Below are 107,819 nucleotides of genomic sequence, written 5' to 3'. Positions count from 1 at the left end.
ATATACACATACACACATATATATATACACACACATATATATATACATACATACATATATATATATAGAGAGAGAGAGAGAGAGAGACAGAGTTTAGCTCTTGTCGCCCAGGCTAGAGTGCAGTGGCACAATCTCGGCTCACTGCAACCTCCACCTCCCAGGTTTAAGCAATTCTCCTGCCTCAGCCTCCCAAGTAGCTGGGATTACAGGCGTGCGCCACCACGCCTTGTTAATTTTTTTATATTAGTAGAGATGGGGTTTCACCATGTTGGCTAGGCTGGTCTCAAACTCCTGACCTCAGGTGATCCACTAGCCTCGGCCTCCCAAAGTGCTGGGATTACAGGCGTGAGCCACTGTGCCGCCTATATTTACAGATTGTTTAACTGAACTAGATATAAAATGGATATCAATAAATGTATTTACTCCAATAAAAAAGAAAAACACAGATACCAATATCAAATTCCATGTCTACCTGTGAGTGTGGTTATCCGCCTGTTTCATTCATTCAATAAATGCATTCAGGCAAGGCCCGGTGGCTTACACCTGTAATCCCAGCACTTTGGGAAGGCGAGGCAGGAAGCTAGCTTGAACCCAGGAGTTCGAGACCAGTCTGGGCAACATGGAGAGACCCTGTATCTACAAAAAATATATTAGCCAGGCATAGTGGTGCCCACCTGTAGTCCCAGCTACTTGGGAGGCTGAGGCAAAAGGATGGCTTGAGCCCAGGAGGTCGAGGCTGCAGTGAGCCATGATTGCACCACTGCACTCCAGTCTCAGTGACAGTGAGACCTTGTCTCAAAAAATAAATATACACACATTCATCCATTCAAATATTTATTGAGTACCTATATATGCCAGGCACTGTGCTAGGCACCAAGGATGCAGCCACAAACAAGACAAAGGGCCCTGCACTCATAGAGCTTACACTCTAGTGGTGGGAGGAGGTGTGCAGACAATACACAAAGCAACAAACAAGTAGATAAGTGTTTCAGGAAAATAAACACAGTGCTAGAAAAATTGGTAAGGGCCAGTGGCTCACGCCTGTAATCCCAGCACTTTGGGGGGCCGAGGCGGGCTGATCAGTTGAGGCCAGGAGTTCAAGACCAGCCTGGCCAACATGGTGAAACCCCATCTCTACTAAAAATACAAAAATTAGCCCAGTGTGGTGGCGGGTGCCTGTAATCCCAGCTACTCGGAAAGTGAGACAGGAGAATCACTTGCACCTAGGAAGCAGCGGCTGGAGTGAGCCAAGATCACAGCACCATTGTACCCCAGCCTGGATGACAGAATGAGACTCAAAAAAAAAAAAGTCTCAAAAAAAAAAGAAAGGACTGGTTGGAGGGGGAGGGGGTGAGGGTGGCACCAGTTTAGATGTTTTGATCAGAGAAGGTGATATTTCAACTGGCACCTGAACAGATCAGCTCTATTAGTATACGACAGGCTATGCTGCAGTAACAAATTAATCCCTACATCTCAAAGATTTAATACAAGGATTTCTTTCTCTTTTAAGATCTCCAGCAGGTAGAAAGGATTTGTTTCTTGACCATGCAAAGTCTGAGTCAGACTGCCAGGTCTCCTAGGCTGCTGCCCTCCATGCGGTGACTCAGCAATTCAGCCTGTGTCTATCTCAACACAAGGCTTCCAGAATCTCCACCGTGGCACAGAATGAGAGCTGGGCAGTCCTGCAAGGGCTCTTCATGGCCTCAGCCTGGAAGTGATTCTCCTCACTCACACTCAGAGCACATTGGCCAGAATGAGCCCCAGGCCCTCATCTAACTGCAAGGGGGCTGGGAAAAGCAGTTTTCTTGGGTAACTGGGAAGGAAAGGCGAGTGCACATAATGAGCACTAGAAATCTCTACCACAGCAGCTGGACAAACAACAGCGGAAGAGCATTCCAGGCAGAAGGAATGGAAAGGGTGAAGACTAAACACATGAGGCCAGGCACGGTGGCCCACGCCTTAATCCCAGCACTTTGGGAGGCCAAGGCGGGCAGATCACCTGAAGTCAGGGTGAGACCAGCCCGGCCAACATGGCGAAACCCTGTCTCTACTAAAAATACAAAAATTGGCTGGGCATGCTGGCGTGTGCACCTGTAATCCCAGCCACTTGGGGGGCTGACACAGGAGAATCGCTTGAACCCAGGAGGCGGAGGTTGCAGTAAGCCAAGATCACACCATTGCACTCTAGCCGGGGCAACAAGAACAAAGCTCTGGCCAAAAAAGAAAAGAAAAGAAAAGAAAGGAAGAGAGGAAGGAAGGAAGGAAGGAAGGAAGGAAGGAAGGAAGGAAGGAAGGAAGGAAGGAAGGAGGGAAGGGAGAGAAAGAAAGGAAAGAAAGAGAAAGAAAGAAAAAGAAAGGAAAGAACGAAAAAGAAAGGAAAGAAAGAGAGAAAGAAAGAAAAAGAAAATGAATAAATTTAGCAGAGTTTCATCGGGGCATCAGTCAGAGCTGGATTCCGATCCCAGCTTTGCCCCTGTAGGATCGAGGGAGCAGCCTGACTTTTCTGAGACCCAGTCTCCTCAAAGGGAGCTGGGACCAGATACAACCTGTGAAGGTCTTCCAGCTCCGTGCCCAATGCACAACACGCTCTCGAGAACTAGTGGCAACTATGAACGTTATAGGAACTTCCTTCCTCTCCCGGGTCAGGGAGGGGAGGGGTGGGTGCCTGAGGGAGGGAGGGGGCGGGGAGTACGCCAGTATAAACACAACCTGAGTCAGCCGCCCCAACCAGTTTTCCTAGTTGTGCGGGGCCAGCTGGAGCTCCAGACCAATCCAGGGTCTGCCCGTCTTCCCCCAGAGACTAAGCCCCACAAACACACCCATCCAAGGGACCCTCAGTAAAGAGGGAACATGGGAGGGGCATCCCAAGCTGTGTGAGGGTTCCTTGTGGAGCACTCCTCATTGTAAGTTGTTAAATATCAGATGAGTGACTGTGGACCACCAGGCACAAGGCCAAGCACTGGAGGGATTCCCAGGGCCATCTCTACCCAGGACCACCCCTACCCAGGGTGCCCGTCCAAAGCCCAGACTGGCAGTTCCAAGCTCAGCCTCCAAAGCCACATAGAGCTCAAGACAAACCAGGCTCTGCTGTTTTGGTTTTTTTTGTTGTTTTTTTTTTTGAGACGGAGTTTCACTCTTGTTGCCCAGGATCTCGGCTCACCGAAACCTCCGCCTCCCAAGTTAAAGCAATTCTACTGCCTCAGCCTCCTGAGTCCGGAGTAGCTGGGATTACAGGCATGCGCCACCACACCCGGCTAATTTTGTATTTTTAGTAGAGACGGGGTTTCTCCATGTTGGTCAGGCTGGTCTCAAACTCCCGATCACAGGTGATCCGTCTGCCTCGGCCTCCCAAACTGCTGGGATTACAGGAGGCCGCGCCCGGCCAGCTCTGCTGCTTTCTAGGTGACAATAAGCTCTTTCCTTCACCTCCCTGAGCCTCCAGTCCCTTGTCTGCAAAATGAAGACATGCATGGGGGCACCCGCCTGTGTGGTGAGGCTGCTACAGCTCAGAGCCTGGCATACAGTGAGTGCCCAGTAAATGACAGCTGCAATATTGGCACTGGTCAGCTCTGCCCAGATAACTTTTCATTGCAAAATGGATGACAGTTTTCCTACTGACTCTCCTGTTGAACAAAATTGACTTAAGTTAACAGGCCAGGCGTAGTGGCTCACACCTGTAATCCCAGCACTTTGGGAGGCTGAGGCTGGAGGATCCCCTGATTCCAGAAGTCTAAGACGAGCTTGGGCAACATAGTGAAACCCCGTCTCAACAAAAAATACAAAAATTACACTTTGGGAGGCCGAGGCAGGCGGATCACAAGGTCAGGGGTTTGAGACTAGCCTGGCCAACATAGTGAAACCCCGTCTGTACTAAAAATACAAAAAATTAGATGGACATGGTGGTAGACACCTGTAATCCCAGCTACCTGGGAGGCTGAGGCAGGAGAATCGCTTGAACATGGGAAGTGGAGGTTGAAGTGAGCCGAGATCATGCCACTGCACTCCAACCCAGGCGACAGTGCAAGACTCCATCTCAAAAAAAAAAAAAAAAAAAAAATTAGCCAGGCACGTTGGTGCACACCTATAGTCCCAGCTACTAGGGAAGCTGAGGTTGAAGGATCACTTGAGCCTAGTAGATCTAGGCTACATGAGCTGTGATTGCGCCTCTGCACTCCAGCCTGGGAGACAGAGCAAAACCCTGTTTCAAAAGAAAAAAAAAGTAACATGGATCTTTTCCAGGGGGACCCAATCAAGATCTTTTTACTCTGGAGTTGGGGGAGGCGACAGGAGCAAGTGCCTTAGAAACTTTGTTGGATTTTTTTGTCTTTCCATAGATTGGGACTCGTATTTTTTAAAAGGTTAGTCCCCAGGAAGGTGTCTGATTATCTTCAGGACCTGACTGTGCCTGACAATCAACATTCACTCAAGATAGATGCTTGATGATTGAATGAATGAATGATGGATGGATGAATGAATGAATGAATGAATGGACTCCATTCTAGGGAGTGGCTTAAAGAGGAAACAGTAAGATATTGCTCCACCTATCCTCCTCCAATCAGACCCTTCCCCACCACCTCTGGGCCTCTGACTCCTCCCCCTTCTGCCCCCCAAATCCAGTCATTTCCTGATGTTTCTTTTTTTTTTTTTTGGAGACAGAGTCTCGCTCTGTTCTCCAGGCTGGAGTGCAATGGCACAATCTTGGCTCACCGCAACATCCACCTCCCAGATTCAAGCGATTCTCCTGCCTCAGCCTCCCAAGCAGCTGGGATTACAGGCTAGCGCCACCACACCCGGCTCATTTTTGTATTTTTAGTAGAGACGGGGTTTCACCATGTTGGCCAGGCTGGTCTTGAACTCCTGACCTCAGGCAATCCGCCCATCTTGGCCTCCCAAAGTGCTGGGATTACAGATGTGAGCCTCCGTGCCAGGCCTTCCTGATGTTTCTTAAACACTCCATGCATCCTTCCTGCTCTCCTCCCCAGCTCCCTGGCACCCTCCAGGCCACTACACACACACACACACACACACACACACACACACACACACACACACACCACAGCGTGGAAGTCTAGTGTCTCCTTTAACACCCACATCAAACAGCCTGGGGAGAACTGGGAAGACTGGGGAATAAAGCTTCCCTTTGTTCATAAAAAGAAATCCAGGCCTAAGACAGATAAAAGGACGTGGCCCCAGAACAGGACAGATCCATGTGAGGAGGGGGAGTGAGACCTCTAGGCAACCTGCAGACATTCCGAGTTGATGGACAGCTCCAAGATTCTTTAAGCCAAGAAAAGGATTCGGGTGTCAAGATTCCTGGGCCTTGGATCCTCTCCTCTCGGGGTCCCATATTGTTCAGGCCTCAGAAACTCAGCTAAAGCTGGCTTAAGCAAAGAGGGGATTTATTTCCTGGCACAGAAAGTGGGAAGTCCATGGGTGTTTCGGCTCAGGCGTAGCTGGATCCAGAGGCTCACATGATGTCATCAGGGCTTATTCGCTGCCTCTCCTTGGCCTCTTCTTAGGTTTTTTCTGTGGCCAGAACAAGAAGGCCACTGGCCAGGGATCGTGCAGTCACACAGGGCCCCATGTTCAAATGAGCCCATGCTTGGAGTCTAATGCTCTGCTGTCTTGAAATTCAACATCATTTTATCGTTGAGTTTGTGTTGAGTGAAGTCTGAGACAGTGGAGTGTGTTTGAAGCTTCGACTCAGGTGCAGTCCTGTCTCCTGCCACCTCCCCACCTCCCTGAGACAGGTTCTTGGTCCCCCCGCTACCCTGCCCCCTGGCACTCTGGTGCCCTGGCTCTGCCTGGCCTCTCCCTCCCATCCTTGGCAGGGCCTGGGCACAGGCATAGAGAGGGTTGAGCTCAGGCATCCGTGAGCAGCACCTTGCAGGGCATGGTGACAGCCATCACTGCTGTGCATTGGCAGCACCACAGCCTGACTGGCAGCCAACCAGAGACCATGTCTAGATGTGGGGTGAAACTTTCACCTACCCTGATCTGGGTACTGAGGTCCTTGGAGACCACTCCTCTGCTGTAGGTTGAGGTGGGGGCCTGTGGGAAGGGGAGGTACCAGGACTCAGGACATCAGCCCGGTGGTTGGTTGGAAGGTTAATCCAGCAGCTGCCAGGCCCCATCTAGAGAGCACGCAGGGAGGCATAGCAGGGGTGGAGGGGGCTGGGAGGGTGTGCACCCTTGTGGCAGTCTCCCATAAGGAGAAGCACTCTCTTAACCACCTTAACCAGGGGGTCCTCTCCTCCCCCTATTAAATTCCTGAGCCTGGCTTGTGTTTGTCTTTTCTGGCCAGTTCAAGGCACACTCAGGGACAAGCTACAAAATATTAATTGTGCAATTTCAGCGATTCTGCACATGAATTAAATGCTCTGGTGTTTGTATTTATAACTGGTATTACACAGCCAGGCAGAGTGGCTCATGCCTGTAATCCCAGCACTTTGGGAGGTGGGCAGATCACTTGATGTCAGAAGTTCAAGACCAGCCTGGCCAATGTGGTGAAACCCTGTCTCTACCCAAAATACAAAAATTAGCCAGGTATGGTGGCACACATTTGTAATCCCAGCTACTCAGGAGGCTGAGGCACGAGAATTGCTTGAACTTGGGAGGTGGAGGTTGCAGTGAGCCGAGATTGGCCACTGCACTCCAGCCTGAGTGACAGGGAGAGGCTCCATCTTAAAATAAATAAATAAATAAATATAAATAAAACTGGTATTATGCAATATAAAGATGAATGGTAAAATTCATGCTAATTATTTACAATAATTACACCTTTCTAAGTACACCTTTCTGTACTTAGAATGACATTGAATAGAAAATTTAAAATGCCATGACAAGTTGAGAGATGGCGGAAAGAAGCGTTCTATGGACACTTCGGGGCACTTTTTCCTGCTTTTTGAGCGAGGGGCCCTGCATTTTCATGTTGTATCGCACCTCACAGATCCTGGCCTTGCCACTGGCATCCCCAGGATGGCATCTTCCCAGCTTAGCAGCCCTGGCACAGGGTATCTTCCCACCTGATCTAACAGGGGGCATCGGGGATGATCCTCATTGGCACAACCAGGTCACAAGCTCATCCCAGAGCCAATCACAGTGCACGGGAAGGCAGGGCCCCTGTGATTGGCCAGGTCTGGGCATGTGTCCACCCCTGAGTAGGGGGCTGACCGGCCCCACCTCAACCCCTTCTCGTGGCTTCTCCATTGGGAAGAAAGTTCTGTTGCCAGAGGAAAGGGCACTGCACAGCCACAGGCCGCCACTGTGCATCTTGTACGCACACCCCTCGTGCTTGGTGTAAAAAAACAAAAAATGTAGATACCAGCTGGGGGAGAGACAGCAATATAGTTCCTCTCTTCTGGCTCATAGCTCCCAGTCTCCCTTCCTCTAAATGCCGGCGAGTCTCAGGGCTCAGGCCTTGGCCCCTTCTCCCTTCCTGCCACCTTCTCCTGGTCCCTTCAATCCACTGACAACTCTCTCCAGCCAGGACCTCCATGCTGAATGCAAGTCGAGGGTCCCACCGTGTTTGGCCTCTACTCTTGGGATACTGACATCTAAGAACTCGTCTGTCTGGGCCTTTCAAACCCCGGAGAGACACCTAGGACCCCTGCTTCTCCCCACCATTGCCCCATCCCAGTGAGTGGCACCACCATCCAGCAAGTTGTTCAGGCCAAAAACCCAGGGCGTCGTGACTCCTTTTTTGTTCACAAAGTCAAATCCAGTCCATCAGCAAATCCTCCTTCAGAAGAGATTCACAATCAGGCCAGACACAGCGGCTCACCCCTGTAATTCCAGCACTTCGGGAGGCCAAGACAGGAGGATCACCTGAGGTCAGGAGTTCATGACCAGCCTGGCCAACATGGTGAAACCCCCATCGCTACTAATAAATACAAAAATTAGCCAGGCTTGGTGGCACATGTCTGTAATCTCAGCTCCTCGGGAGGCTGAGGCAGGAGAATCACTTGAACCCGGGAGGCAGAGGTTGCAGTGAGCCGAGATCGCGCCATTGCACTCCAGCCTGGTGACAGAGAGACACTCCGTCTCAAAAAAAAAAAAAAAAAAAGAGCTTCACAATCTACCTTAGTACCATTGCTGTTGCTCTGCCAGCCCAGCCACACCACCTCCCACCTGGACTAGTGCACTAACCTCCCTGCAGATCTCCCTGGTCTTCCTGTGTTCGCGCTTGCCCTCCTACTGGCCGTTCTCCTCCTCTCCACTCCTGTACGTGTGAACATGTTGAAGTCGAATCATGGCTCTCCCCATCTCAAACCTTCCCAGCAGTGTAAATGTTTAAAACCAGCTGGTGGGTGGAGCTCACTGGTAGAATTTGCCAATTACTGTGGTGTAAACACTCCCATTCTGGCCAATTCCTAGCTACCAATGTGACATCGCTGAACATGAAGAGAGGAATGTGCACAGTCAGCTCTCGCAAGCCAGTGTGAGCACACCACTGCCCCCACTCCACTCAGAACAAAACACAGGCCAGGAGCAGCGGCTCATGCCTGTCATCCCAGCACTTTGGGAGGCAAAGGCGAGAGGATCACTTGATCCCAGGAGTTTGAGACCAGCCTGGGCAACATAGGGAGACCCTGTCTCTACAAAAAATAAAAGCCTAGCTGGGTGTGGTGGTGCATGCCTGTAGTCCCAGCTGCTCAGGAGGCTGAGGTGGGAGGATCACTTGGACCTGGGAGGTCAAGGTTGCAGTAAGCCATGATTGCACCACTGCACTCCAGCCTGGGTGACAGAGTGAGACCCTGTCTCAAAAAAAAAAAAAAAAAAAAAAAGAGAGAGAAGGAGGGAGGGCAAGTGGGAAGGTAAAGAGGGAAGGAAGGAAATGAAAGAAGGAAAGGAAAGAAGAGAAGGGGAGGGAAGGGGAGGGGAGAGGGAGGGGGAAGAAAGGAAAGAAGGGAGGGAGGGAGAAGAGGAGGGAGAAAGGGAGAGAAAACAGGAAGGGCAAGCAAGGCAAACATAGAGTCCTTACTATGGCCTGCAAGGCCCTGCTGAGCCAGCCTGCTGCCTCTCCACTCATCCCCACCCTCCCCATCACTCAATGCCCTGCAGCCTCCTCCTTGCTTTTAACCAAGTGTCAAAGCTGTTCCCACCTCAGGGCCTTGGTACTTGCTGTTCCCTCTGCCAGAAATGTTCTCTCAGCTCCTTTCAGGGTAATCTCTGTCACGAACTGAGGTCTCTGTTCAAGTGCCACCCTCACTACCCCCTTCAAAGTAATATTTCTCTATCACAATTACCCTGATTTTTTTAATAGACTTTATCGCTGCCCAGTATTTTGCTGTATATTTATTTGTCTATCATCCTCATTAGAAGTAAATTTTACAAGGGCAGGAAATTCACCAGTTCACCCCTCTGTCCCCAGCACCTGGAGAGAATGGCGCATGGAAGGAACCCACTTCTGGCCAGGCACAGTGGCTCACTGTGCTTGTAATCCCAGCACTTTGAGAGGCCAAGGCGGGTGGATCACCTGAGGTCAGGAGTTCGAGACCAGCCTGGCCAACATGGTGAAACCTTGTCTGTACTAAAAATATAAAAATTAACTGGGCATGGTGGTGCGTGCCTGTAATCCCAGCTACTTGGGAGGCTACGGTGGGAGGATCGCTTGAACCCAGAAGGTGGAGGCTTCAGTGAGCCAAGACTGCACCACTGCACTCCAGCCTGGGTGACAGAGCCAGACTCCATCTCAAAAAAAAAAAAAAAAAACTTCTGTGGGTCAGGCAGGCACTGAGAACATAGCTGTGAATGAGCCCTGGCTCTGTCACTGAAGCAGAGGAGGTTCCAGAGGAAGGCAAGGAGGCCAGCAAAGGAGGCTCGACTGCTCCTTGGGTGCCAAGACAAGCACTGGGACCTTTATCCTGCCAAGACAGGTGGCATCACTAGTTTGTTGTTCTTGTTTGTTTGAGACAGTCTCCCTCTGTTGTTGTTTGTTTGTTTGAGACAGTCTCCCTCTGTTGCCCAGGCTGGAGTGCAGTGGCATGATCTCGGCTCACTGCAACCTCCGCCTCCTGGGTTCGAGTGATTCTCCCGCCTCAACCTCCCAAGTAGCTGGGATTACACGCACCCACTACCACATCCAGCTAATTTTTTGTATTTTTAGTAGAGACAAGGTTTCACCATGTTGGCCAGGCTGGTCTCGAACTATTGACCTCAGGTGATCTGACCCCCTCGTCCTTCCAAAGTGCTGGCATTACAGGTGTGAGCCACCACACCTGGCCGGCATCACTAGTTTATCAAAAGCAGTGTGACTCCCACTTAGCCTCTCCCTTGCTGCTCTGCCTCTCCAACCTTGGGAATGTCCCAGACTTCACCTGCCTGAGGCCAAGTCCATGCAGTCTGCCTGTCTCCATCAAGGGTGCTGCCCAAGCTTGGGAGTGAGCTGCAGAAGCACAGACCCTCAGAGTTTGGGACACTGGGAAGCTGTCCTGCCTGCAGGGCCCTCCATGGAACCCCCAGAGCTCCTGCATTGGAGTGGGGGGAGAGCAACTTTGCAGCCAAGGCCCTGGTCAGCACCTGTTGTTCAGCTTCTTCTAGGGTAACACCAGGGACAGAGGACTTTTTTATTCATTCATTCATTCATTCATTCATTCATTCATTCATTCATGGTTCAGCAAGTAGTAACTGGGCATCCACCTAGTCTGGGCCAGCCCCCGCTCCCGGTGCGGGGGCCCAGTGTTGGCCACAGTAAGTCTGTGCCCTCCCTCACTGGGCTTACCATCCACTGAGAGGGAGATGATCACTAAGTAAACAAGTTCATAGATAATAAAACTTGAGATGAAAATGGGCTCATGAAGGCAACCAGAACAGAGGGCGTTGGAGGCTCAAGTCAGGAGCAACTCAGAGAAAGCTGGGGTGTGGCCGGGCGTGGTGGCTCATGCCTGTAATCCCAGCACTTTGGGAGGCCGAGGCAGGCGGATCACGAGGTCAGGAGATCAAGACCACTCTGGCTAACACAGTGAAACCCCGTCTCTACTAAAAATACAAAAAATAAACCGGGCGTGGTGGCGGGCGCCTGTAGTCCCTGCTACTCGGGAGGCTGAGGCAGGAGAATGGTGTGAACCTGGGAGGCGGAGCTTGCAGTGAGCCGAGATCGCACCACTGCACTCCAGCCTGGGGGAAAGAGCGAGACTTCATCTCAAAAAAAAAAAACAAAAACAAAAACAAAAGAAAGCTGGGGCGCCTCTCTCAGGAGGTGGCATCTGAACTGGGCCCTGAACAACCACAGGGTGCCTCTGCTCAGCCTGGGGCTCAAGCAGTGCAAGCCAAGGAAACAGCAAGTGCCAAGGCCCTGGGGCAGCAACAAGTTTGACATTTTGGAGGACCAGGCAGGGCATGGTGGCTCACATCTGTAATCCCAGCACTTTTGAGAGGCCTAAGCGGGCACATCACAAGGTCAGGAGATTGAGACTATCCTGGCTAACATGGTGAAACCCCATCTCTACTAAAAATACAAAAAAATTAGCCGGGTGTGGTGGCAGACGCCTGTAGTCCCAGCTACTCAGGCGGCTGAGGCAGGAGAACGGTGTGAACCCAGGAGGTGGAGCTTGCAGTGAGCCGAGATCGGGCCACTGCACTCCAGCCTGGGCGACAGAGCAAGACTCTGTCTCAAAAAAAAAAAAAAAAAAAAAGATAACACCTGGGCCAGGCACGGTGACTCACTCCTATAATCCCAGGACTTTGGGATGCTGAGGCGGGTGGATCACTTGAGGCCAGGAGTTTGAGACCAGCCTGGCCAACATGGTGAAACCCCGTCTCTACTAAAAATACAAAATTAGCCAGGCATGGTGGTGCGTGCCTATAATCCCAGCTACTCGGGAGGCTGAGCCAGGAGAATAACTTGAACCCGGGAGGCAAAGTTTGCAGTGAGCTGAAATCGAGCCACTGCACTCCAGCCTGGGTGACAGAGCAAGATCCTGTCTCAAAAAATAAAAAGGATGACGCCTGGATTTTGGGCCTGACGGCTGTCCGCAGAGACAGACTGCCTTGGGGAGAACGAGGAGCCATGTGGCCACAGCCAATCTTTCCCTTGCCCGGCTCCGGGTGCCCCACCATGCTGGCCTTTGTAGGACCTGGTGTCACACAAACCTGGGCACCACCCTGAACCCATTAGGACAAGCTGGAGGCCCTGGGTTGCCACTAAAATCTGAGCCCCACCACCAAAAGCCCTTGACTGGGAATGTGATGCCACCTTCTCGGCTCACTGTGGGGACTCCATGAGGTGACACATAAAGCACAATCTGCACACACCGAGGCACGCTACCAGCCACAGAGTCATTGCTGTCATTGCTGTCATGCGTCTTCGTCATCTTTGTGCAAATCGGCCCTGCCTCCAAAAAGAAACTGGGCCCTTGGAAGAGGTGCCTCTCAGAGAGGGCCAGGTCTGGAGCCAGTCCTGGAGAGATGGGCGCAGGAGCAGGAGGAAGAGGAGGAGGAGGGGGAGGGGGAAGGGGTAGAGTGAAGTGGAGGAAGGCTCTCAGGCCACCACAGTGGGGACAGGCAGCACATGGCAGCCCATGCCACCCGAGGCCTCAGGTCAGGCCCCATGGAGAGGCTGCAGGAGCACGAGCTTTGGCAGGAAAGAGACCCCAGACCCTTCTGTGAAATTAGGACATCAGCACCCATTGTGAGGATGAGGCAAGAGAAGCTTCGAAGCACTTAGCTCAGGGCCAGACACACAGGCTGCATGCAGGAGCCACCAGCTCCAAGCTCGCTGTGGGAACCCCCAGCGGTCAGGGGGCAGGCAGCTGCTGGGGCCTGGAGCAGCAGTGGCAACTGAGACTTGGGGATCAGGAATTTGCATGGAGTAGCACAGGAGCCACTCCTGAAGGACTGGCCAGGCCAGCACAGTCCGGGCAGAAGCCAGGCCTGGGGCCAGTAGCCAGCAAGGGAACAACCGCCGCAGCTCCAGACAACCCAGCACACCTCCCAGCCTTGCTGCCGGAGCCCTCATCCTGCCTTCAAGGAAAGCTCTCCACTCTGTCCACAACATTCCCACAGCTCCCTACACGCCCCGTGTCCTTAAACCTCCACGAGGGACGGAACCGCATCTGCCTCCTCCATGGTCCTTGGTCTCCTTGGAGCCTGGCAGAGCAAGTGCTCAGTAAACGTTCATGGGACAGATTTACAGCCATCATTGGGCTCAGTGGGTAGACATGTCCACGCTGAGCCGGGCACAGTGGCTCACGCCTGTAATCCCAGCACTTTGGGAGGCCAAGTCGGTGGATCACCTGAGGTTAGGAGTTCGAGACCAGCCTGGCCAACATGGTGAAACCTTGTCTCTACTAAAAATACCAAATTAGCCGGGTGTGGTGGTGCACACCAGTAATCCTGGCTACTTGGGAGGCTAAGGCAGGAGAATCGCTTGAACCCGGGAGGTGGGGGTTGCAGTGAGCAGAGATGGCGCCACTGCACTCCAGCCTGGATGACACAGCAAGACTCTTGTCTCGAAGAAGAAAAAAAAAAAAAAAAAAGAAATGTCCACGCTGGAGCCTGACAGCCCACCAGGTTTGAAACCCACTTACCACCAAGGAATTCCTCCCCTGTGGCTCGGCTGCCACATGCCCACCTCGTAGGGTGGCCTGCGGAGATTCAATGAGACGGTGCCAGCAAAGCCCTGGGCTGTGTCCGTTCGGTGGCTGGTACGTCCGCCCCGTAAGGCCATGTTTACTTACCTTGCTTATACATAAGGAAACTGAGGCTCAGAGGGGTTCAGTCATGGCTCAAGGTCACATAGCGGGAAATGCAAGAGCCACTCCAGAGCCCATGTGCACCTTGGCCACCACACTCCCCACCACTTGCAGAGGGCAGGAGCTGGCTCTAGAGGGTGTGTGCAGTCTGCCAGCCCAGCGAGGGCCAGGCCCAATCTCCCCAAGCAGAAGTGGGAAGCAGGAGCAGGCTGTTCCGTCCGCAGCCCGCCCGCCTGCCCATCCCACCTGGGGCTGAGTCCAGTTACCCGGAGATGAGGCGCTGCACTCGGCCTGCCTTTGCAGTGTCCCTTTTGAAAAGCCCCAACTTTTTCTCATGCAAATAACAAGGGCCAAGGAATCTGTCCAGGCTCAGACTGGGAGATCTCACTACAGGCCAGCAAAGGCCCAGCCTCGGGGCCAGAACTGGGGATACAGCCAGCTGCCCTGACAGGAGGGGAAGCCTCCCAGAGCCCCAGCCACTGTGGAGTATGTCTCATTGCCGCAGCTCTGAGCCTCATCCTCACAGGTCCGTCTACTCCTGGGTGTTGTCTCAGGTGTCCCTTGATGTCACCTGCTTAGGGGAGGATGGTGGAGGAAGATGGACCCATCAGGGGCTCCGCCTCTTCACTGGGATTCAGGAAAATACTCCTAGCATCATCACAAGCACTAAGAGAAATTGAACCGTTCATCCCTTGGTTCGTAACCACCAAACCCCCCATCCAGGTCCCAGGCAGAAGAAAGAGCACCTCAACTTTGGGACTGAATTCTGGATCCAACTCACATGTGCTGGGGTCCTGAGAACAGAGGCTGGGTCCCAGAGGTCACCAGGAAGGCTGCAGATGCCCGCCAGGGAACTGCTGGCCACCTCAACTCTCCCCATTCCAAAGACCCCCTGAGGAACTGGGATCTAGGCTGCCTCCTCTCCCTGGGTCCAGCTCATGTGGACTCTCAAACACTATTTCCCCAACAGCTCTCACTCCTTGAATCCCCCAGCCCCAACTGCCCACTCCCTCTCAGGGGGTCTCTGGGCCAAAGCACCTACCAAGAACTCACCTCCCCTTCCTTTATCCTAACAGATGTGAGCAAGGCCCCTCTCCTTCCTCTCCCTCCTGACTAGAAGGACAAGCCCCCTCCTCTCTGCCCAAGATGCACCATCCTGTGGCGCTTGTTAGGGGGGAAATCTTTTTATTCAGTTTCCCTTTTTTTTTCTTATTACAAAAGTAATATGTGGATATGGTAGAAAGATTTAAAAATCAAATACGAAAAACATAAAGCAAGGTTAAAACTGACCCGCCACTACTTTTTCTTTTGTGGTTCAGTAATGTTGGGTATGTATGTATGTATGTATGTATGTATGTATGTATGTATTTATTTATTTATTTATTTATTTTGAGATGGAGTCTTGCTTTGTCGCCCAGGCTGGAGTGCCGTAGTGTAATCTCAGCTCACCGCAACCTCCCCCTCCCGGATTCAACCGATTCTCCTGCCTCAGCCTCCTGAGTAGCTGGGATTACAGGCATGCGCCACCACACCCGGCTAATTTTTTGTATTTTAGTAGAGACGGGGTTTCACCATGTTGGCCAGGATGGTCTCAATCTCCTGACCTCGTGATCCGCCTGCCTCAGCCTCCCAAAGTGCTGGGATTACAGGCGTGAGCCACCATGCCCGGCCATGTTGGCGTTTTCATATCTTTGGAAGCAGGAAAAGCATTAAGAATTTTCCAAAAACCTTCATATCCCCACCACCCAGAGATAAGCTCATCACTATCTGGGCCTGTGTTCATGTAGATGGACAGACAGACAGACGGACAGATCACGAATGCAGATTTCTGCTTTTTTACAAAAAAACATTGTCCTTCACCTGCAGTCTTTGCAGCTGCCTTCCCCACTAATAACAGATTATCTGCATCTTTCTGGACGAATAAATGGATAATCACGTCATCTGACAGCCCATAGGATGACTGCTCCCTCCAGCCCCTAACAATCCCCAACTGCTGAACATACAGGGTGCTTCCCAGGTTCTGCTGGAGTAAGTCCAGGAGGGAAAATCCTCCAGGAGGGACGGTGCTGCCTGTCTTGTTCACCGCAGCGCCCCAGCACTTGTCCCCGGACTGGAGCAGAGAGGGCTCCGGCAGTGTTTGCTGAGTGAATGAAAGCAAGCCATCCTCCCGGCTCAACCCTGACCTGGGCCTCTCCGGTCCTCTCCTCAGCTCCCTCCCTCCGCCCTCCGCCTGCAGTGGCACTCAGGTACCCCAGGCCCCCCCATGCCCACCTGCCTCCTTTTTCCTCTCCACTGTGCCAACCTCACCCTCCTTTCTCTCCAGCCCACTGCTCCTCCGCTTGGCTCCACAGCACTCAGAACTGCCCTCTCACAGGCCCCATGCCCACCTCCGGTGCTGGCTGCCCGGCACCAGGGCAACAGTGGCCACTCAGTCTCCCTGCCCGTTCCGCTCACCTGCCCCAGGCCGGGCACCAGCTTCCTCTCTCCACGGATTCTCCAGGGCTGACCTGCCCCCTCCTGTGTCTCTATCATGCTCTGCACGAGGGCCCCTGCCACTATCACAGCCGTTTCACAGATATGTACCAAGTGCCTGCAGGACCTTCCTAGGGCTAGCAGGAAATAGCACAGATGAGGTGTCTGGCCTCACAGGAGCAGCAAAGCTAGGTGCTGAGTGCAAGGTGGTGGGCCTTAGCCTGCCTCATGTGAATCTCCATCAGCCCCCACCAAGGAACCCCAAGTAAAGAGAAGCTATGTCTGCAGACAGCCCCCTACCACCCCAAATTCCAACCAGCTGGCTGCCTCTCCCCAACAAAGACCCCAGTGTCCCTACAGCAGGGGTGTGGCTGAGTGCTGGGTGGGGTGGGGACACCCAGGCAAGCAGGTCCAGGAGACCAGCCCCGATCTAGGGGGCCAGGCGAGGCCTCTCAGAGGGAGCAAAGCCTCAGCTGAGCCCCAAAGAAAGACCAGGGGTTCCTCAGTGGGGTAAAGGGTTCTTCGAACAGGGCCAAACTGATCAGCGGCTCCAGGAGTGTGAGGAAGAGAGGCAGCCAGGGTGGCTGGACCTTGACATGGCAAGGGTGTGGGCAAGGGCCTGAGGCTGGAGAACAAGCAGGGCACAGCAGAGGATTCTGGGAATCTCTTTGGCCCCAGATTCCCCACTCCACCTGGGGTTGGGTCCTGGACTGCCCATGCAATATGTCTACCAGAGCTCCTCAAACTCTGCATCCCTGGCTGAGCTACCTTCGCCGGAGTCCTCCTCTCAGGCATGTGCCTAGGGTCACTGAGAACCCCTCCCTCTTCCTCAGTACCAGCTCCTACCTCCATCCTCTGCTTCCCAGCCCAGGGCCTCTCTCTGTGCTGCTCGGGGCCTTCAATATCTCTTATCTGGGCCAAGGCCCCAGTCCCATCACCAGCATCCACAGTTCCATCACCAGCATCCAGCCAGCTGCCCATGAGTTTCCTAAATCCCAATCCTCATATCTCACACACACCACAGAGGTGCCAGTTACGTACTTCCCCAGCTCCCCACTAACTCCCCACCGAACCACTGATTCCTGCTTCCAGGTGCCTGCTGTGTGCCAGTCTCTGCTGGGCACTAGGATACAGCAGTGGGCAAGACAGTCCCTGCCCTCCTGCGGCTCACCTTCTAGCAGGGAAGACGAACCTTAAGCAATGCATTTTGTAGAGAATTAAATGCAGCTAGGCAAGTGTCAAGGCCATGTGTGGAGTGCTACAGACATCCATGGTGGGGGTCTTGGACCCCGAGCTGGCGTTAAAGCCCTCTGCAGGCCAGCCGCGACCTGCTGTTGCAACCGTGTCCCCTGCCAGCCACCCCTCCACATCTCTGTGCACAATGGCCCCGCTAGCACGTCCTTGGGTCTGTGCCCATCACCCAGGTGAGAGGATGCCCACATGCCACCTCCTCCACAGAGTATTCCAGAGCTTACCTAAAGTCCACCCGGCAGCATCACCTTCCGCCCTCCTTTGCAACTAGTTCTCCATCTCTCTGTTTCCCCAGTAAGCTGGAAGTTTCTTGAAGGCAGATTCTTACCTTTTTCTCATCTCCATATTCCTCCAACACCTCATACATATATAACACATGCTTAATGCCTGTGGGATTCAAGAAAAACATATCACCTGACTTAGGCCCAAGTCTTGGGCACACCAAACCCTCAACTTTGCTCTCCTTCCAACCTCAACCTCTGCCCGGGATTTTCCTCCCAGGAAGGCTTCCTCCTCTCACCTCTCATGAGCACAAAGCGGCTTCTGCCCTGGCGAATCAAAAAGGAGCGCAAGTGGCTGAGTTCAGCTTGTCCTCTGGAGCTCCTGTGGCCCAGGATGCTGGGAAATGACACCCGCCCTCCAGCTCTGCAGCCACCCCCACACTCAGAGGGCTTCGTTCGGACACGCTGAGCCGCTGGGGTGCCAGCAGCAGGGCAACCTCCACCGAGCACAGCACGGGCTGCAGGTGCACATGCCCCCATGGCCCATCTCCCAGGGCCTGAGTAGGCTCCCGTCCTGCCCAGAAGCCCACGCCCACGTCCTCGGTGCTCTCACTGCCCCTCGTGCCTTACATTTCCCTGTAAAAATAAACCCAGCCCAACTCGCCGCCAAACCGGCGCAGGGTCTGCCTTCCTCCCACAGGGAGAAACGAGCATCCTGCCATAGCCACCTGCCCTGTGAAGGCCACCGGTACCTTCTCAGGGCCTCACTCCCTTCAGCCTCCCGCTCTCCTGGACCTTCCCAGCATGCAACAGGAGGCAGCCCCTTGCCGGCCTGACCAGAGCCCACCTTCAAAGCAGTCCCTTGGCCGCCACCCTGCCCACTCTCCCATCCCTGCTCCCGCCACAGTGAAACTCAGAAGAGAAGTGAGTGATGTCTGGTCAGTATCCACCTCAGGCAGCAGACCATCCCTCCACATCTTCCTCCTAGGCTGGGGGCCTGTGCCATGCCAAGCAGACCTCACAGGGTGCAGTCCGCGTTCTCATCCCTGCTCCCCGCTCCATCACCCCACGGAAGCCCACCCAGGGCCAATGCTCCTTGTATTTGGAGCTTAGGGTCCCCTGCCCACACTCCACCCTCCCCCTCTGTGCAGAAGCCGGCCCTCTCCTCTCCCTCATCTGCATGTTCCACCCATTTGGCACTACACCTTGTCACCATGCCCGCCACCTCCATCCTCTCCAGGAGCCCACCCCAGAGCCCTCCTCCTCAGCACCTCCTCTTAGAAGCTAACAGGCAGTTCCGCGCCCCATGGCAATTCCTCTCCCTCAGGGCCCCCCACCCCAGGAAATGGCACCAAGCCACACAAGCCAAGAATTGGGGTTCTTGGCTGCTCAGCTCCCTGTCACAACTCCCTTCCTGTTAGCGACACCAAATGCAGCCTAAATTGGACCACTTCCCACCACCCCACTCTGAACCCTCACCCAGGCCACCATCCCTGTGCCCAATCACAGCTACAGCCTCCCAGATGGTCCTATCTCCCCTTCTCCTTAACAAAACCCTCCAGCACCTTCCCATAGAACACTGTCCAAACTCAGCAGAGCCCCCAAGGCCCCGGCCTAAAAGTCTGGCCCCTACACCCAACCCTAGCCCTCCGGGCCCAGGCCTGAGCTCTCCACAGCAGCTCTTTCTTGTCCTCAGGGTCTCAGCTCACAGGACCTTTTAGAGCAAGTAACCCCCTGCCCTGCCCCCATCAACGCCTTCTCTAATTGACATTATTTTCTCCATAATCCACCTGCTACCTAACTGTCATATTTGGATGCACTGCAGTCATGAGGAACATGCAGCCACTATTTGTGAAATGAAAGAATCCTCAAGACCAATGATAGGAATGTCATTATGCCCATTTTTCAGATCAGGAAGCCGAGGCTCAGAGAGAAGTCAACCATCAGGGCCCTTCTACTTCCTGGTAAGCAGCAGCTGCTCGGTTTGAACTCGGGTGTGCCTGACTCCAGACAGGCCTCCTGGTCACCAGTCTCCAAGGCGGCGCAAGGTGATGAGCGGATGAGGCTTTCCAGTCCATGCAAGGCCTCTAAGGCCAAGAGAAAGGTCAAGAACCCTTGTTCTCTGAGCAAGAGTGTCTTAAGGAAGTCTGGGCACAGCAGCCCCAGAGACCCTCAACTCCAGCCCAGCAGGGACAGGAGGGACAGAGGAGGGAGAATAGAGGACCACCCCCTCACAAACCACAGGTGCATGTTCCACTGTCAAAGCCCATCCAAAGGCTCCCTGGCCAGCTTGGGGCTAAGCTGGGAGTCCAGAGGGGCCCCCTTCACCAAGCACGGCTGCAGCGACCACCCGGGATATGCTATGTGCCAGGCCCTGAGCTGAAGACTTCACATCTGCTGTCCACTGCTGGCAGTCACCCTGTGACTGTCCTCATTTTGTGAATGAGGAAGCTGGGGCTCAGGGGCTTCAGTAACTTACAACCTTGCAGCTGGGGCTGCAGACAGCTGGGATTTAAACCCAGGAAAGGCTCAACCCAAACTGAAACAGCTCAAGTCTCAGACACTGTGGCCTGAGGGAAGGGGACCTGATGGCGGTCAGTCATGCAGAAATGGGCTAAACATGTGACATGAAAAGACATACCTCACACAAGTGACAGGTGCAAAACAGAGGCTTTAATCTGAACAGCAATGAGGGTGCAAGGGGCTGGGAGCCCATAGGGGGATGGGGGAGCCAGGAAGGGGTGTCTGGCCTTGGGAGAGAGGTGGACGCTGGGCCTCTTCTGAGAAACTGTCACTGACCTTTGGGACTCCTGACCTAGCCTCTGCCCAGACCATCACCGGATCCCAGGCTGAGCCCGTGTTGTGCTTCTCAGTGCTCCCCCTTCCTGAAGGGTGTGTGGACCCAGACACAGGAGGGGCAGTGGAGAAGGGCAGGCCCGGGAGACGAGCCTGTAAGAGCCAGGCCCAGGAACAGCCCTAGGAGAAACCTCAGCGGTGGCCCTCAATGGGCCTGCCCAGCCCCCACTGGGCCCATCCTGAGCGCCAAAGCCTGGGCTTGGGAGGCCGTCACTTACCTCACCCTATAAAGGCAATGGACAGTTCAGGGAGGTGAGAGGACAAGACGTGAGACTGCCACCTTCTGGGCCCACCCACCACCCAGGGGAGCAGAGAAGCAGGGCCCAGGTACCCAGGGTGAAGCTCTCAGCAGCGCAAAGGTAGCAGAAGCAGCCGGGCCTAAGACTGCCAAAAGGAATCCAGGCTCTCCAGATACAATGGGCCCCAAGCCCCTCCCTGAGTTTCTGCCACCCCCTCCCTGCCAGGGAAAGTTCTGGAAAGGCATGCCTCACCCCATCAGCTGGGCCCTCCCAGGAGCCCAGCACCTACCCAAAGGGCAGCTTCCATTGGCTAGGCTACCCTTGGGGAGTGGGAGAGATGTGGCTACAGCCAGGAAACCCAGCAAAGCCAAGGGCTAGAGAACAGAAGAGCCGGGGGAGGCTTGGACACAGGGGGCCTCAGGCCCAGGGGGCAGGGTGAAAAGGAGCCTGGGAAGGGCAGCAGCCAGGACAGCTAAGGCCTCTCCGCCACCCGACTCCACCCAAACCACCCCAGCCCATGGCTGGCGGCCAGCCTCAGCTTCCAGCCCTAGCATAGATGGCCACCCCAGCATGGCCTGGGAAACTGACCTGCCCCTGCAAGGAGCAGCTCCAACCCTTAGAAAAGCATCAACTCCACGAAGGGAAAAGCAATGGAAGCAGCAGGGTTATCTCCCCTCCCCTCCCTGCGGTGCTGCGGAACAGCCCCTGCTCTCAAAACCAGACTGGACGGGAGCGAAGGGAGAAGAGGCCAGGAACAGGAGAGGGTGGCCGAGTGACCGGGCCCCAGACCCTCTCTTCTGGCCAGTCTAGCACAGGGGAGCTCAGGAAACCGGCTACACTTTGGTCACTTCTCCCAACTTGAGCCCTGAAGCCTTATGCTCCGAGCCCCCTCGAGCCCATCTCGCCACCCCACCCCAGTAAACAGCCTCTCATCAAACAGGACGAACAGAGGGAGGGGATGGGGAGGGGCCACTGCTGGGGTGGGGAAGGCAGGCACAGGAACTGTGGCCTGGGTGGCTCTTCGGCTTGGCCCCTCCTAGCCCGACGTGACAGGATGGATGGGCAGCAGGCTCCCGAACTTGAAGTGCTGGATCACAGGGAACTTCTCCAGGCACTGTGAGGAAGGAGCAGGTGAGCAGAGTGGTGAGGGCCACACCACACCCCTGCCGGGACCCCAACAACCGCAGCAGCTCCCAGGTATCCATCCCAGGCCCAGGAAGTAACCCCGCCAGGGGATCCCCCAGGCCTTCCTCCCCCAGTTCCTCACTCCTATCCAAAAACACCCACTCCACAACGAGACCCACGAGAGAGAGACAGAGAGAGAGAGAGAGAAAGGCAGCCCAAACCTACAAGGTAGAAACCGAAAAGAGAGGCAGCCAGGTGGCATCACTTGGCCCAGAGAGGAAAGTTGGGAACCTGAGGTGGAAAGAACCCTCCTGATCACTGGGGACTCCTAGCCCAGGTCCTAGTTCTAGAGAAGAGACGTGGGGACGTTTGAACATAAGCCTAAGAGGCTGAGGCCGGGCCCCAAAGCCTGTTTTCTCCAGCTTTCAGTTCTCCGGACTGAAAAAGGCATCTTGGCACTTCAGAGTGAGACAATAAGAACCAGCTGACATCGAGTTCCCCCCACCCCTGGGCAATTCCCAGCAGCCGGTGTGGGGGGCAGGGGAAAAAGAGCGCTGAACAGGGGAATGGCTGAGCAGGGGGGAGGCCCGACTCCCTGAGCCCAGCCCAGCCCAGGCTCCTAGCAGAGGAGCAGAGCTGGAGAGCAAGTGACAGGGCCTATCACAGAAGCTGGCCTGGCCCACAGGCAGCCGACCCCAGCTTCCAGGTGCAGCTCCCGCAACAGCACCCCCATGCCCGCCACACCTGGACACTAGCTCTCACAGGAGCCACTCTGGGCATGCGAGGGTTGGATCTGCCAAGACTGACCAGGGCCTCCTCCCACACCTTTGGCCACAGAAAACAATCAGAGTATGTTAGGCACCTCTTGGCTGGAGTGGAACAAGACTTCAGACCTCAGAGAGAGTAAGAGCCTCACTCTGTGGCTGTGATCTCAACCTCCGACTAACTTAGAGACAAAGGGGTGCTATGACTAGCCCAGATTCCCTCTCCTCAAAAATCAGCTGTGGAACATAGGAGGGAAAAGCACCGGGGTGACGAGTGGGCCAAAGAGGCGCCAGGAGGGGAGGGAAAGAAGGATGGAAACTAAGCTCATGGTGGGGTGGGGAGCAGAGCCCTGGCCACAGCCAGGATCCTGGGCCTGAGGCACAGAATGCAGGGAGAAGGGAGCAGGGAGCGAGCGGGAGGTGGTCCCTGGGCAGGAGGGGGAGCAGCCGCAGATCCAGGCCAGAGGCCAAGGCAGCTGCCATGGTGCTTATGTCATCCCGGAAGTGGTCATAAGAGCCCCCCCCACCCCCCAAGGGCCCTGGAATTCCAGAAGGGGTCAAAGGTCAACCTCCCTCTAGCTCCCATAGGAGAAGTTGCAAGGCGAGAAGGGGTGGAGGCCGGGGGTCTTTCCATTCTGCCCACAGGACCCCAGAGCCAGCCCCCTCAGAGCCATAGCTGAGGCCAGGAGCTGGGCCAAGGAAGCCTAAGGCTCCAGGGCAGGAGGAGCCTCCAGCCCAGCTTTTCTCCCAGCAAGGCCCTCCCATGTACCTGGGCGGAGCAGCGGCTTCAGCCTGCCCTGACCTTCCAGCCAGAGGTGATTCAAGCTGGGGAAGGGACTCCCTGGGTCCTGACAAGGTTCTTCTGAAGGCAGCACCCGCACAGCCATGGCCCACAGGAAAGACAGGCCCCCCCAACCACACAAGGCCCCTGAGAGCACTTGGTTCTTCGGTCAGAAAGGCTGGGACAGATGCAGAGTTAGACCCAAATCCTGAGGCCACCTACTGCCAGGCTGGCTGGTCAGACTTCTGTGGCAGCCCAGGAGGCCAACTCCACTCAATCAACCAGCTCTGACTGGAGACCCAGCCTTCCTACCCACCCCTGGACTGCAAGACTGGCAGGCCTTGGAGGGCCTCCCTAGGGGCTAAGAACTGGCCTGAGAAAGCAAGCCCTCTCCTTGGACCTCTGTGCACGCAACATGCCAGCCCTTCAGGACCAAGGACTAAGGACTACTTGCCTACTTGCCTAGTAAGTTGTCAATGAGCGTTGAACACTGCAAAGACTTGGTGATCTTTTTTTTTTTTTTTTCTGAGACGGAGTCTCGCTCTGTTGCCCAGGCTGGAGTGCAGTGGCATGATCTCGGCTCACTGCAACCTCCACCTCCCAAATTCAAGTGATTCTCCTGCCTCAGCCTTCTGAGTAGCTGGAATTACAGGTGCGCACCAGGACGCCAGGCTAATTTTTGTATTTTTAGTAGACGCGGTGTTTCACCATGTTGGCCAGGCTGGTCAGAAACTCCTGACCTCAGGTGATCTACCTGCCTTGGCCTCCCAAAGTGCTGGGATTACAGGCGTGAGCCACCGCACCCAGCCAGTGATTTTTTTTTTTCTTTGAGACGGAGTCTCACTCTGTTGCCCAGGCTGGAGTGCAGTGGTGTGATCTCAACTCACTGCAACCTCCGCCTACCAGGTTCAAGCCTCCCAAGTAGCTGGGACCACAGGCATGAGCCACCACACCCAGCTAATTTTTATATTTTTAGTAGAGATGGGGTTTCGCCATGTTGCCCAGGTTGCTTTCGAACTCCTGGCCTCAAGTGATCCGCCCATCTCAGCCTGCCAAAGTGCTGGGATTACAGGCGAAGACTTGGTGATCTTTTTCTTTTTGAGAGAGAGTCTCACTCTGTCGCCTAGGCTGGAGTGCAGTGGCACCATCTCAGCTCACTGCACGCTCCACTTCCTGGGCTCACGCCATTCTCCTGCCTCAGCCTCCCGAGTAGCTGGGACTACAGGTGCCTGCCACCACGCCCAGCTAATTTTTTTATATTTTTAGTAGAGACAGGGTTTCACTGTGTTAGCCAGGATGGTCTCGATCTCCTGACCTCGTGATCCACCCGCCTCGGCCTCCCAAAGTGCTGGGATTACAGGCGTGAGCCACCGCGCCCGGCCTGACTTGGTGATCTTAAAGTCAGGGAGTTCCAGCGTTACCCTATACAGGAGCCTGTCCCCTTCCCCACACAGCACCGCCACACCCAGGGCTAGAATCTCCCGTTTTCAGGAAGGCCACTTTGTGATTACTAGAGAGCCCCCCCATCCTGAGTTGGTCATTTTCAGTGTCCTCCTTGTGTTTGTCACCCTGTGCTCAGCCCCCACGGAGACCCCGACAGCCTGTGCAGAGCGGACAGTCCCTGTGTTCCTGACACACCATCACCATTTTCAATCTGAATATGCTCCTCCCTCATCATCTGGCAGCCTGGAGTTCTTTTGTCTCTGGAAGGGCAGGTGAGAGAAAGGGACACGGTCTCTTGCCCTATCCTTTGGGCATTAGAGCCTGAGTCAAGAGAAGTTTAGAGTCACTTGAATTAAGAGGCTTGTAGAGAAGACAGTACTTCAGGTACCAAGCAGGGAAGGCAGCCAGAGTCCTCTCTTTGGCACACAAGGGTTGGGGTTGGGAGGTGGCTGGAGGGCGCTGTGCACCTCTCACATGCTCAGACACCCTGGCGGAGGGGCGGGGGGCACAGCAGAGTGAGAGTTCCCCAGCAGCCCCCACTGCGGGACAGGCGGAGGTGGGGTCAGGAACATCAGGACACCAGAGGGCAGTGACCCAGGGCAGAGTCGGAGTGGAGAGCCGGGGGTGGCCAGCTGCAGCCGGAAGGAGCCGAGGCAGCTCCAGCCAACGGGCTCTCAGGCATCTCAGATTAGAGAGGTATGTGGGCTGGAACCTAAACACAGGATGTGAGGTCCAGAGGAAGGGGACCAAAGCGGGAGGGGGCGGAAGGGAAAGAGGGCCGAGAAAGAGGGCCCCGTCTGCTCAGTTCAAGCCTTGTTAACCCCTTCAGGACCAAGTGCAGGGAGCCAAGCCAACTGGAAGCATCTGTGCTCCCCCACCCCGCTGGCCTCTGGCGCCCTTCCCCGTTGTCCCGCCTCTGATGATGGGATCCAGGAAGCTCTGGGTCCAATGAAGACCTGGAGCAGCCCCTTCCCAGAGGAGAAGGCCGGCCAGGAGACAAGAGATGGTGCCCATAGTACAGTGTCTGAGGCCATGAACTAGTCACCAGGGCCAGCCTGAGAACAGAAAGAAGGGACTTTAGGGACCCATCATTCCAGGTGTGGAACTTCACATCCAGCCCTTCTCTGGCCAAGGTCAAGCAGTTCTAGAATTAGTCTTCCCAGGAAGTGGGAGGAGCTAGCAGAAGGGACAGAGTAGAAATAAAATGTCTCCTCCCCACTTGTAAGAGAGAAAAGGCCACCTCCTTGGCTGGGAGAACGGTGCCAAGAGGGCAGGAGACACCCTCGGCTGCCTGCCAGCAGGGGGAGCTCCAGGAAACCTCAGCTCTCCTCTCCTCGGCATCTGATTTGAGAGCAGGGAAAATCATTTGCATCAAAATCCCTGAAGCAGTCCATAAAAATGCCAATTCCCGGCCTACCCTCAGACCTCCCACCACTCAGTGATCATACACACTAACATTTGAAGGCAGAACTTTGGAGATGCCTCCAAAGGGTAAGACCCTTCCCAGGTATGCCATGGGAGAGCCAGACTCAGACTGCCCGAGCCTCGAGGAGCCTTCGGACACTTGACAAGGGAGAAGGGAGGAACTCATCGCCCCAACTCCCCACGCAGCAGGTCCTTGCCTCAGCCTCCAAGCTCATCAGGACAGAGCTGGGCTGCAGCTTTTCAGGGCTGGGGTGGCTGGTGCTTCTCTTGACTGCCCATGCCCCAGATAGGAGATTCCGAGGCCCCAAGTGTCAGAGGGGCTGGCCTAAGATTCAGAGCAAAACAGTGGGGTAGGAGGAAGCAGGAGCCCCAGGCTCCACATCTTTTGCTTTGTCCCCAGCCCAGGACCAAGTGCGGCAGCAGGGACGGGCACGCTGGCCAGCCCCCACTCACCTCAGCCTTATACATGCGGATGAGACCCTGGTTCACTTTGGACCAGGAAGGGACGGCGCTGATGTTCCACAGCTGGTTGGAGTGCTCTGCAAATGGGCCAGTCTTCATCTGAAAAAGAGAAGCCACAAGCTGAAAAGGCAGGGTCTGGCTGGGAGTTCATCCCTCCTCCCCTGCAGCAAAGTCACACCCATGCATGCACACACACGCAAACACGCATGCACGCAACGCACGCGCAGACACTTGGGGACCAAGCTATAGCATCTGCCTGAGGGGCAAACATACAAACAGGCACATGCAAGTGCCAGAGACAGGGTTCCCCTTTGGCCCTCAAGGCCTGCTAGGAAAATATAACATTCCTTGCCCACTCACCCAGTCACCCCTCTTTCTCCCACAGCCAAACAAAAGGGGGCCTGATTCCTATCGCCCACCAAATCCAGCAGCCTCAGGAAGATCGGATCTCCACCTGAGCTTCTGGTGTCGTTCCCACCGACTCCCCAGGAGCCTCAGAGCGCCTCTCCAGCACAGGGGTTCACTCAGGTTCAGATAAACAGCAGCAGCAGCTGGACCCCACCCCTCCAGGCCCACCCCTTCTCCCCCAGGCCCCCCCACAGGGCACGTGGTCTGCACCTGCCACCAGCAGAGCTAGAAGAGATGAGGAAAGGGTCAATTTGCAAGAGGACCAAGGTGGGTATGACCAAACCCAGGTATCCGACAGCCCTCTGCCTGCCACGCAGGCAGGGAAGAGAGGGCCGATGGGAGGCAGGGGTGCCTGAAGCAGCAGCCAGCCTGGCCTGGCCAGGAGGTGGGGAAGGGGTGGCCGCCACAGCAGCTGAAAGAGGCAGGCACAAGGACGGCTCCATTCCTGGTCCTCCCTCTTGCCAAAGAGTCTCACCCTCCAGGAAGGAAGAGAAAGATTCTGCAGCCAGCATCAAGTTCCCATGACATCAGAAACCACAGAGGGACGCCTGTGTGCCTGAGCATATCCCCCCCGACACCAGGAGTCCAGCACATTTGTATTTATTAACCAAGCAGTTCATAATTCCCCTCGACACAGCTCCCCAGTGCATAGGCAGCATTTACAGGGGAACAGGGCTCTGCACCCCAGACCCATGCTGCAGAAGGAAGACTCTGCAAAGAGGCTGAGTCTAGCAAAGAAACAGACTTAGAAGGTTCTAGAAACATGCGGGTGTCAGGGGAGGCTGGGTTATTTGAAGGAGAAAAGATAAGCCAGAAACGCTCTCCAAAAAGGGGCATCAGTTCACAAGAGCCCTCAGGAGCCCCCACTCTTGAGCCATGGGCTGCCACCTGGTGACCCACTCCTGGCAGGCCTCTTACTTCTCTAGTAAGGGCAACTGTGACAAAACTTTTAAGATTTAAGTCAAAAAAAAAAAACTGTCATTTTATCCCCCTCATCTCCCTCCCCTGGCCCAGGTTTCCAAAAAGCCCATCCCAACACCCATGTTCGGGAGCAAGGACAACAGGCTCCTCCCTCCCCTCCTCTCCTCTCCCAGGCTCCACCACAGCCAGGCAAGAGCCCGAAGCACCCGACAGAGACAAAGCCCACCCTGGTCCCTGGGGGCCTTGTCTTGGGCCACTCGCTTCACCCAGAATTCACCCGAGGCTCTCTCCTCCAGAAGGGCAGCCAGGCACCCCCAGCTTACAGGGGCCTCACCTCTGGGGAGCTTTAGTTTCAACTGCCCTGCTCAACCACACTCCACCTCCAGCCCCTCCCCCGCCTCCCCGCCCTACCCCACCCCTTTCCCAGTCTGCAGGCTCCAGCCCTGTGCACATTTCCAGGCCCGGGAAAGCTCAGGGAGCATGGAGCTGTGTAACCAGTTTCACTCTCTGAGCAAGCAACCAGGAGGCACCGTCGGCTTTGTCTGCCAGGGGCCTGCCCGGCAAAGGCTCTGAGGCAAAGGCAGGCAGATGGGCACTGGAAGACAGAGCCCCTGCCTCCTGGCCAGCCTCGCCTACCAGGGCCAAAGAACAGATCCTCAAAAGGCCTCTGGCAGAGCCAGAGCTAGGCCCATGTCCTGGAGCTCCAGCGGCCCTGGGTCCCCACCCACAGAAAGGCCAGAGAGGTAGTTTCTTTGGAGGGGCTGCAGGCTGCCCCCCAGGCCTTCAGTGCCCCAGGGTCTCCCTAAGTCCTTCAGGGAGGTTACAGTCCTTTGCCTGTAACTGGCAAAGGAAAACAGACGAGTGGGGAAAAAAGGAATCGGGGCTGGAAGACAAAAAAAAAAAAAAATTAGCTCATTCTAGCCACAAAGGGAGAAGAGAAAGAACCAGAACGAGCGAGCGAGCTGCAGCCCGCAGTGACCCCAGGGGAATCGTGTGAGTCAGAGCAGCCATATTGAGCAGGAAATTACTCACAGACGCTGCGTTCCTGCCTCTCCACTCCCCAGAGAATCGGCCTTTTGTAAATGGCTCCTCTGTCAGTAACTGGGGGGATGGGCGGGGGTGGGGAGGCTCTGCACAGCGCCTTCCTGTCAGCTCCTTCCCTTCCAGCTGAAATCTGATCCCTCCCTTCCCAAAACTCCAAATTTAGAAGCCAGATTGAAACTGAAATTCTTTTCCTGCCTGCCCTGGGCTCTTAAAGGCGCCAGGGCTGCATTTACAGAGGCTGTAGAGGCCCTGCAAGGTGGGGTCCCTCACCTAGGATGCCCACAGGTATCAGGGCAGTCTTGGCATGAGACCCTGAAAGGGCTGCCTGATTCCATTCCCAAGTTCTCAGTGTTTTATTTAATCTCCCAGTTAAAAGAGCACCATGGTGAATCCAGGGTCTCCAGAGGAAACATTGCCTCCTTCCCAAGCAAGGCGTACAGAACTCCGTGCAAGCCTCCAGGTCCCGAGTGAGCTAAGCCAGGCCACTCACCAACTAAGGGCTGCAAAATGCTGCTCACTGCTCCGAGGTGGAAGAGGGTGGGCGCTCTGGAGAACCAACACAACGTGTGCTGCAACCAGCGGCCACATGGCAAGATAGGCCCTTGCTGCAGCCACCTCAGCTCCTGGGCACACTCCTCCTAGTGTCTACTGTTGAACACCATGCCCAAGAGCCTAGACCCAAAGTGAAAACCCAGACCTGTGGAGAAGGTGCTGAACAGCCAAAAACTCTAGGCACGCCCTCCCCTCCCTGTTCCTTCTGCTGCCTCAAATAAATGTCACCAAACCCTCTCCAAGTTCAGTGTGCCTCTCCTGCCACCTAGTGGCTACTTTGAGATTTCCTCTAGTGGAGGAACTGGGTCCCAAACTTTGGAAAAGCTTTGGGGTGTTTATACCAACACAATCAACCAACCAACTAAAGACACAAAATTTTACCATGGAATCAATTCCAAAAATCCTGGAGGTCAGGCCTGGCCTGCCTCCTAGTTGGAATATCGACAGGGACCCAGAGGCCTGACCAGCCGCCGGGGGAGCCCAAACAGCTCAGCTTTTTAGCCACACGCAAGAGTTCAGTGTGGAATCTGCACCCTTCTTCCCATCCTGCTCCTCCAGCTTATCCTGAGGTCCTCCAGGGCTCCACAGACCCCCACATTTCACTCCACAGACAGCAGCGCGTGACTGGCTTTCAAGACAGTGAGCCAGGCTGCCCCCAAGTCCTCCCGACCTTGGGCCTGCCACACTGCTGAGTGCAGCACATCTCTGGGAATGAAGCGGTGGCCGCCCAGCCGTCAGTCCCGGCTCCATTTGCTGACTTGGAAAAAATGTGTAATTCCCCTCTGGCCTCTGGAGTTTGGCAGAAGCCTGAGCCGAATGTTGACCAAGAAGAACTTGGAGCCAAGGCTGCTGGTTATAACCCAGCTTTCTCCACCTCTTGGGGGGCTCAGAATACACAGCCCGGATGGAGCAGCCCCTGTGGCCAGCGTCCACAGGCCTGCTAGGGACCTCACTGAGGCAGCAGACATCCGTGCTGGTGTCGGGAAAGGGACTGAGGAGGGATAGAACTCTCAAACCCTCTCCAGATAGCAGAGCTAGGGCGCCCTTTGGAAATTGGGGCATGGGGATGGCAGAGAGGATGAGAAGTCCTAACACCTCCCTGAAGAGAGGTCCAGAGAGCAGAGGGTCCCCAGCTTTCCTGTGCAGTCACCTGGCAAGTGTGTTTAGATGCAGGTTCCTGGCTCTTGTCCCCTAAGATTCTGATGCAGTAAGCTGGGATGGAGGGCCAAGGAATGTGCGTTTTAACAAACACCCTAGGAGATCTTGCACAAGTGGTCCAGGGCCCACTGCAAGGAATCCTGCCGTGGTGAGACAAGAACTTCCAGTTCCAGAACCCAGCTGTGGGGCTGGCTGTCCAGTGACTGCCACCACAGGCCAGGCCTGCGCACTCCCACTCCGGCACTTTGCTCGGGCCCACGTCCTCAGGCACTGACAGAGACGTATCCCTTCTACAGAAAAGCTGTCTGCACCAGAAGTTCGCTCCATCTCCTCTGGTGGTTTCATTTTACACATCCACAAGCACATGGTTCTACAGACCCTTGTGGGGCCCCACTGAAAGATGCTGACCCTCCCCAACAAACCTCCCCCCGCCTGCCCCGACCCTTTCAGACCTGCTGCAGCAGTCACCAAGGCCAGTTAGTGACCAAGTCTTAGACCCTCATCTCAAGACTCCTGTGGTGTTCAGGAGAAACTGAAGGAGAACTGGGCGGAGGACCTGACAGTCTGCAGCGGCTGACTCTTTCAGGAGAGGCCCAGTGGTGCTTCCTTTTCAGTAACCCGCTCCGGCTGGCCCTGCCATTTTGGGCAGCAGCTCTGGCTCTTCTGATCCACTGTAAAGCCACCAGCCTTGGTTCATTTGAGCCTGGAGTCAGGCATGGGCTTCTCTCTCACCCCTCCTCCTCACCTCGGTAATAAACAGGATACACTCCAGGAACATGTAGTCCTTGTGGTTCTCATTCACGGCCTTCTCATCCACAAAGTGTCTGGGCTCCAGGTATGGGTGGTCTGGGAAGAGGAATGGGCCCCAGGGTTCAGAACCAGGCCCCACCACTACCTGGGCAACCCGGCCCAGCAGTCACACCCACCCGGGGCCTCAGTCCTGCCCGTGGTGCCCTCAACACCTCACCTTGAAGGAGCAATAAATGGCTCTGGGTTTGTGTATTCTAATGTGCTAAGTTCTAGCTGCGTGGCGTTGGACGCATGACTTCAGCCTGCCAAGGTTCAGTTTCCTCACCTGGACAGTGGGGACAAGAACAGCACCTCCTCCTAGGGGCCATGACAATAATTACCACGCCTACAAGCACTCAGTATGGTGCCTGGTGCAGGTGCCAGTCAGCAGAGCTGGCTTCATGCTGGCAGACCCTTCACAGTGTCACTGAGAAGATTCAGGGAGGCAATGCACCTGAGGCCACAACTAATGGTCATTTATGAATATCATTCTGTAGGCAGTTCATTCTTCATCAAAATAGAGATGATCACCCACCCCCATCCTGAAAACCAGCTTCAAGAGTGGGGGAGTCACCAGAGCAGGCCTCTCTGAGCCCCACAGGAAGCAGGCCCACCGCCCAGCACTTGGCGGCTGCTCCCTAACGGGCCCCTTTGCACACAGCTCGATAATAACAGTGGATGACGCTGGTCACCAAATCAAAAGGGTCCCTCATTTTCAACATAAAACCCCACAGCTGCTGCCTGGAGCTGGGGCGCATTTCACACCAGTCCATTATGCGCCAGGCGTGCGCCCTTGGTCCAGCCCATGTCACTTCCCATTATCTTGGCGGCAATTGGCCTCCGCCTCCTCCAGCCCACTACACAGGCTCTCACAGCAGAAGGTCGACAGCAAACAGCCTCCCTCAATAGCTGGTCTAATGCCCTGCTTTCCAAGCTGTCACTGTCTGCCCTGGGCAGGAAGAAGGGAAGGAGGGAGCGCAGGAGGGGCAGGGGAGGGCCACAGAACGCAGCCTTGGTTGGGGGTGGAGGGATAGGCACCTCCCACTCCAGTACCTATCAGCTGCGAACTGCCCCAGATGAAGGGCAGAAACTGGAAGTCATCCAGACCCCACACTCCCTGGCTGCCGGCTGGCTCCATCCTGTATGTTTTCTGGAGTTTCCGCATAACCTCAAGGTACCTGCACAGGAGGGCAGGGAAAGGGAAGGTAGCAAAAAGTAAAAAGACAGTCTCACCCTTTTGGCCACTGGGAGCACAAGGAGACCCCAAAATAACCACTGAGAGTGTAACTGGTCTCAATTTCAATAATGTAGCTTCATTTCCCCCAACAAACACTCAGCCATCTTTTGGCTCAGGAAAGGGATAAAAATCACTGATCAAGGGCCTGGGCGCGGTGGCTCACACCTGTAATCCCAGCACTTTGGGAGGCCAAGGCGGGCGGATCACAAGGTCAGGCGATCGAGACCATCGGCCAACACGGTGAAACCCCATCTCTACTAAAAATACAAAAAATCAGCCAGGTGTGATGGTGGGCGCCTGTAGTCCCAGCTACTCTGGAGGCTGAGGCAGGAGAATGGCATGAACCCAGGAGGCAGAGCTTGCAGTGAGCCGAGATCTCACCACTGTACTCCAGCCTGGGCGACAGAGAGAGACCCTGTCTCAAAAAAAATAAATAAATAAAAAATAAAAATCACTGATTAGGAAGGTGGGTTTTGGTGCCATCAACTCCTGACAACTTGTAAAACCCTGGGCAGGGCCTCAGCCTCTCCAGCCTCAGTTGGCCTGTCTGAAAGCTGACACAAGTCCCAGCAGGTTATCTCCTAGGTTCTTCTGGTTCCAACCTTCTACTTTATCAGAGGCTGCATACCAGCCACCTGTGAAGCATCGAGCACTGCTCCTGGGCTTCGTCACAGGCCTGCTGCAGCAGCACTGCTAGACTGGGGCACGCAATAGGGATTTTTAAGAGCTCTGGGTAACTGATCCACATCACTGCTGCCCAGCGACTGGCTTGGGTGGTGCGGGGCAGCAGGTCAGAGTCTGACTACCTGCGTTCAGCTGGCGTGAACCCAGTGAAGACACCAGATATCTCTGTGCCTCAGTTTCCTCATATATAAAATGGAAATAACAGTTGCTATTCCATAGGGTTGTTGTTAGAATTAATGAGTTATACATAAAGTGGTTAGAATTCTTCCTCCACGTGGTCAACACCATGTGAGTACTGGCAGACATTATGTGACAATTCTTTTTTTTTTGAGACAGACTCTCACTCTGTCACCCAGGCTGGAGTACAGTGGCATGATCTCAGCTCCCTGCAACCTCCGCCTCCTGGGTTCAAGCAATTCTTCTGCCTCAGCCTCCTGAGTAGCTGGAATTACAGGCGAGTGCCACCATGCCCAGCTAATTTTTGTATTTTTAGTAGAGACGGGGTTTCATCATGTTGGCCAGGCTGGTGTCGAACACCTGACCTCATGATCCGCCTGCCTGGGCCTCCCAAAGTGCTGGGATTACAGGCGTGAGCCACCGCGCCCGGCCTATGTGACAATTCTTTCACTTGTTTTGACTTGGAGGTTAATTTGAACCTGTTGGAAAAAAGCCTTGGACACTCCATCCACAGCCAGAGCTTGACTAGGACAAGACAACCATGAGCCACTCAGGAGAACCCTAGAGCACCCCATTTCCCAGTCTGAGGAGGAAACAGATGGCCCCTCACGCCCCCTTCTCCAACCCTCCTGTCCTTTTCTCTCACCGATTGAACACCTTGAAGACAATAGCTATTTGGTCATCCACCCGGAGCACCCCAATCTTGCAGAGACAGCAGAGGAAAGCAGCGAAGGCTGCCTCATGCCCTGGAAGAGAAAAACAACCAGCGTTGACAGTCATCCAGGTAAAGGACTGGGATTGTTTTAGTCTCCCAGAGTCCAAATCATTGATAAGTGCCCCTCTGAGAAGGGTGGTCAACATGGAGACAATGAGACCTCTTCCCCACTCAGAAAGACTTGCTAGGCCCTTTCCTTTCAAGAACTATAATACCAGTACTGGCCGTGCATGGTGGCTCATGCCTGTAATCCCAGCACTTCAGGAGGCTGAGGCAGGCAGATTGCTTGAGCTCAGGAGTTTGAGATCAGCCTGGCCAACATGGCAAAACCCTGTCTCTACAAAAAATACAAAAATTAGCCAGTGGTGGCACGTGCCTGTGGTCCCAGCTACTCAGGAGGCTGAGATGGAGGACCTCCTGAGCCCAGGAGGTTGAGGCTGCAGTGAGCCATGATAAGGCCACTGCACTCCAGCCTGGGTGACAAAGTGAGACTGTCTCAAAAAAAAAAAAAAAAAAGAACTACCAGTACTATAATTCTACTCCTAAAAGACCCGGGCTGGACATTTACATTTCATTATGTAGGTTTAACTCACTCAGCAATTCCACCATATTTACTGAGCACCTACTATGTAAGCAGTCACTGTCCATGTTACGCACTAGGAGACAGTGACAAGTAAGTCCTTGCCCTCAGAAAGTTTATGACCTATCAGGGACAACAGACATTATAAATATACAGTCACTACTATGATTCCAGCTCTGAAGGAGAAATACAGGGTACTAACCGGAGGATATCACAGAAGGACTCTGACGTAAGGATTCAAGGTTTCCCCTAAGGAAGTAACATCTAATCTGAAATCTGAAAAATGTGAGCTGGCAAGGCAAAGGGAGTGAGGGAAGCAAGAAATGCATTCTAGCCAGAAGGAATAGCATGTGCACAGGCCTTGAGGCAAGAAAAAGTTTGATCTGTTTGAGGAACCCTAAGGAGGCCAGTATGTCGAAGGCAGTGAGGGCAAGGGAGAACGTGTAATGACAGGAGGCTACAGGTCACATGGGCCTTGTGGCCATAGGAAAGAGCTCAGACTTTACCCTAAGAGCAATAGGGAGCCACTGCAGGCTTCTAAGCAGGGAACACATGATCAGATTACAGGGTGAAAAAGCATCCTCCTTCCTTTCCCAGTCATATCAAACAGGAATGGTCTGCACTGTAGGAACTACTCACTGGACTGTGATTGAATCCCATTGTTCACAGTGTCACACAAAACCTATCTGGAGGGAGGTGAGAAGAGAATGTGTCAGAGAATACTTCTGTCCTGTCTCTGGAGGACGAAGACCCTTCCAGGGCCTGGAAACTTGTGAGCTGTTTCCTTCCCCTGCCACAGTTTCCAATTATGACCAGCCAGGGCCCAGGCTCCCATTGTTCAGGGGTTCGCATGCAGCTGGGGCACCAACCCTTGCTGACCTGGCCAGTCTTCCCTCTTTGATCTTTTCCCTGCTGGTCTTAGTCAAAGCCCCACCTGGTCCAAGAGGGCCCTTCTCCAGGGCCTGCCTCTGTGGCCGGGGCTCCCTCCTGTGGATCACATTCCCCAGACAAGGGGAGGGCTGAGCGGTGCCCCATCTGCCTGCCTCAGGGAAGGAAGGTGGGCCCTCACCAAAGCAGAGGTCCTCCTTAGCTGCACAGGCCAGGCCCTGACCTAGAGAACGCCTCCCTTCTATATTTTTGAGAGATGGGGTCTCAGCATGGTGGCTCGACAGGCCACGCCCCGACCTAGAGAAGGTCTCCCTTTTATATTTTTGAGAGATGGGGTCTCAGCGTGGTGGCTTGCACCTATAATCCAAGCACTTTGGGAGGCCGAGGTGGGAGAACAGCTTGAGCTCAGGAGTTCAAGACCAGCCTGGGCAACATGGCGAAACCCCATCTCTATAAAAAATACAAAACAATTGGTTGGGCATGGTGGCTCATGCCTGTAATCCCAGTCCCAGCACTTTGGGAGGCCAAGGTGAGTGGAGAAGTGACCTCACCAGAGGTCAGGAGTTCGAGACCAGCCTGGCCAACATGGTGAAACCCTGTCTCTACTAAAAACCCTAAAATTAGACAGGTATGGTGGCGTGTGCCTGTAGTCCCAGCAGAATCGCTTGAACCCAGGAGGTGGAGGTTGCAGTGAGCCAAGATCGTGCCACTGCACTCCAGCCTGGGCAATAGAGTGAGACTCTGTCTCAAAAAAATAAATAAATGCCAGGCTGGTGGTGCACACCTGTAGTCCCAGGTACTGGGGAGTGGAAAGATGCAGAGGCGGGAGGATCACTTGGGCCCAGGAGGTCAAGGCTGCAGTGGGGCAAGATCACATCACTGCACTGCAGCCTGGGTGACAAAGCAAGACCCTGTCTCAAAAAAATAAATATATAAATAAAAATAACTTAAAATAAATTTTTAAAAAAGAGATGGAGTCTTGCTACGTTGCTTAGGCTGGTCTTAAACTCCTGAGCTCAGGCAATCCTCCCCCTCAGCATGCCAAAGTGCTAGGATTACAGGCACGCACCACTGCACCTGTCTACACTTCCCTTTTAAAGTGCCCACACACTCCCTCTCCTCAAAGTCCAGGTCCCTTGGCTTACGTGCACCACAGATCCAAAGAGCCCAACAGCACAGAGAATGTGGCTAAGAGACAAGCGGTGCAAGGGAGAGGGCGTGCCATGACACTGCAAAGGCCACCAAGAAGCGTTCCCATTTCTCAAAGCTTCAGTAAGCTGCTGCCTTGACATGCAGTAAGTGCTCAATAATTATTATTTTGGTGATGAGGAGCTAAGAGACTATTTTCACAAGAACAGAAAGCAGCGCTGCGCAAGCACCATGCACGGGGCATCAGCTCCCCCTGGTGGACTACGGCAGAGCTGCAGCATCCGGGCCTCCCTGCACGCCTACGAAACCACCCTGAACCACCCTGCCCATGAACAACCCTGAACCCCAGCTGGCCCCAATAGGTTGCAGGTGCTTGGCGAATTCTTGATTGCTCTCGCTTGCTCAGAGGGCCCAGAGACCATCTGAAGCCCAAAACAGAAAGCAGTGAAGCTAGATAAGTACAAAGCCCCACAAGCAGCAGATACCTGTGCCGTAGTCAATGCGCGTGGAGTTCCCCACTGACTCCTTTAGGTAAACAGCCACCTCAGGCACAGCAGCTGCCAGATGGGTGGGGACCACTGTGGCCACCAAGTTTTCTGCTTCCTGGTAACACAAGAGACACAAAGTGGTGGCAGCATATTAAGCAGCATCCCAGTGGGCAGGTGCCCAAGGGCAGCACCTGACTGGGGGCCCGCGCTGCCATGCCAGGCCAGCCTGGTTCCCTGTTCTGACGGGCCACAGAAGGAAAGGGAGGGACACCATTTATTCTTCCACAGCAGAAGACTACCCAGGCGGCTTATCATCGACTGATTCTTCCAGGGCACAGGAGTCTAGGGGCAAGACAGGAGGAATCTGGAAAAAAGCCTCAACCCTCCCATGTGGTAACTCACTGGAGCCCCACAGAGACTCTGGAAGGTCAGTGCTATGATTCCCACACAGGCCACCTTCCTTCACACTCTCAGGTCAGCAAGAGCTTGTGTCATGTGCCATCAAAAGACATGCAGAAGAATGTTCACAACAGCATTGTTTAGAGTAGCCAAAAGGTGGAAATGCAATGGAAATGTCCATCAACAGTGAAATGAATAAACTGTGATATATTCATACAATGGAATACTACACAGCAAAGAAAAAGACCTATAGCTAGACATAAAAACATGGATGAAACTCAGACATGACATTGAGCAAAAGAAGCCAGAGAGTTATACGAAGTTCAGAAACATGGAAAAAAAATCAATTTATGGAATAGAAATAAGAATAATTGGGGGGAGAGGAGAGGGATAGCATTAGGAGATATACCTAATGCTAAATGACGAGTTAATGGGTGCAGCACACCAACATGGCACATGCATACATATGTAACAAACCTGCACATTGTGCACATGTACCCTAAAACTTAAAGTATAATAATAAAATAAAATAATAAAATAAAAATTAAAAAAGAAAAAAGAAAAAAGAATAATCTGGGCGATATCAATTGGGAAGGGGAGCACTCCAGCTAGAATGCTCTATTGCTTGGCATGAGCGGTGAATCCATGGGTAAAAAACTTGACATGAGTGCTGAGTCCATGGGTAAAAACATGTAAAAATCCATCAAGCTGTACAGCTATAATTTGTCAGCTTTAAGATATAACTTAAGGCTGGGAGCAGTGGCTCACACCTGTAATCCCAACACTTTAGGAGGCCAAGGTGGGCGGATCACCTGAGGCCAGGATTTCGAGACCAGCCTGACCAACATGATGAAACCCCATCTCTACTAAAAATACAAAAATTAGGCAAGCGTGGTGGCACATGCTGTAGTCCCAACAACTTGGGAGGCTGAGGCAGGAGGATTGCTTGAGCCCAGGAGGTCAAGGCTGTAGGGAGCTGAGATCATGCCACTGCACTCAGCCTGAACAACAGAAAAAAAAAAAGACCATGTACCATCTTAAGAGTCCAGAGGCAGGCCCGGGCGTCTCTTGGGAACAGCAAGCACTTCACTGGGTCCTGAGTCCTCCCCTCTGCTCCATGTGAAAATATTGGGCCAGAGCAATTAGGACCCAAATTTCCTTAAGCTCAGTTGTAGACAACTGGCATGAGAATCTCCTGGAAAGCTGGTGAAAATCCAGGTTCCCAGTCCCTACCCGGACCTGTAGACTCTGCTTTTCTAGACAGGGTCTGAGATCCTGCATTTTTATTTTTGTTTGCTTTGAATAGGTAACACCTTCATAAGATTCAAAAATAAAAACATCAGTAGAGGATCAGTTCAATAGACTAGTCCATCCACACCATGGAGTATGCTGCTAGCATTCCAAGTGGGTGTGCAATGGCTCCATCATAGCTCACTGCAGCCTCAAACTCCAGAGCTCAAGTCATTCTCCTGCTTCAGCCACCCAAGTAGCTGGGACCAAAGGTGTGCACCACCATTTCTTATTTTTTGCAGAAACGGGGTCTTGCTATGTTGCCCAGCCTACTCACAAACTCCTGGGCTCAAGTGATCCTCCCACCTTAACCTCCCCGAATTCTGAGATTACATGCATGAGCCACCGTGCCCAGCTATAAAAAAAATTCCTTCTTGGGGCCAAGCGTGGTGGCTCACACCTATAATCCCAGCACTTTGGGAGGCCGAGATGGGCGGATCACAAGGTCAGGAGATCAAGACCATCCTGGCTAACATGGGGAAACCCCGTCTCTACTAAAAATACAAAAAATTAGCCGGGCGTGGTGGTGGGCGCCTGTAGTCCCAGCTACTCAGGAGGCTGAGGCAGAAGAATGGTGTGAACCCAGGAGGTGGAGCTTGCATGAGCCAAGATTGCGCCACTGCACTCCAGCCTGGGCGACACAGCGAGATTCCGTCTAAAAAAAAAAAGATAAAATAAAAAATAAAAAAAATTCCTTTTTATAGCTGCACAGTACTCCATGATATTGATGGACTAATTTACTTAAATGATCCCCTAAAGCTGGATACTTGGAACATTTCCAATTTGCTATAATACAGTGACTTAATAAACAGCCTTGTAGTGCAGTCGTGTTTCCCAGAAGATGACCAAGCAGAGTATAAACTCATTTGTAATTTTGCTAAGTGAAATTGCCATTTTAACAAACTGTCTGAGATTTGTATACGCCTAGAAGCGCTATACAATGCAGGCCCTTCCCCAACTGGTGCCAGAACCACCCTCACTGCCAGCCCAGTCCCTGGCCTGTCCTGTGGCAGCCTCACCTCATCAAGTTTGGCATACCAGGTCCTGTATGCCTTATTCCCAAACCGAGAGGGCTGGTCCACAGGAGGAGTCTCATCAATCCACCTGTCCAGTGTGTTGAGAAGAGCAACTAGTTTCTCAATGGCCTGTGGAGGCAAAATAGAGGGGTCCAAGCTACAGAGCAAGTGGCTCCCGCTTAGCCACAGAGGGAAGTCCACTGCTGCCAGACAATGACCCCTTGGCATGGCCCCTACTGGCCACTCTCCCCCATCCCTCTTTCTTCCCGACTGTCCTGAATATGAAGGAGGGTCAGGGGAGCATGATGGGCTTTCCAGAGAGGGAAGCACACTAGGCTGATGGGACAGGGACGGGGTGGCTTTAGCACCTGGTTTCTGCAGGCAGCCTACCCCATGGGCTGCTGCTATAGACAAGCAAACTCCAGACCTGACATCTTTTTAAAAAGACTTTATGGAAGCCTTTTGTTCAGTATGCAATACCTACTCATCATAAAAAACAGAAATATAAACAGAAGAAAATGAAAATGACCAGAAATCCTGCCACCCAGAAATACACTAAACTTTTTTTTTTTTTCTTTTGAGATGGAGTTTCGCTCTTGTTGCCCAGGCTGGAGTGCAGTGGCGCGATCTCGGCTCACTGCAACCTCTGCCTCCCAGGTTCAAGCGATTCTCCTGCCTCAGCCTCCCAAGTAGCTGGGACTACAGGCGCATGCCACCACGCCCAGCTAATTTTTGTATTTCTAGTAGAGACAGGGTTTCTCCATGTTAGTCAGGCTGGTCTCAAACTCCCAACCTCAAGTGATCCACCTGCATCGGCCTCCCAAAGTTCTGGGATTACAGGCGTGAGCCACCGTGCCTGGCCTACACTAAACATTTTAACATATCCTTCTGTGTTATCTTCTTATAGTGTTTTATATTGTTTAGCATGGTGGGCCTGGATTCAAACCCCAGCTAAAACACCATTTAGTTGCTGTGAGACCTTGAGCAAGTGACTAACTCTGAGCCTCTCAGTTTCTTCATCTAAAAAATGGGGCTGATGATAAATACCTCCTAAGGTGCACAGTGCCCAGCACGGGGTAATGGTATACATTCATCACAGGACACATTCTGCTCTGCAGCCTGCTCCTTTTCCTCATGAACCTCATTCCACATTTACATATAAACATAATCTTATGACAACTTTTACTAAGTGAATAACATTTCATCGTGCCACTGCATTATAATTAATTTAATTCCTCACTGTTAAATGTTTGGGTTATTTCCACCTGTTTCATTACCTATTTCATACATAATGCTATGGTAAGTCAGCTTGCAACTCAATCTTTGTGGAAATGCCAGGTCATCATGTGCAATGCTTTGTAGGGTGGCAGAGTTTAAGAGCCCATCCCCCTACACCTTTCCCACAGAAGACAGGGACCAAGAAGTAGAATCAGAGTCAGAGGTGCAGGCAGCATTGGCACATAAAGTGTTACTCAATGAAGAAATCAGGTGGCTGTCTGTCCAACCCAAAGGTCAGTTAGAAGGTGCTCCTTCCAGGTGGGCTTGTAGAAACAGGCCAGCACCAGGGCTGGTGGAAAGTACAATGCAGAGGCTATCTGCAGCCATTCAGTCCTGGGAAAAGAGTCCCTGCCAGGAAGTGGATCTTGCCTGTGTCTATGGAAACAAACGGTGTAAGAAGAAACTTACAGGAAATCCTGGCACTGGGCAGGAACTAGCAGGGTGATGCCCACATGAGAAGTTACGCCTGGAAGGGCAAGGCAGACCAGGCCTGCCATGTGCAAAGACTCAGCCAAGAGCTATGTATGTACCTGGGGAGAGGCAGGCTTAAGCTAATGAAACAGGCTGGCCATGCCCCCAGCTGCCTAAGTGAAACCGGCCCTGAGTGCTGCCCTCTCTCATCTCCCCTTTGTCTAGGCTTGGGCATGGGAGGACAGGAAAAGTAGCCTGTAAGAGGAGAAATTTCCCTTTACACCTGGCTAAGGCAGAGGGCTAGGATGGCATAAAGCTGCCTTGCTGAAATGTGAGAGTGCTGCCAGAGCCTGGCTTTGTGAAAAACCAGGAATGGCTGATAAGCACAGGCCAGACCTAACCCATGCAGAAACGGGGGCTTACAATGGATGGCACAGTCATCTTGGCCCCAGGAAGCACCAGTCAGCCCCAGATTCCCCAGGGATCTCAGTCTTAGGCGAGGCACTGAAGGGGACAGAGAAGACAGAGTCACAGGAGCCAGGCCCCAGCTGCTAGCTCAGCTGGGCCAATGAATAATTCAAAGGCTCCCAGCTCCTCTTCAGGAGAGGGCTTTTTGAATGTAGGGGCTGCCTCTATTGTTTGCTGTGTTGGGAGAGAAGGGCTGGAAGAAAGGGAACTGGGGCTGAAACCCCTTTGAGGCACAAAGAACAACTCCAGCTCTCCCATTCTCCCTAGGCCAGTGTTTCCTTTTTGGATTTCAAGGACCAGTAAAATCTTCCCTAAAATTTTACTGGCCATTTTTGAATTTTGCCCCCTTGTAAGTTTAAAAAAAGTAAACAGAACAACAACAACAACAATAAATCTCCTATCACATTTATTTTGCAAAAATCGAAAATGTTAACCCCCATAAGAGGAGGACAGGCATCATTTAAAATAAGAGCTAGCTCGCCAGGCGCGGTGGCTCACGTCTGTAATCCCAGCACTTAGGGAGGCCAAGACGGGCAGATCACCTAAGTTCGGGAGTTCGAGACCAGCCTGACCAACATGGAGAAACCCCATCTCTACTAAAAATACAAAATTAGCTGGACATGGTGGCACATGCTAGTCGGGAGGCTGAGGCAGGAGAATCGTTTGAACCCAGGAGGCGGAGGTTGCAGTGAGCCGAGATTGTACCATTGAACTCCAGCCTGGGGAACAAGACTCCATCTCAAAAATAAAAATAAATAAATAATTTTTTTAAAAAGCTAGTTTTTTTTTCTTTTTGAGACAAAGTCTTGCACTGTCGCCTGGGCTGGAGTAAAGTGGCACCATTTTGGCTCACTGCAACCTCCGCCTCCCGGGTTTCAAGGGATTCTCCTGCCTCCACCTCCCAAGTAGCTGGGATTATAGGTGCCCGCCATCACGCCCAGCTAACTTTTTGTATCTTTAGTAGAGATGGGGTTCCACCATGTTGGCCAGGCTGGTCTTGAACGCCTGACCTTGTGATTCACCCGCTGTGGCCTCCCAAGGTGCTGGGATTACAGGCATGAGCCACTGTGCCCAGCCAAGAGCTAGCTTTCTATGCAACAATACTATTGAAAATTAGAACTGACTAATGCCTAACGGTAACAATAGCCAATAACAATCGAAGTATTTATTTAGTATGTGTTAGGCACTATGCAAGACAACCCCTACTCGTGGGATCTCAGTGAATCTTCCCCAAGGGGCCATGAGTAGTCTGCTAACTCTTACCACTCTACAGATGAGGAAACAGAAGGTCAAAAATGACAAAGTCATTGGTTCACAAGTGATGAAACTAGCCAGCCTGACTCCAGAACCCAAGCATGTAACCACACTGCAATCCTGCCAAAGTACAGCCTTTGAGCTAAGACAATACCTGAGCCGGGCGCAGCAGCTCACGCCTGTAATCCCAGCACTTTGGAAGGCCAAGGCACCTGAGGTAGGGAGTTTGAGACCAGCCTGGCCAACATGGTGAAACCCCGTTTCTACTAAAAATACAAAAATTAGCCGGGTGTGGTGGTGGGCACCTGTAATCCCAGCTACTCCGGAGGCTGAGGCAGGAGAATCGCTTGAGCCTGGGAGGTGGGGGCTGCAGTGAGCCAAGATCATGCCATTGCACTCCAGCCTGGGCAACAAGAAAAAACTCAAAAAAAAAAAAAAAAAAAAGACAATACCTGCTTGGTGTGGATGGCTACCATCAAAGCCACAGGCAATTAGGGGACTTGGCAGCTAAGGATTGCTGGGGTAATTACACCCTTCCCCTTTAATTAGCCTTCCTCCATGACATTCCTGGCCCACTGAGCACAGCTGAGCATCCCTCACCACAGGCTCCAGGAGGAACCTCCTTTCCCCAGCCACCCTGCACCCAGAGCCTCAGTCCCAGAGGACTGAGTGAGCCCAAAAGGAACCCAAAAAGCCACTAATGGGCCTGGCTCCCAAGGGAAGGCTGTCTAGAAGCACAGGCCTGGTTCTCCTGAAGTGGACATAACAGGACCTAGGTCACCTAACAGCCAGACAGGCCCGGCAATAGGCAGTTCTGCCAGGGGCTGGGTATGAGGGTGAGGCACGCAGTGTTAATCTTGGGGCAGGTGGAGAAACTGGGCCAGGGCAGGGCCACATCTTACCCAACGGGCCCAAGACTGTGGCTAGAGAGCTGGGTAGGCCAAAGTACTAAGAGAGGCCCTTCAGGCCCTGGTGTCTGAGATAAGAGACTCAAGGTGGCTCTGGGCCAACTGGGACATGAACCCAAGAGGCTCCTGGAGGCCTAGGTCCTAGCCCTGGGACCTAGCCCTGAGATAGCATCCAGCAAAAGCAAACAGCTAGTAAGGCCACACCTTCTAATCAGTATCTGCCTCCCCTCAGCTCTTGCCCTCCCTACACAAACAAAACTATCTCTGAAACAACGTCCAAAAAGCACCCACCAGGCAGTGTGAATCCAAACGCAAAAAAAAATGCACGTGCCCTTTGACTCCACATTTCCACGTCTAAGAATGAATCCTTCGGAAACAAGGCCCACAGATCTATGTGCGGGGATGCAATGATATGCAAGGAGCGATGTTTACTGAGATAACCTAACAGTCTGAAGACAGGGGGCTGTTTAAATAAATGAGGGGCCAAGCTTGATGGCTCCCATCTGTCACCCCAGCACTTTGGGAGACCAAGGCAGGAGGATTGCTTGAGCCCAGGAGTTCAAGACCAGCCTGGATAACATAGAGAGACCCGGTCTCTGTATTTAAAAAAATAAATAATAAGATAAATAAATGAGGGCACAGCTCACTGCAGGAGAAGAGAAGCTCTTGCTTTCCTGGGTGACCACTGTCAGGAGGGGCTGCCCTGGAAGCTGGGTATGAGAAACACAGGGAGAGATCAGCTCTGCTGTGAATGTCATACACATGTCTATTACTGATCTCTCCAGTGAGCACATTTACTGTTTTGTAATCTGTTTTAATTTCCAAAGTTATATAAAAACACCAGGCCAGGGCCCGGCGCGGTGGCTCACGCTTGTAATCCCAGCACTTTGGGAGGCCGAGGTGGGCGGATCACGAGGTCAGGAGATCGAGACCACAGTGAAACCCCATCTCTACTAAAAATACAAAAAAAATTAGCCGGGCGTGGTGGCGAGCACCTGTAGTCCCAGCTACTCGGAGAGGCTGAGGCAGGAGAATGGCGGGAACCCAGGAGGCGGAGCTTGCAGTCAGCCGAGATTGCGCCACTGCACTCCAGCCTGGGCGACAGAGCGAGACTCCGTCTCAAAAAAATAAAATAAAATAAAACACACCAGGCCAGGCACAGTGGCTCATGCCTGTAATCCCAGCACTTTGGGAGGCCAAGGCAGGCAGATCACCTGAGGTCAGGAGTCTGAGACCAGCCTGACCAACATGGAGAAACCCTGTCTCTACTAAAAATACAAAATTAGCCAGGCGTGGTGGCACATGCCTGTAATCCCAGCTACTCAGGAGGCTGAGGCAGGAGAATTGCTTGAACCCAGGAGGCAGAGGTTTTGGTGAGCCGAGATCGTGCCACTGCACTCCAGCCTGGGCAACAAGAGCAAAACTACGTCTCAAAAAAAAGAAAAAAACCAATTAGCAAAAATACTAACTACAAAACAGCATATTTACCTTGATCTAAATTTTATAAATATCCATCTATTCACAGATTTTAAAAATTAGAAATATAGACATGAAAATGTGAAGTGCACATGTATTTGGGCAATCTTATTTTCTGCTCTGGCCCCGTGGTGGGCACTGAGCCCATGATTCTCTGGAGCTATTTTTTTTTTTTTGAGAGGGAGTCTCGCTCTGTCACCCAGGCTGGAGTGCAGTGGTGCGATCTTGGCTCACTGCAAGCTCCGCCTCCCGGGTTCACGCCATTCTCCTGCCTCAGCCTCCTGAGCAGCTGGGACTACAGGCGCCCGCCACCACGCCCAGCTAATTTTTTGTAATTTTTAGTAGAGATAGGGTTTCACTGTGCTAGCCAGGATGGTCTCGATCTCCTGACCTCGTGATCTGTCCGCCTCGGCCTCCCAAAGTGCTGGGATTACAGGCGTGAGCCACTGCGCCGGGCGACTCTGAAGCTATTTTTGGAAAGGCTGCTGCAGCAGCTCCTCCTGGGCCTACCTCGGAGACTCTGTACTCGAAGGTCAGCTTCTTCCCCTTCACACCTTCGTTGAGGGTAAGGATGAATCCGATGTAGTCAGCGTATGCCTACCAAACAGAGAGGAGAATGGGGATGGGGAGAGGGGTGGCAGACCCCCCCCGACCATCTGCCCCCAGCTCCACCAGTTAACCAAAGAGCTCCGAGCTTTCTACTTCTCCTGACCCTGACTCCCAACCCAATAGCAGAAGTAGAAACGTAATGCCAAGTACCCGACCCCTACCCTCCAGAAAAGCTGGCAAGACAGTGACCACAGCAACACGCTGATCTCCAGCCAGAGTGAACCAAGTACTCACTATTGCTGCCAGCAGTTTCTTTACACAATAGCCCTATAAGGTAGACACTGCTGTCGCCATCTTACAGATGCGGAAACCAAGATTTCAAGAGAAGTGATCTGCCCAAGGTCTCCCAAGACCAAGATCTCATTAGACATGGAGCTAGGACCCAGTAGCCTAACCTCAAAGCTGAGTGGGCACATGCTTGTCCATGATGCTCTACCACTAGGAATTCAAGGAGTACCACCAAGTATCTCACCCCCAGCAATCAGCCACCACAGGCAGGCCAGGCTGTCAAGTTGGAGTGCAGATGCCTGCCACAGACAGGTCTCCCCACACAACCATTCCCAGCTTTCAACTAGACACTCTCTTCCCTGCCAGGCTGCAGTGACACCCAATACAGGGATAAGAAAGCACTGAGGGTCAGGTGTTGTGGCTCAAGTCTATAATCCTAGCATTTTGGGAGGCTGAGGCAGGAGGATCACTTGAACCCAGGAGCTTGAGACCAGCCTGCGCAACATAGTGAGACCCCATCTCTACAAAAAATTAAAAAAGTTTGCCAGGCGTGGTGGTATGTGTCTATGGTCCCAGCTACTCAGGTGGCTGAGGTGGGAGGATTGCTTGAGCCCAAGAGGTGGAGGCTGCAGAGAGCCATGATCATATCACTGAACTCCAGCCTGGGGGACAGAATGAGACCCTGTCTCAAAAAAAAAAAAAAAAAATAGCATTGAGGTGCAGGCCCCTAGAGAGGCAGTTGCTGGGAACAAGTGACTCCTGATTGGTTTTGTTTCTTCTTCATCCCTTTTTCCTCTCTCATTCTTCCTTTCTCCTTATCCAAGCCAGGGTGTCCACAGTAAGCCCTGAGACAAGCCCTGATATCTAGAAGGAAGTATTCCTATACCAAGATCCTCCTGCCAGCCATGGGATGACCCCCAGCAGGCCAGGCCTCTCCAAAGCAACTCTCCCAGGCCAGGGCAAGTCTGAGCCCCTGTCCTGACTGCAGCTACGCTGGAACACATGGATGAGAAGCAGCAAAGGAAGTGTCACATTTGGATTCAGACAAACGAACAGGTTCTCAACTAGAGCAATCTGGCTCAGAGAAGATCTGACAAGATCTGGAGACAATGCTAGTTGTGACAGCTGGGGAAAGGCATGCTGCCAACATCTAGTGGGTAGAAGCCAGAGATATTCCAAACGTCCTACATGGCACAGGACGGCCTCCTACAGTGAAGAATTATCTGCCCCCCAATGTCCATAATGCTGACATTGAGAAACTCTGAGGTAAAGCAACCAAGATGATGAAAGGACTGAAACCGTATCCTTTGAGCAGCTGAAGGGACCAAGCTGCCCCCGAGGCTGAAGGGACTGTTGATCCTGGTGAAGATTCAGAAAAGACATGATAACCATTTCCAAACACTGAGAGGGCAGGCTTGTGAAAAAGGAACCTGACAGGCTTAGATGGCCCCAAGCCCCAGTGAGGACAAGGCATAGAAGCTGTAGGGTGTAGGTCTCCTGGAGAATCTGCCTGGCATGCGAGGACCCCTGTACCCAGCCTTCTGTACGAGGAACACTCTCCAGCCCAGCTCACCAGGCCAGGGGCAGAAGCCTGACGAGAATTGGGCCAGAGGCCTTCCCTGAGAAATTGAAATTAGCTTTCTTTTGCTCAGTTTGTCTTTCCATAGCCTGTACCAGAAGCCTGGGAGGTAAAAGTAGTTATCTTCTCCCCATCATTTCAGCTGAGCAGCAGAGAAAGCCAGTCTGTGCCCAGTGCTCTGGGTCCCAGCTCCTAGGTATTTGCAGGCTTAGCCATATCCCTGGCCAAAGTTTCCATGAGATAGCCTCTTCTCCCCTTGAGGCACTGGCTGCCACACTTGCTGTTACTTGCAGCCAAGAATCAAAGTGACTCGCTCCATCATTTCAAACACCCATGTTCGGCCAATACAGCAACACTCAAGGGGCAACGGCTTATGAGAACCAGGAGCGGAACTCTCCCGGGCTACCCTGGCACCAGCCTGATAAAGTAGGCAACCTTCCTGATAAAGCATCTCTGAGTACTGCCTCTAAAAGGAAGGTACAGCCAGCTCCCCTGTCACCTTTCTCCCTAGCTTCTGAAAACTCAGGCTCCAAGAGCAAGAAGGGCCAGGAACTCACCACCGTCATGTCAGGAAAACCACTGTCTTTGAAAAGCCCAAGTTTCTCACCACAGTTCCAACCCTAAAGTGCAGACACCACAGGTACCTGAGAACGCTTCCATTTGCCCATGTCTGGAACTGTGTGGATCTCCTTTTTTGGAATGATGAAGTTCTGAGTGGCTGGAGGGGCCTCCTCCGAAGAATCTTGACAAAAAAAAATGAAAAAACAAACAGGTAAATAGAATCCTCCCCTACAACACACACACTCCCTCTCCCCCTTTTTTTTTTTTTTTTTTTTTGACACAGAGTTTTCCTCTTGCTGCCCAGGCTTGGAGTCCAGTGACATGATCTTGGCTCAATGTGACCTCCACCTCCAGGGTTCAAGTGATTCTCCTGCCTCAGTCTCCTGAGTATCTGGGATTACAGGCACGTGCCACCACACCCAGCTAATTTTTTTTTTTTTTTTTGAGACAGAGTCTCACTCCGTCACCCAGGCTGGAGTGCAGTGGTGCAATCTCGGCTCACTGCAACCTCTGCCTCCTGGGTTCAAGTGATTCTCCTGCCTCAGCATCCTGAGTAGCTGGGATTACAGACGTGTGTCACCATGCCTAGCTAATTTCTGCATTTTTAGTAGAGACGAGGTTTCACCATGTTGGCCAGGCTGATCGCAAACTGCTGACCTCAGGTGATCCACCTGCCTTGGCCTCCCAAAGTGTTGGGATTACAGGTGTGAGCCACCGTGCCCAGCCTCTCTCTCACTTTTAAACCAGGACTCCAACACCTGAGCCTTAGAATAAACCAGACACATACTTCCAGGACAGAGTAAGGGCTTGTTAAGCCAAACCCACCAGCCTCCTGCCCTCCCTCATTTTGGGGAGGAAAGAGAAGGGCAATACTGACAATCCCTTCAATAACCATGCCCTCCCTTCCCTCTCCCCACCAGAGCAGGATGGTTAGAAAAATAAAACCAAGTTGATGTTTCAGACATACACAGGCAATTCACAGAAGAAAAAAAACAGGTAGGGCGCAGTGGTTCACGCCTGTAATCCCAGCACTTTGGGAGGCCAAGGCAGGCGGATCACGAGGTCAGGAGAACGAGACCATCCTGGCTAACGTGGTGAAACCCCGTCTCTACCAAAAAAATACCAAAAAATTAGCCAGGCATGGTGGCGGGTGCCTGTGGTCCCAGCTACTTGGGAGGCTTAGGCAGAAGAATGGCGTGAACCCGGGAGGCGGAGCTTGCGGTGAGCCAAGATTGCGCCACTGCACTCCAACCCAGGCAACAGAGCGAGACTCCGTCTCAAAAAAAAAAAAAAAACCTAATTGCAGTAAACATTTGGAATAAATTGCCAACCTCCTGAATAAGCATGGACACGTAAATTATATGTGATTTCTCTTTCTGGATAAGGTTGGCAAATTAAAAACATCTGGCTAGGTGTGGTGGCTCATACCTAATCCCAGCAATTTGGGAGGCCAAAGCAGGCAGATCACTTGAGTCCAGGGGTTCAAGACCAGCCTGGCCAACTTGGCAAAACGCCATCTCTACAAAAAAAATTTTAAAATTAGCTGGGTGTGGTTGCGCACCTGTAGTCCCAGCTACTTGGGAGGCTGAAGCAAGAGGATCACCTGAGTCCAGGAGGTGGGGGTTACAGTAAGCTGAGATCACATCACTGCACTCCAGCCTGGACAACAGAACGAGACTCTGTCTCAATAAAAACAAAATAAGATTCCAGGAAGAGGAAACAAGAATTCTCCCGCTCTGTGGGTGGGAAGGTTAGTTGGTAGGACCTCCTAAGGGGACAATCTTTTGAAGTAAAAAACTGCATATACACAATGAGTCAGCAGGTCTACTTACAGGAATCTATCTTTCAGATGTGCTCATGGAAACACAAAGGTATACACAAAGGTGCTTAATGCATCAAAAAAAAAAAAAAAAGGCTGGGCATAGTGGCTCACACCTGTAATCTCAGCACTTTGGGGGCCCCAGGTGGGAGGATCACTTGAGTCCAGGAGTTTGAAACCAACCTGGGCAACATAGCGAGACCCCATCTCTACTTTAAAAAAAAAAAAAAAAAACATTTTTAGGCGGGGCGCGGTGGCTTATGACTACAATCCCAGCACTTTGGGAGGCCAAAGTGGGTGGATCACACCTGAGGTCAGGAGTTGGAGACGCACCTAACTAACATAGTGAAACCCCATTTCTACTAAAAATATAAAATTAATCAGGTGTGGTGGCGTATGCCTGTAATCCCAGCTACTTGGGAGGCTGAGGAAGGAGAATTGCTTGAACCGGGAGGCAGAGGTTGCAGTGAGCCAAGATCGTGCCATCGCACTCCAGCCTAGGCAACAAGAGTGAAACTCTGTCTCAAATAAAAATTTTTTTTATTGGCTGGGCGCGGTGGCTCGCCGAGGCGGGCGGACACGGGATCAAAGGTAAAGACCAAGGTGAAACCTGTCTCTACTAAAATACAAAAAATTAGCCGGGTGGTGGCGGCCTGTAGTCCAGTAGAATGGCGTGAACCCAGGAGGCGCAGGTTGCAGTGAGCCGAGATTGTACCACTGCACTCCAGCCTGGGGGACAGAGCGAGACTCCGTCTCAAAAAAAAAAAAAAAAAAAAATTTTTTTATTAATTAGAAACAACCCAAATAGGCTGGGCGTGGTGGCTCACACCTGTAATCCCAGCACTTTGGGAGGCCAAGACAGGTAGATCACGAGATCAGGAGTTCGAGACCAGCCTGGCCAACAAGGTGAAACACCATCTCTACTAAAAATACAAAAATCAGCCAAGTGTGGTGGCACACGCCTGTAATCCCAGCTACTCAGGAGGCTGAGGCAGGAGAATTGCTTGAACCCAGGAGGCAGAGGTTACAGTGAGCTGAGATCGTGCCATTGCACTCCGGCTCTGGTTGACAGAGCAAGACTCCATCTCGGGGGAAAAAAAAAAAAAAAAGAAACAACTCAAATATCAGTTGATAAGGCAATGGGTAAATAATGATATGCCCAGGTCCGGCATGGTGACTCACGCTTGTAATCCCAGAATTTTGGGAGGCTGAGGTGGGTGGATCATTTGAGGTCAGGAGTTCCAGACCAGCCTGAGAAACATATTGAAACCCCGTCTCTACTAAAAAAATACAAAAATTAGCCCGGCATGATGGCACACACCTGTAATCCCAGCTACTTGGGAGGCTGAAGCTGGAGAATCACTTGAACTGGGGAGGCAGAGGTTGCAGTGAGCTGGACTGTTCCACTGCACTCCAGCCTGGGTGACAGAGTGAGACTGTCTTAAAAATAAATAAATAAAATAAATAAAGAGGCCGGATGTGGTGGCTCACACCTGTAATCTCAACACTTTGGGAAGCCGAGGCGGGTAGATCACTTGAGGCCAGGACTTCGAGACCAGCCTGGCCAACATAGCGAAATTCCATCTCTACTAAAAATATAAAAAATTAGCCAGATATGGTGGCGCACACCTGTAATCCCAGCTACTCGGGAGGCTGAGGCAGAAGAACCGCTTGAACCCAGGAGGCAGAGGCTGCAGTGAGCCAAGATCACGCCACTGCACTCCAGCCTGGGCAACACAGCAAGACTCAGTCTCAAATAAAAAAAAGAGAAAAAAAAAGATATGCCCACATAATAAAAATTTTCATAGCTTATAAAATGAATAAAATCTAGGCCAGGCACAGTGCCTCCCGCCTGTAATCCCAAAACTTCGGAAGGCCGAGGCAGGCAGATTGCTTGAGTCCAGGAGTTTGAAACCAGCCTGGACCACATGGCCAAACCCCATCTCCACAAAAAATACACCTCAGGTGTGATCCACCCACTTTGGCCTCCCAAAGTGCTGGGATTGTAGTCATAAGCCACCGCACCCCGCCTAAAGGTGTAGTGGTGCACACCTGTAGTCCTAGCTACTTGGGGGCTGAGGCAGGAGGATCACTTGAGCCCAGGAGGCTGAGGCTGAAGTGAGCTGCACTCCAGCCTGGGTGACAGAGCAAGACCCTGTCTTGAAAACAAAAAAAAATTAGAAACAACCCAAATATCAATTGATAAGATGATGCATAATTAATTATATGCCCACATAATGGAAATTTTCATAACTTGTAGAAAGAATAAAATCTAGACCAGGCACAGTGGCTCACACTTGTAATCCCAGCACTTTGGGAGGCCCAGGCGGGAGGATCACTTGAGCCCAGGAGTTCAAGACCAGCCCAGGCAACATAGGGAGACCCCCATCTCTACAAATAATTTAAAAATTAGCCAGGCGAGGTGGCTCATGTCCGTAATCCCAGCACTTTGGGAGGCAGAGGCGGGCAGATCACCTGGGCTCAGGAGTTCAAGACCAGCCTGGTCAACATGGCGAAACCCTGTCTCTACTAAAAATAACAAAAATTAGCCAGGCGTGGCCAGGCGCAGTGGCTCACGCCTGTAATCCCAGCACTTTGGGAGGCCGAGGCAGGCGGATCACAAGGTCAGGAGATCGAGACCATCCTGGCTAACACGGTGAAACCCCGTCTCTACTAAAAATACAAAAAATTAGCTGGGCGTGGTGGGGGGTGCTTGTAGTCCCCGCTACTCGGGAGGCTGAGGCAGGAGAATGGCGAGAACATGGGACGCAGAGCTTGCAGTGAGCCGAGATCACGCCACTGCACTCCAGCGTGGGCAGCAGAGTGTGACTCTGTCTCAAAAAATAAAAGAAACCCTGTCTCTACTAAAAATACAAAAAAAAATTAGCTGGGCGAGCTCGTGCATGCCTGTAATCCCAGCTACTTGGGAGGCTGAGGTGAGAGAATGGTGTGAACTCAGGAGGCGGAGCTTGCAGTGAGCCAAGCTCGCACCACTGCACTCCAGCCTGGGCAACAGAGCGAGACTCCGTCTCAAAAAAAAAAAAAAATTAGCCGGGCATGGTGGCGAGTGTCTGTAATCCCAGCTACTCAGGAGGCTGAGGCAGGCAGAATCGCTTGAACCCAGGAGGTGGGGGTTGCAGTGAGCCGAGATCGCACCACTGCACTCCAGACCAGGCGACAGAGCGAGACTTCTCTCAAAAAAAAAAAAAAAAATTAGTGGGGCATGGTAGCGCACACCTGTAGTCCCAGCTACTTGCGAAGCTGAGGCAGAAGAATCACTTGAACCTAGGAGGCAGTTGGCCAGGCATGGTGGCTCAGGCCTGTAATCCCAGCACTTTGGGAGGCGGAGGCTGGTGGATCACCTGAGGTTGGGAGTTTGAGACCAAGCCTGGCCAACATGGTGAAGCCCCGTCTCTACTAAAAATACAAACAAATTAGCCGGGCATGCTGGTGGGCACCTGTAATCCCAGCTACTCGGGAGGCTGAGGCAGGAGAATCACTTGAACCCAGGAGGCAGAGCTTATGGTGAGCCAAGATCATGCCACTGTACTCCAGCCTGGGCAACAAGAGTGAAACTCCATCTCAAAAAAAAAAAAAAAAATGCAAACTCTCCCTAAAGTGGAAGAGTAAAGGACTATCAATCACTCACAACCTGGTATAAATTTGTCCCCCTGCCTTCCTCCTAAAACCTGGCTGATATCAGCTACATGGAGAAAAAGGGACAGGGACCTAAGAAGTTTCTGAAACATACAACATGTGGAGAAATAGAGCCCGTCTGGAGAGGTCCTGAAGAAAAGAAAAGTGCCAGGGGACTTGGAGACCTAAGGAGAAGGATAGAGAACCTGAGTTTAGAGAAAGACAAATCTCTGCCTAACTCAAACCAAGGCCCCAGAAAGAGACCAGAAGCTCTCTTCCTCCTCCCACCTGTCCTGCAAGCTCTGTTCCCAGAACCCAAAACTGAGGCCCCCTGCTATTAGTAAATTGGCACTTCAACTAAGATGCCAAATAAAAAGCTTTGTAGGTCAGACTAGTAACCCAACCACATTGCTTTTATGGGAAAATGTGTCCCACATTCCAAATAATCAACTTGGAAATAATCTTTGGGAACATACAGCCCTTTTGTACGTGTGAGATAACCATTCTCTGCAAAGGGACAGCTCTCCTCGGGGGTTGCACTAAGCCAAGATCACGCTACTGCACTCCAGCCTGGGTGAAAGAGTGAGACTCTGTCTCAAATAAAAAAAAAAAAAAAAAAAAAAGGGACGGCATTCCTGACATTATTTAACCGGGATATTTCACAGGAAGAGCACCTTCAGGCCAGTCCACGTTTGGGAAAAGGCTACCTTACCAGGAAGCACTATAACAAATTACTGATGAAACACACACAAGTTGCCAGAACACACAATCCTGAATCAAAGAAACAAGGCTTCAAAGGCAGGACTATGATAAACGAGGTCACGCCCAGTCTCTCCAGCCTCAGGTTATAGAGACATAGGTTCCAAGGGACAGTGGATTCCCAACAACCTCACAGTATAAAATCAACATTCAGAATTTTAGAAATGTTCCTTCCTAAGCCCCCCAACAAAGACTATAATATACAGCATTATCATCAGCCATTTGAAACTCGTCTACATGTTCAACCTGTACAACTTTGAAACTTTGAAAAAGATAAGGGCAATCAGCATTTACTGATCGCCTACTATGTCCCATGCTTTGCACACGTCTTCTTATGGAACACATACTACAATTCTATGAAGAAAGTATAGTAGCCTCATTTTAAGAAATAACTGAGGCTTTTTCTTAGGGGAAAAAAAAAGAAATTTTAAAAAAGAGAGAAGTAACTGAGGCTCACAGAGGCTGTGACTTGCCAGGCAAAGCCAGATATGTACGACTCCAAAATCCAAAGTTTTCATCAATACATTAAGAACTTCTTGGCGGCCAGGCGCGGTGGCTCACGCTTGTAATCCCAGCACTTTCGGAGGCCGAGACGGGCGGATCACGAGGTCAGGAGATCGAGGCCACGGTGAAACCCCGTCTCTACTAAAAAAATACAAAAAAAAAAAAAAAAGAACTTCTTGGCCTGGCCGGGCGCGGTGGCTCAGGCCTGTAATCCCAGCACTTTGGGAGGCCGAGGTGGGTGGATCACAAGGTCAGGAGATCGAGACCATCCTGGCTAACACGATGAAACCCCGTCTCTACTAAAAATACAAAAAATTAGCCGGGCGAGGTGGCGGGTGGCCGTAGTCCCAGCTACGCGGGAGGCTGAGGCAGGAGAATGGCGTGAACCACGGGGGGCGGAGCCTGCAGTGAGCCGAGATTGCGCCACTGCACTCCAGTCTGGGTGAAAGAGCGAGACTCCTTCTCAAAAAAAAAAAAAAAAAAGAACTTCTTGGCCAGGCACGGTGGCTCACGCCTGTAATCCCAGCACTCTGGGTGGCCAAGGCGGGCGAATCACTTGAGGCCAGGAGTTTGAGACCAGCCTGGCCAACATGGCGAAATCCCATCTCTACTAAAAATACAAAAAATTAGCCCGGCACAGTGGTGGGCACCTCAGCAACTTGGGAGGCTGAGGCACGAGAATCGCATGAACTCAGGAGGCGGAGGGTGCAGTGAGCTGAGATTGCACCACTGCACCCCGGCCTGGGTGACAAAGTGAAACTCTGTCTCAAAAAAAAAAAAACAAAAAAGAAGTTCTTTCCAGTTGTTCCCAAAAGTTCTGCCTCAAATTTCAAAAAAGGACCACAACCAGGGACCTGGCTCTTTCCAGCCATAGATAACCTCCCTGAGCCTTCCTCTCTTTCAGGGCACAGGTTCTCTCTCCTCCCACTCCCCACCCCCATTCATCTTCAGGGACACATTCATCTCACTGATAACAGTGGTTGCCTTATATCTCCTATCTCCTGATGTCATTACCAGAACTTTTTCTTTTTTGAGATGGAGTCTAGCTCTCTCGCCCAGGCTGGGGTGCAGTGGCTGGAGTGCAGTGGAGCAATCTCGGCTCACTGCAACCTCCGCCTCCTGGGTTCAAGTGATTCTCCTGCCTCAGCCTCCCAAGTAGCTGGGATTACAGGCGTGTGCCACCACACCCAGCTAATTTTTGTATTTTGAATACAGACGGGGTTTTGCCATGTTGGCCATGACTGGTCTCGAACTCCTGACCTCAAGTGATCCGCCCGTGACGGCCTCCCAAAGTGCTGGGATTACAGGTGTGAGCCACTGTGCCCAGAGTCATTACCAGAACTTCTAAGGCTAGCTTGTCCAACCCACAGCCCAGGACAGCTTTGAATGTAGCCAGACACAAATTTGTAAACTTTCTTAAAACATAGGCCAGGCATGGTGGCTCACGCTTGTAATCCCAGCACTTTGGAAGGCCGAGGCAGGCGGATCACGAGGTCAGGAGTTCGAGACCAGCCTGGCCAATATGGTGAAACCCCGTCTCTATTAAAAATACAAAAATTAGCCAGGCATTGTGGCGCACCTGTAGTCCCAGCTACTCAGGAGGCTGAGGCAGGAGAATCGCTTGAACCCGGGAGGCAGAGGGTGCAGTGAGCCGAGATCACGCCACTGCACTTCAGCCTGCGGGACAGAGTGAGACACTGTTTCAAAAAAAAGAAACATAAAACCATTGAGATTTTTTTCTTTTTGTGACTTTTTTTAGCTCATCAGCCATCGTTAGTGTTAGTGTATTTTATGTGTGACCCAAGACAATTCTGCTTCCAATGTGGCTTAGAGAAGCCAAAAGATTGGACACCCCTGTTTTTTTGGGGGGAGCGGGGGGACGGAGTTTCACTCTTGTTGTCCAGGCTGGAGTGCAATGGCATGATCTCACCTCACTGCAACCTCTGCCTCCCAGGTTCAAGCGATTCTCCTGCCTCATCCTCCCTAGTAGTTGGGATTACGGGCATGTGTCACCACGCCAGGCCAATTTTGTATTTTTAGAAGAGACAGAGTTTCTCCATATTGGTCAGGCTGGTCTCAAACTCCCCACCTCAGGTGATTCGCCCGCCTCGGCCTCCCAAAGTGCTGGGATTACGGGCATGAGCCACCGCGCCTGGCCTGGACACCCTTGTTCTAAGGGCACACACACAGAGGTTTTGTACAAAATAAATATCTGGTTTTGAATGTCCTAAGAAACAGAACCCAGCTCTTTGTTCATCTCTTTTGTGGGGCATGGAGGGGATGCCTTTTCTGATTTTCAACATTTCTCCCTCCTGAGACCTTCTCAGGGACCACAAAATTGGAGACAGGATAGCAAGAATATCAAATGCTTTCAAAACATTAGCTGTGTTTGGTCGGCCAACCTATTTGCCTCTCTGTCGGGAATGTAAAAGTTATCTATGGCCAGTCCTTCTTAGTTCAAGGTAGGTCGGCAAACAGCCTTCCCCTTCTCCAGAAAAGGGGTCTCTAAGAAGATCCTTCCGTAGCACCTCCAACCCAGTTATTTAAGATGAACTAAACAGAGGCCACAGGGTAAATAAGAGTTACCGAAGGAGATGCCAGAGAGAGACCTAACCTCCTTGCACAACCAGCCTTTTAAAATTAGGGATTTCGACACCACGGGCAGTTTCCCTCAATAAATTCTCAGGCACTGGAACCAGAGAGTAGGAGGATGAGGGGTGAGCAGGGCGCGGAGGCTGAAACTGGGGGCGAGGCAGGCGCAGGCCCACCGAGCACCACCCCATCCCCTGAGCAGCGACTAATAAAGACGGCAGCCTCCGGAATCACTTTCGCCCCTTTCCCTGGCAGCTTCCCCACCAGGTCAACAGCTTACTTAAGCACGCGCTGCCCAGAGATGCAAAAGGCCCCCCTTATGACCACGGCACTGCCCACCCGGCATTAGGGCAGCCTGGACTCCCACAAAACCCAGAGTTGCGCCCGAATCACCACCCCTTTGCAGCCCCTGGTTCCCTCCCCAGCGGCGCCCCACCACCCACCTCTCCCCTAAGGCCATTCAACTCAGTTCCTCCTCGGGGCCCCTCAGCTTTTGCCCCTCCAGTTCCTCCGTGTCCTGACTCTCGCCCTCCTGAGCCTCCCACACCTGGCACCGCCCCCACCCTACCCGACCCCGGCCCGGCCTGGCCCCGCTGGCCTTACCTGGCGGCGGCTGCCGCTCGCCCTCAGCCATCTTGCTCCGGCCAGGAGCCCGCCCGGATGCCTGCAGTCCCCTCTCGCCTTTCACTCTTGCACCCACCCTTCCTCTCCCCGGCTCCACCAAAGGCTCCGAGCTTCCCGAAGACAAGTGAGCGCCAGCCGGCTATAACCGAAAACCGAGAGTTGAAGTCACCCCACCAAAGACGGCCGCCATGTCGGTGCGGGGCGCTCAGTGAGCATGCCTATAAACGGCCGGCGCGCGGCGGAAGCGTGGACCCGGGCGACGGCCATGTCAGTGCGGGGCGCGCGGGGCGCCTGCGCGCCAACGGCCGCCAAGCACCAGGCCCGCTCACGGCCGCCCGAACGTCGGGCGCCGTGACTGCCACGATTGTGCGGGGCGTCAAGTTTGGGTTGTGCGCAGCCATGTTTTTCCGGGACAGTCTCCTGTCCCGGAATACCACCTGTCATCTTTGTGGGTGGTACTGACCCTAACCCAAGGAATATTAGAGGACATTCCCCGGTCAACATGGTTGTGTTTTCCTATCACTCTAAGAGTTACGCTCAGGGACACCAGACAGAGATGGAAAGGTGCACACCACTACCTCCAACAGCCTAGAAGACATGTGGGGGCGGGGGAGAGACAGCTGGACGGTGACCTCCCCCTTCCTCCTCCACAGGTCTCAATGACTCGAAGGGCCTCCCAACCAATGACTCGCCCTCGGCCCTGCCCCTGTGTCCCCGCCCCCGCCGTGGTCCCGCCCCCGGCTCGCAGCCACCCTACTACGACCCGCTATCGGGCGACGCCCCGCCCCTCCGTCCCCGCCCCTCCTGTCCCTCCCCAAGGAGGACCCGCCCCATCGATGCCCCGCCCCCGCCCCGCAGCCAACCTCCCGGGCCCGGTTGCCCGCCCGGGGCCCGCTACCGGCCCAGGCCCCGCCTCGCGAGTCCTGCTCCCCGGGTGCCTGCCTGCAGGCCGCCCGGCCCAGAGGGTGGGCGCGGGGCTGCCTCTACTGGCTGGCGGCGGTAACTCAGCGACCTTGGCCCGAAGGCTCTAGCAAGGACCCACCGACCCCAGCCGCGGCGGCGGCGGCGCGGACTTTGCCCGGTGTGTGGGGCGGAGCGGACTGCGTGTCCGCGGACGGGCAGCGAAGATGTTAGCCTTCGCTGCCAGGACCGTGGTGAGTGCGGCGGAGCCGGGGCCTGAGGGCCCTGGACGGCGTGGGCGGGCCGTGTGGCTGCGTCCGGGAACGGAGACCGCGTCCTGCGGCCGCTGTCCGATCCGGCCTCCAGCTGATGGGGTGGGGTCAGGCGGGCGTCCCAGGTTTGGCAGAGCAGGAGATTGGGGCGCAAGGTCAGAAGCGGGATTGAACCCACGTCCTGGAGCATTCAATTCCAACGACCCGGGAAAGACAAGGGGGACCCCGGCTTCAGTTAGCACCCCCACCCTTAGACCCAGAGACAGGCCCGTGGGGGAGAGAGACCAGGAGCGTCCAGACCCTAGCTCACTCTCCCAGTTATTCTCTCATTCACACACCCGTCGCACGCTTAGGCTAGAGCCACTTCTCCGACCCTGTCCAGTTGGTCAGACTCCTTTGGTTTATCAGATGGTCCCTGGGGAATTGTGTGTGGCCAGAGAAACACGCGGAGGTATCAAGCTAGAAAGGCCTCAGAACTGGCAGGTGGCAGCCCCATGGCCTCCCTCCCCTCCAGCCCCCTTCCCCACCCTGGCTGTATCCTCCCCTCCAGCCCCCTTCCCCACCCTGGCTGTATCCTCCCCTCCAGCCCCCTTCCCCACCCTGGCTATATCCTCTCCTCTAGCCCCCTTCCCCACCCTGGCTATATCTACCCCTCAGTCCTCCCTGGAGGGCAGCCCGCATGCTAGCCTAATTTCAGTCCCTTCCGTCCCTGATCCAAGCATATGTTGCTGGTGTCTCACTCTGTCTCAGACACACACTACGGGGCCAGAGGGCGGAGGGTGCATCCAGGCTCAGGCTTAGAGGCTCTTTTAGGTGTTGCAACACCCTGAGCCTCCACCGCACCCTTGTCACTGTCTCCCAAGCTGCATCCATCCCACAAACAGCCTCTAGATCATCCTCCAGGACCATCCAACTGGCCTGGTTACTTTCCTGCAGAGAAACTGAGGCAAGGAGGGACTTGCCCAGAGTCCCCTGGACCTGCTCATTCAAATCCAGCCCAATCCCAGCATCCTTTGGTTTATTTTTCATACCAAAAGTCCTCCACTCTTGGACCCTAGCTGAATGAGCCACAGCTCGGGAAAAAATGAGTGTTCGTAGAGGGATGGCTCAGATGGGTCCCAGGAGTCCTAGAGAGAAACAGGAAATAGGCAGGGCTTCTGGCTGTCCCATCCACTGATGGCCTTTTCCTGGTGTCTGCTCCCTTGCACCAACCCTAATTTCAGGACCGATCCCAGGGCTGTGGTGTAACCTCAGCGGCCAGGCAGTCTCTGTCCTCCAGCCAAGTTTTCCCTCATCAAAAAGATCTTCGCAGATTCTGACAGGTGGATTTTTTATTACCTTTTGGCCTGACTCCCTGGCACTGAGTCCATGCAGAGAAGAAAGAAAAGAACTTTCCAGGTTCCCTTCTACTGGAATGCCCCCCACTAGCCCTCTCACCTGCTCCCCATTCCTCTACTTATGGGAGCTCGGGAGGGTGGAGCAGCTTCTAGAGTCCAGGAGCTTCCCCTGCCACTGCAACAACCCCCGATGCCACCACAGCCATTGCCACTGCCACCTGCCTCCCCCTGAATCTTGGCTCCTGTCTTCTCTTTCCAGTCCAGGCAAGTGGCTGCCTCTGGCTAGGTTCTGCTCACCTACTTTGTAGCAGAGTTAGGCTTAGAGATCCAGCCAAGGCAGACAGACAGGGCCCAGAACCTCAGTCCTGCCATGGAGGAGGACGGGCAGCAGAGAGAGAAGGTACGGAACAGAGCTCCTGCCGCTCGCCTGCCCGCTGCAAGAGCAGCCTCGGGCCCTCCTGTCTCTTTCTGCCCACTCCACGGCCTCCCGGACTTTCTCTTTCTCTCTCTGCCGCCTCTCACCCTCCATGCCAGGCCACCCGGCTCTCTCGCCACAGCACTGCCCTCACCCCACCCCGCCCCATCTCAAAGGCAGGAGGAAGCCCAAGGCCCCTCACCCGAAGGTGCTGCCATTGTCTGGCTCTCTGTGATTCTCCCTTCTTCCCTTCTATTTCTCAACCTGGAAAGGGTGGGAGAAAAGGAGGTGAGGACCTCCAAGAGGGACAGTCACCACTCCAGACTGGCTGGCTCCTCTTCCAGGGTGAGAAAGGAGGGGCCTGTGCAACCCAACAGGTGGGCGGTCCCCCTCACCTCTGCCACCCCAAAGGTGCCATTTATCCTGACTTGGTTCCCCTGAGCCTTGCCAAGAACCATGGCCACACCCCACCCTCCCCCATCCCTACCTGCATCTCCAGGCCCCAGAGAGGCGGGGACACCTAGAGCTCTAGGGCTGGGAGGCCAGGGCCAGCCCTACCCAAGAGGCCGTCTCTGCCCCCAGGGATGGGCACATAAGTGCCCAGGACTACAGCTTTGGGGCTGCCAGGGCTCCAGAGCCTGGGAGGGAATGAACGGGATATTCTGCTGCCTGCAGGTGAAGCCTCTGGGCTTCCTGAAGCCCTCCTCCTTGATGAAAGCTTCCGGCCGCTTCAAGGCACACCAGGATGCACTGCCACGGCTGCCCGTGCCCCCTCTCCAGCAGTCCCTGGACCACTACCTGAAGGCGCTGCAGCCCATCGTGAGTGAGGAGGAGTGGGCCCACACCAAGCAGCTGGTGGATGAGTTTCAGGCCTCAGGAGGCGTAGGGGAGCGCCTTCAGAAGGGGCTGGAGCGTCGGGCCAGGAAGACAGAGAACTGGGTGAGTGAGGGCGCCCTCACTGTGACTTGCTGCTGGCTGCACATGCACAGTTCTCCAGTGCCCACTGCTCTGGCACGGTCGTTCGTTTGCCGCCCAGAGTTTCGTGAGCACGTACTCTGTGTCTGGCACTTGGCAGGGTGCTGGGTGATCAAGAAGGACACAGTCACCAGCTCCTTGGAGCTGACATTCAAGTAGGGAGGAGAGAAAGGTAATGAACAGGATACAGGTTGTGGACAAGGCTTCATGTTCCAGGACAGAGGCAGGAGTGGGGTGCACGGCAGGTACAACCAGATAGAAGATGCCCTTGTGCTCGGTGGGACAGCCTCAGGCAGGGGATATGTGTCACTCAGTGACCGATCGCCCAGGTTCTGTGTCGGATCTATGACACAGGTGTACCCAGTTTGGAAGATGTGTCTATACCAGTGCTTCGTGTGCTTTTCTATTTTCATCTCATACTTCAATACACAGATTAAAAAGGTGGCAGCCGGATGCACTGACTCACACCTGTAATCCCAGCACTTTGGGAGTCCAAGGTGGGCGGATCACAAGGTCAGGAGTTCGGGACCAGCCTGGCCAATATGATAAAACCCCGTCTCTACTAAAAATACAAAAATTAGCCAGGCGTGGTGGCAGGCACCTGTAATCCCAGATACTCGGGAGACTGAGGCAGGAGAATTGCTTGAACCTGGGAGGTGAAGGTTGCAGTGAGCTGAGATTGTGCCACTGCACTCCAGCCTGGGCGACAGAGCAAGACTCTGTCTTGGAAAAAAAAAAAGGTGGCCCAGCTGCTGGGAGGGAGGCAGAGTGGGAGCCAGAGTCGAGTGGGAGGGGTGACATCACCCCCAGGGAGCTGTGGCAGCCTGGGCCTGACACTGGATGGGAGAGAGGGAGAGTCGTTGGGTCCAGGACTGTTTTGGAGGCAGTGCCAGTGTCACTTGCCAATGAGGTGGGGGCACGGGTGGAATTTGCCAAGTCGCGGTTGCCTGAGAGAGAAGCTGCCTATGGGAGAGCCAGAGCCGGCCCGGCCCTGGGAAATGCTGTGTTATAGGGGGTGCCATTGGGAGGGGAGGTAGAGCTCTAGCCCTGGGGCTTGGCGGAGGCTGGGGGGCTGCACACAGGAGGTGGGAGTTGTCGACATTTGCTGAGACTGGTCAGGTCAGGACTTTGGACTCCAGAACCAAGATGCTTCCCCTGAAAGGTCTTTAGAGCGTCTGGGGGCTGGTGGTTTTCCAACTTCATTTAGCCTGGGACTCCTTCAAACAGAAGCTCCTGGCTAAAGGAGTGGGGGCACCCCTCCTTCCACTCACGGGGCCACTGAAGGGTCTCTGCCACCACCTGGCAGATTCTTGCTGGGGGAGTACTCATACCTGCGGGGTCTCCCCTGCTCTCCCAAGCTTTGGCCAGAGGCTCTGGGATCTCTAGTGGAGTACAGGCCCCTGGCTGTTTCCCCAAGGGAAGGGAGCTCCTGTCTGCCCTTCACTGATCTGCAGATGAGGAAACTAAGGCCCAGAGAGGTGGCCCAAAAGCCCAGAGCCACACAGCAGCTCTCAAGGAAGCCCTCGGCCACACAGGAAGGTCTGACTGACTTAGGGACCCAGTTCTTAGGGGCTACCAGTCACCTGTTGTACAACCTGGGGACAAGTCGCCTCCCCCTCACCCCTTGCCAAAGACTAGTGGCCCAGTGCTGCAGGGGAGTGCGTGTGATGAAGGGGCGCATCCTGCTGCTGTTCGCCACAGGTTGAGGGGGCGCAGGTAGGCCCAGGTCTCTGGGGGTGGAAGGCCAGAGAAAGCTGTACTGGCTGTGTGCGGGGAGGGTGGGTGTTGCAGTCAGCATAGAGGACACAGGGTGACAGTCACCTGGGAGTGTGCACAGCCCCAGACATGGAGCCTTTAATACCACATCCCTGGCTGGTGCCCAGAGACCCCCACCCCCCAGACAGAGGACAGACCGTCAGGGCAGAGAGTAAGGATGTGTCACCCACATCTTGTCACTAGCATAAGGATTCATCCTTGCAGGGAGCATCCCCTCAAGATTGCCCTGACCTTGAGATCAAAGTGGGTATCTACTCCCCGAGGCCACAGAGCAAGACCAGGTTCCTCAGGCTGCTCTGATACCCCGGTCTCCTGCCTCCTTGGACAATTCTCTGCTGGGGATGGTCAAAAACTCACGTATTGGGCCAGACGTGGTGGCTCACGCCTGTAGTCTCAGCACTTTGGGAAGCTGAGGCAGGTGGATCATTTGAGGTCAGGAGTTCAAGACCAGCCTGGCCAACATGGTGAAAACCTGTCTGTACCAAAAAATACAAGAATTAGCCAGGCATGGTGGTGCGCACCTATAGTCCCAGCTACTCAGGAAGCTGAGGCAAGAGAATCGCTTGAATGCAGGAGGTGGAGGTTGCAGTGAGCCGAGATAGCACCATGGCACTTTAGCCTGGGTGACAGTGAGACCCTGTCTCAAAAAAAAAGTCACTCATTGGACTTTGTTTTCTTAGACCCTTCCCTTTTTTCCTTTCTATCTATTCAGGCATACATTTTAATTTAACATATGACAGTCATTGACAGAGAATGTGTAAGAGGAGAATTAGTTCACCTTGCCAGGCGCGGTGGCTCACACCTGTAATCCCAGCACTTTGGGAGGCTGAGGCGGGAGGATCGAGGTCAGGAGATCGAGACCATCCTGGCTCACACGGTGAAACCCCGTCTCTACTAAAAATACAAAAAAAAAATTAGCCGGGCGCAGTGGCGGGACCTGTAGTCCCAGCTACTCGGGAGGCTGAGGCAGGAGAATGGCGTGAACCCGGGAGGTGGGGCTTGCAGTAAGCCGAGATTGCGCCACTGCACTCCAGCCTGAGCGACACAGCGAGACGCTGTCTCAAAAAAAAAAAAGAAAGAAAGAATTCATTCACCTTGCTGCCCCTCCCCACACCCCAGGTTTCCTCCCGATCTTTCTTTCACATCCTTTCTTAGCAGCAGCGTCTGATTGATCTGGCTAATACTGATCACTCGGGCTAAAGGGAAGAGGCTGGTGGGTTTAAGGTGTGGGGCGGGGAGGGTGGGTTCTGGATCTAAGCATTTACTTTGAGAATCTCCATAGCCGGGTAGAGGGCATGGGGGCCAGCCAGGTCCCCTAGCCCTGGGGAACAGGGGGCACCAAGGCCCACGCACCCCTCCTGACAGGCTCTGGCCCTTTTCCCAGCTGTCTGAGTGGTGGCTCAAGACCGCCTACCTCCAGTACCGCCAGCCTGTGGTCATCTACTCGAGCCCAGGCGTGATGCTGCCCAAGCAGGACTTCGTGGACCTGCAGGGTCAGCTCCGGTGAGTGGCTGGGGCTAGGGGGCCGGGAGGCAGCCGGGCCCCTCGAGTCCGCTTCCCCCAGCGGCTTGGAGGGGCCCCGACCCTGTTTATCTTTCTGCCCCACAAGCAGCCTTATGAAGTAGAGAGCATCCTCCCTATTTTACAAATGGGGAAATTGAGGCTCGGAGCAGGGAAGGGAGCTGCCCAAGACCCCATTCAGGAAGCAGGGTCTCTCCAGCTCTGAAGCCTCATGGCTGTTAACCACCACATCTTCGCGGAGGCCCCATCCTCCTCCGTACCTGAGGCTTCTCCCCCACCCCAGTTTTAGCACTTCACCTCTCCTTTCCACTCTTCTCAGCTAGCCACAGGGGTGACCTCTGTACACAGTCCCCTTTTCCACATTCGGCCAGGTCACCTGCCCCAGCCCCTATTCCAGTCCTACCAGAGATAAAAATACCAGTGACAAGGATCTCCTGCCCAAGGACCAGCCACTGGCTGCTGCCACCTGCTTCTCTTAAAGGGACCAGGGCACCCTGGGAAGGGCCGGGGTTCAGGCCCAGGAACTCCAGCCACTGGTCCCCATGGTGGGATCCAGGGGCAGCCACAAGCATTGAGGGTGGTTGCCATGGGCCAGACAGCCCTGGGAGGAAGGCGGCCTGGGGGACACAGAGGCCCAGAGTAGGGAAGGGACCTAGTGGAGGGAACACTGGAGCCACTGCTCTCCCATTCACACCACCCCAGGGGCCCAGGGCCTCCAGAACCGATGCTTCAGAGCAGATGACACCCCCTCCAGATTCTAGGCTGTGGTTCAGGAGCTCAGGCCCTTTGTGGGTTGACCCAGCCCACTGACCCCTAACCAAGCCACACTCCAGCTGCAGGGGACTAGCACCCAAGTCCTACTAGGCCCTTGGCCACCAGCACTTCCCCGAGCCCTCCTGACCGTGCTCCCTCTAGAGGTTATGAAGAAGCACACACAGACTGGCAAGCTGGGACTCACAGGCCCCTCCCTTGCGCTCCAGGGCTTTCTGGAAGCGGTGAGGGAGGATGGAAGACTAGTCCTCCCGCTCCCCAAGCAGGTGTCCCTAGCCCGGGGCCTCCCTCAGGGTGTCCACACAGCTTCTAATCTCTAATCAATCTTTCCAGATTTGCTGCCAAACTCATTGAGGGTGTGTTGGATTTCAAGATCATGATTGACAAGTGAGCATCCACACCCCTGCCCAGCCCCACCCCTGCCCAGGCCTGCCTAATAACCACAGCCACCTCTGACCCCAGCCCTGGCCCGGCATGCCAGCTCGGGCTCTGGGCCCTGCTCCAGCTGCTGGAATCTCCTCTTGGTGGGTGACCCTGTCCCATCCCAACTAAAGAGGACCCCAGAGTTTTATTCGCTGCCTCATCTCCCCTGTGACAAACTGAAGCCCAGAGAGGGGAAGGGAGGGAGTTTCTAGGTGACTTCTGAACAGGGCCCTTCTGGGGCACAAAGCGAGCCCACTGCCCACAGCGCAGCCCTGAAGTGTCCTACTCATCTGGGAGGGGGAGCAGGGACATTGTGTGAGCCCCCAGCAGTACCTAGCAGGTCCCTGTCTACCCTGCCCTCCTCCCCATTCACTTGCCCAGTAGCGCCCTCACTGCCCCTCTGCCCCGCAGCGAGACCCTGCCGGTGGAGTACCTGGGGGGGAAGCCACTGTGCATGAACCAGTACTATCAGATCCTGTCCTCCTGCCGAGTGCCGGGCCCCAAGCAGGACACGGTCAGCAACTTCAGTGAGACCAAGAAGCCTCCCACGCACATCACCGTGGTACACAACTACCAGGTGGGCGGCCCCCACCCACACCTACACGCCCTGGCCCTGCTGCAGGAGTACAGCATGACGGCCGCAGTTGGCTTCCCCACTGGGGTTCCCCAGCACACGTGCCCATGTGCCCCAGGAATGGGCACCCCTGGCTTCTCCACTGGGGGCCCAGGGAGGCTAGGAGGGGCCATGGGCCTGCCCAGCCCAGAAGGGTGATCCAAGGACCTCCTCCCTCTCACCCTTGGCCTGATTCCATCCCCTCCAAGGCCAAGGCCAGGAGGAGGCAGGTATGGGGAGGTGGCTGCTCTCAGCCTGAGGTCCCCACTCAGCTCCCTCCTCTTACCTGCCTGTGCCCCAACAGTTTTTTGAGCTGGATGTGTACCACAGTGACGGGACGCCCCTCACTGCAGATCAGATCTTTGTGCAGCTGGAGAAGATCTGGAACTCATCCCTACAGACCAACAAGGAGCCTGTGGGCATCCTCACCTCCAACCACCGCAACTCCTGGGCCAAGGCATACAACACCCTCATCAAAGGTGCCTCTTGGGGGCCGTGCTGGGGCTGCACACCCAGGCCTCTTCCCCTGTTGGGGACCAGCCTCAACACCACCCGTAGGGTACCTGAAGTCCTCTGGCAACAAAGGAATGAGAAGAGACAGGTTAAGAGTTCATAAAGGTGGAGCCAGGGGCCAGCTGCAAAATGGAGGCTGCAAAAGACGCAGAGTTCTGGTCTCCACACTATTTATTGAGTGCAGTCACTTAGATCTAAGAAGCAGATGTTCAGGGCGAAACAGTGAAAGGGAGGCAGTGCCTCAGAGGCGTAATCTATAGCAATAGCGGTTTAAATGAATCTCCTTTGTGCTCAAACAGCGTATCTTTAACTTACTGGAGACTAGCTGGTGGGAGCGGGCTTAACTAGGAGCCTGCACGTCCTTCCACTTCCCAGTATTTCAAAGGAGTGTCTTTCTCCTTGAACACAGTGTTTACAGATAGGAGAGCGGGTCTCGCTCTGAGCATGGGAACATGATGGCAATTAGTAGGCTTTCCTCCTCCGCGGCCTCTTCTGGCTTTCCACAACTTACTGTCCCATATTTTTATGGCTAGTTTATACAGGCATCCCACAAGCCCTTTTCCCAACATCCCCCGGCATGCTGGGCCCCGCACAGCCATGGGCAGCCATGTTTCCTGCTGCATCCTCTCAACGTGGAGCAGGCAATGTGGGCCCCATGTTCTAGATGAGGACACCTCATGGTTAGGGTAGTTTCTCTCAGCTAAATAGCAAGTTAGGATTAGAGTCCAAGTCCTCTGGCTGAGAAGCCCACCTGCCTCCACGCTCCCTGTGCCGCTGAGCACCAGCAATCCTCCAAAGCATGTCTTGCTCAGGGGCATTGACCCCAAAGTCAGACCACCTGTGTGGGATCCCCGGCTGCCACACCAGCTCCCGTGTGACCCCTGGGCTTTGGTTTCCTGTGTCTAAAGTGGGCCAGGTGTTGGGCCCTGCCTTGAGGAGTGCTGTGGGCCTGCAGGGTCCTGTTGAGTGTGAAGCTCTGAACCCACACCCTACACTCGGTGAATGCCCTGGAGGGCCCGCGAGGTGGGGTCTCCTCATCCCAGAGGGGTACACATGAGTCCGAAGAGCCCAGGGCAGGAGGCTGCGGAGGGGCTGGTCCGTCTCTCCCACACCCTGGGACTCACCCCGTTTTGCGTCTCCCCGCCCCATGCCACCTGCAGACAAGGTGAACCGGGATTCCGTGCGCTCCATCCAGAAGAGCATCTTCACCGTGTGCCTAGATGCGCCCGTGCCCAGGGTCTCAGAAGACGTGTACCGCAGCCACGTGGCAGGCCAGATGCTGCACGGGGGCGGCAGCAGGCTCAACAGCGGCAACCGCTGGTTCGACAAGACGCTTCAGGTGAGGCCCGGCAGTGCTTCGCCCACTCACGCACACCTGAACAGGGCCTCCGTGGCCTCGGGACTTCCTGCCCCTCCCCAGCCCTGCGTCCCCAGCCTCCTAGCTTGTAAAGCAGGCAGGAAGCCAGCAGGCTGGACGCTGCTGTAATTACCAGGCAGCCAGCCTGTCATCACCAGTCCTGCCTCTGGCCTGGAAACCGCTGTCACCCCCAGCACACCGCCTCAGTGCCTCACAGAGAACCTGGGATCCGGGGTCCCCAGTGCAATCCTGGCACAACAATCCCTCTCTGCACCTGTAAAATGGGGTGATGGTCGACCTCACTGGTAGAGTAGTTTGAAGGACTCAGTCAGGCACGCTGAGCGTGGGATGGGCTTAGCACACCAGGGCACCTGGTGAGTATCAGCTATTGTTAATAACAGTAATAAGTCAGCATAGCCCCTTGAGATGGCTTCAGAGAGGCCCTTGCCTCAACCAAAGAGTGGTTGGGTGAGGGGCCACCCCCCAGGGCCCTGGGGCTGACCGGGGTCTCCCTTCCCTTCCACAGTTCATCGTGGCAGAAGATGGCTCCTGTGGGCTCGTGTACGAGCATGCTGCAGCGGAGGGGCCCCCTATTGTCACCCTTCTGGACTATGTCATCGAGTACACGTGAGTACAGTCACATCTCTCGCCTACTTCCCCAGCTTCTAGTGACAGGTGACACACAGGTGACAGACCAGCTTACGGGGGAATATCACTCTCCTTTGTGCCTGGGAATCTGTTTCTTCCAGGGAAGCCAGCCAGATATGGTGGCTCACGCCTGTAATCCTGACACTTTGGGAGGCTGAGGTGGGAGGATCAATTGAGGTCAGGAGTTTGAGATCAGCCTGGCCAACATGGTAAAATGCCATCTCTACTAAAAATACAAAAAAAAAAAATTAGCCAGGTGTGGTAGCACATGTCTATAATCCCAGTTACTCAGGAGGCTGAGGCAGGAGAATTGCTTGAACCCAGGAGGCAGAGGTTACGTTGAGCGGAGACTGTGCCACTGCACTCCAGCCTGGGCAACAAAGCAAGACTCTGTCTCAAAAAAAAAAAAAAAAAAAAAAAATAGGCCAGGTGCAGTGGCTCATGCCTGTAATCCCAGCACTTTGGGAGGCTGAGGCGGGCGGATCACCTGAGGTCAGGAGTTCAAGACCAGCCTGGCCAACATGGTGAAACCCTGTCTCTACAAAAATTAGCCAGGCCTGATGGCGGGTGCCTGTAATCCCAGCTACTTGGGAGGCTGAGGCAGAAGAATCGCTTGAACCCGGGAGGCAGGGGTTGCAGTGAGCCGAGATCACACCATTGCACTCTAGCCTGGGCGACAGAATGAGACTCTGTCTCAAAAAAAAAAAAAAAAAAAGTTAGCCACGTGTGGTGGTGGGTGCCTGTAATCCCTGCTACTCAAGAGGCTGAGGCACGAGAATCACTTGAACGCAGGAGGTGGAGGTTGCAGTGAGCCGAGATCGTTCCATTGCTCCAGCCTGGGCGACAGAGCAAGACTCTGTCTCAAAAGAAAAAGAAAAAAATTAGCCAAGGTGGTGGGCATCTGTAATCCCAGCTACTCAGGAGGCTGAGGCAGGAGAATTGCTTGAACCAGGGAGGCCAAGGTTGCAGTGAGCTGAGATCGCATCACTGCACTCCAGCCTGGGCAACAGAGCAAGACTCCATCTAAAAAAAAAAAAAAAAAGAAAGAAAAGAAAAAAAAGCTGAAGTGAGGGTGGTTTTCGGAACAAACTCACACCTCCCTGGGCTGGCCCCCTCCAGCTTCAGGTACCCATCCTCCCCACCCTGGTCTCAGAATGGACCCAGGCTCTAGGGGCGCCAGCATGAGCCTGAGGCCCTGTTTACTGTGCAGGAAGAAACCCGAGCTTGTGCGGTCTCCCATGGTGCCCCTGCCCATGCCCAAGAAGCTGCGGTTCAACATCACCCCCGAGATCAAGAGCGACATCGAGAAGGCCAAGCAGAACCTCAGCATGTAAGTGCCTGCCCCCGCCATCCCCGTGCTGGGTGAGTGAGGCCAGGCCCTTGAGCTGGAGAGGCTCCTGTGCCAGCTCTGTCATGACACCCAGACCCTCCATGGGGTTGGCAGGGGCTGCCAGGGCCTGTTCCTCACCTGCTCTTCCCACACCCCCAGCATGATCCAGGACCTGGACATCACCGTGATGGTGTTCCACCATTTTGGAAAAGACTTCCCCAAGTCGGAGAAGCTAAGCCCAGATGCCTTCATCCAGATGGCTTTGCAGCTGGCCTACTACAGGTGCGCCTCTGTGGCCCGCCCATGGAGGAGGGAGGAGACCTGCGGGCAGGGGAGGGGATGCCCGCCTACAAGGGGCGTGCTTAGCCCCATTTCCCACCAGGATCTACGGGCAGGCATGTGCCACCTATGAAAGTGCCTCCCTGCGCATGTTTCACCTGGGCCGCACCGACACCATCCGCTCGGCTTCCATGGACTCACTCGCCTTTGTCAAGGCCATGGATGACTCCAGCGTCATGGTGAGAGGTCTGGGGCGAGGGTGGGTGAGCTGGGCCTGAGCCATCTCCCTCCTGCTCACTCAGTCAACACACGTTAATTGAGCACCTACAGGATTCCAGCCCCATGGTGGGCACGGGGAATCTAACAGAAGCTGGAGCCGTGAATCTAGCTCTGAGCTTCCTGGGGGCCAAAGAGGAAAAGAGAGTCATTCATTTGTTCATTCATTTATTCATTGGCAGTAAGCAACTGCCCTATGTCAGGCCCTGGCTGAGGACCAAGGAGTTGGCAGTTGCAATACTCGCTCTTTTTTTTTTCTTGTTTTTTTTTAGAAAGAGTCTCGCTCTGTTGCCCAGGTTGGAGTGCAGTGGTGTGATCTCAACTCACTGCAACCTCCACCTCCCGGGTTCAAGCAATTCTCCTGCCTCAGCCTCCCAAGTAGCTGGGACTACAGGTGCCTGCCACCATGCCTGGCTAATTTTTGTATTTTTAGTAGAAACGGGGTTTCACCATGTTGGCCAGGCTGGTCTCAAACTCCTGACCTCAAGAGATCCACCTGCCTCGGCTTCCCAAAGTGCTGGGATTACAGGCGTGAGCCACCACTCCCAGCCCCAATATTTCCTCTTAAAGAGCTCAGAATCTAGTGCTGGGTGGGGGTGGGCTACTGAGGTGGGCCAGAAGAGAAGGGACAGTGCTTCAGCTCCCTCCGACCCTCACCACTCTAGGAGCACCAGAAGGTGGAGCTGCTGCGGAAGGCCGTGCAGGCCCACCGAGGCTACACCGACCGGGTAAGTGAGCCCGCTTGTGCCTACTCACTTGTCCCTTAGTGTCAGCCATCTGTCTGTCCCTCTGACTGTCCGTCCCTGCAGCCAATGGCTGCCAACCCTTTGCTAGGACCACATCTCCCCCAACCTGGGAGCACCTGGAGCCAGGCTGAATAGCCCCCAACTTTTTCTTTTTTTTTTTTTTTTTTGAGACAGAGTCTTGCTCTGTCGCCCAGGCTGGAGTGCAGTGGTGTGATTTCGGCTCACTGCAACCTCCGCCTCCCAGGTTCAAGCGATTCTCCTGCCTCAGCCTCCTGAGTAGCTGGGATTACAGGCACCTGCCACCACGCCCGGCTAATTTTTCTATTTTTAGTAGAGACAGGGTTTCACCATGTTGACAGGCAGGTCTCAAACTCCTGACCTCAGGTGATCCACCCACTTCAGGCTCCCAAAGTGCTGGGATTACAGGCGTGAGCCACCATGCCCAGCCAAATATCCCCATTTTAAAGTTGGAGAAAGCCTGGGCCCAGTAACTGCCTTGGTTCCAGGTTCCAGGGCTGGCCTGGGCCCTAGATGTTGGGTCACACTCTCTCCCTGACGCTAGGTATCTCTCCCTGACGCTAGGTATCTCTCCCTGACGCTAGGTATACGTGGTCCAGCAGACAGCCAGTTTCCTGCCCTCCAGCAGCTTGGGCTGCAGTCAGGGAGGTGTCTGTCTGGATGCGTGTCCTGGCTCTGTCTCTGAGCACCTGTGTGTCCAGGCTGTGACCGTGCTACATGCACACGTCCATTTAGAGCTCACTGCCACCCTGCGAGGGGAGTGTAGGACTCACCCCTCTTTACAGATGAAGACACTGCAATTCCAGAACCTAAGCAACCTGCCAAGGCCCTGCAGCCAGGATGGGGCTAGGCCACCCGGCTCCAGGGCTGTGCTCCACAACCCTGCACTTTCCTGCCTCCCTGGGCAAATCCCTGCCCCTCCCTGAGCCTTGGTTTCCCCATCTGTAAAATGAAGGCTCTCTCTGGCCATGATACTCTGGTCTCATGGTTCTGAGTGGCCAGTGCCTGCGAAGGGTGGCGCTGCCACAGGCTGAAGAGGGCCGGGATACCCCGGGGGTCCACAGCCCCTGCTCCTGACGGCTCTCCCACCCCAACAGGCCATCCGCGGGGAGGCCTTTGATCGACACCTGCTGGGCCTGAAGCTGCAGGCCATCGAGGACCTGGTGAGCATGCCCGACATCTTCATGGACACCTCCTACGCCATCGCCATGCACTTCCACCTCTCCACCAGCCAGGTGGGCCACTGCCCCAGGCGCCCCGGGGGCTGGAGGCAGAGAACCCACTGGCAGTTTGATGTGGCCCACACAGGCCCCACTGACCCAATGCCAACACAGCTGAGTTCCAGAGGAGGAGCTGGGGGCAGGGGTCTCTCTGCAGCCCAGGCAGGCTGAGAAGCGGTCAGTGCTCCTCATGGGAGAATCAGCTTCGCTGACTCACTGGTCAGGTATAAAGGAACATTTGATTCGTGCCAGCCTGTACTGGTTGCTGGGATATAGCAGGGGACAGACCATGATCCCTGCCCACAAGGGGCCTGCAGTCTTGGCGGAAGCACAGGCAGCCTGGGAAGTGCTGGGGGCATCAAGGTAGGGGAGCTGAGAGCTTTCCTCCTGCCATCCCCAGGTCCCTGCCAAGACAGACTGCGTCATGTTCTTCGGGCCCGTGGTCCCCGACGGCTACGGTGTCTGCTATAACCCCATGGAGGCCCACATCAACTTCTCCCTGTCGGCCTACAACAGCTGCGCAGAGACCAACGCCGCCCGCCTGGCGCATTACCTGGAGAAGGCGCTCCTGGACATGCGTGCCCTGCTGCAGAGCCACCCCCGGGCCAAGCTCTGAGCCCCTAGGACTCAGGCCTGCCAATGTCACAGCCAAGCCCACCCTGGGATGGGCCACCCACCAGGGCTCAGCTCCTTGGTTCCCTCTTCCCTGGTTCCCTCTTCCCTGGTCCCCCCAAATCTACTGAGTCACGGACCGCATCCTCCAGGGGGCCTGCAGGCCCCAGCCAAGTGCCTTCCGTGGGTCATCCCAGCACCTGCCAGGGCCCGACCTGGGGCTGAGTGCAGAGGCTGAGCAGGACATTAGGCCCGGGCCCCTGGCACGTCCTCCACCGGTGCCTCCTCTAGGGAAGGGAACCAGCCCTCCAGAGCAGGAGACTGGCAAGAGCTCTTTGTCTCACCAGCTCAGCCCCGGCCACTCCCTGCCATCTCCATGACCAGGCCAGCGTCTGTACCCTGCTCCCCAAACTCCCAGGACCTGGGGACAGGATTGTCTGGGGCCGAGGGGCCAGGGTGTGAGGTTTCACCTCCGTGGCAGCTGTGTTCCTGTGGATAACATTGCTAGCAAGCTGCCTCTGGTTCCACTCAGCTTGGTTTCTGCCCCTGCCCTGCTGTATGATATTAACGTGCAAGGTCATCAATAAAGGGGAATTGTGTTGGTGAAGAGGTGTTTCAGCTGAGAGGCAGACAGGGTGGGGGCAGGCACCTGGCCTTGCCCTCTTCAGCTTTCCCTGGGCCTGGGAGCTGGTGTCCAAGCAGCTGGTGGGCCTGAGGGCTTTGGCCCAGGAGCCAAGGTCCAGCTGTGACCTCGGGGCACTGGGCCCAGAACCATGCCAGAGCCAGGGCTTCGTCCTTCACCAGCAGCTTCCCACCTACCTCTGGCTTGGGCCTTCCCAAGTCGCATGGGTTGTGGGTAGGGGCAACTCTCCCAGGGGACTGTGGGGCCCAGCAGGCCCGCATCTGGTGGACTGATGAATGTGGCTGATACCCAGGGGCCCAGGGTGTCATCCTCCTTCCCCCAACTGAGCCCAGCAAAAGTAGGAGTACAGCAGCAGGATCAGCTTGCCCCAGACCCAGCCGCTGCCAGGACAGACACCTTCGGGGGTGGGCAGGTGCCGTCAGAGCAGAACCACGTACCTGCCCATAGCCCTGTGCCCATGGCTGAGGCAGGGCATCCTGGCAAAATCAAGCGTGCAGTTTGTGGAGAGGGGAGAGTCTCCCACTAGGACACTGGCCTGTGAGGAAGGCCCATGTGAAACCCCAAGGGTGGATGCCAGGGTGGGCTGGGGGAGGTTGGTTGGCCTGTGAGCGAAGGGCTCTGTGACCTGACTAAGCTGGGACAGTCACCCGAGAGTGGGGCCTTTGGTTTTCTCCATTTGTCAGATGAGGAAGCAGGCTTAGCGAGGTTAAGGTCACCAGGACGCTAAATGGCAGAGCAGGATTCACAGAGGCCACACTTGCCTCCTCTAGGCCAGGGCTCCAAGAAGCCCCTCCCTAAAGCCAGGTCCCCAGCCCCAGGCCACATCCACCTAGGTGTCCCGCAGCAGGGGGTGGAGAAAGGGAGACTATGGATGGAAACCGGCCCAGCCTCAGGACCACAAGGAAGGGGGTAAAGAGGGAGGTTGGGCTGAGCCTGAGCTCTAATCAGGCACAGGGACCTGCCAGGCCTGGCCATTGGTGGTGTACTCCGCGGGAGGGCAGCCACTTGCCCAATGCCCCAAGGGGACAGGAGGTGTAGCCCAGACAATGCGGGGAATGGATGGAGGCAGGGAAAGGGATGCCTCTGGGGGAACAAGCAGGTGTGGAAGAGAATGTCACCTGGACCAGCACCCGGACTCTGCTCCTCGCTACACAACAGGGTGCTCCCTCTGGGGGTGACTAGAACCACTAGGAAACAGGGTCCACAGCAGGGCAGAGTGCTGCATGAGCAGCCAGGGGTAGGCCTGCAGCCAGCCCAGGGCAGGACAGGGCGGGGAGAGCGAACAGTAAGAGGCTGCCAGACAGACACCCTGGATTCCTGAAACTCGCCTAAGAACCCTACAGGTCTGAATATAAGGTGGGATTTTTCCCCCAGAATTATCCTTCTGAATTGAGGGACATCCCCTTAGGGTGGCGGCGTTACAGGCCCCATCACATGGAAGCCCCCTCAATTCCTTGGAGCCACCAAGTATTGTTCAGGGAGGGCGCATTCAGCATCTGAGCAACCTCAGTCATGGTGAGAGGGAATCCCTAGAGGTCCTTTGTGCGGGGGGGAAAAAGGCAAAGAAACAAGATCTCGTCATTCTTCCTTAGGGGTAATTCCTGAGACCTCACACTTTAAAGTGTTGGATGTCGGGATAAACCAGCGCTTAACGTTGTGCCAGGAGGCACTTGTGGCTTGGAATGAAATTTCTAGTGCTAGTGCTGTGCATGAAATCCTATAGGCGCTGCTTAAAGGCTAGCATAGCGAAGACAGTGGCCCCAGGAGAGCAGGGTCAGCTGACCCAGAGGAGGCTCCAGGGGTGACCAAACTCTGGCGCCAGTGATGCAGACATAAAACGTGATTTGTTTTTGCAAAATGAGTGAAAAAAAGCTGTTCTGAATTGGTATATCTTGAGCAATACATCATTTGACATTTGAATGAGTAATAAAAATTTTTTTTTTTTTTTTGAGACAGAATTTCACTCTTGTCACCCAGGCTGAAGTGCAATGGTGCAATCTCAGCTCACTGCAACCTCCGCCTCCCGGGTTCAGGCAATTCTCCTGTCTCAGTCTCCCAAATAGTTGGGATTACAGGCCTGTGCCACCACACCTGGTATTTTTGTACTTTTAGTAGAGACAGGGTTTCACCATGTTGGCCAGGCTAGTCTCAAACTCCTGACCTCAGGTCATCTCTCTCTGCCTCAGCCTCCCAAAGTGCTGGGATTACAGGTGTGAGTCACCACGCCCAGCCTAATAAGATTAATGAATTCAAGAGAAATAGACGTGTGGCTTTATTTACTTTTTTTTTTTTTTTTTGAAACAGAGTCTTGCTCTGTTGCCGAGGCTGGAGTGCAGTGGCGCAACCTCGGCTGCAAGCTCCGCCTCCCGGGTTCACGCCATTCTCCTGCCTCTGCCTCTCCGAGTAGCTGAGACTACAGGAGCCCGCCACCACGCCCGGCTAATTTTTTTTGTATTTTTTAGTAGAGACGGGGTTTCACCGTGGTCTCAATCTCCTGACCTCATGATACGCCCGCCTCGGCCTCCCAAAGTGCTGGGATTACAAGCGTGAGCCACCGCGCCCGGCCGACGTGTGGCTTTTATGTAGATCCGGAAAGTCTGTACATCCAGCGGGCATGAACTTTTTTTTTTTTCTGAGACAGAGTCTCGCTGTCACCCAGGCTGGAGTGCAGTGGCACAATCTTGGCTCACTGCAAGCTCCGCCTCCCGGGTTCTTGCCATTCTCCTGCCTCAGCCTCCCAAGTAGCTGGGACTACAGGCGCCCGCCACCACACCCGGCTAATTTTTTGTATTTTGTTTAGTAGAGACGGGGGTTTCACCGTGTTAGCCAGGATGATCTCAATCTCCTGACCTCGGGATCTGCCCGTCTCGGCCTCCCAAAGTGCTGGGGTTACAGGCGTGAGCCACTGTGTCAGACCAAGTGGAGATGTTTATCCTGGCACATTCTGAAGGGCACACTGGCTGCCCCTGAATCCTCAAGGCTGTCCCAGAGGAACGAGGCTCAGTGAGAGCAGGGCCAGCGCCACACAGGGAGGGAGACTGAGAGGGAAAAGAGGAAAACTTCCTAAGGCTGAGAGTGTCCAAGTTTGGTATGCTGGCCCTCAGTGAGGTCCCCTGGAGGGATGTAATCAGAAGCTGGGCAGACCCTGACGGGAAATGCCGCAGAGGTCATTCAGACCCCTGCTGTAGCCTAGAAGGGACTAGATCACTTCTGGTTTTATGGTCTTCACTGTATCCTTGCCCCTAAGGGTCATGTGTCCCCACAGCTGCCCCAATCTCCTCTCCTGAGCTCAGTCAGCAAGTGCTCAAGCCGCCAGAGTTTACGGTTTTATTTTAAAACAATAGTAAACAATTTCATTGATTTTTCTTAAATCAAACCACCTCATACTCGGCTTGTCTCAGGCAAAAAGTAAAAAATAAAAATAACGGGAGGGAAATGTGGAAACCGACCTACCTTCCCTAGAAATAAGCCCCTGGTCCTGGCATCTGGAATGGCTTTTGGACACTGCCTTTAACAAATGAGAAAAGAAAGCACCAAAATATTGTGCTTCAGCAGCAGGTTAGGAACCTCCACAAAGAAAGGGGTGGGGAGGATTCGAACACAGATCCCGAGTGACCCAGTTCAGTCCTCAAAACTTCTGAGAGTCTGGAGGCGTATCCTCTCCACAACTCCCTTTCAGAGTGACTTAGAGATGGGGGTCCCTTTAGGAAGAGCCTTCCCACGAACCGGGCTGGTAGGGATCTGTGAGCCCACACCCCAGACACAGGTTTGAGGGGGACCCCAAGCAGGTTCCCAGCTGGTCAGAGATGGGTTGGGAAGGACAAGGACATATTCAGAGCACACAGAGGGAAGGACGAGGGACTTCGGGCGCCCGCTGCCTCACTCCTCTCCTCGCAGCTCCTTCCCATTTTGTTCTCGTGGGGATGAAGACTAACTGCTACTGGATGACAGGACAAGAAAGAGCTGTAAACAGCTTGGGTCTGCTCACCCACATGTGCAGGCTCCTTTGTCAGAAAGGGATTACTGTCTTAGGGACAGGGGACCAGAGAAAGCCCTTGTGGTGTTGGGTCAATACGGGGTAGAACACAATGACAGCAGCCGCCAGACGCGTGCTCGCTCTGGGCCCTGCCCCCAGACAGGGAAACACTGACCGAGGTTCTGGAATGGCAACGGTGGCAGGGAGGGTATGGGGTATGCTCCCCTCCTCCCGGCACCCAGGCCACCCCGGCCCAGGGAGAGGCAGTCTGCCCTCTGGGCATAGGGCAAAGGGCCTGGGAAGCTGACCGGGAGCCCTCTGTTCACAGGGCAGCCACCGGAGAACAGGTTCTTCCAGCTCCAAAATCCTGCCTGCCTCTGATAAAACCAAAAAATAAATAGTGTGTACTACTCACGCCACCTGGAATTCCTGGCCCCGAGACCAGAGGCGCAAGCCCTCCTCCTCCAACTCACACCCAGGTGCCCACGCCGAGGGCACTTCCTGCCCAGCCGGTGGCTGGCAGCAGCACAGCGAGGGTCTCTGGCCACGGCCCCCAGGCAGCAGGCCCCCCAGGGTCCTGGTTGAGGGGCTGGTTCAGCCCTTTGGTCCACCTTGTTCATTAAAATTAAAATAAGAAAAAAAAAGGCTCCACTTGGTGACTTGGGTCTGTAGAGGTCTCTGCTTCGTCCCTGTCTGTCATCCTGTCCATCCTGCAAGGCATCGTGTGGGCCAGATCTGGAGGCTGGACCCAGCCACACCCACTGGTCACTGCAGTTTCGTCCCCAGCTTGCGTTGTCTGTTCCTGCAAAATGGGATGGGGGTCAGATGTGGGGACACCTGGTGTTCAGTGACCTACAGCTGTCCCCACCCCACCCGTAGTCCCAACTAAGTAGGCAAATGCCCACGCCCAGTAGCCAGCGATTGACTTGAACTGGGCCCATCAGAGCGCCTGCCCTGGGAATGGCACCTAGAGAGGGCTGATCTCCCCGGCGAGGCCTGTACCTGTTATCTCAGCTCTGCAATCCAGGAAGTGGAGCCAGGGGATTGGGGCAGGGGTAGGGACCAGGATGAGACGACAGAGGCAAGAGGGACTTGGCTGGGTTCCAATTAGTTATGGGGAGTTTCCCTTTATAGACGAGCCAGCACAAGTGGGCTCAGTTATCAAAACAGATCAAAACAGAAGTGATCAAAACAGAAGTACAGAAACGTAGTGAGCTCCCCATCTGGGAGGTATGCAAGTGAAAGCAGGAGAACCACTGATGGAGGTTACTGAGGGGATTTGAGCACCCAGTTTGGGGTGTGGCTATATCCAGGGTGGGCCCAGGAACCTGAGGGAACCAGGGCCAATCACCCCCATTTTCTAGAGGGGCTGACAGAGACTCAGTGGAGGAGAATGGGGTTTGTCTAGGGTCCCAGTTAAAATCTAGAAACCTGACTGGTCCTGTGTGATCTGGCCCCAGCCTCGTCCCACAACACACCCCTTGCTCCCTGGGCTCCAGCCCCGGCAGCCTCCGTCTGGTGCAGTCACCAAGCTTCGTCAGCCTCAGGAGTTGTGCATGCCCTTCCCTCTGCTGAGAACATTCCCAACCCCCCTACACCCTCCCCGGCCCCCTACCCTCCCCATCCCCCCATCCCCCCACCTCCCCATCCCCCCACCTCCCCACCCCTCCTCCCAGCTCCCACGTCCCCACATAGGCTCCCGACACAAGCTGTCAGGCCACAGCACTGATCACATAGGCAGGTGCGTCGCAGCTCTTCCCTGCCTGCCATGAGCACCGTGAGCAGGGGACCATGGCTGTCACTGTGCTTGCCCCCAGCACACAGCCTGGCACAGAACAGGTGTGCCCTGAGATTCTGGTAAATGAAGGCAGGTGGAGGCCGGCCAGGCACGGCAGGGCAGGGTGAGGCGGGGCAGGCCCGTGAGAGATCAGCGGGGCCAGCTGCGGCCTTTCTGCCTCTAATGGGATTGCCTGCCCTAACCCCCTCCAATCCCCTTTCCTCATGGATCCCCGGCTTTGCTCTTAAGCTCGTTAGGATAATTTGGACCTTGATGCACTAAACACGTTTCCTGGCTGCTAGGACGCCCCACCCTACCCCGCCCCACAGTCCCTCTCAGCCTGCCTAGAAACCTCCCAGACTTCCTCTGGAGCCTCAGCTCCCCTCTGAAACCAGAGAAGGGCCAGGCGCGGTGGCTCACGCCTGTAATCCCAGCACTTTGGGAGGCCGAGGCGGGTGGATCACGAAGTCAGGAGATTGAGACCATCCTGGCTAACACGGTGAAACCCCGTCTCTACTAAAAAATACAAAAAATTAGCCAGGCGTGGTGGCGGGCGCCTGTAGTCCCAGCTACTCGGGAGGCTGAGGCAGGAGAATGGTGTGAACCCAGGAGGCAGAGGTTGCAGGGAGCCGAGATCGCGCCACTGCACTCCAGCCTGGGCAACAGAGTGAGACTTGATCTCAAAAAAAAAAAAAAAAAAGAAAAGAAAAGCCAGCCTTCCCACTCCCCTAGGAACCCCACCCAGGATTTGGGGTAAGTGAAACAGCATGAGTCAGGAGTCTCCAAAGCTCAGCTCTGTCCTGACTTGCTGCACAACTACAGGCTGGCCTCCTAACTTAATGTGCCTCAGTTTACCCAGGTCTAAGAAAGCATCTGGACTAATCCCTAGGGATGTCCACACACAGGAGCCCTGAGAACCTGAGCTGCCCAGCTCTCTGGTTCTGGGCTGCAGAGGTTAAAAGCATGGGCTCTGGGCCAGACAGCCTGGGTTCACCACCCTGCTCCCCCACCCACTAGCTGCAAGATCTCAAGCAAGTGACTTCTCTTCTCCAAGCTTCAGTTTCATCATCTGCAAAATGGGGGTCACAGCAGGATTCAATGAGTTAATGCGAGAAAAGTGCTTAGGCAGGCGCGAGGCTCCCGGAGAGCCCTCCAAACATGGAGGCAGAGGCTGCCTGTGGTTGGCCCAGTGAGCACTGCTGTCCCCTGAACTCACCTGGCTTCTGCCCGGGTTACCGTGTACTCAAACCAGAGTACATTGGGAATGAGGCTTGTGTCTCGGATTAGGAAGAACTCAGAGACAGGCCTGGAGAGACAGACATCAGAGAGCCAGGGCCACATCAGGGCATGAGTCTGTTACCACGCCAGACATCCCCATCATTGCCCGGGGCTGGCACGGCACCCACCCCAACTGCCTAGAGTCTTTGCCTGGCCTGAGACCCCAGAGCCACTGAGAGACCCAGCTATGTCACCTGTGTCACCTCAGGCAGGGGCACTGTCCCACAGCACACACAGCCCAGCAGGACTCAGGCTTCTAAGTCCCTGAGAACCTAGGCGAGGACAGAGGATGGCACTCTGGCTTCCGGGCCTGAGGAAACCCCCTGTGTCTCTGCCACAAACCCTGGGGCACTGGGGCCTTCCCAGGGAGACAGGGGCTGGGGTCAAGACTCCTAGGTCCGCCCACTGATGGCCCCACCCACAGGAGGGGACAGGGTCCACAGTGCCCAGGAAGGCAGGAGGCAGTTACCAGGCTGCTATCCTGGGGAACAGCGGGGTGAGGACCTCCTGGGTGAAGATGAACCAGGCGATGGCCATGAGGCCTCCAGCGATGCCTCCATAGAGCACCTGGCTCCAGGTGTGGTACAGCAGGTAGACCCTGGGCCAAGGCCAGAAGCGAAGTATGTGAGAGCCAGTCAGACACAGGCCCGCACAATCCCCACTGCCCATGTGCCAGCTTCCCAGGGACCTGTGCCCGCACATGTGGAGACACACGGGACAGTGACTCCACGGGGCACAGCCTCAGATCCACTTCCAAAAGGGAGGGCGCTGGACCCCAAACACAGCTCTCCCATCTGTAGCAGTGAAGGGTCAGCTGGGATCTGCCTGCCTCCCGTCTAGCCCTTGACCTCTGAATTTGTCTACAGTGGGCTCCTCTGGAACACTGCGAAGAGATGGCTGATACGTGGAGTTGGTCCCAGAATCTTGGGCTCAGTGGGGACTGGGCTAGAAGGGGCAGCTGGAGCCCTGTCCTTTTAAAACTAGAGGTCTGGGACCCCTTTTCCAGTCCTGCCCTACAGGTTCTGGGACTAGGATCCATGGTGGGGTCCCACAGGGACCAGGAACCCGCAGGACACCACATGGGCAGGGTGCAGGCAGGGGCTCTCCCTCCTCCATACCTGCTGTAGGAGACTAGGAAGGCCACAGCGAGGAGTCCCAGGGAGAGCACGTGCCTCCACAGCAAGTCCAGGAACCTGGCATTGTTTGTTTGGTGCATTCTGGGAAAACAGGCCCACCAGATGACCTCAGCCCACAGCCCAGCCCAGGCCTCCCAAACAGTCCCTGGCCCCATCCAAATGGTCCCTGAGTACCTTCTGCCTCCGCTGCAGCCCCTCCCACCCCAGGGGCATCCGAAGGGCTAGCAGTGAGTCCCTAGCAGAACTCGGCCTGAGCCAGTTCAGGGCCATCCGGACCGGGGTAGAAACTCACCTTAAATACAGGAAAAGGAAGGAATAGACGGAGAAGAACCACATAAACTGGGAATGGCTGGAGGGCATCCCGTACTTGGTGCCCACTGCTGTGTGGGGGCCTGGGAGAGAGAGGAGACCAGGGCATCACGGGAGGATGCAGACCTCCCAGTAATGCCCCAACCTGGGGGAACCTCAGGCCCTCGCAGCCGAGGCCCTACCTCCACAGGGCCGTGGCTCCTGGATGACGTTTTTGATCAGCCAGTTGACCCCCTCATTCAGTGCCAGGCCCCCAAGGAAGGAGATCTGCTGGGGAAGACGTATGGTCAGCTGGGCCTCTGTGCACCTGTTGGCTGCTACCTAGTCCCAAAGACCATGGCCTCTGACTGAACCTCCCAGCCCAACAGGTGAGTAACCTAGAACCAGCCAGGAGGCTCCACGCACCTGAAGACAGGTGGACGCAGGGATGAGAAGGCAAACCCTGGACTGAGGGGCAGACAGGCTTCCCAAAGCAGGGTGGGGGCACTGGGGGTGGGGTGGGGAGGGTGTGGGCAGGACAGACTCACCGTGTGCAGCTCCCGCTTAAATATGATGAGGGTCACGAAACCGACGATGACAAATACAGGGCTGAGGCTCAGGTAGGCAAGGAGGTGGCCTGAGAGATCACCTGGCAAGACAGAGAACAGAATCAGGACAGGGCACAGGCATCAGAAGAGGGACCAGCCCCCTACAAGTAAGGCCTGAGCCAGAAAGGAGGTCCCGGCAGGGCCTGGAGAATGGAGGCCAGGCAGCCACGGACACCTGTTTACCAGCCGATCATGCCAACTCAGTCACAGCCATACATGACGCTGTCTACTACTTAGTACTAAAGTGCACACAGCATGCGTTTAAAGCAGGTGCCTTGACTGTTCCCATTCTATAGATGAAGAAACTGAATTCCAGAGCAACTATGTGACTCGCCCAAGGTCACACAGCCAGAAGGAGGTGGGACCAGGACTAAAGTCCAAGTCTCTGACCTGGTCCAGACACTAGACCAATCCCTCCTGCCAAAGCAGGAAGGTGAACCCGGCCTGGTGACTCCAGAGGTGGAGCCTGGGACCTGGGAGGCAGCCCGGCAGGCACATGAGAGCCACACGCTGTTGTGCTGGGGCTGCCCTGGCTGAGCCCTGGGCCGCCAGGGAAATCCCACATTCTCTGGACACCACACAGACTTGGGTCCACACTGAAGACTCGGACAGAAACCAAGCCCAATAGGGCGACGGTAACAGCTGCGTGCCACTTCTCTGGCAGGAAACTGCCTACCTATTGATTACCAGCTTCTGACACTCCCATCACGCCTGGGATGGAGGCAGCAGAGGAACACTGGCCCCTTTTAGGAGATGGGGACACTCAAGCTGAGAATCCAAGGGGAGGGGAGGCTGAGTCTGAAGGCCACCCTCACCACTTGAGACAGGCAGCTATGTAGCCACTCTGGGGTCTGAGGGCATGGTTCAGCTCCTATGCCCGCAATCGCTGGCTGCATGAACTGAGGCAAGGATTCAAGCCTCAGCTCACCTACTTGTGGAACACGGAGATCAGTGCCTACCTCCTACAGCTGCATGAGACTCGATGAGATGGGACCTGTGAGACACCCAGCTTGGTCCCTGGCAACCAGGACACTTCCATGTTGGGGCAGAGGTGGAAAGAACCCAGTGTGGGAAATGGTCCACGCCACCAGCCTCACACAAGCAGCAGGGAAGGTGTCCACAGAGGGCTGAGCCCAGATTCCAGGGCTGAAGACATAGACACACGCATGCCCGGCCCCACCCACACACAGGATCCTACCCAGCCCATCCTACCCAGGATCAGGCTGGCCTGGAGTTGGTCTGGGAGAGCAGAGCAGCCCAGCTAAGTGCCTGGGTTCAAGTGCTGGTGCTGCCACAGTCCCACTGGGTGACAGTGGGTGAGTCCCTTCTCTTTCCTGGGCCTCTCCACTACGAAGCTCACCCTCACAGCACTGGGCTTTGAAGATAGTGAGTGACTGGTACCCCCAAAGCTTTAGCCATCTCCATAGCCTGTCCCAGAGCCAGCACTACCCTGGGGTTTTCCCGAAGATGCTACCAGGGACTCTGGCCTCTCTACTCTCTGATCCAAGCCCCCTCAGGCCTCCCATGGCCCTTAGGACAAGTTCCCCCTCAGCGCAACTCATCTGGCCCTGTACAGTCCTGGCCCTGCTTCCCTCCCACCCTCTGCTCCAGTTCCAAGGACCAAACTCGAGTTCCCTGAGCGCACCGTGCCCTGTCCTACTTCTGGACCTTTGCACACAGTTTCCCCCCACCTGGGATGCTCTCTGGGTGAACTCAACGAACAACTAAGAACCCACCACAGTGGCAAAAAAAAGACACATACGTCCCTGCTAGTGCAGAGCTTGCGGTCTGACGGGAGAATCTGCCATCCAGACACAGTTCATGATCCACTAGTGTAGATATCAGGACAGCATCTGGGAGTAGAGACAGGGTCTCTTTATACCCCACTCTATCCCCCAAGCCCAGCACAGGGCCTGGCTCTTAACTGGGCTCAAAAACTGTTGAATGAATGAAGTAAGCAAGTGATGGTGTGAAGAGGGGTGTGACGGAGAAGTGCACGGAACCATGGAAGCATTAATAGGGGACTAGACCTCACCAGATGCTCCAGGCTCAGCCAGGTCCATCACAGCCTGTATCATGCTGCACACAACTGCCTGCCAGGTTCCTTCTCGCTCGTTGGATTGCGAGCACTCCAAGAAGCTACTCTGAGGCCAGGAGGGGAAGCTGTGAAGGTGCAGAGGCCTTAGCAAGTCTTTCCCCACCTCCAGACTTTGGCTTTCCTCTTATAGAGCAGCTGGTTTTCATAGTGCAGGAATGCAGGGATATTTCAGGCCTGTTAAGCATTCTAAAACCAGAGCTAGCCCAGGGCCTAGCACTCAGAAGCGTTCAGCGGATATTGGCTGAATGAATGAATGGATGGATGAATGGTAGACAGGCAGGCAGGCAAGGCCCAGCACCTGGCAGGGCCATACCACCCCCAGTACAACCCAGAACACCAGGGTCAAAGTTCTTTGGCATTCAGTCCTGGTGCCCTCAGCGGAGCCAGGTTCTCACATCTCGCAAGACAGCAGCATAAGCAGGCCCTTCCCAGGCAACCAGGGCTCAATGAGGGGCCCCAGCCTTCCCTGGCACTCAACCATCTTACCCAGGGAGGGTCCTGGAAGGTGGGATAACATTAACTGCAGGTATTTACTGAACGCTTACTGCATGCCGGGCACTGTGCTCAGCCCTTCTTGTGCCTCCTGCTATTTGATGCTCACACCATCACCAGAAGGTAAGCACTGTAATCAGTCCCACTTTAGAGATGAAGTAACTTAGGCAGAGGCAGGCACCTGCACAAGGCCTCAGCCTCAACTGGAGCCCAGATGGGTCTGACCCCCACGCCCAGACTCTGCGCCACTCTCACTAGACAGCCTCCAGAACGCCGCTAATGGACCTCTCAACTGGAAAGCCCTGCGCTTCGAGAGGTGTGTCTGATGGGAAGCTCCAGAAGTCAAGATCCCAGAGGCTGCCCGCCCCCTCATCGGGTCCTCTCTGTTGTGGAATCGTGCCCTGCTCAGGGCGTGGCACCACAAGTACTCAAAAGCCTGGCTTCAGCTTGCACACTCCCAGCAACGAGGAGCTTTCTCTTACAAGCAGCCCAAAGCACTGTTCGAAGGAAACAAGACACTCCCCGCACGCTGGAGCAGGAGTGCGGCCTCTCTGGGACAGGGCAGGGCGGGGAAGAAGGGCCAAGGTCCAGGCCAGGGATCTTTTCTCGCCTCACACAGATCCCCACCCCATTTCAGCCCACCGGCGCCCCGGGACCGGGGGGAGCGCCCTTGGCCGCGCAGCCGCAGAGTGCGCGAGCGAGCGCCTCACAATTTCGCCCAGCTCATCCCCGCACCACTGCGCCTGCGCGGCGCGCGCGCCGGCCGAGCCCCTCCATGGCTCACTATTTGACAGTTCCTACCCCGGTCCCCCGGCGCCCCCTCCGGGGGCTCGCGCAGGCCGGAGCGCCCGGGGCTGAGAGGCCGTCCCCGGGAAGGCGTCCTTGGAGCCGGGACCGCCTTTTACCTGCGGGATATTCGACGTGGGTGAGGGTCACCGGCCGCCATGAAGCGGGGAGCGAGCACTGTCCGTCCGCTGCCATCTTACCCGGAGACCGGGCTTCTTCGAGCAGCCAATGGGGAGCCAGGGGGGCGGTGGTCCTGACCTATCACGCCGGGGAGGCGCCGTGCACCCAATCGGAGGCCAATATAGGTAGCGGCGCAGCCATTCAGCGTGCAGGCCGTGGGGCTGGCCCGAGCGGCGAATCAGAGAGTGGGGCCCCTGGGAGCCAACGAGCCGGCCCAGTTGGCGTCCAATCCGGGGCGAGCGCAGGTAGGCGCCTGGCCAATCAGAGAAGGGGAGGGTTCCAGCACAGAACAGGGAGCATAACAGCCAATCAGAAGGTGAGGCTGCCTCAGCTTGTGGGCAGGGCGGGCCAATCAGGTGCTGGCTTTGGGGGCGTGTTGAACTTTGGTGGGAGCTTTGGTTCGGCTGGGACCTGCGCCCTGAATGAAGGCTTCCCTGGTACCCCGTGCCGATCCGCGGTCTTGGGGACCTGCGCATCCGACAGCGCGTGCTCGAAGAGGAGAGGCAACCTCAGCCCCAAGGGGTTTGAACCGACCCACTTTCAGTTACGAGTAAACTGAGACCAGAGAGCAGAGGGGGCTTATTTCCCTCTGCCCCATACTGGCCGGCGAAAGGGCAAGTCACACAGACCTTTTTGTCAAGTGTGTGCGGCGGGGCGCGCAGTAGGCGCCCTAAACGCTGGACTGAACAGAGAAGCTTAACTGATACTTAAGAGTGGAAGCTTAGCTACAGTTAAGGACTCCTTCCTCTTTTCATTCATTTAACAAAGATTTATTGATTCAGTCACGTCTGTGCTACTTAATGAGGCGTCTTGGGAGCATTTCAAACACGAAGTCGGTTTTCCACCTACCCCTCAGTTTTCCCAAGACATTCCTGCGTGAACAGCCACACCTTCCCACCCGCTTTCACCTCTCTTACCCGACTCTGTCTCTGGCTGGATTGGATTACAGTCCAGGTAAGGTGGGCTGGGAGGGCTCAGCCTCTTGTCTCCTGCCCCTAGCATGTGCTGTTTTTGTCTGTTTGTTTTTTGAGACAGGGTCTTGCTCTGAGGCCCAGGCTGGAGTGCAGTGGAACTATCTCGCTCAGCCTCCTGGGTCCAAGTGATTCTCTTGTCTCAGCCTCCCGAGTAGTCTAGGCGCGCGCCACCGCATCCGGCTAATTTTTGCATTTTTAGTAGAGACCGGGTCTCACCATGTTGGCCAGGCTGGTCTCGAACTCTTGGCCTCAGGTGATCCGCCTGCCTCGGCTCCCAAAATGCTGGGATTACAAGCGTGAGCCAGGCCGGGCGCGGTGGCTCACGCTTGTAATCCCAGCACTTTGGGAGGCCGAGGCGGGCGGATCACGAGGTCAGGAGATCGAGACCACGGTGAAACCCCGTCTCTACTAAAAATACAAAAAATTAGCCGGGCGTGGTGGCGGGCGCCTGTAGTCCCAGCTACTCGGAGAGGCTGAGGCAGGAGAATGGCGTGAACCTGGGAGGCGGAGCTTGCAGTGAGCCGAGATTGAGCCACCGCACTCCAGCCTGGGTGACAGAGCGAGACTCCGTCTCAAAAAAAAAAAAAAAAAAACAAGCGTGAGCCACCATGCCCAGCTAATCTTTTTTTTTTTTTTTTTTTTGAGACAGAGTCTTGCTCTGTTGCCCAGGCTGGAGTGCAATGTGCACGCCTGGCTAATTTTTGTATTTTTTGTAGAGACGGGGTTTCACCGTGTTGGTCAGGATGGTCTTGATCTCCTGACCTCATGATCCAACCACCTCGGCCTCCCAAAGTGCTGGGATTACAGGTGTGAGCCACCGCCCCTGGCCACCGTGTGCTGTTTTGCTGCATGGGATGAACCGCCTCTCCTGCCCTACTTCGCCCGGCCCGATCTGGCTCAGGTGTCTCCTCGACTTACAGGTTTCCACAGCCAAGTGAGGGGCCAGTACTGGGCTCTCAGGGTTGCATTTCCTGTCCTGTCTCAGCCCTGACCTCACTGGACTGTAATCGGTTCCTTATCCCTCCCAGTCAGCGGCGGCTCTCAGACTTCATAGAGTGCTGAGATCAGCCTGTAGAAAACACAGATTCCTGGGTTGCAGTGGGGCCTGGGTTGATCCAGTGGGTCTGAGTTGGAGCCTAGGTGTCTGCATTATGTGCTCCGGGGGTTCTGATACAGGTGGTTACAGCCACCACCGGAGAAACCCTGGGCAATATGAAGACAGGGCCTGGTACACCCTGAGCCTGGTCCAGACCAGACCTAGAGCAAGTGCCTGATAAGTGACACGAGCACCCCCGAGGTGAGTTGAGAATTACCCAGGAAATCCCACTGAGAGTGGCTCTGTCTGCGAGTGGCCAGGCCAGTAGAGCGGGGACCATGAGCTGGCCTGTGTGGCCAGAGATGATGGCGACTCAGAACCCACCAGAGAGCCCAGAAGTCCCACTACGCCTAGCCCTGCTGTGCGCACTCCCAGCCTGGGCTCGTTGGGGTCAGCTGGCCTCGGTTTCCTCAGGCACTGCCATTATTAGCCTCTGAGAAGCAGGAGGTGTGAGGAGCGGGCCGGAAGCTTCCCAGAATAGTTCCCTGGGACAGGGCAGCCATCCATGATCTGGGCCACATTGCCTCTCCCAAATAGGCCTCGGGAGCAGTCCATGAAATGCAGGCCTGTCAGTGCAGGGAGCCTCCTGAGGGAGGATGAGGATGAGGAACTACGAAATGAGAGGGAGTTACCCAGGGAGCGTTTTCCTGGCAGAGAGAACAGTGTAAGCCAGTGTCCTGGGGCCCGAGTGTGGCTAGATGAAGTGGGCAAGAGGGAGACAAGGGGTAAGGTGGTGCGGGGGAGGTCCACAGGGGCCTGACCACCCGAAACTTTGAGGGCACTGTTAGTGGTGCGGACAGAGGGGAGCTCTGAAGGATGGGTTTGTTGTTGGGTTTGGTTTGGTTTTCCTGTTTAAAATAGAACATTCAGGGCAGGCACAGTGACTAAACCTGTAGTCCCAGCACTTTGAGAGGCCAAGGTGGGAGGATCACTTGAGCCCAGGAGTTCAAGCCCTGGGCAATACAGCAAGACTTCATCGCTACAAACAAATTTTTAAAAATTAGCCAGGCATGGTGGTGCACACCTATGGTCCCAGTTACTTGGGAGGCTGAGATGGGAGGATCACATGAGCTGGGGAGGTCAAGGCTACAGTGAGCTGTGATCCTGCCGCTACACTTCAGCCTGGGCAACAGAGCAAGACCCTGTCTCAAAAATATGGCTGGGTTGTAATCCCAGCACTTTGGGAGGCCGAGGCGAGTGGATCACCCAAGGTCAGGAGTTCAAGCCCAGCCTGGCCAACATGGCGAAACCTCGTTTCTACTAAAAATACAAAAATTAGCTAGGCGTGGTGGCACACGCCTGTAATCACAGCTACTTGGGAGGCTGAGGGAGGAGAATTGCTTGAATCTGGAGGTGGAGGTTGCAGTGAGCCGACATCATGCCAGCCTGGGCAACAAGAATGAAACTCTGTCTCAAAAAAATAAATATATATATATATGGCTGGGTGCAGTGGCTTACTCCTGTAATCCCAGCACTTTGGGAGGTCAAGGCAGGCGGATTACCTGAGGTCAGGAGTTTCAGACCAGCCTGGCCAACATGGCAAAACTCCATCTCTACTAAAAATACAAAAATTAGCTGGGTGTGGTGGCATGCACCTGTAGTCCCAGCTACTCGGGAGGCTGAAGCAGGAGAATTGCTTGAACCTGGGAGGTGGAGGTTGCAGTGAACCGAGATCGTGCCACTGCCCTCCAGCCTGGGTGACAAAGCAAGACCGTCTTAAAAACAATTATATATATACATATATATATGTATATGTGTATATTTCATACAGAAAATTTCAGAAATCAAATGTATACAGCTTGATGTGGTTTCACAAACTAAGCACACTTGTGTAAGCAGCCTCCATATCAGGAACCAGGAACTTAAGAGTCCTGGCGCCTCTCCAATCACCCCAGGTGACTTCCAACTTCCGACACCATACCTTCAGTTTGGCTGGATTGTGTAATTTCATTTTTGTTTTGTTTTGTTTTGTTTGTTTTTTGAGACGAGTCTCGCGCTGTCGCCCAGACTGGAGTGCAGTGGCGTGATCTCAGCTCACTGCAACCTCCGCCTCCCAGGTTCAAGCAATTCTCATGCCTCGGCCTCCCGAGTAGCTGAGACTACAGGTGCATACCACCATGCCCAGCTAATTTTTTGTAGTTTTAATAGACAGGGTTTCACCACGTTGGCCAGGATGGTCTCGATCTCTTGACCTCGTGATCCGCCCGCCTCGACCTCCGAAAGTGCTGGGATTACAGGCGTGAGCCACGGAGCCTGACCTGGATTGTGGAATTTCTGTCAACGGAAGCCTACAGTCTGCACCTTTTGAGTATGTGGCTTCTTCACTCACATTATGGTTGTTAGCCATGCTGCAGCGTCCAGTGGAAATTTGCTTCCTCTCGTTGCTGGGTGGTATTCCATGGTGTGAACATTCCACAGTTTATTTCCCATTCTAGTCTTTTTTTATTTTTTGTAGAGACAGGGTCTCGCTGTGTTGCCCAGGCTGGTCTCGAACTCTTGACCTCAAATAGTCCTCCCACCTTAGCCTCCCAAGGTGCTGGGATTACAGATGTGAGCCACTGCGCCCGGCCTCCATTCTAGTCTTGATGGACATTTGGGTGTTTCTAAGTTTGGGGTGTTAAAAGTCGTGCTGCTGTGAACCTGTGCACGGCTGTGGATTCGTACCTGTGGAATCGTAGCTGTGGATTCATTTCTGAGGGAGATGTGCCTAGGAGCCCTTTCAGGGTCCCATGAGATGGAAGAGGTGACACAGTCAGACCCAGCTATTGGACAGGGGCTGGGCGGTGCAGGCATGAATATGGCCAGGAGCCCCAGGGGAGGCTGCCCGAGCTGCCTGCCTCCTGTCTCTGAGCTGAGGGTTTGACCAGTGATGTTCTCGACGCCGGCTCTGTGCATCCTGAGAGGTGCTGTGTCCTCCTTGTTACCTTCACAACAGCCCTGCAAGGCAGCCCTAAGTGCACCCAGCTTGTAGCTGAGGACGGCAAGGCTCAGAGTGGCACGGTTTGCCACGGCCTCCTGGCCCAGGTTCAGAACCTCCTGCATCTCATGAACCAAACTGCTGGCCACCTCCTCCCACTGCCCCATAGGTTATCAGACAAGCTCTGAAACCCAGGCTTTTCCAGAGCTGTCCCAGGGCAGGGTCTGGCCTTTTACCTCTGGACTTTCCTCTGGCAGGGAGTTCACAGGCAAGGTGGCCCTGAGATTAGAGGTACAGAGTCTAACTGCACCGCACCCCAGCCACGCTGGTCTGTGCTCAGAGTCCCAGCAAGCCCTTAGGAAACAAGGCTCTCTCCCTCTCTTGGCCTCCGATATGGTTTGACTGTGTCCCCACCCAAATCTTGTCTTGAATTATAGCTCCCATAATTCCCACGTGTTGTGGGAGGGACCCGGTGGGAAGTAATTGAATCATGGAGGTGGTTACCCCCATACTGTTCCTGTGGTAGTCAATAAGTCTCATGAGATCTCATGGTTTTATAAGGGGTTCCCCCTTCCGCTTGGCTCTCATTCCCTCTTGCCTGCTGCCATGTAGGACATGCCTTTTGCCTTCCACCATGATCGTGAGGCCTCCCCAGCCACATGGAACTATGAGTCCATTAACATCTTTTTCTTTATAAATTACCCAGTCTTGGGTATGTCTTTATCAGCAGCATGAAAACAGACTAATACAGCCTCTTTCCCCAAACATGGTGATGCTGCCTTCTGGGTTGGAGGTTCATTTGTTGACTTCAGGAAATATTTGAGTTCCTCAGTCATGCCAGACCACGTGTGGGCATCAGGGATGAAGGGTGAACATAGCCAGCTGGGTGCCACCCTCAGGAAACTGCCATTTCAGTGGAGGCTGTGGAAGCCCTGGATCCCTGTGATCTCAAACTAGAAGTGACAGTTTCGGTTGTAGAAACCCCTGAGAGATGGCCGGGTGTGGTGTCTCACACCTGTAATCCCAGCACTTTGGGAGGCTGAGGTGGGCAGATCATGAGGTCAGGAGTTCAAGACCAGCCTGACCAATATGGTGAAACCCCGCCTCTACTAAAAATACAAAAATTGCCAGGCACGGTGGCTCACGCCTGTAATCCCAGCACTTTGGGAGGCCAAGGCAGGCGGATCACCTGAGATCGGGAGTTCAAGACCAGCCTCACCAACATGGAGAAACACTGTCTCTACTAAAAATACAAAATTAGCCAGGGTGGTGGCACATGCCTGTAATCCCAGCTACTCAGGAGGCTGAGGCAGGAGAATCGCTTGAACCTGGGAGGCGGAGGTTGTGGTGAGCCCAGATTGCGCCATTGCACTCCAGCCTGGGCAACAAGAGCAAAACTCTGTCTCAAAAAAAAAAAAAAAAAAAAAAATACAAAAATTAGCCAGGCATGGTGGTGGGCACCTGTAGTCCCAGCTACTCGGGAGGCTGAGGCAGGATAATCACTTGAACCCAGGAGGCAGAGGTTGCAGTGAGCCAACATCACGCCACTGCACTCCAGCCTGGCTGACAGTGTGAGTCTCCTCAGAAAAAAAAAAAAGAAAGAAAGAAAAAGAGGAAAAGGTTATTTGCAGAATACTGTGCAGCAACAAGGAAATAAAATACTGAAACATACCAATACCACGGATGGATGAACCTCCAAAACATGCTTCTACCTGAAGAAGCCCAGCACAAAGGCCGCCTATTGGATGATTCCATTTACGGCAAATGCCCAGAAAAGGCAAGTCTACACAGAGAGTAGCTTGATGCTGCCCTGGGACTGGGGAATTTACTACAAGTGGGCATCACAGGGTGATGGAAATGTTCTCAAACCATACTGAGGTAATTGGTACACACCTCTGTAAATTTATTTAAAACATTAAAGCATGTGAACCTATGATGTATGAATTATACCTTATTAAAACTGTTTAAAACAAACCAAAACAAGTTGGGCACAATGGCTCATGCCTCCTACTTTGGGAGGCCAAGGAAGGGGAATTGCTTAAGCTCAAGAAGTTCAAGGCCAGCTTGGGCAACACAGCAAGACCCCATCTCTACAAAAAATACAAAACTTAGCCAGGAGTGGCGGTGAGCTACTTGGGAGGCTGAGGCAGGAGGATTGCTTGGTACTGTGAGGTAAAGGCTGCAGTGAACTGAGATCACACACCACTGTACTCCAGCCTGGGTGACAGAGACCTTGTCTCCAAAAAAAAAGACCAAAACAAACATTAGCCAGCATTGGAGGTGGCTACTATATCAGCTCATGTCTCTAAAATCTGTAAGATTCAAGCATTTATCCTTCTTTGAGATGGAGTTCATCCCCAGTTGATTGGGAAAAGCTCTTATTTTCAGCAAAGACATTAGAAAATTATTTTTGTTTGTTTGAGACATAGTCTTGCTCTGCCGTGCAGCTGGAGTGCAGTGGTGTGATCTCGGCTCACTGCAACCTCTGCCTCCTGGGTTCAGATGATTCTCCTGCCTCAGCCTCCCAAGTAGCTGAGATTACAAGCATGCATCACCACGCCTGGCTAATTTTTGTATTTTTTTAGTAGAGATGGGGTTTCACCATGTTGGCCAGGCTGGTGTCCAACTCCTGACCTCAGGTGATCCACGCACCTCGGCCTCCCAAACTGCTGGGATTACAGGTGTGAGCCACCGTGCCCAGCCCCGATTATTATTATTTTTTTTAGGTGTGATCATGGTATTGTGGTTATTCTGGAGAATGACCTTGTTTTTTTGTTTTTTTAAGTTCAGAGGTACATGTGCAGGATGTGCAGGTTTGTTACCTAGGTAAATATGTGCCATGGTGGTTTGCTGTACACATCATCCTGTCGCCTAGGTTTTTTTTCTCTTTTTTTTTTTTTTTTTTTTTTGAGTCAGAGTTTCACTCTGTCACTCATGATGGAGTGAAGTGGCATGATCTCAGCTCACTGCAACCTCTGCCCGCCGGGTTCAAGCACTTCTCGTCCCTCAGCCTCCCAAGCAGCTGAGACTACAGGTGCCTGCCACCATGCCTGGCCAAGTTTTTGTATTTTTAGTAGAGATGGGTTTCACCATGTTGGCCAGGCTGGTCTCAAACTCCTGGCCTCAAGTGATCCACCTGCCTCGGCCTCCCAAAGTGCTGGGATTACAGGCATGAGCCACTGCGCCCAGCAGTCCCATCATCTAGGTATTAAGCCCAGCATCCACTAGCTATTCTTCCTGATGCTCTCCCTTCCCCCACCCCCTGCCCTCCGACAGGCCCCAGTGTGTTGTTCCCTGCAGCGTGTCCATGTGTTCTCATCATTCAACTCCCACTTATAAGAATGTGACTACCTTGTTTTTAAGCTCTGCTTAAAGGTTTAAGAGTAAAGTACATGTCTGAAACTTAGGCTAAAGTATTTTGGAAATACATGAAATAAACATGGCAAAATGGTGTTGGCGCAGTGGCTCACGCCTGTAATCCCAGCACTTTAGGAGGCCGAGGTGGGCAGATCATGAGGTCAGGAGATCGAGACCATCCTGGCTAACACGGTAAAACCCCGTCTCTACTAAAAATACAAAAAATTAGCTGGGCATGGTGGCGGGCGCCTGTAGTCCCAGCTACTCGGGAGGCTGAGGCAGGAGAATGGCGTGAACCTGGGAGGCGAAGCTTGCAGTGAGCTGAGATCACGCCACTGCACTCCAGCCTGAGTGACAGAGCGAGACTCTGTCTCAAAAAAAAAAAAAAAAAAAGGCAAAATGTTAATTACGTGACCAGAGGTGTTCGTTTTATATAGTTTTTTCAATTTTTCCGTACATTTGAAATTTTTTTTTAAAGTTTCTTTTTTAAAAACCTTTAAAATAAAACTTGTGATTTCCAACTGCCCATGAAAACTTGTAACGATCTGGCAGGCTTGGACCTGTTCCCAGTGTTCCAGCCCCTCCCCCTGGCTCTCACAGCTTGGGGGGTGACAACCTTTAAGCCTGTGAGTCTGCACCTTGGCCCGGTCCAGTGCCTGCATTTTACAGATGTGGAAACTGAGGGCCAGTGAAAATCGACTTCCCTAAGATGGTGCCTGAGCGGGGTCCACAGCCAGGCTGCCCACCTCGCATCCATGGCCCTCAGCGTGGCACTGGCCGCTCCCCACCCTTCCCCGCTGACCACCGGGGCCCTCCCTGCCTAGGGATGGCTGGACCCTGTCAGGCAGCCAAGTGGCCCCCAAGTAGGATCACAGCCCCCAGCAGGCTTCTCCTGACCTTTGTCCTCCTGGAACCTTCACCTACGGCACCCCAAAGAGCAGGTGCCCTGCTCTGCCCCAAGAAGCAAACAGCCATGCACATAACCAATAACATGGCAAAGTGGAAGGAAATCGTCTCAATTGTTTATTCGACTCACAGTCAGTGCACACACTCTACCATCCAAAAGTCGAAGCTGTGACAATCGACTGCTACAGGCAGTGCACAGATGTGTAAACAAAGACAAATGAAAATGCAAATCAGAGTGGGCGGGGCCAAAGCCCACTGTTACATTCACAGCACAGGGTAAGTGCAAAAGAACAGGATGTCAGGATGGGGGGGGCGGGGAGCACAGGGTCCTTCCTGCCGTGGGGGCTGCCTCCGGGCATCAGCCTGGGAGGCGGGTTAGTGCCCATGGATCTGGTGTCTGAGAAGGGGCCCACAGAAGATGGGCCACACCCAGCATCATCTCCTCTCTGTGGTGCGCCCTCCCATCCCCAGACCCCTTTCCCATTCAGGGGAGACGGGCCCTGGTCACAGGAGCCAGTCCTCTGACTCCTGAGTGTGGAAACCCAAGAGGGGAGTCTGTTTCTCCCGCAGGCCTCTCAACCTGGAAAGGGCAGAGCCCCAGCAGAATGCGTTGAGGCCATAGACACCTGCTCAGGTGAAGACACTGAGAAGACACTGCTGGGATGACAGGACCCCGTGGCGGGGGGACATCGCTGCTAACAGGACTCTGTCTGCAGGCCCAGGGGAGGCTCTGCCCCCATGAGGCCCCAGGAGCGTTCGTGTGTTGAACTGAAGGCAAAGTGCTGGGCAGTTTCTTGTCCTAATGAAGGTGGGGAAGCTGGTCCAGCCACATACATCCTCTGACCTCCCCCAAGTGGTCCCCGGGCCCACGGGTGACAGGGGCCTGAGCGATCCCTGGTCCGAGCCCCCAGCTCAGAGCCTAGCACCACCCAGGGAGGTCCGGGCTCATGGAAGGGGGATGGGCGGGGGCAGGAGGGCCCAGCCCCACCTCCGCCCGTCTTTGGTGGTGACAGAGGTGGGAGGAGAAAAGACGATCTTTGGCAGGGCGAGGGAATGTCAAAGGACCGTGTCCTGGTTTGGTGCTTGGGTTTGTCAAGGGCCCAGTCCCTGCCCAGAAGAGAGCACAGGAGTGGGAGGCCCACCTCTGCCCCACCTCTGGATGGCCCGGGCCTGCTGCCCACTAAGGTGGCCCCACTCTCCTTCTCTGGAGTTGCAAACTCTCTGAGAAGGCGGCCGAGGTGGGGAGGGCATCAGGACAGGCCAGCTGGATGCCTGGATGCTGAGACCATACAGCCACAGGTGGCTTCTAGCTCAGGACACTGTGACCTTCACCACAGGGCTCTAGGCCCCATCCTTCACCTCCACCCTCCCAGCACCCTTGTCAGCAGCCCTGGGGTGATGGGAGGTTTTGGGGTCCCCCACCTGGGGCATCCCGGCTCTGCCTGTCCCAATTCTCCACAACACCCTCCTCTCTCACTGCCTTTCTCTCCCACAGGCCCCACTGGTCCTGGCCTCCCCCAGGAACCGTTCCATTCTTCTCCATGGAAATGTCCCCTCTGGGCCTTGGGGACTCCCAGATGATGGGGGTGGGGCAAAGTCGGGGCAACAGCCCTCAGCCACCACAGCTGTCAGATACCAACCCAGGGAAGGGAGGAGGAGCCTTCTCTCTGCTGCCCCGCAGCCCGTGCCGCCTCTACTGCAGCTCCCCCAGGGGCCCATTCTCTCGGGGCAGCGCCCCATTCACGCCTGCGCTGCTGGCCGCGGGCACCCCCAGGTACCCCAGCAAGATCTCGCTGCGGCGCCGGGACAGCTGCAGGATGTCGTCTGCCAGCGCGGGCACTGATGTGTAGCGCACATTGTCCAGGTCGAACATGTCCCTCAGGTACTGCACAATCTGGTGCTGGGGGAGCGGGGCTGGTGTCAGGCCTGGCCCAGGCCACTGCCCACCATGGTGCCCCCAGGTCACCCGAAGTCCCCTTGTCCACCACCAGAGCCCCTGCCCGTCCTTTCCATCCCCAGGCTCCTTCCTCCCACTGCTTCCTCTGGACCCACGTGGGTCTGGCTCTGCCCTTTCTCTGGGAGCAGGCCCAGGCCCTCACCCCATTCCTGGCACCTCCCAGGGCGCCTGTGCCCAGGGCAGGGGTCAGGAAAGAACGAAAACTGCTCTCTGTTTACCTTGAAGAAAGCACAGACTTCAGCAAGCTGAGGCTTGGGTCCAAGGAAGCCGAAGGCTAGGACAGGGCTCACATGCTCCGATACGGAGTAGAAATGGGAGATGAAGCCGTCAGGCACCTGCGGTGGGCACAAGGCTGAGGGGCCAGGCTGGGGCCCAGGCAGGATGAGGGCACCAGGCCCAGGTGTCGCATGAAGGGCTGGGCTTTAGAGGTCGCCCCAGCTCATGTACTTTCCTGCTAGATGACCCTGGGCAGTGACTCGAGCTTTCGAAGCCCATTTTAACTTCTGCAGACAGAGTAACCGTGGGCCGCTGTGAGAACTGCAAGAGGTGGGGCCATGGTGGCTCCGCGGGAAGTGCCTGGAGCACGTGGCCACGGCAGCTGGTTATCAGCTAGGCAACAGAGCCTGGCCCGCAGAGGGGAACGACAAACCACAGCCCAGATAGCACAGCCAGTCGCTGCCTAGGAGCGGAGATTACAGGGGCCTGACTGGAGTGGGGAAAGGGCAGGAGGGACAGTGCTCCGCTTGCTCCTGGGTATCCTGTCCCCACCAAGACGCATGCACCAGGCCAGCTGCCAGCCCTGTGGCCACTACCCTAGAGTGTCTGTTCCCCTCCCCAGTGACCTGCTCTGTGCTGGGCCTGGGGAGGAGAGGAAGTGGGTCTACACGTGCCTCCGGGGAGCTCCCGGCACAGGGAGAGGTAACCTCAGAACAAGGGGGCCAGGGCCATGAGTGGTGAAGGCCAAGTGGCTCAGCAAGCCGCCCTGCAACTGCTCCGCTCCCCACCACGCTGCCTCAGAGCCCAGCTCGTGCTCCCCTGGGCCTGCCAGTCACTCACCATCAGCAGCCTCCTCTTGGCTTTCAGGACTGACCAGCAAGCAGTGGCCAAGGCCTACATCAAAAATAGGATGTCCCCCGGGTGTCAAAATGGGCCTAGCCCACAGCCCCTCACCCTCTGCCAGCCCAGCACCAAGCCCTTAAACCCAGCTCACCCCACTCCAAGCAGGAAGATGGGGCCGGGTGCCTAAGCTCTGCTGCTTCCTCCTCTGATTTTGGACTCAGACATACCTAAACTTGAATCTTGACTCTAATCTTACTGCTGGATCTTCTCTGAGCCTCAGTCTCCTCTTCTGTAAAGGGGCACAACACAGCACTCCCACCTCCTTTGGTGGTTGTGGGAGCAATGGTTCCCACCTGTAAACCGCCTCGCAGAAGCCTGGACCCAGGCAGCACAGCCTGGCTGCTGGAGCATCACTGCTTGCCTTGCTGGGGGTCCTGTGCTGGGCTGTCTCTCGCTCTGTGCTTGTTTTTCCTTTTGGTTTTGCTTTCCCCTCTTTTAACTTGATTTAACAGGATGCATTAAAATGGAATCGAATTCATACCAGCACAGAAGTGAAACCACACAATAGGAAGAAAACGCACACCACGTTGGTTCTAAACTGGGGCACCAGGCAGCAATGGGGCACCCTGGAGGCTTCTCTAGAGCAGACTCTGGTCTCCCAGGCCTGGCAGCCACGGATCTAGGGGGTGGGGGCCCAGCCCTGGTGCCAGTGCTAGGGACAGAGGGGACGGAGCCAGGCAACCACATGGGCTGATGTGAGCAAGCATGGGTCTGAGAGCGGGGCAGCAACCCACCGTCTCCTTGAAGCTGTCTGACAGCCAGCGGTTCCGCAGGACGGCGAGCACTGAGGCCGGGGGGTTCTCCAGGTCCTCGAAGGCGTCCATGAGGATGAAGTCCAGCACGATGTCGAAGAAGCTCATGCATACCACCTACAGAGGGTGCCCCCGGGAGGCTCATGCATGGGGGCACTGCCAGAGCCTTGGGACCACTTTCCAGATGGGGAGACTGAGGCTGGGGTCCAGGGCATGAGCACACGTGGCAGGGACATGTCTTCCCCGCTCTGCTGTGCAACGGGTATAGCTGAGGCCATTCCTCCCTCGGCCTTGGCCTGGGGCAGGGCAGGAACCGGGGGCTATGAGTAGCGATGGGACCATCTCAGCCCCTTGGAACTGAGGTAGAGCTTGGCACAGGAACCCCCTTGCTGCTCAGATGCAGGGGAGCCCGGGATGTTGGGGTTCAGCACAAAGCAACTCACCCCTCGGCCCTCCAGCTCCAGCCGTGTTGTGGCCCAGGTCTCAGGCCGCAAGGCATAGCTCAGCATCTCCTCATAGCTCTCCAGGAAGCCTTTGGGGCTCTGTGGGGAGAAGCACAGCCCATCCTGGTCACTGGACAAGACCCACAGGGAAAGGCTGGCCTATGGATGGGGGACATGCCAAGGCACGGCTGGGGCCCATCCCCACGCAGCAGGCACAGAGAAAACGCGGCAGAGAAGTGTCTCCTACTCAGCACAGCGTGCTTCTCCAGAGAACCAGGGCACCCAGTCAGGTCTCAAGTCAGCTCCTCTGCTGAGCATCTGCTGCCTTCCAGGAGTGCCCAGTGTGACAGTGTGATCTCACTTTGGAGGGACACAGAATGTGAGGGTTAGAGTCAGGCAACTGAAGGTTCAAATCTCTGTGACCTTGGACCTCAACAGGAAAGGGGAGAAGGCCCCACAGAGTCTCCCCAGAAAGGGGAGAAGGCCCCACCCTGATGAGGCTCTTCTAGGGCAGTTGCTCGTGTGTGACACAGTCAGTCCGGCGCCAAAGCATTCAACAAACAGCGTTTAAAGCGCCGCTGCACGGCACGGAGGCTCTTGGCACACATCCTTCACCCTCTGGGACCCTGGGGGTTAGCTGGGGTTTGAGACGCTCTTTTCAGATGTGGGTCTGCATTTACGGATGTAGAAAAACACTAGGTGTTAGGGTCGGTTCTCAGTGTGGATTAACTCGTGATTTTTTTTTTCTTTTTTTTTGAGATGGAGTCTCGCTCTGTCACCTAGGCTGGAGTGCAGTGGCACGATCTCAGCTCACTGCAAGCTCTGCCTCCCGGGTTCATGCCATTCTGCTGCCTCAGCCTCCCCCTCCCGAGTAGCTGGGACTACAAGTGCCTGCCACCACGCCCGGCTAATTTTTTTTTCTTTTTTTTTTTGAGACAGAGTCTCGCTCTATTGGCAGGCTGGAGTGCAGTGGCATGATCTCGGCTCACTGCAACCTCCACCTCCTGGATTCAAGCAATTCTCTTGCCTCAGCCTCCCTCCCGAGTAGCTGGGACTACAGGTGTGTGCCACCACACCCAGCTAATTTTTGTATTTTCTTTTTTTTTTTTTGAGACAGAGTCTCGCTCTGTCACCCAGGCTGGAGTGCGGTGGCATGATCTCGGCTCACTGCAAGCTCCGCCTCCCGGGTTCACGCCATTCTCCTGCCTCAGCCTCTCCGAGTAGCTGGGACTACAGGCGCCCGCCACCACGCCCGGCTAATTTTTTGTATTTTTAGTAGAGACGGGGTTTCACCGTGGTCTCGATCTCCTGACCTCGTGATCCGCCCGCCTCGGCCTCCCAAAGTGCTGGGATTACAAGCGTGAGCCACCACGCCCAGCCTAATTTTTGTATTTTCAGTAGAGACGGGGTTTCACCATGTTGGCCAGGATGGTCTCGATCTCTTGACCTCGTGATCCGCCCACCTCGGCCTCCGAAAGTGCTAGGATTACAGGCGTGAGCCACCGTGCCCGGCTACGCCTAGCTAATTTTTTTGTATTTTTAGTAGAGACAGGGTTTCACTGTGTTAGCCAGGATGGTCTTGATCTGACCTCGTGATCTGCCCGCCTCAGCCTCCCAAAGTGCTGGGATTACAGGCGTGAGCCATTGCCCCCAACATTTTTTTTTTTAAAGTCTCTGTCTGTCACCCCAGCTGGAATGCAATGGTGCGATCTTGGCTCACTGCAGCCTCTGCCTCCCAGGTTCAAGTGATTCTCCTGCCTCAGCCTCCCAAGTAGCTGGGATTATAGGTGCCTGCCATCACACCTGGCTAATTTTTGTATTTTTAGTAGAGAAGGGGTTTCACCGTGTTGGCCAGGCTGGTCTGGACCTCAGGTGATCTGCCCACCTTGGCCTCCCAAAGTGCTAAGATTACAGGCAGAGCCACTGTGCCTGGCCCCAAATTTTTAAAAAGTTTTTACATTTTAAAGAGAATTTGCCAGGATGATCCTGGGCCATCCCTTAACCGCCTGGAGTCTGTTTTCTCATCGGTAAAAGGTGGCAATGATAAAGATATGGGCTGTCCTTGACACCTGAGCATGCCCTGTGTCATCGCATAAACTCCCCAGGACACACCCATTTCCACAGGAGGACACTGATATGCAGTGAGGTTTTGTGGTCGCCCCACTGACAACAAGTTGAGCAAGTGGCCTGATGCTACGACCCGAGTGCCTGGGTGCCTCCCACAGGACTAGCATCTTCCCAGGCCAGGGCCTGGCCCCAGTCCTAATAGGGTCACCTCAGTTACTGCTCCAGTCCCAGGGCTCGGTGCAGGCTGTGGTGCTCAGGTGCTGCTGAATGGCTTTCATTTCTTTTTTTTGTTTTATTTTGTTTTGTTTTGAGACAGAGTCTTGCTCTGTTGCCCAGGCTGGAATGCAGTGTCCCGATCCTGGCTCACTGCAAGCTCCACCTGCCGGGTTCATGCCATTCTCCTGCCTTAGCCTCCCGAGTAGCTAGGACTACAGGCGCCCGCCACCACACCTGGCTAATTTTTTTTTGTATTTTTAGTAGAGACGGGGTTTCACCGTGTTAGCCAGGATGGTCTCGAACTCCTGACCTTGTGATCCGCCTGCCTTGGCCTCCCAAAGTGCTGGGATTACAGGCATGAGCCACTACGCCCAGCCTTTCATTTCTTTTTTTTTTTTTGGTCGCCCAGGCTGGAGTGCAGTGGCATGATCTTGGCTCACTGCAAGCTCTGCCTCCCCAGTTCACGCCATTCTCCTGCCTCAGCCTCCCGAGTAGCTGGGACTACAGGTGCCCACCACCATGCCCGGCTAATTTTTTGTACTTTTAGTAGAGACGGGGTTCCACCGTGCTAGCCAGGATGGTCTTGATCTCCTGACCTCGTGATCCTCCCACCTTGGCCTCCCAGAGTGCTGGGATTACAAGCGTGAGCCTCTGCACCCGGCCTCATTTCTTAATAAAACCAAAGTTCCATACTGGGAAGGTTGCATAGAGGAGCTCCCCAGAGGGTGGGGCCCTGGCACCCACCTTAACTCTCCTTCACTTGCTCACTCACCCAGCTTCCTGGGGAGGCCCACAGAGACCAAGTCAAGGGCTCAGGCTGGGTCCGGTTCACCTGGCTTCAAATCCAGTCTACCCTTCACATGCTCAGTACCCTGGACAAGCCCCTTCCCTTCCTGGGCTCAGTGTCCTCATCTGCCAAGCAGAAATCGCAGTGAGGCTCGAACGAACTCCCCGCAGTGAAGAACCATTGAGTACACACTGAGCTCACCGCCAGGTAAACAGCCACTGCCGGGAGAATATCCGAGGAGTGCTGATGCAGTACCCACTCTGTGCCAGGCCCTGGATGGGGCACACATCTGTGCCAGGAGAGTTCTGACACTGGCCCTCATGGATCTAACTGAATAACGGGGGAGGAAGGGCAAGGCAGCCCATGAGCAGGAGGCAGGGTAGTGAGGCCACACCACCACGGTGAGCCCAAGGGTTCTCTCGGGCCTCAGGGGATGAGTCAGGTGATGACCTCCTGGGGACAGAGAAGGGTACTCAGATGACAAGTGACCAAGGAAGGGGGAGGGAGGAGGACAGAGGAAAAAGTGGTGTGGGGGACTTCCAGTTACTGGTATTATGTCCCACTTCCTAACCTGGGTGCTGGTTATACAGAGGTTGTCGTTCATTAAATCCTATACATAGGCCGGGCGCGGTGGCTCACACCTGTAATCCCAGCACTTTGGGAGGCTGAGGCGGGTGGATAACCTAAGGTCAGGAGTTCGAGACCAGCCTGGCAAACATGGTGAAACCCTGTCTCTACTAAAAATACAAAAATTAGCTGGGTGTGGTGGCACACACCTGTAATCCCAGCTACTTGGGAGGGAGACTAAGGCAGAAGAGTCACTTGAACCTGGGAGGCGGAGATTGCAGTGAGTCGAGATCACACCACTGTACTCCAGCCCAGACAACACAGCAAGTCTCTGTCTCAAAAAAAAAAAAAAAAAAATCCCATAGATACTTTTTGGGTGGTTTTTTTTTTGAGACAGGGTCTCACTCTGTTGGCCAGGCTGGAGAGCAGTGGTGCAATCATGGCTCACTGCGGCCTTGAACTCCTGGCCTCAAGCAATCCTCCCATCTCAGCCTCTCAAGTGCTGGGATTACAAGTGTGAGCCACCGTGCCCGGCCAAATCCTGTATTTTTTATACTCCTATGTGTATTTCATAATAAAGTTTAAAAAAAAAAAAAAGATTTAAGACAGGTGTGGTGGCTCACATCTATAATCCCAGCAGTTTGGGAGGCCAAGGAGGGCGGATCACCTGAGGTCAGGAGTTTCACATCTGCCTGGGCAACATAGCAAAACCCTGTCTCTATGAAAAATACAAAAATTAGCCAGGCACGGTGACACATGCCTGTAATCCCAGCTACTCAGGAGGCTGAGGTGGGAGGATCGCTTGAGCCCGGGAGGTGGAGGTTGCAGTGAGCCAAGATCGTGCCATTACACTCCAGACTGGGTGGCAGGAGTGAAACCCTGTCTCAAAAAAAAAAGAAAAACAAGATTGAGCAACAGTGTTCCTGGGGCAGAGACCAGCATATGCAAAGCCCAGATCAGGCAGCAAGTCTGGTGCACTAGAAGCAGGCCCTTCAGCCAGACAGGACAAAAACCACCAAACAGAGATTGGCCTTCACCCCAAGGGCAGCAGGCGCGAGTGAGGGTTCTAGGCAGCTGGCTAGTGAGGTCAGATGTGTGTTTTAGAATCATCTGTCCGACCTGTTCAAAAGCTTTGCTCAAACCCGTTAAAGAAAAAAAAAAAAAAAAAAAGCCGGGCACGGTGGCTCACGCCTGTAATCCCAGCACTTTGGGAGGCCGACGCGGGTGGATCACGAGGTCAGGAGATCGAGACCATCCTGGCTAACACGGTGAAACCCCGTCTCTACTAAAAATACAAAAAAATTAGCCGGGCATGGTGGTGGGCGCCTGTAATCCCAGCTACTCGGGAGGCTGAGGCAGGAGAATGGCGTGAACCTGGGAGGCGGAGCTTGCAGTGAGCTGAGATCGCGCCACTGCACTCCAGCCTGGGTGAGAGAGCAAGACTCTGTCTCAAAAAAAAAAAAAAAAAAAGACGAGTAACAAATCATCAAAAAAATTATGCAACCTCATCAATAATCAGAGATGCAAGGAAACACCCTTATATTGCTGGCAGCGATGTAAGTTGTGAAGGCCTTTTGGAGGGCAAACTAGCAATATCTGCCGGGCTTCTAAATGTCCAGGACCCAGAAATGTCATATCCAGGGCTCTGCCCCACAGAAAACCTCACAAGAGAGCAGTAGAAGGAAGATTATATAGTGTTGTTTGTGATGGTGAACCTCAGACAGCCCAGGTGTCCCTCCATCAGGGAATGGAGGCCTCGTGTGGCGCTCTCCACGCAATGGGACACTCCACAGTTGGGGAAAACCCCTCCCAGTGCCGGCATGGAGAGACGGACTGCACATGCCGCCACACTCCAGAGTCAACTGCGGGATGGTAAGTAGGGCACAAAGGCTTAGAAATGGAATAACAATATCCACGGTTGCAGAGTCTACAGAACGGAGGAGGAGGAACGTGTATCAGCCTGTGCACAGGGGTTCCCTCTGGCAGGTGGGGTTCAGGGGGACCCTCTGTGGTTTGCATTTTATAATTTGCCCCCCTATCCCACCCCCGCTACCTTCTCAGCCTTGGTCATCAGGCCTGTCACCATCTGTCGGCCCACTTTCCCGAAGAAAAGCTGGTTACTCTTGTCTTCCAGAAGCCCCTAGGGAAGGAGGAAGGGAGGGGAGTGAGCTGCCATGGCATGGCAGTCCCTCAAAGCCCACGGAGAGGGCCACGGAAGAGGCCGGGTAGGTGGTCCACCTGCCACAGAGGAGCCCAGTGTGGGAGCAGGCCTGGCCAGGAGGCCACGTACATGCCACACAGCCATGGCCAGCCTGACTACCCCTTGCCTCCCACCCCCGAGGAACCCCCAGGCCACACCCACCTCGAAGGCCTGCCGCACACAGTGCAGCTTGGCCAGAAAGTCCTGGTCACTGTAGCAGCCCAGCAGCTCCGTCCTGAGGGGAGGACAGACGGCGTCACACA

At 54.5% G+C, this 107,819-nt stretch overlaps 4 protein-coding genes across 9 annotated transcripts; 1 reads left to right on the top strand and 3 right to left on the bottom strand.

The window, feature by feature from the left end:
• Positions 1-20,289: 20,289 nt before the first annotated feature.
• Positions 20,290-59,603, bottom strand: PTPA (protein phosphatase 2 phosphatase activator). Of its 2 annotated transcripts, XM_032165369.2 has the most exons (11): positions 59,513-59,603; positions 58,914-59,073; positions 49,084-49,181; positions 46,534-46,620; positions 40,232-40,357; positions 37,521-37,638; positions 34,350-34,449; positions 32,659-32,783; positions 31,562-31,662; positions 26,725-26,832; positions 20,290-21,847 (listed from the first exon to the last, which is right to left on the bottom strand). In XM_032165369.2, the coding sequence occupies exons 1-11, from the start codon at positions 59,531-59,533 to the stop codon at positions 21,770-21,772; spliced, it is 1,122 nt and encodes a 373-aa protein (XP_032021260.2). In that variant the 5' UTR covers positions 59,534-59,603; the 3' UTR covers positions 20,290-21,769. The 2 variants fall into 2 exon arrangements, with proteins under 2 accessions (XP_032021260.2, XP_032021261.1); XM_032165370.2 differs by lacking the exons at positions 46,534-46,620; positions 59,513-59,603 and having other exon boundaries at positions 58,914-59,197.
• Positions 59,604-59,779: 176 nt separating this feature from the next.
• Positions 59,780-75,543, top strand: CRAT (carnitine O-acetyltransferase). 3 transcript variants are annotated; one of them, XM_032165366.1, is made up of 16 exons: positions 59,793-60,088; positions 61,330-61,428; positions 61,703-61,843; positions 62,534-62,797; positions 65,994-66,112; positions 67,235-67,288; positions 67,736-67,901; positions 68,242-68,416; positions 69,611-69,789; positions 70,334-70,434; positions 71,666-71,785; positions 71,945-72,067; positions 72,168-72,303; positions 73,006-73,068; positions 74,202-74,339; positions 74,725-75,543. In XM_032165366.1, the coding sequence occupies exons 3-16, from the start codon at positions 61,814-61,816 to the stop codon at positions 74,938-74,940; spliced, it is 1,884 nt and encodes a 627-aa protein (XP_032021257.1). In that variant the 5' UTR covers positions 59,793-60,088; positions 61,330-61,428; positions 61,703-61,813; the 3' UTR covers positions 74,941-75,543. The 3 variants fall into 3 exon arrangements, with proteins under 3 accessions (XP_032021258.1, XP_032021257.1, XP_032021259.1); XM_032165368.2 differs by lacking the exon at positions 61,703-61,843; XM_032165367.2 differs by lacking the exons at positions 61,330-61,428; positions 61,703-61,843 and having other exon boundaries at positions 59,780-60,088.
• A 3,347-nt stretch (positions 75,544-78,890) lies between these two features.
• Positions 78,891-88,306, bottom strand: DOLPP1 (dolichyldiphosphatase 1). Of its 3 annotated transcripts, XM_032165364.2 has the most exons (8): positions 88,138-88,306; positions 84,583-84,683; positions 84,238-84,322; positions 84,039-84,138; positions 83,729-83,827; positions 83,080-83,208; positions 82,549-82,638; positions 78,891-80,357 (listed from the first exon to the last, which is right to left on the bottom strand). In XM_032165364.2, the coding sequence occupies exons 1-8, from the start codon at positions 88,211-88,213 to the stop codon at positions 80,321-80,323; spliced, it is 717 nt and encodes a 238-aa protein (XP_032021255.1). In that variant the 5' UTR covers positions 88,214-88,306; the 3' UTR covers positions 78,891-80,320. The 3 variants fall into 3 exon arrangements, with proteins under 3 accessions (XP_032021255.1, XP_058301777.1, XP_032021256.1); XM_058445794.1 differs by lacking the exon at positions 83,080-83,208; XM_032165365.2 differs by lacking the exon at positions 82,549-82,638 and having other exon boundaries at positions 78,899-80,357.
• Positions 88,307-97,542: 9,236 nt separating this feature from the next.
• Positions 97,543-107,792, bottom strand: MIGA2 (mitoguardin 2). Its single transcript, XM_032165363.2, has 7 exons — positions 107,719-107,792; positions 107,410-107,496; positions 101,720-101,818; positions 101,259-101,393; positions 100,462-100,515; positions 99,624-99,740; positions 97,543-99,348 (listed from the first exon to the last, which is right to left on the bottom strand). Exons 2-7 carry the CDS (start codon positions 107,440-107,442, stop codon positions 99,142-99,144), a joined length of 645 nt encoding a protein of 214 aa, XP_032021254.1. The 5' UTR covers positions 107,443-107,496; positions 107,719-107,792; the 3' UTR covers positions 97,543-99,141.
• Between the last annotated feature and the right edge of the window lie 27 nt (positions 107,793-107,819).

Source organism: Hylobates moloch, unplaced genomic scaffold (assembly GCF_009828535.3).
Source record: "Hylobates moloch isolate HMO894 unplaced genomic scaffold, HMol_V3 SCAFFOLD_10, whole genome shotgun sequence".
Lineage (NCBI taxonomy): Eukaryota > Metazoa > Chordata > Mammalia > Primates > Hylobatidae > Hylobates > Hylobates moloch.
Note: the sequence above shows the minus strand (reverse complement) of the source record. Positions and strands in the feature narration are given on the sequence as shown.

What these genes read in the sequence shown, in the direction of transcription:
- PTPA (XM_032165369.2), bottom strand. Translation starts at nt 59,533, where the DNA reads ATGTCTTCTAGGCTGTTGGAG. An exon ending in GCAAATGGAAGCGTTCTCAG is followed by an intron (nt 46,621 to 49,083) that starts GTACCTGTGGTG and finishes TCTGTTTGGTAG; the next exon opens with GCATACGCTGACTACATCGG. An exon ending in TCCGCATGTATAAGGCTGAG is followed by an intron (nt 21,848 to 26,724) that starts GTGAGTGGGGGC and finishes CCTTCCTCACAG; the next exon opens with TGCCTGGAGAAGTTCCCTGT.
- DOLPP1 (XM_032165364.2), bottom strand. Translation starts at nt 88,213, where the DNA reads ATGGCAGCGGACGGACAGTGCTCGCTCCCCGCTTCATGGCGGCCGGTG. An exon ending in TTCCTTTTCCTGTATTTAAG is followed by an intron (nt 83,828 to 84,038) that starts GTGAGTTTCTAC and finishes CTGTTTTCCCAG; the next exon opens with AATGCACCAAACAAACAATG. An exon ending in TTCCCCAGGATAGCAGCCTG is followed by an intron (nt 82,639 to 83,079) that starts GTAACTGCCTCC and finishes CTGTCTCTCCAG; the next exon opens with GCCTGTCTCTGAGTTCTTCC.
- CRAT (XM_032165366.1), top strand. Translation starts at nt 61,814, where the DNA reads ATGGAGGAGGACGGGCAGCAGAGAGAGAAG. An exon ending in CCAGGAAGACAGAGAACTGG is followed by an intron (nt 62,798 to 65,993) that starts GTGAGTGAGGGC and finishes CCCTTTTCCCAG; the next exon opens with CTGTCTGAGTGGTGGCTCAA. An exon ending in GACCTGCAGGGTCAGCTCCG is followed by an intron (nt 66,113 to 67,234) that starts GTGAGTGGCTGG and finishes CAATCTTTCCAG; the next exon opens with ATTTGCTGCCAAACTCATTG.
- MIGA2 (XM_032165363.2), bottom strand. Translation starts at nt 107,442, where the DNA reads ATGGTGACAGGCCTGATGACCAAGGCTGAGAAG. An exon ending in CAGACAGCTTCAAGGAGACG is followed by an intron (nt 100,516 to 101,258) that starts GTGGGTTGCTGC and finishes TTTTTGATGTAG; the next exon opens with GCCTTGGCCACTGCTTGCTG. An exon ending in CCAAGAGGAGGCTGCTGATG is followed by an intron (nt 99,741 to 100,461) that starts GTGAGTGACTGG and finishes TGCCCACCGCAG; the next exon opens with GTGCCTGACGGCTTCATCTC.